This window comes from Oxyura jamaicensis, chromosome 1 (assembly GCF_011077185.1).
Source record: "Oxyura jamaicensis isolate SHBP4307 breed ruddy duck chromosome 1, BPBGC_Ojam_1.0, whole genome shotgun sequence".
In the NCBI taxonomy this organism is placed as follows: Eukaryota; Metazoa; Chordata; class Aves; order Anseriformes; family Anatidae; genus Oxyura; species Oxyura jamaicensis.
In genome coordinates, this window is record NC_048893.1 from 112,545,954 (window position 1) to 112,688,061 (window position 142,108).

At 43.5% G+C, this 142,108-nt stretch overlaps 4 protein-coding genes and 4 long non-coding RNA genes across 24 annotated transcripts; 2 read left to right on the top strand and 6 right to left on the bottom strand.

Annotated features, from left to right (window-relative positions):
- Positions 1-5,317: 5,317 nt before the first annotated feature.
- On the bottom strand, positions 5,318-25,994 carry RIPK4 (receptor interacting serine/threonine kinase 4). Its single transcript, XM_035315844.1, has 8 exons — positions 25,665-25,994; positions 19,769-20,060; positions 12,394-12,542; positions 11,516-11,565; positions 10,262-10,420; positions 9,177-9,283; positions 8,396-8,648; positions 5,318-7,599 (listed from the first exon to the last, which is right to left on the bottom strand). Exons 1-8 carry the CDS (start codon positions 25,844-25,846, stop codon positions 6,422-6,424), a joined length of 2,370 nt encoding a protein of 789 aa, XP_035171735.1. The 5' UTR covers positions 25,847-25,994; the 3' UTR covers positions 5,318-6,421.
- On the bottom strand, positions 21,103-21,700 carry LOC118160835. The gene is made up of 3 exons (XR_004747701.1): positions 21,666-21,700; positions 21,508-21,512; positions 21,103-21,305 (listed from the first exon to the last, which is right to left on the bottom strand). It is a non-coding gene; the product is annotated as an uncharacterized LOC118160835 (long non-coding RNA).
- Positions 25,995-29,745: 3,751 nt separating the features above from the next.
- Positions 29,746-31,729, top strand: LOC118160834. The gene is made up of 3 exons (XR_004747700.1): positions 29,746-30,185; positions 31,189-31,254; positions 31,592-31,729. It is a non-coding gene; the product is annotated as an uncharacterized LOC118160834 (long non-coding RNA).
- On the bottom strand, positions 30,348-49,932 carry LOC118160833 (histone H4 transcription factor-like). Of its 6 annotated transcripts, none has more exons than XM_035315846.1 (10): positions 49,843-49,932; positions 48,623-48,776; positions 47,305-47,528; positions 43,357-43,468; positions 39,394-39,546; positions 38,886-38,963; positions 36,088-36,208; positions 34,903-35,041; positions 33,971-34,086; positions 30,348-33,342 (listed from the first exon to the last, which is right to left on the bottom strand). In XM_035315846.1, exons 2-10 carry the CDS (start codon positions 48,771-48,773, stop codon positions 32,943-32,945), a joined length of 1,494 nt encoding a protein of 497 aa, XP_035171737.1. In that variant the 5' UTR covers positions 48,774-48,776; positions 49,843-49,932; the 3' UTR covers positions 30,348-32,942. The 6 variants fall into 6 exon arrangements, with proteins under 6 accessions (XP_035171737.1, XP_035171738.1, XP_035171736.1 ...); XM_035315847.1 differs by lacking the exon at positions 49,843-49,932 and adding an exon at positions 49,268-49,374; XM_035315845.1 differs by lacking the exon at positions 49,843-49,932 and adding an exon at positions 48,988-49,255.
- Positions 49,933-53,910: 3,978 nt separating this feature from the next.
- PRDM15 (PR/SET domain 15) lies at positions 53,911-91,111 on the bottom strand. 11 transcript variants are annotated; one of them, XM_035315854.1, is made up of 27 exons: positions 90,986-91,111; positions 89,696-89,844; positions 88,428-88,463; positions 87,880-87,925; positions 84,536-84,629; positions 81,734-81,887; positions 80,638-80,890; positions 79,318-79,440; positions 76,613-76,711; positions 75,584-75,814; positions 74,816-74,951; positions 73,527-73,708; positions 72,789-72,883; positions 71,781-71,868; positions 70,081-70,248; positions 68,873-68,967; positions 67,629-67,760; positions 66,564-66,698; positions 64,432-64,595; positions 63,926-64,005; positions 63,205-63,324; positions 62,296-62,427; positions 61,777-61,860; positions 61,485-61,660; positions 59,032-59,112; positions 58,422-58,634; positions 53,911-57,914 (listed from the first exon to the last, which is right to left on the bottom strand). In XM_035315854.1, exons 4-27 carry the CDS (start codon positions 87,914-87,916, stop codon positions 57,438-57,440), a joined length of 3,549 nt encoding a protein of 1,182 aa, XP_035171745.1. In that variant the 5' UTR covers positions 87,917-87,925; positions 88,428-88,463; positions 89,696-89,844; positions 90,986-91,111; the 3' UTR covers positions 53,911-57,437. The 11 variants fall into 11 exon arrangements, with proteins under 11 accessions (XP_035171745.1, XP_035171746.1, XP_035171751.1 ...); XM_035315855.1 differs by lacking the exon at positions 88,428-88,463; XM_035315860.1 differs by lacking the exon at positions 89,696-89,844 and having other exon boundaries at positions 73,527-73,651; positions 90,986-91,061.
- Positions 91,112-92,465: 1,354 nt separating this feature from the next.
- Positions 92,466-131,970, bottom strand: C2CD2 (C2 calcium dependent domain containing 2). 2 transcript variants are annotated; one of them, XM_035315865.1, is made up of 15 exons: positions 131,590-131,970; positions 130,094-130,192; positions 120,846-120,965; positions 120,300-120,401; positions 116,575-116,697; positions 116,171-116,291; positions 112,882-112,990; positions 109,133-109,194; positions 106,922-107,061; positions 106,465-106,636; positions 105,589-105,702; positions 103,362-103,489; positions 102,230-102,545; positions 100,415-100,451; positions 96,843-96,963 (listed from the first exon to the last, which is right to left on the bottom strand). In XM_035315865.1, exons 1-14 carry the CDS (start codon positions 131,917-131,919, stop codon positions 100,426-100,428), a joined length of 1,962 nt encoding a protein of 653 aa, XP_035171756.1. In that variant the 5' UTR covers positions 131,920-131,970; the 3' UTR covers positions 96,843-96,963; positions 100,415-100,425. The 2 variants fall into 2 exon arrangements, with proteins under 2 accessions (XP_035171755.1, XP_035171756.1); XM_035315864.1 differs by lacking the exon at positions 100,415-100,451 and having other exon boundaries at positions 92,466-96,963.
- Positions 106,231-121,153, top strand: LOC118160839. Its single transcript, XR_004747702.1, has 4 exons — positions 106,231-106,243; positions 107,173-107,176; positions 117,759-117,767; positions 121,036-121,153. It is a non-coding gene; the product is annotated as an uncharacterized LOC118160839 (long non-coding RNA).
- Positions 131,971-132,524: 554 nt separating the features above from the next.
- Positions 132,525-135,802, bottom strand: LOC118160842. The gene is made up of 3 exons (XR_004747704.1): positions 135,594-135,802; positions 134,321-134,381; positions 132,525-132,696 (listed from the first exon to the last, which is right to left on the bottom strand). It is a non-coding gene; the product is annotated as an uncharacterized LOC118160842 (long non-coding RNA).
- Positions 135,803-142,108: the final 6,306 nt, after the last annotated feature.

Here is a 142,108-nt window from a genome sequence, read left to right on the forward strand (position 1 = left end):
CACCTTGTGCGTGTGCGACACGTCTCCTCGGGAGCTGGCGAGCAAAGGGCAGGGGAGTGTGGGAGAGCAGCCGAGGGAATGCCCTGCCTGCGGGCTGGTGGCATGCACGAGGGCCCTGCGTGGCACACTTCAGCCTATGGTTCTGGGGCTTTTACACAGAAACAATAGGCTTTTAAGCCCTGTGGGGGTATTTTTGGGTGCCTTTGTGCTTGCACAGGGCTGTTGGCTAGAAGGAGGCTGCATGGTGCCACAGAGCCTCACCGCTACCACCCATGGTGGAGAAGGGAGAGAAGATGGCGTCTGAAGAAGCCAACACCAACATCTGCAGCAGACAGGCCAAACAGAAAGTCCTCTTGCCATCACACTGGTCTGGGGAGGGTGTTTTTTGCTGCTCTTCTCTCTTTACCCAATACTGGCAGAGCAAAAGATGGAAAGGCTAAGGGGAGAACTAGGGTCATGCTGTCAGTGGTTTGAGTTGGAGCCTGGTGGAGCTGTGCTGCCTTTCCTTAACAAACCACCATCCAACTACAGACCTAGGTCAAGTGGAAAGAGAAGCCCCAGCTGCTCAGCAGCACTGGGTGTCCCTTCCTCTTCCTTCTCCTCCAGGCGGCTCTCTGCAGGCAGCCTTGTGTGGAAGAAACAGGAGCTCTGACATGGGGAGAGAGCCAGGCACCTCCCGCGTGTCCTAGAGGTCCTGCCCCAGCTGGAAGTGGAGGAAGAGTGGTCCAGGGCTGCTCCAGGCTGAGGGATGCTGCTGCCTTCAGGAATCAAAACTGAATGGTAAGATACAGGGGAATAAAAGCTTTTGTGCTTTGGGGAGCTGGTGGTCAAGTTAAGTTACTCTCAAGGCATCAAGCATCGTTTTCAAGCTGGCATGGACAATCCTGCTGATTACATTAATATATATACATATATATACATATTTAAAGGAAGACAGTAGAGATTTTTATGAACCCCTGAAACTGGCAGAGGGACTACTTAGACTGAAGTCAGCCTTTATATTCTCCCTGCATGAACTACTAGATTTCAATTTGCAAATGTCCAAACCACATTGTACATATACTTTTGCATATAGCTACTCTGATAAAAGTTCCCAGTGTCCATTACCACTGTGGCCTACTTAGTCTCCTATAACGCCCTTAGCTAAGCATCTCTGCAAAAAGCAAGATGATGCCAGGACAAAGCCAGCCTCACCAGTGGTTTTAAAAGACACGGCTAACATCAGGAATGGCAGTACTGGACTTGGCATGCAGTGTGTTGGTGGACTAAGGAAAGCAATCCTATTTAAACAGATTAAGAGGAAATGTGTTGGACCTGGTCCTTTTGAGGCAGAGTCAGGGCATGAGCTCAGGTGAAAACTGTTTCTGCCAGGATTTCCTCTGATCCAATGAAGTGATGGAGACTGGTGGCACTCAGTCGGCAAGGTCCTCTCTCATGCCATGCTGTGAGTCTGCAGCCCGATCTTCATCCTGTCACGGCCAGGGGTTGCTCTCTGCAGCCATCTGGCACTGTCTCTTGCTTTTCCACAGGGCAGACTGTGCATTCAGAGGATGCTCTGGCATAGCAGCTAGGATCAGGTCACTGACACCTGCCTCCACCTGGCTGGCCAATGCACACTCTCCAGGAAGATGTAGGGGCAAAACCTTTTCGGCAGCACCTGTAAATGGACCCTTGCCCATTTGCCCTCCAAGGAAGAGTGTGGGGTGTCTTTCCCCTTGTCATTGCCACAGTTTTAGTATCTCCTTTGTGCTTTTGCATGTTTCTTCTCAAGCCTCCCAAAGCCAAGTGTTTCTGTGCAGGTCACAAGTTGCTCTTTGTTAGCTTTTAAATGGTCTTTGCTCAACATAATTGCAATGGAAAGCTTGAAACTCTCTCCCACAGCATTTCAAAAACAGAAGTCAGATAAGGTGGTGGCAGCGGCAATTTCAACCCTCAGTTTTTTTCTTAAGTGCCTAGTGTGCGGTCCCCTACAAGATCTTGGCATCCCTGATGGGGTGACGGTGGCAGCAAAGGTGCTGCTGGTCGGACCAGGATCGATAGGCAGGCTTCGTGCCAGCAGCCTCCCTGCTGCAGCCTCCCCACCTCAGCCTCCCTGCCACAGCTTCCCTGATGAAGCAAAGCCGTGGAGCCACCTCCCCGTGCTGCTTGTAGTCTGCCTTGCAACAGCTGCCCCGTGTCTGGCTGCCGGCATCCCGTGACGCCGAGCCGCAGCGTTATCGAGGCCGCCCGACATGTCGGGATCTGCCCTCTGCTCCCTCCTCTGTTGAAACAGCTTCCTGAGCCGCTGCCCTCGGTTTAATCAGCAGGAGCTTTAGGTTGGGAGTCTTTCCCCGGCTTGGGTCCCCGGAGATATTATTTGGTGTTTGGCTGCAGCCTGGGGCTGGAAGCACGTCCTGAAAGCGGGGAGCGCATGGCGGCCCTGCAGCCTCCTGCACTGCCCGGCCTCTGTTGCAAAAGCAGTCGACGGCTTCATGGAAAGGCCTGGGTGCACGTGTGAGCGGTTCTGGCCAAAGAGCAGGACGGGCGGAGCGCTGCTGACATCTTATCAGAAACCATGGGCCCCAGGACTCGCATGCAAAGCAGCTCAGCACCTCTCTCGTGCGGATTTTAACCCCTCTGCCGAAGGAGACCTTGGTGGTGCAGCGCGGCTCCCACACGCCTTGTTTTTCTGGCAGCTCTGCTGCCCGGAGCCGAGGTGGTGCAAGCGAGGAGGCAGGAATGAAAGGGCTGAGGTTTGCCTCCGGGCCTCTTTGCAATCGCCCAGCAATTCTCTCCCCTCGCCTGCCGCCAAGCGTGTTTGAACCGCAGGCTTGTCAAGTCCTCTCGAGGCCTGTAGAAACACGGCGCTGCAGCTCCTCGCTCTGAGGAGCGGGTAAATAACCCGTAGCGGGTGCAGGGAACAGGCTCCCAGGAAGACAAGGCACGCACGGGGGCTGCCTCAGACCCCAGCATCAGAGGCTTGGGTCAGGGCAGTGGTGCAAGGCACGGTCCCTGCTGCCAGGCCCGGCTCCTGCCAGCCCTGGCCTGCTGCAGGGATCAGCACCAGGCACCCGGAGCCCATCTGCAGCACCCCCCTTGCTTTCACACCACAAACCGAACCCATTTGCCAAGCACACGGGGATTTCATGTGATTTTAGGGGGCTACGTGATTGCTTGAGCCAGAGGGCTGAGTGGGCAGAGGCTGTGTGCGAGGCGACAGCTCCCACCCCTGCCTTTGCTTGACTCAGGGCGTGAGCTGAGGGAGAGGGAGGGAAGCTGGTGGAGAGCAGTGCAGGGAGCAGGTTTCCTTCCAGCCTCGGTGCAGCTCTGTACAACCGGACAACTGGAGGAGAAAAAATAACTCGTCTGATACCAACTGTGCAGTTACAGTGGGGCCTGGGGGGTTATAGATACATTTCTCTTTGCCTGGAGGGTTTTTTTGTAGGCAAGCGGTCTAAAACAAGTCAACAGCTACGTGCTCAGCCGTAGCGACATGGCCAGGTATCACCAATGGGCCATCCTGAGTATTTCTCAGGTATTTTTAAGGAACACGGCTAGGGTTTGGAAAAGGGAAAGAAAAACCTGTAAGCTCCAGGTCAGCAGTCCAGCTGGGACTTGAGCCAGGCAGCAAGCAGCACATGCGTGACCAGGAAAGTCACCCGCAGGAGACCTTTACAAAACAGTAATTCATAATTGCTGCGTTAGTGCTACTACAGCACCATGCTGCTATTTCACCCCTCCTGCCCCCAAGGCAGGCTGGATCACAGGGAAAATGCCCCCTACAATACTGGCAGCACGTCGGGCAATCCCTTCGTTGTTTTTTTCCCAGTGACGGCTCTGTCGCCTTCTATGTAATACATAGCTGTTGCCTGTTATTGTGAAAGACTGCATGGAAAATAAAGACTCATAAGTGTGGCTTCATGTTTAATTAGAAGCTAATGCGCTATTATTATTAGGCACCGAAGGAATGTACTGGCGAAGCAGTGCTTGAGTTGTTTTAAAAGCATAAGTGTACTTTCCCTTTGTCTAGCTGGCATGCACTGGCATTATTAGGAGGCACAAGACTGCTGTTACCTAGTCCTACAGCTCTTCTTTTGAAGTTCAGGCAAATACCACTGGAATTAAAGTATCTCAAATCTGTTTGTTTGGAGGACTTTGAAACAGAAGTGTATGGTGTGTCCCAGGCCAAGCCAAATGTTTAATCACAGTGGCACAGAGACTTGAGAGAGTAAGAGGTCTGTGGCTAACTTTTCTATATAGAGATAGTGATGAAGTGCAGCTTAATGAAACATGACAACTGCATTGGTCTCAGAAGAGGTTGAAGGAAGCAGTAAGAAAATTACAGTGGTTTTGTTTTTTTAAGGAGAAGTTTAACTGTCTTCATGTTTAGTAAGCTTGCTATGAGGTATATTGCTTTGTAACCTGCATTTATTGGCATGAGCTCAGCTTCACTACCTAACTCCTTAATATGGTTTCATTAGGCAGGCAATGAAATGTCTTAAATAGGGAACAGTTCACATCTGCACACCTGTACAAAGTGAGAAGCGCTACACTACAGGAAATTTAGCTAGGGGAGTTGCAGGCAGGTACAGGGAGGAACCCTACTTCTAGCCATGAACAATCTCAAGCAGCAGCAAACACCCTCTGCAAGCACCTGCCCTTCTTTTTTATTGCCTTCAGCTACTACTGCTACCAATGGGAGCTTTTTTTTTAAAAAAAAAAAAAAGAAAAAGAAAAAGGAAAAAAAAAAAAAAGAAAAGAAAAAACAAAGTATTGACTTTTAGGCTAGATTCCCACAGGATGACTTTGACTCCTAAAATCAGATGCTGAGGTGGCATTGGCATTCGCATGCCAGGTATGTGTAACAAAGGTCCTAAAAGCAGGAGCAGCATGGCTCCCCAGGAGGTAGGAGCAAAGCACAACACACGTGCCTGCCCTGTGGCATGCATGGTGGGAATGCCCTGCTGGGGAGCGGCCCGCAAGTCACAGCACTTAGTGACAAAGGGAAGATGCAGAACCCTTTGATTTGCTTCAAACTGGGAAAGAAAACCAAACTCTCTCAACAGTTATAGCATTAGAGAAAAGCATCCCAGTTGTATATCAAAGTGTTTGGCACACACCGGCTAGGTTATGCGAGTCTTTATTCTATAAATGTCTGTAACACCTCCCATTCTTTCAAGTTCCTAACCTACTGTGCAAAACCTAAGGGGAATGTAGAAACAGGAGAGCCTTACAACTCAACTATTTTGCCTTCAGCATCATTAAACACATTACAGTTGCGTGCTGCTGCTGGCTGCTGGGTTTTCAGACGCCTTAAAAACTACAAAATACAAGCAGATATGGAACACAATCTTTTATTAATAATGTATCACATTTGAACTTTGAAAAGAGTGAAATTAAAAGGTGTATTAAAACATACCCACTCTAAGCAATCTATTTTCTTCAGTAGAAAAAAAGCATACAACAGGTAGAAATACTATATACACAGTATATCAGTGTAGTCAACACACAGTTCATTCTCCTAGGACATGTACTGTGGCATGGCTGGTATAGTGCTCTAACATTTTTTTCTCCAAACATTGTTTTGCAAACAGATATAATGGTGTTAGAATATACCATCCAGTTGCAGTCCGGTATGAAATCTTTAACTTCTGAATTTTTGAGACAAACTACCAAGCACCTAGTTCAGTTTAGTGATCTTAGAACACATACAAGGTGACACTGTATATGAAGATATTTGTGTTAAGCTTTTCCTTCTGCTTATGTGTCGTTGGGATCCTTCCTTGTTAATGATAGTCTGCCTCAACCGTTTCGATTACATGGAAATCTGTAAACAATGTGTCTCCATTAAACAGAGTACCTTCTGACAATGAAACTTAGCCAGGGTCCATGATTAACTATACCTTAAACACCCTTTTCCTTTTCTCTTGCATTCATTTCAAGCAGATTTGTGTTGGGTTTATTTTATCATAAAAGGCTTTAAGCCCAAAATATAGATCACTGCAATAAGCCAGAAATCTACCCCATCCTTTTTCTGAGGAAAATCAGAAAGTAGAATGTTAGTTCTTAAATTAGTTCAGCGTGTCAAAAAAAAAAAAAAAAAAAAAAAAAGCAGGGGGGAACCCACAAGTTGCTTCTGACTCTCACAACATCCTTTGGAGGGGAGTATTACTATACAGGTGGGGCAGGCACACTCACAATGGATGATCCAGACCACAGTGTGATGCACTCCAGCTCTTAACCTTCTATTTGGCCTTAGTCCATGTGCACCCTCACTCACACACTCAAGCATGAGTAGCTTCTTGCTGGCTGCCCCTCAGTCCATCTGCTGACACTGCTGATGAGCAGCAGGTCACTGCACAGCTGGAGAAGGCCCTCATGAGTCAAGCTCCAGCAACCTTCTCGCACCAGGTAGAAAAGTAGCAAGTCCCGTACCTTTCGATTAAGTCTCACTTAACAACACAGTAACTGAGCTATTACTGCTTTGCTGAGCAAGCCGTAGAAGGGTCTGAAATGTGGGTCTTTGCAGGTCAGTGAATGCCCCGTGCTTCAGAAGAGCCTCGACTGTTTTTGTGTGCCCTCCTCGTGCAGCCAGATGAAGAGCTGTCAACCCCTCATCATCAGAAACGTTGATATTTCCTGAACTGACGAGTTCTTCTACTACTTCAGAGTGCCCATTTTCCGCAGCAAGATGTAACGCTGTCCTATTTAAAGGGCCTCTGGCCAGAACACTGGCCCCTTCATCTATCAGCAACTTCGTCGTTGCTAAATGGCCACTGCGGGAGGCCAAGTGCAGAGCTGTACATCCTTCCGCTGTTGCCGCCTCGATGTCTGCACCGTGTTTAAGGAGCAGCCTCGACGTGCTTGTGTGGCCCGTTTCAGCAGCTATGTGGAGAGCAGTCTGCGAGAGCGCATTCGGTATGTTGACATCTGACTCCAGGTCTATGAGAAGGCGAGCGACGCGGTAGTGTCCTCGCTGAGCAGCCAAGTGAAGCGAGGTCCTTCCATCCACGGTCTGCACGTTTACGTTTGCACCTGGCTGCTTGGCCAGGAGTTTTACGATGGGGAGGTGACCCTGCCAGGCAGCGTAGTGCAGGGGCACCCAGTCATCCTTTCCTCTGATGTTCACATTAACGCCTCTTCTCAGCAGGATCCGCACAATATTCTCTTGGCCATACTGACAGGCTATGTGGATGGGGGCTCTGCCTTCAAAATCTACCTCGTTCAAGGATGCATTCTTATCAAGCAGCATTTTGGTGCTGAAATCATCCCCATTTTGGGCAGCAAAGTGAAGAGCAGTCCACTGATCCTCATCTTTGGCATTAACATTGATTTTCCTTGCCATAATCAGCTCCACAATGCTTTTAACTTTCTTCTCAATGGCTATGTGAAGAGGAGTGGAACCTTTCTTGTTGGTGAGGTTAGGGTTAGCATTGTAGAGGAGGAGCCATTTGACACATTCTTCTTGACCAGCTTCAACAGCTAAGTGCAAAAGACTGTAGTTCCCATCTAAAACAATATCAACGTCTTGAGGCTGGAGGATCTTCATCAGCTTGCTGGTGTCTCCAGCTAAAATGGCCTCCGTTAGCTTCCTTTTCTGTATGTCTGTAGTACCAATATCTAGATGGAAAAAAGACAACATCACAATGCTGATACGTGCTAATTCTTACGTGCCCCTGGCTAGAAAAGCTGGTGGCTTCAGCAATGACTTCAGACTGCAAAAATTGCCTCCCCCTCCCACTGCCATACCTGCAGAGGTTTCAGAACCATCTCACAGGTCAGATTTGGAGCCCACACTTGTCCTTATCCTGTTTCCAATGAAACTAAGAACAAAGGATGCTGTGGTTGGTCTCCCTGCACTAAACATACTTTGCCTAAGTGGAAAGTAGATGCCTGTTTTTTTGCAGTGCAGACTGAAAAGGGAGGGACGTGTGCACAACAGGGTAGTCTTTATTACAATGTTCAGGGGAGCTGCTGAGAAAGTTGCTTGACTCTTCCCCAAAGACAGGTGCTCAGACTTGGGCTTTGTATAATTGAAGAAGCCACAAGCTCATCTGGCACGTGGCGTTGGCTTTAGTCTCACTCCAAGCAGGACGCTAGACTAGGTGACCTCCCTTCCAACCAGCCTTTCCATGACTGATTCTGTAATTGCTTTGATGGGAATTAAGGTCACTCGTTTTTAAAAGTAAATGAGATTTATTGTTTCTCATTAGACCATGTTTAGGAACCTCCTCACTCTTTTTCTTTAAATAACTACCTCCTGTAAAAAAATCTGTAGTGCTGACAGCAGGAGAAAGCAAGGCTAACAGTGATTTCCAGAACGTTATTCTTCATATGACCACTCTCTGACCCACCAACTCCCATGCCCTAGTCCAAACAATTACAAAAACAAACAAACAAAAAACCCGACCATTACCTGAACTCTCTCTTTCAAAGGAAAGGGAAAGGGAGCCTCTGGATGAAAAAGCGGAATCTACGGACGAAACTCCTGAAAGCCGCTTGTCGCTGGCAGCAAGTTTGGATTCAGAAGAGCTGCGGCTGAGATCTTCAGGTCCTTCCATAGTCTGTGAAATCCCTGAATCCAGCTGGGACAACAACTCTGAGAGACTGTAATCCTTAACTGATGCTAGAACAGGCTCCTGTTTCGGCTGGGATAACGCAGACATCCCCTTCAAGAGAAGCACACAAGTATTTTAGAAAGGTCAGTAAGGAAAACCGAGCCTGAGCTTCTACAAGAGGAAACCTCATTTTGTTAGCTTGCAGGTACCCTTTAAGCACCGTTCTTGTTAAATGAGACCTACAAATAAGGCCAGTGAAAACTTTTATATGCGGGAGAGAAACTTTCATCAGTACTCTCACAGCCACTAAAACCACATGGCTCTTTTATCTACAGCACTTTTGAAGACCAGACACACCCACATAGTTCCAGCCTGTACTTCCTAACTGTCCTGTTGTCCCTCAGCAGTCCAAGGATCCACTGGCACTCAGTTTTGTGCAGCCGATCCATACATCTGCTGTCACTTCGGCATTCCAGGCCTTCAACAAGACCCACTTCTACCAGGCAAGAAGGTGTTAAAAAGCACCAAAGAGAAGGTTGTTTGGAAGGTACAGGTCACAGAAGAACCTGCTTCTCAGAAAAAAAAAAAAAAAAAAAAGGAAAAAAGTGCACTTTAACACTAAATAGAAGGAGAAAATACCTCAGACCGTTGCTTCGGGGAGCTCTTGGTGTCCAGGTCCTCAGCTATCATTTCTTTTGTTTCATCTTCTGGTTTCTCACAGAGGGCCTCTGTTTCTGAAGTGATTTCTTTGAAGAAAGAAATACAGGGTTTTGTTTGTTTGTTTTGTCTTGGTTGTTTGTTATTAAATAAGAGTCTTCTCCTGAGATGCCCTGCTGCCTTCCTTATCGCTAGAGCTTAATGGCTATTTGATATTCTAAGAGAAGGACTCCTGTTTTGGCTATTCCACATAGCACCTCATCAGTAGGTACAGAACTGCAGCTAAGCAAAGAGTGCAAACGACTCACTGAACAATTAATTCTCACATTCAGACCAGACTTATGGTACGTGGTGGCCACACCACAGGACTGTAAACTAGTCTACTGCTGGCAGACTTAAAAATATGTTCCAAAAAGACGCGATACCTCTTCCAATTAGTTCCCATACTTTGTTTGGGCAGGAAGAGGGAAGTAGGTGGGGGAAAGAGGCAAATCTCTGTCATTAATGTGAAATCAAGCTACTTGGAGATAGTACTTGCTACACTCTTCTGCACATCTCAGTTCATAACAGGTGCTTTGGATGAGTTCAAACCTTTGAGCACAGGTGCCTTTTTTATGGGCAGAAAAACTACAGCACAGATTGTTTTGTAAAAAGAAGACAATTTCATTTCTTAGCACACAATGGTGTATTTCAAGAGCCAGGGTGTTCAACACTCTGGCATGCTAAAAATCACACCAAGTCCAGCTTGGCATATACCCTGATACAGATGATCAGAATTGAACATAAACCACCTCCCCTCAAGGTTCTGGCTAAATGGATCAACTGGTTCAGTACAGATCTTATTCCTGACGTGTTTACATAATGCTGTCATGGTCAGACTTGTCCCCAGATAATCTCTTCCTCCATGAATGAATAAGTGGCCTGTATCATTGTCTCTCCCATACAATGTGCTCTGTTTATTCTGTCACAAAGGTTCACAGCACTTACCCCAAGGATTAGCAGAGTCCTGAGCAATAACATGACTCATAGAAGAAGAAATAGGCGGCCAAGTTACGAGGAAATCTTACCTTGAAATGTTGGCCGTTCACCAGGATCATCTTGCCAACATTTTTGCATCAGTTTGATCAAGTTATTACATGAATGAGGTCTGGATTTGGAAACAGCAGGTAGCTCTGGGCGGTGGCCTTTAACTACTTTTACCATAATATGTAAAATGTTGTTTTCCTCTGTAAAGCAAAAGCACACAAATGAAGCTCTCTCCGCAAAAGGAAGGATTTCTCTTTTGTCTAACAGCATTAACAGTGTATTAGGCAAAAACTTGTTTTTCATGCAGTATTTTTTTCTAGATTTCTTTACCAACAGGGAAAAAGGAAAAATTGGACCTTTTCTCCCACAACACATTCAGCAACACAGTAACATCTACTTCCAGTTACCAGTTAAAATCAATCGTCAATAAGTGACTGTGTGCTTTTTCTGCCCATAAAAGGTGCAGAACCAAAGAAAAAATAGCAACAAAACAATTCTTTGCTATGTCTCTTTGGATTTCCGTATCTCCTGTAAGAAAACTGAAGAACAGTTTTCATTTAGACCAGGTACCTCAACTTTTCATAAAGGTAAAGAAAGACCACAGGTCAAGCAGTGAAGCAATGTGGCTCTTGATTCTCAAGTAAACCACTGGGCTAAACGGGATCTCTCACTAGAAGAAAAATGAATAGTAGACTGGAACCTGCTCAAACACGTTTGCTATACATAGGCTAGTTGCATACAAAGGAAAATAGTCATAAAGAATAAATAACTGCCTGTAGATTGGTACATTTGCTGTGGGGCGGAACAAAGCTTACTCACAGGCAGCTTTTTTTTTTTTTTTTTTTTTTAAATCTGTACCCACAATCTACAAATAAACTCCAAAACCTCTCTACAGAGAAGCTGTTTCTGAAAACAGGTTGGCTGCCTGCCAGCTGGCTTTGCCCTGCGCTGTTCCTTGCTGGCCACCAACGTCTGTCAGAAGTCTGAGCAGGCCATGCACTGACATGGATCAGTACAGCAAAGTCCAACAAAAATGACAGCAAACTACAAAAAAAAAGGTGCATATCAGGGCATGCTGTGACACCATAGGTTCTACTTTTAGGATGTAGGTCAAAGGAGGGCTTAAAATTACACTTGGCATTTGAGATCTTACATATGCTTATGGCATAAGGCTGTAGGAATTTGGAGGGCATGCATCATACTTGTAAACTGGGGCTGGTGGAGACAGAAGCGTGTTTATCAATGGAAGAAAGGGAAAAAGAAGTCCAACACAACCCTCAACACATCAGACTTACCTGCAAAAGGCTTCTTCTGTGTAAGAACTCCCCAAATCACAATGGAAAAGCTACAAATAAATACAAAAAATTACTTCTATAAAAGCTTTAAAAAACACAAACAGACAAACAAAAACATTACTATACAGAAGCGTAACATGTTTTGGTAAGTTCTCTTTTCTTGGCCTTCATTTTCGTTTGCATTTCAGCTGAGGAAACACACACAGCCAGATGCAGCCAAGAACCATGATCTGAAGGTCTAGTTTGTGCAGGGAGGGACCTGAGGCAGTGAACACAGAGAGTTGCCGAAGACTGCTGATTTCTTGTTAACATCTACCAATTACTCCACAAAGACGCTAACAAGATCAGAGAGCAGCAAAAAATTGCTAGGGATGTTATTTAATGCTTCTACCTTGCAAGACAACTATAATACATATATATATATATATATATTCCACTTACAACATGACATTCTTTTAATCTATGTCTATGACTTCCTTTTCCTAATAGCCTTACCATGAAAGAAAAACCAAAGAGATAGTGATGAAATCCACCAAAGATAGCTAAGAATTTTGTCACAGACTAGAAAAGTAGGTCAGGATGTACCTTTTGATGGGGAAATTAAAGGTGGGCAGAGTGCCTCCCATGCCAGTTGCTAATAAATAAACGTTACTTGGTATGATTTCCATAATGCTGAAGACCAGGATCAGCTGCAGTTTGTTAAAAGTCTTCTACCTTGTAAAGACTTCGCATAAAGAGAACTAAACAAGAGTCTTTGCAAGACAAGGCTCAAACTAGAGTTGGGGGCTTCATGGTCAATTAAGTTTTATAAACAGAAAAAAAAAAGAGGACTCATTAATTTAAAGCTCTTTTTTTAGGTGTTTTCTCAGTTAACTGACCTGTACACGTCATGTTTGGTGTCAAAACACCTGTTTTTCTCTTTGATGCGCTCGGGAGGAAGGTATGCAATTGTGCCACACAAGCCGTCCATGCTGAGGTCATGGGAATGGGACAAGCCATTGCACTTTGCGAGTCCAAAGTCAGAAATCTGCAAAAGACAGAGGAGGAGGGAAGTGCGTGCTACCATTAGACTTCAGAGGAGCTGAGAACTTTTCTGTAGAGAATGATAGATGACCCCCCAAAACAGTGAGCAAACTCTGGAAGCATTACGCTGTGGTAGGCTTTTCATTTTATGGTTAAGCTAAAAAAAATTAAGCGGCTTTTTGCAAGCAGCAGCACGTTAGCCCATTACACAGCAAACACAACAAACAGTCAGCCAATTTATTGCAATTTAAAACCAGTCAAAATTCAGCTAGTGCAAACTACAGGTTAATGCAATTCCTGGTCTCACCATCCCCTTTCCCTATGTAACATCACGTTGTATGTCATGTTGAACTGTTCTGAGCACCTATTTTCGAGCTCGTGGTCTGAAAATGAGTGCAAGAGACTTGCTCTTTCAGATATCACTGTTCCACTGACCCTACCAACAAGGACCAAGCCCAACACCAGAGGCACAAAGTGTTTAAAACACACACGCACACACACTAAACCCACACAGGGAATTCTTTTTGGCAACTAGCAGATACAGCAAGTCAGTGCAGTGACGCAGTGAACACAGCTGAAATGAACCAAACAAGTGACAGCAAGTTTAGAAAAAGGAAAACACACCTCCACTTTAATTTGAAGTGTCAAACAAATATGCATTCATTTGCTCTCAAAGGCATACCAATCATCGAGCAAACAGATAGGCAAGGAATTTTCCTTTGTCTTACTGATTTCCCACTGGTCAAAAATGTCTATTATGCTAAGTGGAAATTTCAAGAAGAGCCAAGCCTTTTTATTTTGACCACTCAGCCCACTGACGTTGGTCTACACGTTAGATAAGATGTGCCCTTCATGCAACATCCCCCCAGCACCACCACCAAAAAAAAAAAAAACAACAGACGTGTACCTTCTTTTTATCTAATAAATGCTCAGTTTTTTCAATGACTCATTCCCCTAGCACCTTTTTGATCTTCACAGCTTCTCCTTTGAGAAAGTTTTCCCTCAAAACAAGAGGCATAATTAAAAAAAAACCTTTATTTTATTGAAAGAGGCTCCAGCTTTACGCTTTCAGAAGCTTCTCTCTAAAGATAACCGCAAGGCTAGCTGTAACACGTCCCCGTTATTGGAAAGGGGTAAAACTGCAGCCAGCCCCACGCTGCCGGAGAGGAGGCAGGCTGCACAGCCATCACTCTTCAAATGCCAGGAATCTCCCCTTGTCATAAAACAAACAAACCAGCCCACGCAGCTTCGGCAGGAACTTCTCCCAGGAACAAACAACTTCGGAGAGACGTTCAGGAGGAGTCCTGTACCCTAGCACACAGGTATTTTCCCACCTGCTGCCTGCCTGTATCTTAAATCTGTAGGGCAATGTGGGAATGACTTTGGAAGAAGAAGAAAAAAAAAAGTGAAGTCATCTGGAGGAGCAGTTTCCCATGCCTGTGGGGCTGTGCTCTCAGAGGGGACGTGCAAGAGGCCCAGAAAGCAGCAAGTAGGCAAGATCAACAAGCCAACTGCCCCGGGGAGAGCCGGATCGATGGCCCCAAGAAGCAGCAGGGTTTTGGGGCAGCTGGTGCTCCACGGGAGCACAAAAGCACAACGCCAGCACCGTGCAAGCCCTCGGTGTCAGGTTAGTAAACGCTCCGACTCCTGCAAGCCCGAACAGATCCAGCCTGGCGGAGCGCTGCTCTCCTTTGATTAACGCGAAGCAGAGGTTTGCACACACCTCAAGAAATCCACATGGCACGCAGGAATAATTACAGAAAGGCCCCTTCCCCTTTGCCCGAACAATACCAGGTTTCCTGCTGTGTGAGTGAAGAGAAAGGACGAATTGCGGGCAGCACGGTGATCCTGCTGTGTTACGGAGGGCCACCAGCTATGCCACGTGTGCCGAGGGCTGCAGGCTCAGCACGTGAGGCACAGCAGGGCCTCACTCCGAGCCTACACACCAAAAATCTGTTACAGGACATGGCGTGCCCCACACACAGCCCTCGAGGCTAGCGCAGCTTCCCCTTGCAAACCCTGCTGAGAAGGGTCAGGTTTTACACAAAATAAAAGGAAATTCATCTGCAGAGCAGAGCTTCAGTCGCACCAGACGCAGCAGAGAGCACTGGACCTCGGAGAATTGTCACCTGCCAGGCTGCAACAAAGGAGCAAGATGCCGCAGACAGCTCTTGCGGCTTTCACGAGTCCCTTTAGGGTAAATTTTCCACGCTGCATGGGGTAGTTAGTCAGGGAGTTTCTTTCAACGTCAGTGGGAACTGCGCAGTGGGTGGAAGGCAGCCATTTGCCTTATCTCTCCTGCCTTGAAATTGCTGGTTCTGCCGCACCAGGCGTCCCTGCTCCTTCCTTACATCCCCACTGGCCCCAAGCCCACCCCATCACCTGCCCCGTGCCTGTATAATGTTCAGCCTGTAGCCTCGCTCCTCGCCTTACTCATTTCGGATGGATCCCACCACGCTTCAGAAGCATACCTAACATCCGCGGAGCTAAGGGGAGACACGGAGGCGACAGACTGCTTCATGCAAAACACGTGGTGAAGGGGTAGGAAGAAGAGGAGAAACGTGGGCCAAACCCCACACAGGCAGTGGGATTGTTCATGTTCAGACAGCTCAGGCGCTCTCGGCCTTTTAAAGGGCTGCATGAAAAGAAACACGTGAGCAGAGACTGGGGAGGGGAGCTGCACGTGCTCCCCAGCCCGCAGCCCTGCAACATGACTGCCGGGCTGCAGATTTGAAGGGCATTTTCCAGAAATCTTTTTTCTTTTTTTTTTTTTTTTTTGTTTTGGTTTGGTTTAAGTTGAGTGTTCTGTGCACATAGCTTAGCTGCTCCTGTCAATGGCAAAAGTTTCCATTGCAGTTTGTTAAAATCCACTCACTTGCAAGGTTTTAGATGCTTGAGTTGGCCGAGTTATTTTTTACTGCTTCTGTAGAGACCAAAATCTCTCTCTTTCCCTCTTTTTCTTTTCCTTTTTTTTTATTTTTAAAAAAAGTAGTCAATATGTAACCCAAACAACGCAGGGATCTAGCTCCTAGAAGCAAAATTAATGCTTGGAAACTGACGGCTCCCAATAGCCCACCCTAATGTGTGCGAGCAGTTCCTGATGCTGCATGTCATTTTTCTGCAAATCATGCTCAGGAATCCACCGCAACGGACTCGGGGACAGAGTTCACCCAAAGGTCTTCTTCAACAAATAGGTAACATAAAGCGGTCAGATTAATTTTTAATCTCTGCTGGCATTCCTGGCATTTGTTTCTGGCCCAACTGTCTGTGCACTTGGTGATAGAGGATGCCGCCGTATTTGTCCACAGGGTTTGATGACGGGCTTTTGTTTTTGTTTTTTTTTTTCTTCTTTATTTTTCTGAGGGCAAGGTGGAAACGTTGTTTGGTTTTGTTTTTTAAGAAATGCTCGAAAGTTTTAAAAGACTTACATGGGTTATAGATTTGGAATACGAAACATTAGGAATAAAAATTAATTCTCTTTATTCCAAGCGTAGACACAGCTGGCACATGCACTTCAAATGTGTGTTCGGAAGCACTGGTGTAAAGACTTCAGCTAACTACAAAACAAAGTCCTTTTAAGACAGACTGTATTCCCATCCTTTTCTAACATGTCCTGAAACTTTAAAATCTGTTTTAGCTGAGATGTTTGCATGGCTTTCTTCAGAAGAGCAGAAACCACGGTCAAACATCCACTTTAATCCATCATAAATGTGCATTACCATAGCAGGGATGGTCGTGCTCCCTCCCCTCTGCCGCTACTAGAGAGAATTGATCGAGGTGAGAATCAGCTCGGCTGGCTGGTGTCAAAGAGCCAGGTAACACCAGCCCTGCACAGACACCTTGATCAGGAGGGGTGGGAAATGGAGAAGGGACACACGAAACAAAGCCTCTTCTCCTTTCTAATAACAGGAAAGCATTTGCAGCTGATAAAAAAAAGTCGGTGTTAACTACATCAGCTAGTCTAACGAAAGAGAACCTCTCATCACCAGCCTGGCCTCCAGCTATTACCTTGACCTACAGCACATGGAGAAGCTTTATGCCAAGCACATTTTCCACCTGCCTAGGCTTCTTCTGACTTCAAACTCTAAAAATTTTGCTGCTCAGCTGAACCAAATAAAGGTGAAGACTGACTGAACACGGAGAGGTTGTCTCTGGGGACTGCCAGCACAGTACAGCAGCAAAGTTCACCCTGGCTGAAGTTGGAGCAAAGTAGGGGAAAGCAACTGCCAGCTCATCCAAGTTCAAGTTCTTTAAAAGAAAATCTGGGAAATGAAAAATAACTGGTGGGATTTGCTGGTGTATGTACCTATATACATAAGCTGTATAAGAGAAACGAAGACAATAATGTTTTTCCCCAAAGGTATTAAGTTGCAGGCAAGCTTCGTTCTAAAACTTGAATGAAAAGTAACTCTTTTAAGAAGATAAACCTGGGCAGCAGTAACTGAGCATGTGGGCACAGCAGCGGCCAACAAGGCAGGTGGAGAGATCTTGCACAGGGGGTGTATTCACCTGTGGAGGGCTCTGGAGAGATCCCATGGGATCTCCAAGCAGCGAGCACGCTACCGCCCGTGAGGGCAGCGCAGGAATGCGGCACTGCTTCCCCGCCGACGATTGCCACATCCCAGGGAGCTCGGAGGAGGGATCCTGATTTTGTACAGGGGACGGAGGGCTGAAGAACGAGCTCGTTAGATGTGGTAGAGGTGAGCGAAAGCGAGGTGTTAAGCAGCCTGTACTTGAAGGCTGCATGTGTGAAACACCGGAGAAAGGGGCAGGGTAGATCTCGTTGATAGAGAAGCAACAAGCTGAAATTAAGGAAAAAAAAAAGCAGGCTGTTTGTTGCTAGCAAAGCTTGCCTGGGTATGCAGTAATCTTCCCAAGGAAACCACGCTGCTTAAGGCAACTCAGATGCAACAGGACATGGAGGGGGAGGGAGCTCCCACCTAAGACTCCTTTCAGGGCAGGAGGCATCCTAGAGAGGACAGCAAAGCCTTATCCTAAATTGCACATTACGTACATACACTTAAAATCACCAAAGAATCCCCCAGCATGCCTTTGAGAAAATTAATAAATACACAGCTATCTGTATCCCGGCTCAGGCTAATCTCATCCTCTTAATTACCCTCCCAATAACAAAATTCAGCACACACACTTATGTAACACGCAGGAGACGGCTTTATGATACGGAGGCACCCACTTGATGATAAGTTCTGTGCAACACTACTGCGTTAGTCATCATCCTCACTTGGGGTTTTTACAGTAAGTGTGCTCGTAAAAGAAGAAGGGCGTTTCCATTTAACTAGCAACATGGCACAGAAGCATTCCTAATGTACTCCACTGTAAGTCTGTCTGCTTCCTGGCTCAAGGGCAAACAGCTTATAAAAATCCTCCCTACCTCCAAACTCTTCTTTTGCAGTCTGCAACATCTCTTCACACACTTTAGGATCCTATTAGGGACAGGTCACCTTCTAAATTAACACTAACATTTAAAAAGTAAAAACACTTCAATCATTAGCTTCATTAGCCTTCCAGCAAGAATATGCACATTAAATCAAGCTGCAGGGTCTGGAATTTAATTACAAGTTTCACATCACACAAAAAGGAGGTTTGGGGCCACATTTTTAAAGTGAAGACTCCTCACAGAATATGCACATCTCCTATTTTGCATGTGGGTTCGTATGTCTGCTTCGCTGCATGGAGGGGTTCCCAAGAGGCCTGCAGGTCTAAAAGACCTCTGCCTGAAAAAAAGGTTGGGATTAGACCATTCTTTTCCGAGCTCAATGGAAAGGGTCTGAAGAATGTGCTCTACATGCGAAACACAAAGCAGCAACACTTTAGGGATGTTGACAATGACCTCACCTGAAAAAAATTTTTGTGCATTTTGCACTTTGCCCCCTGGTATTACATCACTGCGCAGATATAGGCTACGCAGTAGGCAGATATCAGGCAACATTTCAACCTCCTGAAATGGTGAGAAAAACACAGCCTTCACATCTTGGTTCACTGATGAGTCAAGAATTAGGAATTTAAGAAGTTATGCAAGCGTGCATAAAGTTAAGGTAAATAAATCCTTAACAAAGGCCTTTGAGCACCAGTGTGTGGGAATATGCTTTGAACAGTTCAGATCTTGATGTTCTGGCCATAATACCAGGGCTGTCCGTAGTTGCCTTGTACCTGAAGAAGAAAATCCTCCTAACAAGTAAACCATAAAGTGGCCTAGAAAAAAAAGCTGAGACCGTGCCCGGACTGATTCCATTAGGCACATGCTTCCTATGGCTCCAACCCTCTGAAGACATCAGGAGAGGTGTTTCCATTTCCTGAAAACTTCCTTTTTAGAATAGCACAACAAGCCCACGGCCATCTGGCCAGATTGAGGAGGACAGGAAGAGAGGGAGAAGACGGATGATGGCACTGGAAGATCTGTGACTACTTGTGCTGAATTGTATCAGCCAGGTATGGTTACTCCTGCAGTTCTAAGATTTACGAATTTGGCTACTGATTTGGAAAGAAAAAGAAAAAGGGTATGCTTCAGTCTCTTTCATCTCCAAAAGAAAGAATTAGAAAGCAAACACGATCTCCTTAGTCCAGCTGTCAAAACAGAACCTCCAAAAGAAGGCCGGCAAATTTGCTAGCTTACTCTGGAAAAGGGTGATAAAAAGAATTCCATACTGATATAGCTGGAAACATTTCCCTAAGTGACCTCTGGTATGCATCTCGACAGGGATACTTTTTCATTGTATGTGCTCTGAGCAAAGAAAAGAAGACAGTGAGTTGCCTCCAGGAAGGCTCTGCTTCTCCAGACTCTCACTGTACATGAGATTTGGGTATTTAGTGCAATGTACAAAGCCAAAAGGACCCAGACAGAACAAGGTTGCCACTGGGAGCTGCAGAACTGGCAGAGATGACTTAGAGATTCACACTGCTTTTCTCTCCATGTTCTCATCTGCTTTATGGCCTGTCTGTAGGGAATTTTGTAGCAGAAGGCACAGGGTTCCCAAAACCAGGGTTTGCTGTGCTAGCACCCACCTTCTCACAGGCCCTGCAACTCTACCTCTATTTATGTACCAAAACGGTGCATAAATCAGGTAGACAAGTTTGGGGATCGGAGTGGTTGGGTCGGTGGGCATTTTCCCAATTCAGAAGGAATGCTTCTGGGCTTCTCTCTGGCCTTTGAGTTTGGCGAAGCAGGAAAATCTCAAAGTGGGGTTTGGGCTCAGGGTGCCCAAGGCATACCTTGACGTGGTAGTGGGCATCAAGCAGGATGTTGGCAGGCTTGAGGTCCAGGTGGAGCAGCGGAGGGGACATGCAGTGCAGGAAGTTCATGCCCACGGCCGTCTCGTGGATGATTCGGAAGCGCAGCTCCCACGGCAGAGGCTCGGAAGCCAGGAGCTTTTCCAGAGACCCTGTTTCCATGTATTCCATGACCAAGCCAACTGGCTCTTTACAGATGCCATAAACAGGAAGGATGTAGCGAAACTTGGCCATTTCCATCTTCCTGGCCTCTTCCAGTAACTCCATGCGCTCCCTGCGTGGAAGAGAAAATATGGTAAAGGATAGAGTGGCTGCTTGCTCCCCCAAAACGCACACAACACATTTAATTTCCTATGAGAATTATGAAACTGAAAAACGCGTTTCGTGATCGCTGCCTGGCCGGACCACGCTGCATCTCTCCAGCCTCTACCCCAGGCACGTTGTCACATTTACTGGCTTGGCTTTGTGCTGCCAATGACGGCTCACAGCTGCCGAACCGCAGGCAAGCTGCACACTTGAGCAGCACAAATCCCCCTAGCGCACGGCCTGCCTCTCCGCTTTGATGTGTCCGCGGCAGCGCTGCTAGGAAGAAGCCCCAGATGTGTAATGCCCAGGTTCACCACTGCCGTGCCTCCCCGGGCTAAAGCCAGCAGCTTTCTGTGAGTCACGAGGCTGCCTCCACCAGCAGCCAACACGGACAGCACCGCTTCAGCTGCCCTGCTGACACAGGCTGACAGCGCACAGAGCCAGGGCTGGCAGCCAGAGCCCCTCAGACTCGTCCTATAGGAGGGGAAGCTCCCTGCCACGACCAGGGGGATGCAGCAAAAAACTCTCTTCTGCCCAAATCCAGCTGTGGCCACTGCAGCACTACCTGTCCGAGGCTGATCCTCGTTATTCAGGAGGTACCGAGCACCCACGGGCCGCAGCGATCTGATGTGCCCTACTTTTCTCCTTAGCAGTGGGTCTGACCGAGCAAGAAGCAGCAGACCTTTCTCCAAGAAAAGATCAGGCTAAAAAACGATTTAAGAGGGAAGGACAAGATATTGGGAGGGAAAAAAAAAAAAAAGATAAGTGAAATCGTTTGAAATCGTTTCTCTCCATTAACCATGTTGGCTCCTGCTGCTCCCTACAGCAACTTGCTTGTGAAATAATTGCCTTTGTAGACAAGTACCCAGTTTGCTCTCTGGCATGCTGGAAGGGAGCGCCTGTGAATAACACAACCAACTCCTTGCCCCCAAGCCACATGCATAGCCAGCATAATTCACCAGGCTTCAGCGAGCTGAGTGCCGGAGTCCCGATGTAAAACACCCGTCTGAGCCCTCCGAGGCAGAGCAAGAGTCCAGCAACAGCTCAAACATAACAGGAGCTGCTGGGCTCACGGGGACCAGGGGAAGGGGTTCCCTGGCTAAGGACGGGCTTAGAAAGAGTCACCAAGGTCAGGGAGAAAGAGCAGATGCTCGAAATTATGTATTTTCCCCAGCAAAGAGAGAATTTCCACTTAGAGCAAAATAAAAAGCCTCTCTTTCTGCTTTGACCAGGCTCAGTTAGTTCAGTGAATAAATTGACTAATTAACAGGCAAGCATCCTTTATCCAGTTTATCTGTTTAAATAAATAAACATAATCATTACCACCTTTAGGGTCTTCCTATACCCAGAGCATTCGAAAATAAAACCTCTGATGATCAAGCACAGCCACCGTAGTACAGGTTTCAAACACAGACCAGACCTCCCCACTTAAGCTTCAGAAGATAGGAAAGAAAAAAAAAAATGGCAAAAGATAAGAGAGCCAGAATACAACTAAATCATTAGCCGAGTGCTGGAGTGCATTTGCATTAATCCTATTAGCACAAGCAGCTCCTCAGACCGAGATCCTCTCCACCAGGCCAAGATGAAAGGTCCTTACCTCCCCTTTCCGCTCCGCGCAGGGTGCTACTGGCACCGGCAGCCTCAGCGCTGTCAGTGTGCCCATCACCTCAACATCCAAGCGCTACTGCTGCAACAAAGCACGCTGAGGTATCGCTGAAGTTCAGCTTTAGCAGATCAAAGTCTGTTTTTTTATGCTGCTCGGTTACTCATAGTGCTTAGAAATTATTCTAAGAATAATCACCAAGAAACCTCCCTCCAAAGGAAAAAGGTGCTTGCGAGGCTTCTAAGTCAAGAGGCATGAGACTAGGCTCTGTCACAGTTTCTTATTTGGCACCTACGTGGTTAAAGAGTCTTTGGCTCCATTCCCCTTCCCCCTCCGAATATTCTAAGATTACAGTGATTTTTTTTTTTTAAAAAAAATGTTTGCACCCAGGACTGCTCAGCTCCCGTAAATCTAAGGGTACATATGCTTTCATAGCACTAGGGGACAGGGGCACGCACTGGAAGAGATCTAGCCCTGCGTTCGGTGGCAAATAGCGTCTGCCAGAGAAGATGCTGACAGCTCAGCCATTTTCAAACCAATTAGAAACACTGGCTAAATCAGCACGTGGGACCTCGGGCAGCCCCGAGGCAGCCCCTGCTCCTGCTCAGGGTCAGGCCGAGCTGCTGCTGCTGCACTGTGTGGATTCTCCTGAAGATGCAGCGGGGCACGACGCTTGTACCGCAAACCCTGCTGCTGCAAGACCTGCGAGAATTATTACAACTGTACTCATATTTGCATGCATCCGGCCTTTATGCCCTACAGATAACGTTCTGTGCACAAAAATACAACTTTAAACTCACCGGGCAGCCCTCGCCAGGCTCCTCTCCAGTTACCTCTTTACAAATTGCAGGCAGTGCAGACGGGGTCCTCAAAAGCACGGCACCCCTGGATTTTTCATGCATTCTTTCACCTGCACCATGGCAAACGTTTAAGAGAGTGCTGTCACCTCTGCTGTGCAATTCACAGCTTTAGTGACCTCTGCACGACTGACCCTCAGAGGAGAACATGAACAAGAGAAGAAAAAACCCATAGTCAGGGCAGAATATGTTTCGGACCCAAAATAAGGAAGAAAACCCCCTCTTCAGATTAGCACAGCCCTCTGACCTGCTAACAGATCTCTGCTGTACAGCCCTGGTATGGCAGGAATACAGGTCCTCCTCTTTAACGAGCGCGAGGTGAGCACCAGGTTCTACCTACACATCCAAAATCTGCCAGAACAGACACTGTCACCTCCATCACCTACCTGAATATACACAGCATCTGCTAACAGCGAGAAATTTCTAAACCCAGCGCAGTTTCTAAGTTCCACTCCACTTCTAAATCCATGCAGAGGGCTTTGTTCATTTTTTTCCCAGCCAAGGAGGCGTCCCTTTCCACCTCCACACCTGGTAGCCACCCTCACCAACCAGCACACCTAGCCAAGAGCCCTCTCTGGGAACCGTTACGTTGTTCATGCTCGTTAGGGCCTGCGTGATTAGGCTCAGCAACAAGAAATTCACCATGACCTCCAGGTTGATCTTGCAGAGCTTGCCCCCTTTTTCTCCAGGTCAGACTTCGGCTCTGGCCCACGGAGGTAAGGAGAAAAAGCCTTTGCTTTCCCCACTGCGGGTCCTGGGGGTACCCTCCTCCGCCTTTCTGGACCACACACTCTTTTCTTCAGGTTTACGTTGAGAGCATCTGGAGCTGCACGTGGGAAACGCAATGTCAGGGGACAGAAAGTGGGAACGAATAAGGTTTTAGAGATGGAATTTGGCTGGACAGCCTGAGAGGGCCTGGATTAAAAATATTTCTGGTGGTACACTCAATTCTGCTGCTGCTTGGGGCCACTTCACTCTCCGGTGAGATAATTACCAAGGGAATTACTCCAAATCTCCTACTGCAGAAACAGTAGGAGAGACTACAGAGCACTACCACCACCAAACCATTACAGACAGGGTTTTAATGTGGTACTAAATAAATAAATAAATAAAAAGCTCCTGTGCTATTCAGTTAATGTTTCTGATACCACTTGTAATTTTAACTCTGCGTCTCCAGACAGTTCCAAGAAACAGCTTGTCCAGTGAATCTCCTGGATTAACAGTGTAATTACACAGGCTTGTTTCAACCAGCTCGAACAGCCTGTCAACTACAGAGCTGGTGTTCTATTTTGTCCGTGCCCCCCACCACCACACGAATATACAACCTCAGCTCAGTTTTATTCTGCAGAAACAGCTTTTTCAAAGGCCTGCGACCCCTCCAACTTCTAATTAACACTCCCCTTAAGTGCACGAAATAAATTCTGTAGTAAAACAAGTACACCCGTGTTTCGGTAACTGGATTGCCAAGCTGCATGCTGCAGGAGTCTCCTGCCCTCCAAGTTCCCAAATGCCCAAACCATTTTTGTTCGCCACACGTCACGTTCATGTAATCTCTCCCATCTGCAAACCTCACAACCACGGAAAGACGGGTGGTTCTCTGTTCCACACTGAATACTAGCACAGAGATTTGGTAGCATCTCTCAAAATTAATCATTCACATTACAGTAGGCAGGGGCATCCTTTGTGTTATACTCTAAAAATTAACTTTGAACACGTTTCTAAACATATTCCACAGATAAAAAGTGTAAAAACCATTCTAAATTACTTTTAGGGGATGCTCTAATTTCAATGGCAAAATCAGCCAGCTACGGTACTATTTTGATTACGTCTCGGTACACATCAAGTTTGAAATCGACTTTGAAGCTTTAATGGTAGGTGGGCCTGTGGGTTAACCAGATAACGCATCCTCTGCCACTCTCTGAGGTCTTTTCCATTTTATTCACAGACAGTACAGTTACCCGACGCAAACATTCGACTCTCCATCTCCTTTTAATAAGGAGCACCTTACTCTGCTATGTAAGCCATGCCTCCAGCAAATTCAGGCTGGCAAGATGCCCCCCTACCCCAGCGGTCTTGCAGGAGACGGGCTCACAAACACCGTCAGTCCCGGGCCAGCTCATCTCCTGCTGCTGCAGGAACCGCGACAAGGGAAACCTTCTGCGACTCAACCACCTCACACCCCAAGGAGCGAGCTGCAGAATCAGCTCGTGAGCTGGCGGAGATCCCAGCCATCGAGGTGGAGCTGGAAAAGCTCCATCGGCGCGACTTGGCCGCGCTCCCCACCTCCCGCACAGATGCTGACCTGCCGGGAAGTTACCGCTGTCCCTCCGAGCAGCGGGATGCTTCCAAAGCGCACCCCAAAACCCTCCGGCCTCCTTCGTTTGGGACCGTGCCGTGCCCTCCATCGGGGTGGCAGAGAGCGGCCGAGCAGCTGCACGTTCCCACCACACGGTGCCTTGCCCTGGAAGGAGACGTGAGGCATGGAGAGCCTCCAGACCCCATTCTGTGTTGCCTCCAGACCCCATTCTGTGTTTTCACTCCTTTCGCAAGGGCTGAAGCACGGGACCAGGGCAGGGCAAAACGCCTTGCGAGCGGCCCCAAGCGAACAGGCGGGCCCACGCCGCAGCTCTTCCCAAGCCGAGCCGCTTCGAGCGACCAAGTGACACTCTTCCCGGCCCCACCACATCTCGTGGTGGCCTGGGCTTCACCCGAGTGTGGCAAAGGCCACGTTCGCTCGGGGAATGGTTAATTCCGAGGCTGTCTTCCCACGTCTGGTCACAGTGTGGCTGCCATGGGCTGCGTGCGCGGGGCTGGGCTCGCCTGGTTTGCTCGTCTTCAAGCAAGCACCAAAGATCCGTGACTCTGGGCTACGCCGCCTGCTTCGCTGCCCCCAAAATAAGGTTACCCCGGCAGGGCAGACAGCATTACAACCCAGTTCGGCCAGGGAAGCGTCTGAACCGCTGTCACGCATCTGCGTGCACTGTGTCGGTGAACCAGAAAATGAGGATAAAAACCGAAATTCCCGAGGCTTTGGGGGTCTCCTCCCACAGCGGGCACAGCCGAGCCCTTCCACCCCGCCTTCCCCCCGCAGCGCGCCCGGTGCCCGTCTTACTTCTCGTCCACATGGAGGCTGGGCGAGCACTTGATGGCGAGCCAGGTCTTCCAGTGGAGGTGGCGCACCTTGTACACCTGCCCGAAGCCCCCCGAGCCGATCTTCTCCCAGCTGCCGAACTCGCTCTCCTCGAAGGCTCTCAGCAGCCCCACGGCCCAGGGGGAGCCGCTGTCCCGCGACATGGCTGAGACCGACCCTGCCCTGCCCGGCTCGGCACGGCTCGGCTCGGCACCGCCGCCCTCCCAGCGCCGGCCCAGGTGAGTCAGGTGCGGCCAAGGGGGGGGGAGGCGGCGCCGTCATTTCCTGGGCCGGGCCCGGCCCCGCCGCCACGGCGCTGGCCCCGCCGCCTCCGTGGGCGACGGGGAGGAGAAGTGCGGGCCCCGGGGGGTGGCCGCCCCCTGCTGCCCCCCCCGGCTGCTGCCCCCGGCAGCGGGGCTCCGCTGTGAGGGCAGCCCCAGAGGGTGTCCTGGGCTCCCCGGGGAGCAGCGCAGTGGGCGAGCCGTGGCCATTAAGTTGTGAAATAAAAGGGGGTGGGAGCGCCGGTGGCTGCTCGCTCTGCTTTCCTTCCAGACAGGGCCCGCGTCCCCCTGGCACAAGGGGAACCCTTCCTCAGCCCGTCATCTGCATCTCCCAGACCTGTCCTGCGGAGGATGGAGGCTGCCCGGGCATGTTAGAAGCATTTCTTAGGCTCTGGGAAACAGAGCTGCCACGCACTCATGCATCTATGCCTTGTAGTTGCCTTGGCATGAGGGATTTTGATTAGCCCAGCTGCAGGCTTCAGTCCCTGGATCGTTTTTTTGGGTCTAATTGCAGGACCGATGAGGTGTAAGCTGTTGCTGAGACACGGCCGCTGAAAAGGAGCCTGCAACCTTTGGTACATAATGTAATCGTAAGGGGGCTGCTCCTATCTGCATCGTGGCCTTCCCGCCTGTCACATGGCTAAAGGTTGATAAAGCTCCTGTTTGTTTGTTACAATGAGTATCAGACTCGAGTTTGCTGTTCTAGGCAGTTAGTGTACAATTTACTCTGGCGGGTTAGGCAACAGACAGAGGACAATGTGTTTTAAAGCTAGGGTAATATAAGTAAGCCACTGTGTTGTCTTTGCAAAGCTCCATTTTAAAAGAATCTATAGAAACGTTTAATTACTCCCAAGACATGGGACATCAAGTCTGTTCTCAGGGCTTTATTCCGCACGGACTACTTCCTGCTTAATTTACTCTGGATTAAACGAAACAATTGCTTACTCTGAATGAGAACACATCTACATAAATACATTAGGAATAAGAAATAACTGTGAGTAGAGACAAACCCTTAGGCCACCTGTGTGACCCAACAATACACCTCTGTCTGACCTCCTCCTCCTGGCTATCATCCCGACTTGTTCCTCGGTTTGATTTGGGTTCAGCAGGATCCACGTGGAGGGACTTCTGTGCTCTCAAGGAGCTCTGCTTCAGCTGAAGAAATTTGCAGAACCAGGGCCTTGGACGCTGTGCCTTCTGGAGGTGTGCATGACCGACTCCCCAATAGCACACCAAATGTTTTATTCCACTAACGATACATTGCCATTCAAACGCCTCTTTCATTAGACAGAGGGCAAAAACTGTAAAACAAAGTGAACTATGCAAAACTCAGGCTGCAGCTGAATTAAAGCAAGAAATGGGTTGCGTACCTTCTACCTGTGACTGGAGAGCTAATTCAGCACACACCAGGAGGAACGGAGAGCCCATGACAGAACATGAAAAGAGCTGGTCTAAGAGAATTTAGATTACTCAGGTGCTTTCAACGAGGCTAGGCCTAAATAAAAGTCACACTTAAGGTGCCTAGAGAACGGCTACTCAGCCTCAGGGGTTTTAGCTGGGGAAGTGTAGGAAGGCTGGAAAAGGGCACCAGAAGAGCTCCTCTTAAAGACGCACGGAAAGGTGGTGGCAAAGGAATCCCAGAGCAGTCAGCTCCCCAGTTAAAAATACATAAATAAATAAAACACGCTAGCAGATGGCCAGGATGGCAAAGAGCAGCTAATACTAGATTTATTGAAAACAAATCATGTGAAGCCAGCCTCATGTATCTTTCTGTGGCAAGGTAACCAGTCTTGTTTAACTTCTCTTATGTGCATGTACGGGCATCACAAAGAAAACTCCCCTTCTTACCCTGTTTCTCTACTTGCAGTATTTCTTGGTCCAGTCAGAGAACAGGATTTCATACAGTGCTTTAGCTTTCTTTTTACAGGGATATCCTTCTAAAGGTTTGCTTGATGCGTGCGAAATAAACCAGCCCAAAGCTTCAAAGGGTTGGTGGGCATCTTGGCTCTTGTTACAGCTAAAATGTTCTGTGAAGGGGCAGCAGAGTTCAACTACCTAACACCACCTTTAGAGCTGATACAGAAGAGCACTGGTTTGCAGCTTTCCAAAGGATAAAATAAACATCCATCTATTCATCCACTCCTCAAACATTTAAGCCGTGGCTTAGGTTTTTATGCACAAACGGTGCAATACTGCAGCTGGCTTAAGCTGATCTAACACGACATTATCGCTGAAGGAGGCCTGCCGGCCCCTCTTTTGTCTTGGCACTAGTGCTCGCAGTTGTACTAGCATTCGCATGGTTGAACAGTAACTGAATCAGCTCAGTGATCTCACATGAGGGGAAGGAAAAAAAAAAAACCACCACTCCCTTGCTTAGTTTTCAGACGGGCAAGAAAGCTGGCCTGACTTACCACAAGCTCACTAATGTCAACAGAGAGGGAGGCAAGCAGGCTGGAAGGGAACTACCTCCAAAGAAGGTGATGAAAGGGGCACACTTGCACGTGGCAGCAGATGCAGTGGCAAACTCAGTTTAAGGAGTTCCTTGCTGATCGCAGTTAAAGCGCACCCTCACAAAAAACAAAGCAAAAAACAGAATTGTGTGGAGGTAGAAATGAGCATAAGAAAGAGGAAAGGGATTCTTACACTAAAGTATCCATTGAAGAAAATTAAAAATAATAATAATCTACAATATAGGTGATCATACTGAAGTCAAATGCACACTCTGGTTCACAGTGCCCAGAGACTGGCACATGTATGAATCCTTTCTAGTTCGGAGCTTAAATGAATGGACGCTGCCTGCTCAGCACCCCAAGAATCAGATCCTTTACACCTTGAGCATACAAAAGAAAGCCACGAATTAAAAGGCGTGCTGGGGACCGTCCTTGGGCCTTCACCAGCGAGTCCTTAGTGCTCATGCTGGCAATATGTGAGCCAACGGGAACACAGGTTGATAATTTTGTGGCTTCCTGGTAAACCTGAGGACACTTCTTCAGAGGCAGAAAACTGAGGGAGATCACAATTTGCTTAAGATCACGTAAGCTCCTCACTGTGGAGGCAGTAACAGAATATGCTCTGTATTTGATGTGATCTAGTAAAATTACCGTTTCAGGGCTTTAGGTAGGCTTTGCAAAGTGCTTTTAACATGTCTTGCTTTATGGAATTTCATGCCAAAAAACAGATTAGAGCAAATACTCCTTTTCCAAATGCTACACTTTAAAGCAAGTGCAAAATAATAGAACTACTTTAATGATCCAGCTTGGAGATTATTTTTTTTTTTCAGGGAAAATTACTGTATTTTTTCATAACTGCTTCCTTAGAAACTATTGAACTATTTTTGTTAACATTTTTCCTTTGCAAGGATAAGAAAGAGCCCTGCATTTAGGAATTTAAGTGAGAAGGATTAAGCAGCCTCAGTTGCAAATATATCTCATTGTCAAGTCTGTGATGGTAGAGAGCTTGTACCAAATGAAAAAAAAATACAATTAAAAAAAAAGATTAATCAGATTAATCACATTAGCGTAAGCAATGAATAATAGAGCTGTTTCTGTGGTATTAGGGAGAAGAATGCCTAGATTTAAATTTTCGTTCTCAGACCTCTGAGGACAAAAAAGGCGTTCTGCATGATTTCCTCAAGCTCGGTCTTGCTCTGCTTCTTGGCAGACACCGTCATTTTTAGGTACATTTTTTCCTGCTGTTAGCTGCGCTGCAGGGCACCATCTCCTAGGTCATCATCAAAGGGTTTCTTTGCCAGTCTGGCAAGCTGTCTCCTTCTCCCTCCACAGAGGCGAGGGCCGGCCCGGTCCCACTGAAATCCACAGCGGTCCCGTGCCAGACCCGCAGTTATGCATTACGCCTGTTCCACAGACTCCGTCGGACCTTCGCCAGTTGGCTTTATCTGATGATCTGGCTCCAGGAGAACAAGTCCCTCATGACTCACGTCCACCTCATACCTGATGCGCACGGCAGCAGGTTGTTTTTCGAGCTGGTCCCACAGATTCCAGCACACGATTCCTTGCTTCTTCGCAGGGCTTCTGTCTACCGGGAAGCGCTGAATAACACGCGGGTTATACGAAGATACTTGCTGAACTCATGCCCCACGTCGCAGGCAACCAGGTGCCACCAACTCGCGGCGTGATTCGGAGCTCCCAGTCTGCAGGCACCCTCTATGGGCACTGCAGTGAAACACCGCTCGGGACCCGTCCAGAAGCAGCAGCGCTGGCAGGTGAGAGGGGACTTCAGAGTCACGGTGGAAATTAAGCAAAAACTGAAAACCACTTTTCAAAACCCAGTGGATTTACATAAATTCACTATAGTAGGCACAACTGGCACAAAAACTTTATAATTTGGTATCGAACTCAAAAAACAAACAAAAGAAAACCACCTCTTTTCAAAGTTCTTTCAATCAGATGAATATTTTATTTTGCTTCCTACATGCCAACCAGCATCTAGGAGTGCTAATGTAACACCAAAATCTTAACATCAGTTTGAAAAAAAAAAAAAAAAAAACTCTGAAAAAGTAACTTTGAAATCCATTGTCATGGACTACTATTGTCTAGTAAATACAACACTGGTAACAAAGGCTCTGTATCCAAACTAGAGTATGAATGCAAATTCTAAATGACTGACAAGAAAATTGATTTGACTTTTTAGCTTTGTAAGGCCCTTGTGTGAATGCAAACACTGTGAATAATAATTAAGTGGAGCAGGTACCCAAGCCACAATAGCATAAGGCTCTAGCATGTCATTAAGCAACATAACTATGGAAAATTATTTTAAAATACAACTTTCAAAATAGCTTTCCATTAACAAATGATCATCCCATTGCATCTGCCCCCCCAGTTTTGCCTTCAAAAATGCATTTGATAGGCTCACACAAAGCTGCAGCAATGTAGAACTTGTAGGCCATGTCCTTGCCTCTCAAGCTCAAAACCAAATCTATAACACCATGTTTACATCTGCCTTGTGAAGCCCTGGTCCTGAATGGGCCTTATGTTAATTTGCCCTGGTATCTGCAATGTGGCTGGCACTGAAGGCAGCAAACTCCAAATCAGGCAGGCATGGGCACCAGCCCAAAGGAGAAAATTGTTGGATAATGGATTAGAGGCTTCTGGTGAACTATTATAAAAGATCTGGAAAAGGCTCCACTGTATTTTGGTTGACTAATACTTTCCATTATAAAGGACTCTTTCTCTGGGAAGCATTAACACCTCTGTTGTCTGTTGCAGGCCTTTGATATTTAGCAGGGGAAGTCCCAGAGGCTATAGTGGTGCCTGTTCATTGCCCAGAGAAACGTGAGTCAGTTTTACCTGTATTGTAAAGTATTAAAAATGTCGGGTCTCTGATTCATGCACAAAGGCAGATTAAAATCAGGCTACCACCCACATCTGTCTGGCCTGCCCCCTCTGCACAGATGGATCAACTGCTCTTGAAACATCAGCTGAATTGCCACAATTTACAGCCAGGCATATTTAATAACGCTAAAACACGAGCACAAAGATCTCAGCTGCCTGCAAAGCAGAAACTTTCAAGGCAGTAACGAGGTGGATGGCTATGGGAGATTTCCACCGCTGACATTTTTGATCTGTGTTTATGACAGGGGCCTTATATTTCTTTTTCTTTTCTCTCTAGAAAACTGCAGTTTTCTACAGGAGATGCACAGTGTAAATCCTTCCAAATACAAGTGCCCCAGAATCCTTGGCTGCCTTGAAGTTGCATAGCAAGCTCATTCTCATTTCAATTTCAGACAGCCTATCTTTGTCCAAACTGCTCCCATTCTGTCTGATACTCCGTTCTTGTTGGCTGGGGCCTCACCCACGTGCAGGTTGGACTGTTTATCCTGGGGCCTTAGCATCAGTTTGCCTAGGTAAGGAATTTGGTAAGCAACAGTGATTGTACTGCCCACCTTGTTGTGGACATCCACCACCACCTCGAAAGTTCCTGCTTTGCAGACAGCACAGGAAGGCATTCCCAGAGATTACCTCTGGGTCCTCCATGGACAGTGCTAATACATTGCAAATCAGTCTCCTAGCTGACTGAACACCACTTTCTCATCTGTACAGAGCTCATTCAGGTCTTGTTTTTAAAAAAAACTTTTTCAACATCAGATTTCATTTTTACTGTTATGAAAAATACCCATCTTTTTGTCTGTGCCCTTTATACAAGAATCAAATTAATAAATGTCTTTAGCAAGCACTTTTCCTGGCGGGTCAGGATAACCATAGCTGTGTGGAAATATTTATGGAAACACAGGTAGGCATTTTTAGCTATGCTGCCAATATCATTCATTTGCTTTCTCATCATTTTACCTGCAGCACCCAACAACTAACTATAAAATTTCAATACAGCAAATTCTACATAAATCCTAAATTCAGCTCTATAAGTATCTTTGTTTTATTTATACATAACCATTTTTTTTTTTAATTTTAATGCATTTATTTAACAGTGCATTGTAGCTGAGAAGTCCATTATAAAACTTTCTCTACAATAACTCTTGAAATAATTTTAAAGTCAGTAAATAAGGCTAAGAAACCAACAAAAAAAATGTAACATATATATCACAAATTGTTATCTGATTTCTAATAGATAGCATAGTGGAGTAATAAATGATGGAATGCATTCCCTAGCATTTCCAACTTTGCCTCGTGTATCCTGTCAATGCTTTCCCCCAAGGGCTATATTTGTTTTATAAGTAAATAAATATACACACACATATATATGCTATATGAATATGTGAAACTTAAGACTTTCTTCTCCAAAGGGTTATTAATGAACATATTATATGTGCATAATATTGTGTCTTGCATATATATACTCTAAGCACAGTAGAATAATTTAACATGAAAGCAGAGAAATGACAGTGTTATACACAAGATTTTGACAAGGATAAAAGTGCAGACTTCTTAATATGTTCTGCTTAAAAAAATACACCTCTTCTGAAGAGTATGCTTTTCACAGATAAATCCACAAAAACACTGTTCTTCTAGAAAGCCATCTGAATTCCCAAGCCCAGGTCAATTTCTATTAGTTTTTCTTTCACATTCACTGGTGTTGCTTCATCAACTCCAGAGGAAGTAGAACAGCTTTCAAACGTCTGTACTGCAGTCTGAAGTTCCGAATACACAGGCTCCGGTATAGAAGTCTCTGCTTCTACAAGAACATTTTCTCCAGTAGCTTGTGACCATGGCTGAAGTTGCGTGAAAAGTACTTCTGCTGTTGAAGTGTCTCTTTCACCAGAGTTCTCTCCTTCTCTTCCAAAACTATTTTGACTTACTGGTGACTTATTTATTATCATCTTGTTATTAAGAGTCTGACCTAAGCCTGTGACAGCATTATATACTGCTAAATTCAAACTCATGTGGCCCTCATCATCTTCTTTATACCTAAGGAAATAGAATTGAAAATGCAAGTTACAAACACAGCATTTACAGCAGAAAATACCATCTAATATGATTGCCAAAATTGAAAGTGTCTGCAATTAGAAGATGAATCAGATTGTTATTTATTATGTTGTACTCAAACAAAAAACACTGTATGAAGAGACAAATGCAATAGGGTTCCAGTAAGTATTTTTCATTAAATACACATCACTTAACATAAAATAAGAAACACCTATTCACAATTATATTTTATTTGCTGAATTTTCTTGTCCCAAAATGGAAAGTGTGACTTGATTGTACTACAGAAGCTGTTGATATATTTATGCACAGCTTACTTCCTTGGCGGATACAACTTACACGGTCAAAAAAAATAATTCTTTCAACAGTCTAGGTTACAAGAACTTCCCAGTGGCAAAGGCTATAAAAACAAAACACTTTGTCCATCTTTACTCTAGGTTTTTCCATCACGACAGTGAAATCTAAGATATAAATTATATCACAATATTTCAGAGAATAGTTAAAGCTGGACCAAACATAATACAGCATTTAATTAAATATCTGGATCTCTTATACAAAACCTTAAAAAAAAAAGTTACTTTATAATCTGAACAAGAATCAACCGGTAACATACCTGAAACGAGAATGACTGCTGAGTTTGTGCGCTTTTCGAAGATGCAGGGTCAATGTATAACTCCAGCAGAAACATTTCTGACAGATGTGGCATTTGTATTTCAGAACACCATTACTCTTGGAAAGAAATAGTGTTAGAGTAATTTAAGACTTGCAAATCTACGTAAAGACAATTAATCCTTTGTTGAAAAGGGGGAAGCTACACTACCTAGCTAAAAATCTTTTTGAAGTTAACTCCCTAAAAAGTTTTAAATGTGTGGGTTTTAGGCAAACTTGTCTGCTTAAGGAACCTCATTGAATGTGTAAGTTGTCTTTACTGCCTTCAGTACTGCACATATCTTCAGTAGCAGTGTGACAATACAGCTTCCACTAAATCCTTTACAGTTTACCATATAGCAGTAGTTGTAACTCAGAAAATTGATGAAACAGGCAAGAAATGTGCATGAACTATTGGAGCCAAAACTGTATTTTAATGTTGTGATGAAAGACTCACATGATCAGAAGTGATGTAAGCGTTACATGCTTTATAGTTTCTCTATTTCCAGGTTACACGTTAGCTCTAAGGGTGGAGTATCAACATGAGGGGAAAGGTGATTTTGGATTTTAATCCCTGAAATATTTTGCATTTCATATTAGGATTGTCATGTTATTTTAAAGGAAAAAAAAAAAAAACATAAGTGGGGGGTTGGCTGGAATTCAAGACTGAGTACGCAACTGCATGTACTTAAAGTAAGCAATCGAAATCTATAAGTAAGGATGAATCAGGTATTTGCATAATACTTGCAAGAGTCCTAGAAATAGGTGCAAATAGATACTTGATGTGATGGAGAAATGAAATATTTCCTTCATTCATATGAAACTAAACACATGTAGATTTGAAACTTTAGGATCACTTATAGCAATATATTCTATTCTGCTATTTAATGTACTCACCACATGTGCTCTCTTGTAATGCTGTTTCAAACTTTGTAAAGTCCGTGAAGTAAAACCACATCCTTCAACATCACAGCTGTAGGCATCTGAATCATTGTGTGTTTCAACATGTTTATGCAGATCATACGCGTTCTTAAAACTGAAAACAAGGTAAAACAAATAACAGATATAATAGTACAGAGGAGTAGTCTTGTGGTTAATGTTTAGGACTGGGAGGTAGTAATTTTTGGCTCTGACAATGACAAGTGAAAGCGGAATATGTGTAAATCATTTCTCTACCTCAGTTTTTCCACCTGTGAAAAGGGGATAATGCAGACATCTCTTTGATGTGCTCCGTATTTCATTTTCCATTCCTTCTTTCTTCCCACACATCCATGGCATGTCCAAATCTAGGTGATTTTTCCACAGCTATGTTGCAAGGCATCAGCCTCTCTTTCTGTTCACACTGAGAAAATTCTTGTCCATTACGGATCAGTCATTTCATTATTTCTGGTCTAGAAGTTCAGGTTGTTTCCTTGTATCCACCCACAGTGTGAACACCAGAGTACTTAAATACTTGGTTACTTTTTCCTACTTTCAGCATAAAAAGGCTAGACCTCTCATCTTCCCTAGCAAAAATTACACAGAATTTGCCAATCCAGTGCTTGTATACAAAACTTGGTCTATCACATCACAATAGTATATTTTTATGTCTTTTTTAAAAAAATATTATTATTTCATTGCTGTTTGGCATCATATGCTGAAAGCAGAAAGACTGCCGCAGAAAAATCAGAGAACAAGACAGCTTTGCAGGTATAGTGAACCTGTGGCAGAAAAATCACTTGGAAGATTATGACTCTCCCAGGAAACAGCCAGCAATCATTGGGAATGGCAAAACCCATGGTTTAAGGCGCTGCTGCCACACATCTCCACTTACCACGATGACCATTTTATAGTCCACACAGTCTGGCCAAGAAAAGTCCCCTTTAAAACATCAATCCTACTTTACCAGAAGTACATGAACTACAACATTTTAACAGATGAAGGCAGATGAAGAGCAGATAAATCTATTTCTTTTCTATTTCTATTTTTTCATTGACCAGCTGACTGTCTTAGTGGTTGAAAAGTTTTCTTATCTCTGTTAACTCCTATGTAAAAATTCAGTTCAGTTCTGCTCACAGAGCTACAAGGCTTAAATTTTCCTACCTGCTGTCACAGAGGTGACAATGGAAAGGACGTTCATCACAGTGTCGGTATCTGGTGTGTGCTTTCAGTGAGGAGACACTTGTGCATACTACATCACAAAGTGGGCATGTAACACGGTTAACTGTAGAAAGAAAGATAATTTCAGCTCTGTATCATGACTTCAGCAGAACGTTCAGTCCACTGTGACACATGACAAGAAAATGTATTACAAGCTCACATTAAAATCAACAGATTATAATAATTCAGGAACAAAATATACAGAGGAATAAAAAAAGGAGATAAAAATGGAACACAGGCAGAATAGAAAGAGTAGTCAAATAATAGTAATCTGTTATATGTGTATATAATATTACAATGTTTCGAGTTACTTTCAAAAAAAGCTAAGGGAAAAAGATGTAGAGGATCATGTTTCGCTCTCCAGGCTCTAACAAAAGGATGATTATCTTCTTGCCTGTAGCACTCTGGGAGGATTCCTAAAAGGTGCACGTTGTCTGGAGGCCTTCTGACAGACAAGCACTGGCAAATCTACCTTTAATGTTTAAGGTATTACCACTCTTTAAAAAGGTGGCAGAAGGAATATGTGTCTGCCCTCCGCCTCCCCGTTTCACATTCGGATATATTTGCTTAAGGCATAATAATGGTAGGTGCTTGCTAAGCTGCCAGACTTTGAACTGCAGTGGCTGAGGCACAGGTTTGCTCTGCTGACTCTGGAACAGGGGAGAACCTCTGGCACGTTGGCAGGCAGGACTGCAGCATCTTAAGCTGAACAAATGCTTGCTTTACTGTGTGTGAATCAGCAACCCGACGAATGCGGTAGGAAGAGTCTTAACAAAGAAGTATGGGATTTCAACAAAACTTGTTATATCTAGGACCCTGAAATAATGCCTTACTTTATAATCAGACCGGTGCTCTGCAGGTGCTAGTGAAAATCATGCAGTTGAAGTGTTCATGTTTTCTCAAAAAAAGGAAGTAAATATAATGTGTTCTAACTGCCCTGGAATCCTTGCATAGACATTTTTCCTCATAGTTTGTCTTGAAGTAGGATCTTTTTTTTTTCCTCCCTAAAATAAATAACTTCATGTGCAAAATTAGTCTGGAGTAACAATCTGTAGAACTGCACCAGTGAAGTCTCTTAAAATGGTAGTATCCAACAGTTTACTTCGTCTTCTGACACGTAGATGTATCCATGTGGGGAGCAATTTCAAAATACCCACAGACTTTGCATTCACATCATGACTTATATCTGGCTAATTTCTTATAGACGGGCATAATTTTCACTATTTATCTATACCAAAAAGCTATTATGAAATATGCTGGAGTAAGAATCTTAAAATGTCATGTCTGCACTGGCAATCTGCACTAGCAGACACGTATGCTGCCAGAATTTTTAAAGAAAGCTGAATCACGAACCGAGAAAGTAACTGGCTCTAATGTCTGAAGGGATTTATGTTGTGCCTGAACAATTGGACCCAGGATTGCTTCACAGCTTCTTCAGCCAAGTTCGCGTTGCAGCTGGTTCACAGTGGTTTACTGGGACATGACACAAGATCACATCATCCTTGTTCCTAGGTCCAGCCACCCTGTGATTTTCCCTGGCTGTGCACGCAGGGCACAGGATGAATTATCAGGGGACAAGGCCAGCCAGGCCCCTTGTACAGTTCACATCTAATGCAGCCAGGGGGACCAGAAACAAACAGCCCTGTTAACTACGTGTTATTTTAAGTATCAAATCTATTTTAATGTGTATTATGCTTTAATTAAACAAAAAAAGCAACCTCAGCATATTTAAACTGTTTCATTAGCTAATAAAAATAAATAAATTTGTATCTATTTCCATTTTCTGTCCAAAATCACCTTGACACAAAGGAACAAAACTAGTCCAGTAAACAAAAATCTTTCTCTACTTTCTGACATAAAATATTAGAATTAAGATATTTTAGGTAGATGCACGCCAAGTATAAATATATTTAAATATGAACATGGTTAATCTTGGTAGCTCACAGTGAGCACCAAATCAAATGCACAGTGTTAAGCATCAATGTGTTGATTTGCAGACAGTGAAAAACCATGCTTTCTTTGCGAATGCAACTAGAGTGTAGCATCTACCGTGACTGAGCAAGTCTGCACATAGCTACTCATATGTTTATACAACCTAAATAACTGGTACCCAGGTCTGGCTACATGGTTCAAATATTCCTGTTCCCAAATCAAAGACCCACCCGCTTCTCGGCTTCTGTATTTCCTGTATGTCCAAGAACAACATCACATGTTTCCTTGTGCTTGGATGCTGTAGGATTCTTTCCCAGCAAGTCATAGCTGTTGTAGTATAACTTGTGGGAATAATATGGGGACCCGAGGGAGACTGTGGTTAGGTCAGTGAAGGACTATGCCATTTGAGTGAAGCTGATTATGTACTGCCAAGCGAGCAGAGTTGCAGCTCAAGCTAAAACACTACTTTGGATTTAAGCATTCGCCCAGTCATGAAAGCAAGTAAACAGGGATGCAAGTGAAAAATAAGCATCTGCACAGGAACCTACTGCAAAATAGAAAAGCCCACACTGAAAAGCCCCTTAAACGTTTTCATCAGAAGGGATGAAGAAGGGAGTTCCCTTGCTTCAGAGGGACTGGCAATGAAATTCTTGCTTTCCAGAATTTGTAACCCAGTTGTCGTAGTTTTATCTATTAATTTTCTTAGCTGATACAACAATACCTTAGCAACTCTGTAGCTTATCAAAAATTCTTCTGTATAAGGTGACCTTGAGAAAAGTGTGTTTTAATTTTAAAAAGCTCTGACTCACCATGTCCCCTCATGTGATCTCGTAGCAGCCTTTCATTGGCAAAATGCTTGTGACAGTTCTGGCAAACAAATATTTGTCCTGAATTTAAATAGAAATTATTTAGTGGTGATACAATCACTTATGAAAGATACATTAATTAATAACCTATAGCTGCCAGTTTTGTGAATAAGCTAATACAACACTGAGACAGTTTCAGTATTCTTTTTCAGTACCAATACTCTTCAGAAGAAAGCTGCGTTTAGGCTTAATGAGAAGGATAGTTTATCAGTAACTTAATTTCATCCTCAGTCAGACAACAATGTTCAAAACACTGTTTGAAATTTGAGTAAATTCTTCTGTCAATAACCTAGAATGCTTTTACTTTCCATCACCAACATACTCATGCTTTCATGAGATTGTCTTGTAAGAAGAACAGAATTATTTATGAGACTACATGTGTACATTTATTATAAAACACCTTAAATGAAAATCTCTTAAATATACACAAAATAAAAGCATATTGACTTACTATCTTCTGAAACTTGTCTCTTTACATGATCAAAAAACTTAGTGTTATTGGAGAACATTCCTCCACAAGTAGGACATGCTACAACTCTTTCTTGCGTGTGGGTTCTTAAATGATCCCATAGCTTGTGCTTGCCTTTAAATACTCCTAAGCAGTCTAACACAAATAGACAAACAAAACAAAAAAAAAACAGCTGCACGTGAGTGCTACAGTCTTTCTTGCATAGAAACAGCAAAGTCCACTACATACATATGTCTTACTGTTGTATTCTTAGAAACCCAAAGTAAAGCCTCTTCTGGGAGAAACAACCACCACCAAACAGACTGTTGCAAACCTCATGTGACATTTAACCCTACTAATATCCATGACAAAGTCAGATTATTTGTCAGTAATCAGAATTCCTTGAGACATGTTGTCCACATGTCCTTCTTCAGAAAATTCTGGTTTTGAATTTGCAGAGGGCATGTTCCTATACTTTCTGCCGTCAGGCATCCAAGTTTTTGACTCTACCTGTATGTTCATGAAGTTCATTACTATCTCGGTTGCTACCACAGAACCCCAGCAAACTTCATGTTCTCTTGTTCCCTTGAGAAACAGGAGAATATGACAGAATATACACGTCAAAGAACCCCGCTTACTGATCTCTTTTTTTTTTTTTTTTTTTTTTTTTTATCTTCACGTTTTCTATCTTTACATAGACATTCACGTAGTGGTTAACCACAAGCAATCAGCTATCCACCAAACAATCTTTGCATATAAATAGCTGTGTCAGACCTCTTCAGCTCAGGAACAGTCTGGTATTGTAGGCATAGAGCAAGAACAACACAACTAGAAAGTTCTGGTTATTGACATGTGGCATATAAGGGTCTAGTAGGTTAATGTGCTGGTGTAAATGCAGCTCAAGAAGAGCTCTCAGTAGAAAACTTCAGATAGTTGTGAAGGAATACCCTGCCGTATCACATTAGAAGAAGCTGCCCCAAGACTCTCATCTACCTACCAAAGATAACAGCTATGCAGAAAACTGCATTTTTAGAAAGGTGAAGTAAACAGCCTGGACCCAATCAGAGACTCTTAAGAGTCAAGAAAACTAAATTCAAATTCAAGAACAAGAGGTAGGAAAAGGTAAAAGATTCTTTGTGGATGATGCATGAAAATGGTCATCAAGTGAATCAAACTCAATGACAGGTTGGATACCTTTAGGTCTCAGAAATTAATACGTAAAAATAATTGAACAGAAATGATTCACCTAGTTCATTCAATCAAGTAGGTGCATCATGAGTTCCAAGTTCCATTTTTACTACTCATGGGGACTTTCTCTCTAATAGAACCACAATGCCACAGTCATGATTACAATCCACATCCACACCAGGCAGTAGAATAGAGACAACTTCCTGGAAAGGACCTCTGAGCTTCAGATTAACATACTTAGCAAAGGGCAAAGCCCTAGACTCTTCATTAAAAGACAAAGGAAACCTAAAACTTCACCTTGCCTACAATGAGGAAACAGGATCATCAGTGCCTCCATCTTTACTGAGTACAGGATACTTCTGGTCAGGAGGGGCCATAGAAAAAAGGCAAGTTCCCATGTCTATATCAGGAGCTGGAGGAGTGATTATTCTTCCAGTGCAACCCGAAGATGTCTGTCTCTGCATGACTCCAGGTTCAAAATGTGATACATGGGACATGACTAAATCACACTTTTACATCCTTAATTTGTGGACTCTGTCAACGTCAACAGCCTCTGGCTGCCTACCAGCCTGTAGCCATCACTCTCTGCTATCCTCCCCTGCAGCCTCTTCCATCTCACACATCTACAAGTTCAGTTTCTTGTGTTTGAGGTCTGCTCTAATATGGTGATGCTGCATAACCCTCAATGACAATTCGGCAAAAACAGCTAAGTTGAATGAGAGAGTAGCGAGAAGCCTCACCTGGGCCCTCCACTCACACACTCTGAGCGTTCTGGCTTGCATTTACCTGCACCATCGGCATGCTCTGTGGGATCTTGCACCTCACTGCCTCTGCCTCTGACTTGCTGAATGAGCTTCCTGGTTTGGCCCCAGGCCTGTCTTGTCACTGTGGACTTGGCTGGTGGCTGTGGCTGACCCTTGCTGGCACCACCAGACTTTAGCCTTGTTCAGGTTCTGTGAGACTGCACCTTGCCGGTGAGGTCCCTGCCTGCTTTACCGTCACCCTTAACTCCCAGTTTGCCCTTCCTTGCGGACCAGCCCATTCTTGCTGTAACTCCACAAATTCAAACTAACTCAGACCACCAACCAATATACTGAGGGTCCCTGGAAAAGACTGGTGCTATCTGTTGTCCCAGTTCCACACCAACTGCTTCCTTGTGGAGATGAGACCTCACTCGCCCGTATGTGTTTGTTAAGTTTGGGTGTTGGAAGGAAAAGCTGTCTTTCACTTCCTGGACATTAAGATTCTGCATGATGCTTTCAAATGTTCATCACCACCCTGAACGTCCAGATCACAGACTAATATAGATCCCACAACAATCAGGATATATACGTATTTTTTTCTGAGGCAGGATTTTGGTCTCAAAAGAGGTGTTCTCATTTCCTCAGTGACAGAGAACTTCCATGAGTTCAAGAGGTAACTGCTACAGTACTTTAATACACTCCTTTAAAATGACTTTCCTAACTTCCTACTTCTACCTCTCTTGTTACAACTGAAGCTCATTACTTCTCATCCTTTCTAGCACAAATATGAAGAACAAATTTCACTGTTCCTAGCAGCAGGGCATTTCTCCAACATATTTGAAGATGTCATACTCCTTTTCTTTCACGCTTCTCTTTACCCATTCTGTTATTTATGCTATACAGTCAGAAGAGTCCTTTCAGCTGTCCTAATAGGCTATACTTTCGAAAGCTATGATCACACAGATACGTGATTTCATTTTCCTCCAAGGACCACAGATTTTACACTATCAGGCAACTGGAGTGAGTTCCCCAGCCAAAAAATGTGCATCTGTTATTTGATCTCAGGATGGAAAGGGATGATGTTGCCTTGCATCCATGGACTGGATTTGGCCATCACCACAATGAATACCTAATCCAAAAAGTAACTTTAATAAATTGAAAAGACTTATATCTGAGGGATTCACAAAGAGGATTCCAATCAGACCAGGACTTTGTTGACACACACTACAAGACATAGCTAAATTGTCAGGTTTAAGGCAAACACAGAATGAATCTGCTCCAGGACCAGAGTCCAACAAATTGTCTTATTATTCTTCAGCAGAAAGTCTTTTCTTGAAAGGCTCTGCTCATACACTTTGTAGGTCTGAAGCCAAATGGCATGTAGATCAGATGGCAGTCCATACTTTAGCCCTTACTCAAACAATAAAGGCATCTGCTATGAAAGAGCGTCAATGGAATGTGGCTTCTTCAACAGAGCCAAGGGCAGAACATCTGCTTTGAAGCCATGACGATAATTTTAACACGAGAGGTAGCTAGCAACACAGACAATGCATTAGAAATGCTCTTTCTCACCACAGAGCTAGCTGAGAAAAAGAAGAATGACAATAGGTGTGCTTCCCTTGATTTGAAGAGACAGGTAAGAGTAAGCAGAGAGTAAGCTCACCATCAAAGGTTATCGTGCGGGAAACATTCCTGGTCCTGAGTGGTAGAATATAATTGAAAAGTCTGTTTGAATGCTATACAAACTGACATTCACAGACTGAATTATGAAGAAACCCAACCCTGGTCAGTACTGACATTTCTCTGCTTACGCTAATTGGGAGTTGAACGCATTTGGTCCTATGGATGACATTAACTATTCTACTTAAATCATGGATGCTATAAAATGAAAGTGTTCTGCAACTATTTTAGTTTAAAAAAAAATAAAATCTGAAGGTCTTATAATGTCCTACGTAATATGTACTACTCAGTTAATTTTATACAAAATGCTGCAGAGAAACTATTTTTTGCAAGTTAATTTTTTTATATGAACTACCTTTCCAGTGACAATAAACAGTTTTCTTCTGATCTGTAACAGTTTCTTCCTCAGTAGCATAAGCATGATGAGCAACATGTTGATAGAACCACTCTGGATTATTGAAAGTAACCTAAAAAGAAGCATGGAGAAGTTAAGACAGTTTTGGCAGGAAATCAATTGACAGGACCATAGAATTAAGTGCTTTTAGAAACCAAACAGACATCGGTAAATATTGCAGTAACATTTAATTAACTCACCCCAGCAGAAAGAAAATTACATCATTACAAAAATGTTGAACATTCGGCAGTATCCACCACAAAACCCAGGCCCTGAATTTGGAGCTACCGTCATGTAGTTGAAGCCTGTCTAGCTTAATTGAGAGAATGCTACCCATTCTTCACTTCTACCTGCTCATGAGAAGGCTATGAAGGAAATAGGAAAGCTGCATGATGATTAGACTGAATTAGGTGTTACATACAGAGCACTCCACCAGTCGATGTGTGCGACAAGGGGCAACTAAACTTTAATTAGCCTCTTCCTCAGCTCACAAAAATCCACACCTGCAGTGAAAGTCCACTGCACGCTGCACCTTCTTAAAGTCACACAGGGTGTCATCCAGCTGCAGACTGTCCTCAGTGGCAATTTAAAGTATCCCTCTCTCATTTCCCAGTATCGTAACCCCTTAACCTCCCCGCTGCACTAGCCCAATTTTGTAAGGCTACACATTGAATCGGGACAAGGCATTAAACAGATCTGGCAACAGAATCTGATTGATCTGAATTGATCTGGCTTTAAACACTAGGGAGAGGAAATGGGGAAAAAAACGCCTCCTTACACTGGTGTCGCCACTGCAGGTAATGTACAGTTGATTCAGATTGAAAGAGATTTATCTTTTTAAGAAAAATATGTAAATGAAAAAACTATTCACTTAGTATTATGGTTTTAATGATCCTAATCTTAGGAGAGTGGATTAAGCTAAGCTGTTAAAAGGCATTATTTGCGCAGAACAGAGTATTCACATGAGGAGTTAATGCAGGCGAACTGCTGCATTTTTAATTCGTACGCCAATGTATTTCACAATAGCTCCTCGGGGAAGACGAGCCCTTATTTCCTCTGAAGGGCTTGAAACATGATCTGAGAAATCCAAGGTCCTGTGTATATGAAAACATGCAGGCATATTAAGGTGAATCAACTAAAGGGATTAAGCTCGACAGCGACGGAAAGCCTCTTCACTTCCTCTTCAGAGTGACCATAGAGGGGTTAAACCCGCTTTTATTTATTGGCACCATGTCTTTAAGTCTTTCCCCGGAACTTTCTTGAGCGTTTATTTATATGTACATAGAGGAGGAGAGAAGTTCTGGGGCCTGTTGCCAGAGTTAGGAGCTTTACCTTTGGGGAAACAGAATCTGACACGGTAGGAGGCACTGCAAGAGTTGGGGGAAGCTGTATAGCCGATTTTCAAAGAGAATTATATTCATAACTGTGGGAACATATTTGCAGGAGGGTGGGAAATGTAAGCAGCTTTCCCTGCCCTCACAGTTCTCCTTTGCAGCGCGCCCTACCCCACCTCCTGGGTCTAGTCTAGCCTGCCTACTAAGTTGGGAAACATTCTTTTAATTAATAAAATTCACAACATAGTTTGAACTTGAAAAAACATGTATACAAAGATTTAGCAAAATGCTATGGACGAAAGGAGCCCATCAGCCACGAACGCCCACTTACAGAAACAAAAAACAGAACATGAAATCGATGAACACGAAGATTTTTATTTTTTAAGTGTGCTTTTCAAAGACTGTGTTTACTGACAGATGCAGTAAAATCACTTTAGAGGGCTTAGAAGTTTTTCTTAACTTCATTTTTTAAAATAAACAGACCAAATGTTGCATTGTGCAAGTAAAGGCTGATCAGTGTGTATTAAAAAGGATTGATACCTTAAAATAACTACTGTAAGAAATATGATTCCTACAAGCTATGAGGTAAAATGGAAATAAGATTTGTTTGCAACAATAGTTTCTAATCAAACTATGCAAACCATTCCAAAGTTGTCAAAAATAATGCTCTGTATTATATGCTTAGGCACATAGCTTTAAAAAGAAGAGACTGGGGATGTTTCCATGCTTAATCCAATAGTGAATAAATGCTTACTTACAGAGAGAATTTCTCACAGACTGAGTCAACAACAGAATTACCTCTCCCTATAAACTTTGCTCGCTGATTTTATGTTGTTCCTTATATAAAGAAAAAAAAAATCAGAGAGAGATGTCAAAGCATTTTTGGGGTGTGCATATTCTAAATTCAAAGCCGAAAGAGCCAAAAGGATATTTCTGGGCATTCTGTCCAACAATAACATACGGCTGACCAGACACTCACCCTTTATATATGCTCTGGCATAAACAATCTGTAAATTGAAATGTTAAGAGGAAACAAGAAATCGCCTTACTAAGTATAAGGTTAAGGTTAGAAAAACAAAGCATGGGCTATAACTACCACCAGGAAACAAAAACATTTTCACTCCAACATTACACTTACTCTAACTCAACAATGTGGTGTAGGTGAGGGATACAGGATGTATATAAAGCATCACCAGTCTGACACTCTTGCATGGACATATTTTCATCCTCATTAGCATTCGTTTATAACATCAAAAAGCATAATTTATATCATAAATTTAATTTAATCACAACTTTGATATGAAAAAGTCATAGATAAGGATTTAAGGATGATAACCCATGCATCATTGGAAGGCCTAGGGAGACATAAGGTAAGAGGATGAAAGGCCTTTCAAAAACATTAGAGTTTTTGTTTTGATTTGTAGTTTGATGTTGCTAAGCCTACATCAGATTTACCCATATAAGGTTTACAAAACTGTTTAGTTTTACAGGTTTTCTTTCCATGGCAAAACTCATTTCAGGTGTATCTTGTTCTCCAGCATCACTTTGGTTACAATTATATCATTTAAGTCGACTGAAATCAAAAACTCATATAACGTGACAAAAAGTAACGTAGATTGGATAGATATACAGCAGCAATTTATCTCATCTCAGAGACAGAAGCAGTGTAGCTGAGCTGTCTAAAAACTAACTTGTCCAACAGTTACACAGAAGGGGGCAGTATGAAAAGCTCTTCTGCAAGGCATCACATCTACAGATGTAACACTCGCTGGCCATGAGTAACAGCTGAGCTTCTGAGTCCAACAGCGACAGGGAAAGAGCTTCCCTATAATATCCTATCAGTGTGAAGCCACTTCTGATCAGGAGTGAACACCTCTAAGAAAGAGAAGGAGATGTACACAGGCAGCACTATTTATGTTAACATACTGAAATATATATATAGCAGCTGCTAATCATGTTGGTTCAAGTGATACACAAATAGCACAGTTGGAACTGAATGGATAATCATTTTCTTTAATACAGGACACCACGAAGTGGTCAAGATACAACCCATTTTTAGTTCAAACCAATGCTGGCCACAAATGAATGTGAGACCTGTTAGAAAAGTCTACTGCAAACATTTGATTTCTGTCCTAGTCAAAATTAAAACAAACAAACAAACAAACATTTCCAACTAACCAAGGAAACATCAGATGTTCTGAGACTTTTCTTTTGATAAATGATAAGCTCTCTGGACCTCTCTAGAAACTACCAAATTCATGAATTTAACATTCAACTGCGTATATTACAATTTTGCATGTATGCTCTTAAAAGACAAGAAAAGTTACATCTTTGCCTAAAAGATCATGTTAGTCACCATAAAGAGAAAGAAAATTTGAAGTCATAGATGCTAGGCAAACATCTTGTTTACATTTTTGTGAACGCTACCATAATAGGCCCCGTATCTAATTTGTGAGGATAGTGGGAAGCATTGTACAGAGGAAAGTTTGAGCAAAAAATCCTAGTAGTGAGTCAAATCCAAAAGTAAATTCAGAAAATTAAAAAAATCAGTAACATCTCAACATACATCACTTACATTGCAATTCTCCCAGTTGCAGACAAACTCCTCCGAGGTCTGTGGTAACTGATGCCAGCTACGGCTGGTCAGCAAACACGCTGGCAAGTCGCAGTGCAATGCCCGTAACTGAGAGCCCACAAATTTCAGTTTGGTGTGGTAACTGTGAAAATTGGCGTGTGTTATCAGCTCTCTGGGATCTTTTGCCCCAAATTCACAATTTCTCCACCAACACCGGTACTGCTCTAAACACAAGAGAGAAGTAACATTTTACGAAACACTGCATAAAGCCTGCAAGTGTTGCTGCAACAGTGAAAACATCAACAGCACTTAGATTTGCAATAACCCCATGATCGGTAAGTAACCTTATCAGGGAAACTGGTAACTGCTATCTGCTGATAATGTGGTAGGGAAAACTTGCAAATCTCAGTGGCAAACAGATTTTCCACTGTCTTAAAGTTGTAGCGCTACTGGAGTGCCTTTAAACACAACTTTTTATAGGAAGGCACTTCACAGATTCAATGGGAAAATTTTGTAAAAAATTTGTATTTTTCTTAGGTATATACTATGATACTCTTTGGTTTAGGTCACACAGACGTTGTTAATGTTGGTTCAATTCTACTTTTTTCACCTTTAATTAAAACTCATTCACCTTTAATTAAAATGTCTACACCTGTAATTACACTTGATTACAGTGTTAAGAATAAAGAGCAGGATACACGAGAGCCAAAATAGTTATATTAACAAGTCTAGTATATTATTGCTATTACATCCACAGGGACTGCCTATAATTTTCTGCAGAATCAGATTTTTTTGTTTTCCTTTTAAGTACACTTAGTACCATTAAAAGGATATAAAATACAACACCAGTCATAAAACAGCACTGGTGTCTGTAACCAAACAAGGCAAACACCATACGAACAATAAAAGTTTCTGTTTCTTCTATTAAGATTCATAAGACTGCTACTTCAAACCTGGAATTCATAAGCACCAGGCTTGTTACCTGAAAGAGAAGCACTCTGCCATTCAAAAGCAATTCTCTAAAATCTGTTTTAGACAATTGCACCTGCTGAGGACCTAACCTTAGAAAAACCCTCAGCAAAAGTTCCCAGATCACCTTCCAGTCTCGTAACAGCTATAAGTAGAAACAAACATGCAAGTCCATCAGATCTAAGGAAAAAGCAAGTGTAAATCTTCATCTAAGGGATTTGTGCAGCTGGGTCCTTGGGAAGCTATGAAGGTCTGTGGGGCCTGTAAACTGAAGTTGGTATTACTTCCTAACCTAGAAATTAATCTTCAGTACTGCAACATAATTTGTGTGACGTGAGACACAAGTCACCTGCTGTTCCCAGGGGGTGCTGTAGATACTCTTTCAAGTGTCCTGCAACGTGATCACAAAACTCCTCCATGCATTTTCCTACAAAAAAGCATTCTTCCCACTCACACGGCAATATCATTTCAGAGTTCTTAAATCTGCTTCCAGGGGCCATCGCCTACAATTTTTAGAAGTACAGAGCAGTTTTAGTTACCGCATCACATTTTTGTAGATTTCCCTTGTATAAACAGCAGTTAGGATGACAGGCTCCTGAAGGACATAAACTTTTTTTTTTTTTCCTTTGAATACTGGATACTTTATTTTAATAATCTACGGATGTATTTTGCAAACATTTGCACCTTGCCAGAAGCCCCCAGTTGTGACATTACAGCCATGCAGCTGGAGCCCTGTGATCACCGCCCCAAACATCTGCTACCATGATTTAACTCCCCAGGCGCACTGCAAAACATCTTCCACACAAACACTCAGTCCAACTCCGGGAGGAGGATGGCAACAAGCAGCTGGGAGGAGGTTGGTATCACTCCTTATCAGCACACACAGATCTGGAAGACGGATGGAGTCCAATGGCCTAAAGCATCAGTATAAAAGCCTGCCTGTGCCTCCACTGCTGCTGCTACTAAGTCAATTGCTGAAAAGTCAGGCACTGACATAATACCGGTTAAAAAAACTGAGTGCACCAGTGGAAGAACACGCAGGAGTCAGCGCGTCAACTCTGTGGTGTTAGGCAGACACTGTTAATGTAACCTGTGATATTTTTATACTTCTGGCCACTAAATATACTGATTTGGAAGCCTGTCCCCCTAGTTAATTTCTAAAAAGGTGCTTAGATAGTTGAACATCTTCCACTGGGACCCGTACTTTTCTCTCAAGGCAAGAGGGTGATCTAAACTGCTACAACAGACTGGTTTATTTCACCAATTCCCCGTCTCGCTGACCCCAAGCTACAAAGCATGGAGAGCGCCCTTTGCGCCAGGCATTAAAGAACTCACCATCAACTACTCTAATCAAGTTACTCCAAACGCGGCAGTCAGCATCACTGCCGCAAAATTCTCGGAGCGACGCTTCCGCCAACCGGCCAGGGCCGGAGCCCGCAGCACCCTGCCCCAGGGACCCGAGGTACGGCCCCGGCAGGGGGCTCCCGCTGCCCCGGGCCCCCCTCAGCCCCCGCCATCAGCGGCCGGGGGCTCTCCACACGCCCGCCCAACGGCCGCAACCGCCGCCGCCCCGAGGCGGGCCGGGACGCGCCTGCGCAGGAGCCGCCTCCACGTTTGGGTGGATATGGCGGGGGGCGGGGGCCATTTGCTCCCCTCACGGCCCCTCACGATCCCCTCAGGCCCGGGGGCGGTTTTGGGGTCGCTTCTCGGGGCGGTGACCCCCGGCCCCAGCCCACGAGTGGGTGAAGAACAGCAGCAGCCGGGTGTCCTGCGCTGCCCCGGGTGTGTGATGTCTTGAGGGCGTTCATCGATAACAGCAGGCTCTGCTTGAATTACCCCTTGAACCGCTCTTCGTTCTGATAAAACGCTCACGCCCTTTATTTATTTATTTTTCTCCATTGTGTGGACGCAGAAGCACCGTCAGTACCGCAAGAAGACAAAGTTAATTGAGAAGGAGATGCGCACGCTGTGTAATTAGAACAACAGCCATCCCTTCACTAGAAACGCTCTCAGGGGTGACTGAATTATTTTCTAGCACCCGTGAACACAGCGCTCTTCTCCAAGGCTGCTCAGCCAGGAACGCCCCGTATCTCTCGCTATTCAACCCTCTTCGGACTTGCATAACCACACAAGTATATCGTGCCCGGAGGAAAACCTGGTGCGTGTTGGGATTTGCATGTATTTCATGGGAAAAGTAGTGGAAAAGGGAGGAGAGTGAATGAGAAGTAGGTGCATTTGCCTCCAGGACAAAGTTTCTCTTTTTTTTTTTTTTTTTTTTTTTTTTTTTTTCCTTTGATTATGCAATCTGAGCTCTTCTCTTTTCCGTCTTTATAAATGGTGTTTTGACACAGATTCCACTGTTTCTTCAGCAAAAATCTTCTGTTCGATTCAGTACAGACTTTGAAGGAGGACAATAAAGCAGCTATTCTTTACTTTTTAAGGCAGCTCCCCAAAGAACCCCTCTTTGTCCAAACACCTGACATACGTACCCATATTTACTTTGGAAACACATCCTGAATTCTGTTGTCACGTGGGCCCTTGGGTACAGGTGCCATTTGTATGGCAGGCATAGGTATTTATTCCTTTGAAAGCTCAGACCATGGTCTTAACGTAGGTATGGGTGTGGAGAGAAGGGGAGAAGAGTTCCCATATGCAGTTACTGTATTTTTTTTTAACCTACCCACAGCACAGCCCATATAGCAGATTTGAGAACCATTCTTTTCTATCCCCCTCTCCTTGGCACAACAAAGAGCGGGGGTAGGAACTTCCCCACCCTTCCCTTTAATGTGCTCATTTGATTTTTTTGTTGTTGTTTTGCAATTTGGTTGTAAAGCACCCCTCTGTATTCTAATATCATCCCCTCAGTGATGCTCCTACGTCAGACTTGCATGCAGATAGCACGTACAGGACGGAGCAGGTCTCTTCTGTGTGTGAGAAAGGACGTTCAGGCTTGAGAAAATGCTGCCCACAAGCTCTTTCCAGAAGTGATGAAATGTAGACCTGCTCTACACTCTTATCAGTTGTGCATCTTACACTTTGCGACCTGCATGTTGCTGCATATAACGCACTGAGTGTGCTTTACCTTTGAAGTTAATGTATGGTAAACTAAGTACACGCTACCACTTTCCCCTCTACAAGTAACAGTATAGGTTCTGCTAGAAAAAAAATAAATCTTAACATATTCGCTAATATTTAGTTAACAGGACTGCATCCACCACATCTTACCACACAGTTCTGTATAGCAGGTTAAGTATGTGTTCTCTTTTTTTTTTTTTTTAATAATAATAATTATTATTTATTATTATTATTAAAAGTTGTATGTATGTCCGATGTATTTTGTTGCCTCTTTTTCCCCAGCTTTGAATCTTTTTCTTGAAATTCACAGGTACAGGCCCCAGAGACACCCAGGCTCCTTCTGTGAAAACAGCCAGCTGCGTTGGGAAGAGATGCTAAAATGAGAACATGGCTTGAGGGAAGGGCTGGAAGAGCTCAGCTGATATCTGGCCTCATTAACAACACCCAGTTCATCAACCCATACACGAGCACTTCTGGCAAACTGGACAGAGCACGTGCTGCCTCCTTCTTCCAAGAACCTTACAGGTAGAAGGGTGGAAATCTGCAGAAAATCAGCATCATTAGGTCTGCCAAATTTAACTCCTAATTCTGCCATTACTACACTTCTTTTTTTGTAGCTATTTAAATTTTGCTACCAAACACCTTAAAAACTTTATAGAATCAAAACCTAGGTATAAATGAAAAAATACACAGGGAAGCACTCAGCTGACAGCCAAAAGACATTAGAATTGAAAAACTTGGTTTTAGATGAAATAAATCCCCAAACTCTCTGTTTTTAATTGCTTTTGACATCAGCTGCTCTACAGCCAGTGCAACTAACCAGCTTTTCCAAAGGTTTAGCACCTAGCTAGACGCTAACTGGTCAAAACAGCTCATGGGTAAGACAGAAAGGTGACAGCATCACACTACAAATGCTGATGAAATCCTGAGTCCAGGAGTGAGGCCGAGGTCACTTCAGTCTCAGCTTCCCTGCCCCTCTCAAGGGACGCCTTTTCTGCCCCTTTCAGCTTAGCTGTTAGGAAGGTCAGATTAGCAGCAGTGAGCTTGGACTCTCCTAGAGAATGATCCAGTGTCAGCCATCGGCAGGGTTCTGTGCGCTGAATTTGTTTTAACCGAACTCCGTGTTTTGCAACTCAGCACTGCTCGTGCAAAGTAGCACTTCAGGACCCAGGAGGGAAAAGAAATCCAAAACAACTTTCTCAAAGCGTTTTAGGGCAAAAAAGGTATTTTCCAACCATTGTTGCACTGCATGGGGAAGTAACTGTGGCTTTTTGAATTGTTCCAACATTTTTAACCAAGGAAACTTAGAGTCATAGAATCATAGAATATCCCGAGTTGGAAGGGACCCATAAGAATCATCAAGTCCAACTCCTGGCACGGCACAGGTCTACCCAAAATTTTAGGCCATGTGACTAAGTGCACAAACTTGGCAGCTTCTTGCCATGTACAGTGTGAATACGATAGTAGCATCTCAGCACTGAAGAAAATCACTCTGAGTTGATGACAAACGTGATAGAAATGCTTTTTTGTTGTCCTGTTGCCAACATGACGCTTTGGATTTGCTACAGGGCAAAAGCCCCTGTGTGAATACAAACCTTGGCAACTAATCTCACAGATGCAGTCACTCGGCTGTACTGTCTTTGTCCAAAACTAATGAGAACAGAGCTTTGCTGTGAATCGCGGTGCGGATCGGCGGTACCCTCCTCTGCTTCATTTCCTCCTCCCTTTACACCAAACTAAGCCAATGGACTCACAACTGCCACAAACAGGCATGCCAAAAACACAAAGGATTAAGGATTTTCCAACAGGTATGCCTGTATCAATAATAAATGTTAAGGCCTAAAGTACTTAAAAGGAGAGAGAGCATTACTTTAAATAGTCTAAACAGCATCAAGGGAGTATCATTACTGAAAAACAATTCACAAAACCCCCCTAACAAAGCTATTTTCCCTATCCATTTTCTTGTAATACCCACAGTTTTTATATGACTCTCATTTGGATGTATGGCATCGTGTCCATTCCTAGTCTTCCAGATGAGGAATTCGAGTATCTTTTTGTGTACAGAACACTGGTAAATGACTCTGATAAACTGACAGAAAATTCAGTTCTAGAAATAAATTAATCCATTAGTTACCCAGATGTTAATTTCAGACACCTTCTGGAACAACAACAAAAAAGATGCGCAAACCTAGTCGTTTAGACAGATAGGAAACTGACTGGTAAATTTCTGCAAAATACTTTTTCTACTGGCACATCTCAAAAGAAAAGTTGTATTTTAGGTTGTAATGGCACAATAGAATAGGTTTTCCAGAGAGACCTCATCTTAGACCATAGCTGAGAAGGATGCAATCTCCTCTGTTTCCTGTTATTGTACAGCAACAAGCTATAGAATAAACATTTTAGGATGCTACCCCATATTCCTGTATATTTTGGGGTGCACAGAGTTCTATGGATAACTACTGGATCTTACTGCTTTTGAAGCAAGGCTACTTGATTTGAAGAAAAAAAAGTTTGATACATTGAGGACCAAAAAGAATAAAAACGCTAGTAGAGGAAAAGTTCTGTACCTTGTTGCTCCTTTACTTCAGAGCCCATGTGCCACAGACAGCATTCAATTAAATAATAGTCTCAGCAATAAACAATGACAATACACAACACTACACAACATCACTCCTTTGGCTCAAAATATTTCCAGTTTGTTACCGAACAGTTGTTAGGAAAATTTTCCGACACACGGCTGAAAAAATGTAACCTTCATGTGCTATAAATGAAAAGGCTAGTAACAAATTGGCAAATGAAAGTTAGATTGCACATCCCTTACATGTTTTTATTTGTTGTGCAGGTAGAAACAGCATCAGTGTAACTTTGGTATTCCTCTGAAAAAGGCTTAGCTGGGAGAGCAGCTGGCATTCACTAGTTCTCCAAGGTAAGTTCTGTCTGAAAAGGAATCAATTTCCAATTTCTCAAAAAAAAAAAAAAAAAAAAGAATTTTTTTCATGTTGCAGCACACCCAAGATACAGTTTTGTTTTCATAGGGATGTTAATAATATTAGTAATAAAATCACACTGAGATGACGAGATACCACAGCAAGGGTTACAGGGGAAGTCAAGATCATTTTTAAAAGGAGCCTTCTGGGAGGTTCTGAGAACTTTCTATTGCCTGGCCTACTCAAAGCCCTTCCTTCCAGTGAGCTTCATTTTTATCTCCTGAAGCAGAATATCATTTAAGTTTTTGGGGATACTGAATTAGTTAGATACTTAGGATCAATTGTTATCAGAAGGGCAAGATGCTGACTTGCTTGGGCCAGATTCCATGGGCCAGGAAGAGCAGGAGGGATAAGAGTCAGCATGAGAGCACAGAACACCTGAGGAGCACCCACACGGGCTTTGTGAAGTCAGAGAGATCTCTGTAATGGGTGATCACCTGCAGACACCATTCTTATCAAATAGTCAGGCAACTACTAGTTGTTAAAATGGCTCTGGTTGATTTGATGTATCCTGAATGCAAACATCCGTGGTATTAATATTGAGCAGATGTACTCAATGGTGCAACTGAGGCAAAAAATCTCTTCCTCCCTATGTAAAAGCTTAATCACCACATACATATGTCTAGACAAAAACCTAATCTTCCAGAAATTCTATATGCAGCACTGCAACCCTCCTTGTCTGTTTACATACATGTATTTTTTTTAGATGTCAGCCATCATATTTACCACAGTAACTTGATCTTGGACCTCTGCATTTGCTTTCCTATTTTTTTTTTAGTCACCTTGCCAAAATATAATGTGACTTTATTAATTAGGTACTGAACACGATGGAAAAAAAAAGTTTTAAAAAGTTTTAAAAAGTTTCAAGTACATAAAATGTTTTATAAATAAAACCTAGAGTCCTCTTGATCAATGGGTTTTGGCATGAAAGGGAAGCACTCGTGGGGAGGATAGCTGAGTAGCTTATCTGGTTCAAGCCAGTGGTGGAATAATCCGTGTGATAGAGGGGCATCAAGCTCTAATTCTTGGGATGATGGGAGGCTAAAAAAAATTACAGAACCACAGAGTGTTGTTTGAAAAGGAACTGGGGAAAATAAGAGACTAGGGAAAATAATTTTTTTTTTCCACACTGGTAAAAGATGTTTCTGATATGCATCCTTGTCCCCTCAAATATAGGTGTCTCCCATAAAGACATTTCTGGACTTGTTGACATTTACAGAAAAGTAGTTCTATTCCTCTGACGCAAAACCTGTCACCAGAAACCCCTCTCTTATTGCCACGTCCCATTGTAATTAGGCTTTACACAGAGCGTAGCATAGTGAGACTCTGGCTGTTGCTCTGGCAAGAAGAAAGCCACGGGAGGTTATCTTTAATTTCCAGTCATTTATACTTTGGAATGATTTGCTGCAGAGATTATAAGGCATTCTTTAGGGGTCAGGTAGTCCATGTTAATACCAACTTTCAACGACAAACTCATTCCTACTCATATTTTTGCTAATACATAGACCATTTTCATAAATATGATAGGCACAGACAGCATTTTTACAACCATCAGTCTTCACTGTTAAACACAGCAGAAGCTTCATCCTCAGCAAAAATCTTTAGTATGGTTCTGTGGCTCAGTTTGCAGCCCCAAGGGAACTTGTTCTTCAACTGTAGCTGGCAGGACAAATTTGCCTTTCAGGATTCCAGGCAGCAACTTTCTGTTTGTTTGTTTTTAGTTTATTCCTTTTTGATATCAGCTGCTTTTTCTCTGTGAGAAAAATACTGTCTTCTTGACATGCCAAAGTCCAGACTACACATCAATATATGGAGAATGGAATGAAAGTGTAGTATCAGCAGTAATGTATTTGGCCCAACCCTCTATATCCCCAATATTCATGCAAACCTTGCCCATTATACACTAGGGCACACTGCCTCCATGTGGCAGGATATGCGTTAGACATTCTTTTGTCTAGCATTTCGCACAACGTTGTATGTGACAATGAGTTTTGGAAACTGAAGAAATAGAATCCATACATTATTTCTGTGAGAAAGGGCAATATGAGGATGTGGAACTTAACGCATCATATTGATAACAAATGTTCTTCACACAAATATTCACCAGGAATGCACAGTAAAGTACAAAGGCTATATATATATATATGTGTATATATATATATATATATATATATATAAAGAATGCTTTCTCAAATGTTTATTACACGATGAAAGAAGGCTAATTGAAAAAAATTCACATCCTGAACTTGATCAAAGGGGACCAATTGCTCTTCAGGCCTAGTAGCTAAAAGCAAAATTGAAAGAGCAGTTTTGAAAAATTACATAAAACTGTATCACATTCTTGTCTCAGTTCGTAACTGGTTTGATTCAAACTTGACTACAAGACCATAAAAGTTGCTTTAGCATTAGACCAGCTATGTGATTCAAGTAGTACTAACACTGTGTTACAGGTACAGGGCTTTTCCCATCACTAAATGAAAACACTTTGTGAAATTGGTGTATTTTCTTCCACACCACACTCATCCCCACCCACAAGCCCCAACCTCCACCTACTTTACCAACGTTGTTAGATATAAGACCTAAAGAAGAAAGAAGACAATTACTGTTTTGCCCATTTGTGTTTACATTTCAGTCTACCAGCTGGCCAGAAGTGCACTCCAGCTTACTGTCAACAAGGTCTTCATATATTATTTCCAGACTGGAGAGAAGTAAGTGCCATGTTACGGCTGAAAGGGTTTTCTAAATCACCAGTGCCATATTATTTAGAATTTCCCTGCTTTGGTTAAGATAGATTATGATGCTCCTGTCAAATCTCAATCTTTCTGCACAAAATACACAGTGCAAGGGGGTGCTAAATTTATGGTGAGATTTTTCTTTCCCTTTTTTTTTTTTTTTGAAAGACAGTGCAAGGTCTAGAGACGATATGAGAATCTCAAAATTAGAGTGTTGCAGGGTGCTATGCCAATTTCAGCTTACATTTCATTGTATAAACATTTTCCCATCTCTGTTTGGTATCCAGCAAACAATCCTATTAGAAATTTTCCAAATGTCTGCGTCTCTTTGTCTCTAAGTACTGTCCATTTTGTCTTTTCAAAGTATAAATTAGTAGCTATACATCTGTTGTTGTTGCTCTGTTTGAACCTGTTGCTGTCCTGACTGCTGTGGCGTTGGCTGTGCCTGGGGCTGCAAGACATCAGTCTGAGGCACTGACCTCCACGTCAGAGGATGCTGTTCTGTTATCTGGTTCCCCAGAGGAGCAATGGAGTTCACCAGGGTGGTCAGGTTTATAAAATGGGCCACAGACTGAGGGTTGGCAGCCTCTGGCTGCGGCTGGATCTGAATGTCATTCTGGCGGTTGTGCAGCATGGCGGAGCCACTGACGGTGTCAAACGTCACGGTGAGAATGGAGTTGTCCAGCTGCAGCTGGCGCTCGGGCGCAGCCAGGTGGCCCACTGCCACCGGCTGGAGGTTTGTGAATTGGGTGCCAGCTGCTGTTGTAATGGGGGTAACGGTGATGTTTGTCAGCCCGACGGAACTGGACGGGGCTGTGACATTGGGGTCGCCAAGGGTCACCACCACCTGAGGAAAAACAGAAAGGTAACCTGACTGTCAAATATCTGGCATTGAGAAAAAACAACTGAGTGCTGTTGGGCTTGTATGTTGCTGCTGCTGGCAAAAGAAGTCATACAGATAGAGGGGAACATAGAAAGCTTTGAATGGAACAACTTCCAAGTATAGAAGTAAGGAGATAATGGGGGAAGGCATATGTAACATTCAAAAACTTCAGCCAAATTAACTGTCACACCTGTAGTCACAGCTTCAGCTGGTTACTGGTACCTGGCAAACATGGAGATGGTAACACTGAAGGAAATAAAAACAGATATGAGGGATGGTCTGGCCAGTTTTATTTTTTTTCCTTTTTCTTTTTAATTTCCTATTTCTATTTAATTTCCTAATCTTCATACTACTGCAATTTATCAAACTAGCCCTAAATGTTCCAATTGCTCTTCTGTGTTTGCTGTTAGGAAAACAGCTTATCCCCCTAAGCAATGCCAGCTGCCCATCACCCTTCTACTGGAGCTTTACCTGCTGAATGCTCTGTACAGCTGAATTAGTCTCATCTCCAACATTTCCTGTAAATTCAGCTTCCTTCTCTGTGTATTCACTGAAGGCAGGGTCCTCAGGCACTTGAGCTTCCTCCTCCTCACTTGACTTTTGCTTCCGTTTCTGGCCACGTTTAGGAGCTTTCATATGCTGTTTCCCTTCTGGTAACTCGCCCTGTTCCAAGGCTAATTCTGGCTGGAGTGACAAATTTCCAAACAGAACACTAAGCAAAATGATTTGTTGAAGTTCCAAGTAAGACACTATCACCTGAAGTTGTTTTACTGTCAATTCTCAAGCAAAGGATCAAACTTGAGCAAAAACTTGTTCCCAGAGAATGAGAACTCATGCTCTAATTACCTCAACTTTATGCGCACATTATATAACAAATCAACAACTTGCATCTGCTTATGCTGCTATGTCTTATAAGACAGCATGCCACACATTAAGCTAGGACTGGTTCTCTAAAAACCATATTCCTTGCCTACCAGCCTACAATTTGCTATGACACATAACAAAAAATTGACATCCCCAATTCACCCTCCAGCAGGCCTGACACCTTGTCACCATACAAATTCAGCAATGATGAATTTACCTGAACAATCCCAATTGAGGAGGCATCAATGGTAGTAGTCTCTGGCAGCTGCTCTAAATCATCAATCCTCACTGAAAGAATCTGTGGACAAAGAAGCATCAGCCTGGTGAATAGCAGCAGAACAGACCACAGCCAAACAATACAGCACGGCCTTGATAAATCCTGTCACAAAGCAAAAATGATGTAATCTAGCATTCTGCACATATCATTTAATATAATGCACTTACCCATGGCTTCTACCCATATGGCATAGCATCACAGACTGGGTTGGGTTGGAAGGGACCTTAAAGACCATCTGGTTCCACCCCCCCGCCATGGGCAGGGACACCTCCCACCAGACCAGGCTGCCCAAAGCCCCATCCAGCCTGGCCTTGAGCACCTCCAGGGATGGGGCACCCACAGCTTCTCTGGGCAGCCTGTGCCAGTGCCTCACCACCCTCACCATGAAGAATTTCTTCCTTATATCTAATGTAAACCTACCCTCTTTTAGTTTAACACCATTCCCCTTTGTCCTGTCATTATCTGATTGAACAAAGACTTGCTCTCCAACTTTTTTATAAGCCCCCTTTAAGTACTGAGAGGCTGCATTGAGGTCTCCCCAGAGCCTTCTGCAGGCTAACAGCCCCAGATTTCTCAGCCTTTCTTCATAGGAGAGATGCTCCAGCCCTCAGAGCATCTTTGTGGCCCTCCTCTGGCCCCACTCTAACAGCCCCACTCTAACAGCCCCACATCCTGCTTGTGCTGGAACTCCATGCAGCACTCCAAGTGGGGCCTCACAAGGGCAGAGTAGAGGGGCACAATCTCCTCCCTCCACCTGCTGGCCACCCCTGTTGATGGAGCCCAGGATACCGTCGGCCTTCTGGGCTGCAAGCGCGCACTGCTGGCTCATGTCAAGCTTTTTGTCCACCAGAACCCCCAAGTCCTTCTCCGCAAGGCTGCTCCCAATGAGTTGTTCTCCCAGTCTGTACTCGTGCCTGGGATTGCCCCGACCCAGGTGCAGCACCTTGCACTTGGACTTGTTGAATCTCATTCAGTTCACGTGGGCCCACTTCTCAAGCTTGTTCAGGACCCTTTAGATGGCATCCGTTCCTTCTGTTGTATCGACTGCACCACTCAGTTTGGTGTTATCTGCAAACTTGCTGAGGGTGCACTCGATCCTGCTGTCTGTGTCACTGATAAAGGTATTAAACCGCACCAGTCCCAGGACAGACCCCTGAGGGACACCACTCGTCACCAGCCTCCACCTGGACATAGAGCCATTGACCACCACTCCCTGGGTGCAACCTTCAAGCCAATTCTTTATCCACTGAACGGTCCACCCATCAGGTCTGCATTACTCCAATTTGGAGATGGGGATGTCATGTGAGACCGTGTCAAAGGCCTTACAGAAATCCAGGTAGGTAACATCGGTTTGTCTTCCCTTTTCAGTCTTTTCCTTCTCACTGAAAACCAACAAAGTTTAAAGACAACACTAGAAGAAAGTGTTTATCTTCATACTCCAGACAGAACACAACCCACTGAGAAGTGAAGAATTCTATAGAAATGTAATGTTTTGTCAAACATAATTAGACATATTTATAAATGCATTACCTGTGTCCTATTCCATTATTTTCAGCAAAATCTATACTTCTCAGCTTATCAAAGAAGAGAAACAAATTGCCCTCTAGATTGCAGATACTTGGCTGCATTTTTAAACCAAAAATCAATAAACAAAGCTTTCTGTTGACTGCCTACTTTTCATCATGATGACAGGGAAGGAATAGTTCAATGCAAAGCAATGCTGATGATAAACTGCTTGTAAAATAGAACCTCAAAGGGAAAGGAGAAGCCTTAGTCAACCTAAACAATAAATGCTGAGAAAAAATACATTATCTATTCAGAAATTTAGAACAAAGGAAAAGCCAAATAAAGGTCAGACAAAACATCCCTCTAATCCAAATTCTGTGCAGTCAGCATTCATCTTTAATACTAAGAATCATTTTACATCAGCAGCAGATACTGCCATCATCTCTATTCACCACTTCTTTCAGATCACTTCTAAAATATGAAGAACACAATGGGGAAAAAGAATCAATTAGGGTCACTAGTAGATGAAGACAAAACATGAAAAGAAATATGCATTTAAGCTGAGGGGAAAAAAAAAGGATTTAAGTAATCAGAAGAACTTCATTTTCTTCATTTTTAGGGAGTGGCAATAAGTTATGTTTACTACTGCAACATAACAAAACAACTGATTCAGTTAAGTGCATGCATAACAGATGCTACCTGAGCTGATATTTATCCTTAACCTTAAAACTGGCCTCAAAAGAGAACAGGAAAAAAAGAGAAGGGGGGGGGGGGGGAGTGATGGGGGAGAAATTCCTTTCCAATCACTGAAGGTCATAAAGTTTCCTAAAGAAAAATAAATGCCAAAAACCAAACCACTCTATGATCTACCTGCAAAACTAACTGACCTCTGGATGTTTACGCCTCATATGTCGACTCATGGATGCTCTGGTAGAAACCTTTGTCCCACACAGCTGACAGCTCTGGGCTTCCACCTTATCATGAGTGAGCTGTATGTGCTTCTGGAGCATGTAATCAGTGACATACTTCTTATCGCAGACCGAACATGTCCACTGTTTTCCTACTGGTGGCAGATGGAAGGAGAAGCTATTAGCAACAGCCCCCGAAGATGAGTATCATACGAGAACTAGGAGAAAAGTTAAGATGTAGTCTTTTATTACTGTATTTTAGAGGATTTACCTGTATGAATTAGCTTATGAGTCTCCATCGTATTTCTCTCACTAAAAGTCTTCCCACAGAGCTCACACATAAAATCTTTGATTCCTGTAAGAGTACATTTAGCGTAAGAGTAATAATGATCTACGGCATCTGGGACAATTCTGAGTCTTGTATTACCAAAACACTCTACCCCACAGCCAAACAAATAAAAGAAGCCCAGCTTCACCAGCCATTTTTATCTAAGCCATGCCACTGTATCAGTCAGAAAATGAAATCAGAAAATAACATTTTGTTTTGTGAAATAGAAAACTGGAGACTAATTTAAAACAAAGGCAACACTCTAGGTCTATCCTAGACCAAACCAACCTCCCTTAACAAACAGAAACATAAAAGCAACAAACACATTTTAACTGTATAATAGGTGGTCTTGACTGACCAAAACCTCACTTTTCAAAGAGCACAATATGCATATTTCTTTTAACAATGTTGAATTCATTTAGCTGATTCAGTGCAGCTTTTGTACATCCTTAGGGACCTCACCTGTGTGTCTTTTGTAATGCTTCAGCATGTTGACTTTCTGTGCAAATTTTCGGTGACATTCCTTGCACTCGTATTCTTTAATCCCTTTGTGAAGCTTCATGTGGTGACGAAGCGCATGTTTTGTCTTCATTCCTATGAGGTAAAAACATACAGCTAAAAGCACAGCATGATCATTTCTTCCATTCTCCCACCTTCAGAAGGGAACTCAGGATGATAAACCACACTTAGAGCCAATAGCTCCAAGTTGATACCTGCTGTGTATCCGCTATTCAATGTTTTTAATTGTTTAGGTAGCAATGCATATTATTATTATTACTATTTTATTTGCAGGCAGGATCTCTGGAAAACATCTGAAGAACCATGAGGAAGAAGCAAAACAGCAGGGAGAAGCAAAGATAAAACACCCTTAGGGATGTCAGACTCACTGCCTTCCATTAATATGCCAGTTCAGTTATGGTTCAAGTTACAGCTCAAGTAATTCAAAAATTCAAAGCAACTTTGACTCTTAAAGCTCTTAAAAAGAGAAATTACTCTAATTCTTAAGTCCGAAAACAGTCTAGAATGAAAGAAATCAAACAACAAACAAACCAAAATTTTTATTCACTTTGGAACTGCAAATGCAGTGGAATTCACTCAGACAAGCACCCCTGAATCTAACAGAACAGAGGCAAATTTCATTGACATCAGATGTGTCTTACAGGTCTTGGAACTAGACTGTAAAATTACAGGTGTTTAATATATGCATAAGGCTCCTAATTAATACAGTTTCTAACACTCAAAAATAAAATATTTCCATTCTGAGTACCTTCCCAATATTCTAAGTCATTAGAATAATGGAAGTCATTTTAATTCAGATATTCACCTGCTATTCAGTATCACAGTTAATGGAAAACAAGGCATTTGACATACCTTTGCCACATTCTGCACACAAGTATTCTCGGATATTATCATGGACCCGCATGTGTTCTTTTAACATGTCTTTCCTAGCAAATGATTTGCCACATTGCTCACAAGCATGACTTTTTACACCTTAAAAATAAATTTAAAAGACAACATAAACAAAAAAAATGTCAATGAAAAATGTGCATCCCCTAAAAACTGACTAAACTGGTGAATTAGAGGGCAACAGCCCACCTGTGTTGACAGCCATATCTTTCATGCATATTGTAGCCCATACTGAATTAGGACACATTAGAGAGAGAAAAAAGCTGGCTTTTTGTGCAAGATCTAAAAAAAGAAAGCCTGAGGTAGGAAAATACTGCATAGCATGAAATAACAATGAGCTGTTAAAAATGATTTTGCAATAGCAGTTTTCAGCCTGTGTAATGGTGAGAAGGTGACATGGAGAAGAATTTGAGGAAGAACGGAATACAGAATTAGGATTTTAGCAGATGAATCCTGCATTATATTAACTAAAGATCTGGATTGTGTGCCTTGACCAAACATCTTCATTAACACTATCTGTTTTAGAAAACTGGTCTACCTTAAAAGCATAAATATATCATTTATCTTATTGTAACTTACAGTAAAAACCCGTAACTTATTTCTCCCTGAAAAAAAATAAGGCAGGCATTGGCAACAGAAATTTCTTTGTAATACTGAGAACAATAAAGAAACACAACATTTTTACCTGTATGTATAAGCTTATGTCTTTCCAGATTCCCTATACTGTTAAAAATCCTTCCACAGATTTCACATGGATGGATGTACCTGAAACCAGAGAGACCAAAACTGTCATGCTTTTCTTGAGACAGAGGCTGTTTTCGGGCATCTTTGTCAGTGTGTTTGGTAATACTAATTACTAGAAAAGTTCTTTGAACCATAAATGCATTTAAAAATGAGCCTTAGACACACTAGGTTTGCTGAAGGCATTGCTATGCCCTCAAATTATATATTTAAAAAAATCTTATTAAAAACATAGATTTATTGTTTACAAAGCCCAAACTGGGTCACTGTTGACTAATCATTTTAAGTGAATTGGCAGTGATATATAATGCATTTCGAATTTATAATCAGCATTTTAACACCCATTAGTTTCTGGTCTTTTATTACAACCCAATTCCCTGAAATCATCAGATGGCAGAGCCACTTCGACTTCAAGATAGCCCCTCCTACCAGTCCAGCAAGTCATCTTACTTCTGTACATTAGGATCAGGCAGGTTCTCCCGATGAATGACCATGTGTGCATGGTAAGTTGCCTTCAAAGCAAAACGTCGATTACAAATGCTACAGCCATAGCCTTTCTCCTTGTGCACATCCATTATATGCTTCAGGTACTCCTTCCCTCGGCCGAAAGTTAACTGTGGAATGAACCAATAGTGAATGAAAGGGAAAAAACATCCTTAGAACAGCAATGATTTCATTCTGAGTTACTGGGATCTCAAGCCAGAGCTACTAGTCGGAAACACCCTGAGTATCACTAGGCGAAAATTCTGGGAAAGCTAGATTCAGGCCTGAACCTGTTTGGCCATTACAAACACGCTGCTACAGGACATCGGTTAACTCACTTGGAAAATTAGCTTGAGATGTTATCTCTGGCTTCTTGCTGACAGAGGACAGAAGTGCAGAAGGATATCAGTTTGCTCAGTTTTGGACAGAAGTTGTGCTTCTTACACTGCACAAGTAGAGGACCTCCAATGATCTGTGCACTGAGGAACAGACTTGAAGGGAGCCACATCTAACCTTCCCTAGCTGTTGAACCAAGGACGTCACAGATGGAGAGAAATGTCTTTTGGATTTTAGGGATATAGTAAGCTCTCTTCTGCAAAGCAGTAAGAGTTGGTATTTCTAGACATTTGCAGAGCAGCAATTCCAGCTCAGGCCCTGGAAGCACTAAGCTATGACAGCCAGGTGCTTGACCTGGGCTAAGTAACCTTGCATATACATATATGCTCCTCTGTATCAGGGCAAAGTGCCACGTTATGATCTTTTGCTCTGATTTTGGAATTATTCAGGGTATAACTGACAGTACTGCATAGCTTGGTGAAGATGTCCTTTGGGAAAAGGAAAAAATAAAGACAGATATCCTCAGAAGACGTATTTCATTAACACTTATTTATATGTGGTTCTCCCTTAAGAATGTGTGAATTTTCAGCCAAAAAGAGCCTCCCCATTTCATCACAGGTAACACTCATTTCCCAGTGCCTTACACAGTTCTTTACTTTACAGACACTTACAGAAGTGCTAAAAACAAACAAATAAAATAAAAACAGCTTCCAGAAAGAGCTTTCTAATTTGAATGGCACAATTTCCCACATTTAGAAGCATACCTTTTTATTCAGTTTATGGACCCATTAAGTGCCAGACATTATGATTATCACGTTGAAAGCAAGTGCATGATTAACTGCTGTGATACCACATCTTCTTATGCTTACTGACAAGCTGAAAATCAGTTTGCATTTAAAAAGGGTTTGCAGATAAGTACAGAAAAATGATGTATTAATATCTCCGAGTCTTTAAAATGAAAAGAAGATAGTCTAAGCACTTTCACCACATTAAGAGTAGACTGTGACATAAAGTCTGATTTCCCAAGGCCAAGTCAGTGGCTTAACTACCAAGGTTCTCCTGTCCCACTGTCAGTTTGCCCAGTTTTGCTGTTGTCACTGATCCATTTTGCACCCCCCCCCCCCCCCCACCACAGCACAGTGTGCTCCCTCAGTTAGGGTACAGAATCCAAATGGGCCTTCAGGATTCCATTCTTCCTCACTATTTCTTTACTAAATGGCAAAAACCATGCAATAGATTGAAAGAGTCTTCCTCTGTTCAGTGACAAGCGAGTAAAGTCTGTGCCAGCAGAACCATCCTCTTAGTAACAGAACAGGCCAAGAATAAGCAGTCATGCTGAACGTTAACAATGGTGTTAATCCTCCAGACTGGATACCGACTAGAGGACATCTGATCTTGTCAAAATGAATCAAGTTGTGGTTGGTATAATCAGAAATGCCATAACAACTTCAATTTGCACATAATTAAAAGATAGTATAAGATTTGAATATTCCTTTATTGTTTCTTCCTCCAGTTTTCCTTTTGCTGCCTTACACAGAAGGAAGTGTATATTTATCCATTTATCTTTTTAAGTATTTAGCATTTGCCTTACAGAACACCTGATGTCTTACGGAATAGCGGTAACAAGCACTGCAGAGAAGAGCAGACCTGTGAACTGGCCTTCTCTTTGCTAATCTTCAGTTTTAAGTAATTAAAACTGAATAATTTATAAATATCTCCACTCCTTCCCCCCATCAAATTAATTTGAAAGTATTTAAAGCTACCTGGCACCTTTTGCAGCTATACTTGTGAGGCTCAGAATCTGCACTTTCATCAGAGTTGTCATCATTTTCCTCTGATGAGATTCCAATTTTACCAATGAATTCTTCCCTCTGGTGATCGTCCATTAGTGCTATATCCTGTGTAGGGTAGGAAAGAATATTCTGTTTTAATAAAGACCTATTAACAAAAAGGTAACAGCTTGACAGCTTTTTTTTTTTTTTTTTTTTTTTTTTTTCCCACCCTGACTGCTTCACATTAACAACTGCTGTAATGTTATTATTTAAAACATCCTCCCACTTCATTCAATACAGGTAAACAAAGTCCCTCTGTACGTGATTAAACAAGGAACAATTGTTTAACTAAACAGATAACACTCATTTTTGTATATAAAAGGAATTTGAATGTAAAAAGATACCCAGCTGGTTCGGTATTACAACCATATAGGCGTCTTTATAGGCATCACTGAGTGATACAATTCCTTTCAATTTGGTGTTAACCCAGTTACGTCAAAATAATCAGTGTCTGTTTAGGCACTAGTAGTAGTGGTGTTTTTATTTTTTTATTTTTTAAAATGATTTGGGTCATTTTGACTAAACCAGGTTAGGAACTGAGCACACAGCCAGTTATGCTGGCATATACAAGAGAATCGCATTCGCTGTGATTCAATTACTTTCCTGGTTTGTTTGCTGGAACAACGCATTTGTCCTCCTGTTAAACAGGTTGTTATTCTCCCTGCCTTAAACTGTGCAACCTCTACGATTCACCCGAGGTCAAAGAAGTGTATTTACATTGTGTTCAGAACAGCATTCTGCAGTGGTACCTGAAATAACTTTAAATATGATAGTACATGTACTCTGTAGCAGTCCACCTGTGGAACACAGAGCCATGGGGAAAGCAGAACACGACACTTGCTAGGCTGCCGTAGAAACATCACTGCACAGGGTACACAATCACTGTTGTGTTGTCAGCACGAACACGTGGCTGCAACATTCTCAACATATTTATCGATATGTTTATTAATGTTTGCTAAATAACAGGCCTTTTCTACTAAAATATTAATACAATACCTTAAAATGGACATGAATATGATCTCTCAACACATCCACCCTGAAAAATTTACGCCCACAGATTTCACAGGTGTACTTCTTGTCTCCGTGTGTTAAAAGGTGTTTGTTCATGTTGCTTCTGCATGAAAATACCTGAGACAGAAAAGGAAGGATGAGTTTTTGTATCACGCCCAGCAGGACTACAATTCTTTATAAGTTATCCAACGGACTGCTCAGAACGTATTTACTATCCCACATTATTCATTCTGGCCAGAAACATGTAGGAACTCTGCAGACTACTTCAGAAACTGCTGACACAGCAAAATACACATAAACAGCTTCAGAGAACTGACTGAAATTGCCTGCTTGTCAGAGGTGGGCTTCCAAAAAAGATGGAGCAGAATTACATTTTAGAAATATTTAGATCGTGTGTTCTGAACCAGGAACGTTACATCTATCCGTACAAAGATACATATACAACATCTATCTTCATTGATATTTAACGTATTGAAAGAATGAAAAACAACGGCCTACAGACCAAATTAAGTGTTGCTTGAGCACATCTTGCACCACAAATCATTAAACATTTATCGAATCACTAGTTAAACCCACAATATTCGTACTGGTGACAACAGCAACTTCAGATCATGAGCATTAGCTCCGAAACACAACAGTGGCATGGTCACATAACAAGTTCACTTTGAATTCTAACAGAAAATAATTTCCCATGCACACAGTCAATTCTAGCTGTTTACATTCTGGCAGAAAAACTTCATGCTAAATAGTGTAAGCCAAGGGATTTCATTGATAGACACAGTGGCCAAGTTACATGTTTTGTTACATGTCCTGAAAAAATTATAGTCTGAACTTCGGTTTTGTTCTTTTTTTTTTTTTTTTTTTGCCTTAACAGCTCTCAGTGTCTCTAGACACAGTGTGCTTGGACATATAATGGAGCTGACGCAGCTGAAAGAGCAACAAACACCTTGGCTGGGCCCCAGGACTCACTGGTAACTGACCACATGCCTGTCTGAGCTGCTAGGTAATCTGATTTGGCAGATACCTTAGTGAACGTCATTTACCTAAAACCTTTTGGCAGGCTAAGTATCTATTCAGGTAGACAGTTACTGTGGTTTAATACATGGGTGGTAACTTGTTATGCCACGGTAACTCATTCAGAAGCTCTGGGTTGAGGCAGAGCATACCCTTGGAGTGTTCTTGGAGCTACAACACAGCTTCACAGGGCACACGCTGGCAAAGAAGCCTACCTTCCCACACACGGGGCATCCCGAAGGCTCCTTCTTGTAGCGAACCATGTTTTCCGTGCTGTGTTCAAAGTCTTCTCTTTTCACACGCCTCACCCCTTAACAGAACAGTCCCCATCAAAAAAACAAAACAAAAAAAATAAACCATGGTTTTCCACTCCAATCTGCATGCCCTCTCAGGTGAATACTGTAAAGAAGAGTGAAACACTGGGAAGAGCCTCAACGCAGAAGTTACTTGCTAGCAAAAGGATAATTGCTTAGTTAAAACGGTGTCTTAAGAATATAGAAGCAGTCTGCCAAAGTGATGTATGCAAAGTGTTGGATATTACACCAGCTACTGTGTCTGAAAACAGACATTTATTGTCAACAGGAAAACAGGCAGATGTTGTAGGCCTTGGCATTTTGATCTGTTACCTGGCCATGAAATTCTCCCCAAATACCTCTAAGGAGAGAGGGAACCATCCAGAAGCTTTCAGACCTCTTTCTCTGCTACTTTCAAGAGGGCTTCTGCTGTTCTGTGACAGCTGAACATGAAACTTCTTGCCATTGCCACTCTAACCCTTGTCCTCTAGTTCATGACATAGAGGGCTGAATCATGAGAGGCCAGTGACTCTACCACTAGTGGCATTTTAATACATACTTCAGCAATCTATCATCAGCCAAGTTTTTCCACTCTCTCTGAGTACCTATAAGATCCTTAGATGCTTGAAAGTTTGAACAGACAAATCTTATATTATTTTCATACATTTCCCCAGATTTTAGAAGATTAACATCACACAGAATTCTGTTTATATTATACTGGCCAGGTAGCAGCCTTTAAAAATAAATTTATACAGCAGTCACTTTCAGTCCTACATTGCAAGTTAATTCTCTGCCCTCAAATTTTCAAGTTACCACACACATTTAAAGAAAAAAAAAGAGCTCAAATAACTTAAAAAAAAGAAACTGTTAAAATCAGCTAGTCTAAGCTAATGCATAACAACCCAAGCAACCTTCACATTACTGTTAGCAGCACTGACTCCCATCATGTGAACAAGAAAAAAAAAGTATGCCGCTCCTAAAATGGTTTCACAGAATTAGGTAACTTTCTTCAAAGATTACTATTATTTTTTATAAATGTCACATATTGCTGAAGCCTGCTACTTTAGGTCAGGAAGCTGACTAAAAATGACGCCTACCATAATAGTTCTGTTCATATGCAGTATACTTACCTTCCAGGTGTCGTCTTTGATGGTCTAGCATGACATCCTTCCTGTAGAACATCTTATTGCAGATTTCACATGCAAACTTCTTATCCCCATGTTTTTTCTTGTGTTTGGAAAGATTACTGTTTGTAGAAAAGAATCTGAAACACATCTCACACTGGAATGTCTTGTCATCTGTAAGAGAAACCATGCAGGTCTTTACAGAGGAAAGCAGGCTTTGTATGTTTGTGAGACAGGTAGTTCTTTTGTTAGACCTGAATTGTAACATAAAATACATCATTATATGAATAGAGGAGGGAAATGCAGAAGCATGTATTTTTCTTTTACTTCAAAATTTGTCTTCCCATTAAAAGTATAATAAACATCAAACAACATATCACATTTAATTTTTCTATTTATGAAGTTAAATATCACTGGAATGCATTGGAACATATTTTTTTCAAAAGCAATAGAAATATATTATGTTAATTTGAACACGCTCTAGCATCATAGCTTCCTCACCTGGGCTATCTCCATTGTTGTCTAGCATACATTAAAATTGTGTTCGGAGTTGATTGTGTAATACCTGCCAGTACAGCATACTCCAGAATAAAGTACAAAATCTCAAAAAGCAAACCATTACATGGTAATAGGCCTATGGGAAATTCACTTGATATTCAGCAGTTGAGACTTTTGTTGGAACATGACAGCATGGTGCTGTAGGTGGAATTTGCCAATGCTAAAGCAATCACAATGAAGCAACAGCTTGGTTTATTAAATAGTAGAGCAAAATCTGCTGCTCATTTTGCTAACAGTCAACTCAAGAGACAAAAATATGCTGCTGTCTTTGAATGAACGCAAGACTGAGGTCACTCAGCTCTACTTTCCATTCTACATATGGCTGAGATTTATACAAGCTGTACCCTCTGAAAGGAAATGAGAAAACCTACTTAGGATGGTGTGGAAGGGGCAACTGCCCAAGTGATTCTAAACTGAGAGTTATCATGGGTCTGTAAAAATAATTAGGATTTAATTTTCTAAGCATAAGATCACTCAGCACAACTGATATGAGTAACCGCAAGGGATGGCCATGGAAGAAAAGGACAAGTTCTAGCAATACCAAGAAAGAAGCATCTGTAGAGACTACTTCAAGTATAAAAGGGAAGAGAACTGTAGAATCATAGAATGGCCTGGGTTGAAAAAGACCTTAACGATCATCTAGTTTCAACCCCCCTGCTCTAGGCAGGGTTGCCAACCACTAGAGCAGGCTGCCCAGAGCTGCAAAACCACAAAAACTATAATTCCAGAGAACTACAAACTATTGATAGTACTGGCTCCTTTTCCAGTTCCTCTATCTCAGAGGAAAGAGGCCAAACTTAGTTTCAGGAAAGAAAGTTAAACAGATGGTGACAGGGTAGCTGTGAGCATAAGAGTGAAATATTAGTTAGGCTTTTATATAGTTGAGCAGGAAATACTAAAAAATGCAATACATAAGTGGACTTACTGTTTTCACTTTTTTTTTTTACTTTTTTTTTTTTTTTTCCCCAGGTTTTGTGAGGAAAGGGGGAAAGAGGGAAAGGGGGAAAGAGGAAGGCAGGTTGACTGTGATGATGAAAAAATCCAAATGCCTACTTCCCCTTTGTAGTTACTATACTGAGATATATTTGTAGACATACCCACAAAACTGAGTAAAGATGAGAGGAAGCTGAACCTTTAGGCATTCTCACCTGTCCTGCAGTTATGGAATTCCAACGCGCTCTCTATCCGAAAGGCCTTTTCACATGTTGTGCACTTGTATCTGTACTCGCTGTCAACCTGAGGATTGCAAACAGTAAGTGTTTAAGAGGGGAAAAAGCCAAGTCACATCTGACAAAGAAATTCTGAATCTCGATTACTTTTTCTGTCTTTTCTAATTTTTCTTCCTTCAACAGGACACTTAAATACACACTGATACAAAATTCTAATGCTATATTATCATGCCATGTTTCTACATATGATCCCTCTACAATAAAAAAAAAGAGACAATGCACCTGTGTGCTTGTAACAGTCTTACTGATAACCTCCCAGTCTGATGTGGGAGACAGAATTTTTTTGAAAAGATGTAATCTGACTCATCCTCTAGCTCCGAAGCAGATGCCAGAAATCACAGCTTAGGACCTTGATGCCCAGCAAGAACAGAAATATTCACTGATAAGGCCCCACCACAGGTGCATTAAATATTTATAAGGCAGCAGCCACTGAAAGGCCCTCATCAGCAGGCACGGCACTGCTACTATAGGAACCACACCTTTACACGTGTTCACAGCCCTTACTGACACAGCCTTCAGCCAGAGAGTTCACCCACTAAATGATGCTGTAGGTGGAGACAAATAAACCAGGACAGGCAAACAAGACTAGAATAGTCCTTTTTAGTACAATAAACTGAATTCAGATCTCACTTCTAGGTCATGCAGGTCCAGCTATCTCCAGCTTCTCTTGCTGTAACAGATGCCTGAAAACAATTTTCTACAGAAAATTCAGACATGAAAAAGGACTTCCATGCTCCAAAGCGTGTCCACACTTTCCAAACTAATCCATTGTTGTAACAGAAAATGTTACCTCTCCCTATCAGTCTTGTCTCACTTATAAGAAATTCACAGATATCCGCTGAAATGTAATTGACCCGAACTCCCCCGAGAGCCGACGGTACATTTTCACCTAACCTCAGAAAAAGCCCGCTAGTCATTTCCACTCACTTCATTCCTGCTGTGCTTGTACGAAACGTGCTGCTTCAAGCTTTCTTTACGACTGAACAGCTTTGCGCATTCCTCGCATTTAAATAGTTTGTCACCTGAGGGGATCAATCAAGATAAAAAAAAAAAGTCAGAGTCTGATAATAATCAACTCTAGGCAAGACAGGGGAAACCAAAGCACAAGCAACTGCAAATAAACAGGCTAGCGATGAGAAGTTTTAGTAGTTCAGGAGATCCAGATCATGGATTTTGACCTTTTCCATTCTAGTGCAGTTTACCTACTAACAACAATTTTGTTTGGTTCCCCCCAACTTTTTTGAAATTGTTATTTTTCACAGAATCCTTAGAAGCAGGTCATGCACCCCTGGAACTGCAGATCACCGTCAAAAAGCACTCAGCTGATATTTACATATCAATGTTGACCATGAGCCTGTGAAGATGGGGGACTGTGTGTATGTAAAGGGATGAACAGTTTTGGAAATGCCACCACATCCTTGCCTTTGCTTACAATATGTACTTAAATTCAGATTTTAAATACTCGAATTTCAACTCCCAACTTTATTTTCCCATCCATTGGACTGCAAAAATTAAAGAGGTCACTGAAGGAAGCTTTTTTTTTTAAAAAGCTACACTATTAAGATTATGCATACCAATATCTAAGAATAGCTTAAATGTTTTACTCAAAGGTGGAACCAACGAGAGACAGAAGCAATATGCAAGGGAGACAAAAAGCAAACCCACCATGAGAACGGATGTGCCTGCTGAGGTTGCTGCTGTTCTGGAAGATCTTACTGCAGATACTGCATTGATAGACTCGTTTGTGCTCCCCGAGTTGTTTTATCAGCTTCCGCCGTATACCATGTCTACTGGAGAGAATTAAACTTCTTTTGAGGGACATGGTGTTTTGGTGATGAGCAAACCTACTGGATCAGAGAAAGAAAGGCAGGGACTGAAAGGTATCCCACAGGTTGCAAGAAAGTCCCACGAGCTGGCAAAAGCTAGAAGAGTGTTATGCTCAGCTTCTGGCAGGAGAGGGAGTGCTGGAGCTTCATCCTCGAGAAGGTGACCTCTTGGCCACCCACTGGTAGCAGCAGATGTCAGAAAGCAGCTTGCTCCAAATTAACTTCACCCAGGACGAAAAAGAAAAAAAGCAGCACCACCAGCCCCAGAGATCGTCTTTCCAGGCCTCTCAGAGCAGCATAAAGGATCTGTTCTGCTTGTTCGCTAAAAACATGAGCAGGACTTCAGCTTAGAAATCTGGGCAGTTTTCATGCAAAAAGCGTGTATGACAAGAAGGCAGCAGGGCACCAAGAAGCAGTATTGTTCTATTTCCCAGCACAACCACCAGTTGGAATGCATTTTGATGGTTCTCTGTCTGCTAAGGACTTTAGTATATAGCATTACTAGCTAATTTTCAAACACCAAGGACTTTATTATACCGAAAAAAAAAGAAAGAAAAAGAAAAAAAAATCATTCAAAAAGACAGTTTTATCAAGCCGGAAAGACATAAAAAAATTTAAATCAGTCAATGATATTTAGCAGTCTCCCTGAGGTTCTGGTATACATAAATTTTCCCTTCTGACTGCTCTAAGTCTGAAGTATCATGCACATGAATCAGGATGAAGTCATTTATGAGTTAAGATACAAACCAGACTGAATAATAATGGCTACCTATTTTTTTTTTTTTTAAGCCAAAAACTCTTTTCCTGCTTTATCACCAACATTCAACAAGAGTAGTATTTCATTGTGCAACTGGAAGAGGCTTTGGTATCACACTGAATGAAACCATTAACATGACAGAAAATTACATTCTCATGGTTTATATTCCAACCTTCTAGTACAAATATCTCACCAACTGTGCGTCATCCTACAGTGCTTAATCCAGCTTTGTGGCTCTTCTGGTGGCAGCAGCATGCAGTTTTACACTAATGAAAAACAGCATCTGTGGGTTCAGTGTTTGAGCAGAGCTGGTACATGCTACTTAGACTTGATTAAGCCTGAGAGGAAATTCTGCATCCCAGAACACTTACTTTGTGACTGAACTGATGCTGTTTGTGGTGCTAGGCATCTTTCCTAAAACCAATTCCATAATCCTCTCTTCTGCAGCTGAAGGCAGGGCTACCTCATCTGGCGGGACTTCAGTCGCAGTGTCAGCTACACGTTCCACTGCAAACACATCATAAAAATACAGTGTTAAAGTGGAGAGCTTGAAAGAAAACCTTAATTGCAGAAATTTGTCCTGGCACTGAACTAGGATCTTTGACAAGTAACTGATTGTAAATGAGCAGTACTTTCAAGACAGAGAAAGGGGCTACTGAATCACAGGTAAGCTGTAGCCAACATCTCTTATGAAGGTGTAATTTCTTATCTTGCCAGCCTACTGCTACAGTTGACTATGCCTTGCAAATTCCTACCAGATCTTCTCTTACATGAAAGTAATACCCCAAAAACAGCACCTTCTAGAAATACAATGTAAGGCAGAGAGAGGAAGCTCCCTCTTCTTGAGAGGGAGGATGCTTTCTCTCCTATTCCTTCTTGCAGGATGCTACACAGTTCTCTCTGGGCCTCTCTATTCCTAATACTGTTGCAGGAGAATGCAGGTAATCTAAGCATAAATGTTGCAACCTTTATTGTAGACGTGGAACTTCCAGATAATTAACATAGGTTTGTAAATCATCTATTTTAGTGATCCACCTAAAAACCTCCACCCTGACAGTGCTTTACTTTGTAGGCCTTTCTGAAAAATAAAGACATATGAAAGGAACATGTACTTAGCATTGTCTTAAGTTTTGTCTTACCTGCAGGATCCTTCTCTTCAACAACGACAAGGGGTGTTTCTGCTTTTGCTGTTTTGGGCTTTCTTCCCCGTCTGGCCTTCCTCCTTGAGTCTGTACTGGCACTAGCTGCATCACAAACCACTGGCGGATCCGCAGGGGGAGTCTCTGTTGCTTTCTCTGGAACAGTAACAGCCTCATTTTGGCTGGCTTGGGGACCACCTTTAGCTTGCTCCAGGTGACTCAGCAAGTGCTCTGGATGGATGGAAAGAACAAGAGAGTAAAGAGGAAAGAAACTGCCATGAAATCCCCCAAGAGAGAGATCTAGCTGAAGCCTATCAATCAGGTCGACCTCATTTAACAGGGACTTACTTCAAATAATTTCAGAAGCAGCAACAATACCATCCTAACTAAAAGCATACAGTCTATTAAACATTCAAACAATTACTAACATGGACTGCAATTTTTAAGAGATTTGTTAGATATAACTGGATATAGGCTGTGCCCCTGACAGTGGGTATATTTTTCCAAATACCGCAGTTATTTAGCGGCCAAAGTTCCCTTTTCAAAATTGATTTCTCAAAGGGTCAGAGCTCTTAAACATTTTAAGATCTTTAGAAGACTGAATAAAATAGCTGGAAATGAAATGCAGAAAAAAGGAACCGTTACTACATCTGTGCTATAAATAGCAGACAGATAGTATCATTAAGTATAAGCTGACATCTCTGGTGTTATATACCATTCATGCAGTTTCCTGTCCTCGAAACTCCTAATGCTCACATCATCTTCTAGACAGCAGTTTTATTTCTTCTAGATTCAACATCACAATTGTATGCCTAGAGATTGCCTGCTGCCACATCAATAATATCATTGTTTTACCTTTCGTAAACAAATTTTACACTAACATGTAAGACCTATTTTTACATGAATATATAAAACCTTTATCTTACTGCAACATGGATGAGGACATGGCTTTGCAGCCTTGTGCTCTGGGAGATCAGAACTCTCCTAACGCTCCTCAATACTCTGGCATCAATTTCTAACACTCCTTACCTGTCAGCAACTGAGGCTCTTGGAAAGCAGAAGAACAGACTTTACATGTCCACTGGCTGGACTCTGCTTCTGCAGCTCCGCTGCCTTCTGAAGCGTTCACTAAATCACAAGAAGAAATAGTTTAAAGCTTTGAAAATGGGAAAAACAAGTAGTAAATCCCTGTAGCCTTGTTCCTCTTGCAGTGACTCCCTGCATACCACAAAGTATGACTTAAGCAGTAAGTGGCCCACAGAGGCAACTGCTTAATTTTGAACTTCCCAGCTATACTCCCACCAGCAGACCAAACAAAACAAGTAGTCACATGCCCATTACACGTGCAATATATGAGAAATTTAAGTATGATTTATTCTCTGGGACCACTTCGGGATCTTCCAGACATGAATACTTGCAAAGTCAAAACAGATGAGAACACCAAACAGAATCCAAATGGCTGCAGGAGAGAACATTGGTGCTCTTGTAAGGTCCCGAGGGTCCCTTTATCACTTTCTAAAGAACGGTGATGATCAAAGACACGATGGAAAGCAATTTTTAGCAATGGAGCTACTGGTACTCATCTGGGTCAGTTGAGGACAGAAGTGGAGAAATCCTTGCTCTCTCCAAAGAGCATCACAGAGTAAGAGCATTTGGATTAACAGAAGTAAGGTTGAGAACAATAAAAACCTAGTTTTGAGTGGTTTCATGAACTGGATGTTCTATCAGACTACCATATTAGTATTTTAATTATCAGCCAACAAACACACATGAAGATATTAAGGGGAAAAAGGATCTGGAATTGAAAAAAAAGATTCACAGTCTTTCACTCTTTGGATGATCTGTCTGAATTTGCCAAGTACCTGATAAATCTGGACTGGTTCAGAGAATTTTTGACACACAAAGCTGAATATTCCACAGTACACATTAATCCCCCAGGAAGTAGGCTGACACTGTAATTAGATTGAATGAATGCCAGCGCAAGAAATTCAAACTGTACCTCAGTTTCTGCCATAGATTTCCTGTGTGACGGTAAGCAAGTCAGTTTATCTCTCTGCCTAAGGACCCCATCTGTAATGGGATGATAAAAATACTTCCTCCTTCTCACTCTTGGCTCTTAAACTAAATAAAAGACTCTCTGAGGCAGAGATTGTTCCCTGCTACAAACACGTTCAACATTCTGCACTACACGCATCAGACCTCATCCGCACTGTAATAAATATATAAAAGATGACTCGATAATTCAAAAACAGAACTTCCTTCTTCACAGGCTACAAAAAGAACTTCTTATCTTGAGAGCTTTGTCCAGGAGACCAAAGACAGCAAACTTGAACCCCCAAATTCTACGTAACTTAAAAGTCAAATTGGTAAGTGGCATGTAAGCTAAGCTATTGGATCTGTATCATGATGTTGCTGGCTAGTAAAACTGAAAAGCCACCACCTGCAAAACTGAAATCTGTCTTGAAAATTATCGCTGGTTTTGCACTTACCTTGCTCCTTTTATCTACCTCAAACCTAGAGACCCTAGGTACTAGGTGCACTGGTTTGCCAGGGAGAGTCACGTCCTACTTCTTCAGGCTTCCAGGGTTAAGCAAAGACCTGTCAGTTGCCAGAAGCTTTGCAAGACTTGGGGCCAGCAGTCAGAATCAAAACAGGCATATTTTTTTTTGTAAACACCAAAACACTGCAACAGTGGGGATACTTTAAGGCTCCTGAAGTGTAACAGTATACATTTTGTTTCTATTGAAGATGGCCTTTTAGACAAGCGTTAGGGATGTAGAAAGGGCTGTTCAAATTCTTCGCATTTTTTTTTCCAGGAAAAATCAGTTATGCTAAACTGAAAGGCAACTGCCCAGCCAACTTCATCTTTCAGCTGTGACAGTATCCAGGTAAACCTGAACCTCTTCTGACGAAGTACACATCTGCAACAATCTCCTCCTCTTCTCCTGACTACTTTTAATTCTAGTAAGCAAAACTTAGCAAACCCACCTTCTCTAAGAGACCCAGAATACTCTTTTCATCCTGATCTCCGAACTATGTACTCTGAGTTTACTTCAAGGCAAGACAAGGCAATTTGTGTTAGACGGACCTTAATTTCATTGTTCTCTTGTTCTCTTATCAGAGATTACAGAGGAATTGCTTCATAATCAGTCTTGGGGACTAAGCTTCTGTGACACCATTAACTGTTTCCTAATTTGTGTTCTTTGCCAATAGTATCTGTATGGCTCATAAATTTACCTAAATCTCAGTTCCTGTCAGCAAACACAGTCTGAATTCTTCTCGACTTCTGGTATTACTGTAATTTAGGGATGGGCAGCATTCTTGTCGTTTCCAAACAGCACTGTTCCTACACTCATATTCTCATGTTTTCTTCTAGCACCTGACCATTTGAACTATTACTGCTTGCAAAGAAAGTCTGCAGATTTTCTTTAGAATTGCCCCCACCAAACCTTAACCACCTCCAAAGTCAGAAGCAGATATGGTTTCCATGAAAATCATCTGCCTAAAGATCTTTTTGTCCCTTGAGGCCTTCTTTGAACCTGTCTATGTGTTTTAAGCAAAGTGCCCGTGAAAATAAAAAGAAAAATCTAGACTTTCAAACCCTCCACACATCAGTATTTGCTGAATGTTGTATAACCATGATATCTGCAGAGAAATGGTATACCCAGCAGCTCTTTAGATCTGTATCTACTCTCTCTCTTTCTCTCTCTCAATAATAACGTAACTTTGCATACCTGCTGGATCAGCTACTGGTATGCTGGATTTTTTCGTTTTTTTATGGGGAAAGACAGCAGTCGAAGGCTTTGAAGAGATTTTGTTCCCCTCTTTATCATATTCCATCACTACCAAGCACATATCTGTGGAGAGGAAAAACAGTTCCTTTTCTTTACTTCCCAGACCCTTTGATTCTCCTCCTCTGTACTGACAGAAGCACGCATAGTCACAAAATTTTGCCTAATAGCAGGCCTGCAAAACACATTCTCATATAAAATCCTAACCAGGACATTTTTATGCCTGGATTTGCATAAATGCCTTTGATGTTATGGAGTATATAGTGAAAGTGCTGAAGAGAGAAAGCAGGACATACCTAAATATTTTACCTAAATATTTTTAAATACCCATTTGTACACACCGTATACATGAGAATGGGTTGAAAATACATGAATGGGTTAAACTAAATAGGAAAAAGATGAAACCACTCAATTAATACCAACTAAAAACATCTTAGAATTTATAAACAATTTAACAGGACTAATTCAGCATTCAAGACTGTGCTCACCATCAAGATCAGCCATAAAACATGCTATTGGCACTGGCCTCTCCCCAAGACATTTGTCACCCCAAATTATACTCAGCATAGCGGTAACACTGTATAAGGAGTACTCCCAGCTCAACAACAGAAAGAAATTGCCCTTCCAATGCTAAAGGATCAGGCCCCTTAGCTGTATAAATGCAAAAGTGGAAGAAAACCGAGGAGGCAGAGGAATAAAAGTCTTCTGGCAATTCTAATTCAGACCCTAATAAATCTGCTGCCTTTCTTTGCCAATGCACAAGCAACCATGTTGAATGGCACCTCACATCTGAACTTAGCTCTTTCTAGTAGCTTTCATGTAAGACTACATAAAGTAAAATTTGTTTTTAACTGTGCAGCAGTTCAGAGCAAAACCAAAACATTTTCACTACAAATGAAAAAAAAAAAAGGCTTCTTTGCTTCTTTAACAAATCTGCATATATGTTTAGACATACACTGACACCTGAGTCCCTTTGCTCTTGTACCCTAAGTGCTTCTGATGCAACTACCAGTTACTTAGTTAAGAACTATTTATCCAGGTTGTTCAGCTTGAAGAGGCCCAACCATCAACTAGGTCATCCGTTTTCAAAAACTCAGATATACCATGGTGAAGAACCCATGCTTTCTTCTTGTAAGGCAACCGTGTACGCAGGTTAGCCTGACTCTAAAGGCTAACATATTCAACAAACAGCACTGTCAACTACAACTATCAGTCCCTGTCAGGACTGGGCCCTTAGGAAGGAAGAAAGGCCCCCACACATACCATTGGCAACACTAGAGACCTGCTTCAGCACTGGCTTTTCCATTTTTTTGGCGTAAAAAGCTGCATACCACACTCGCAGCTCAGTTCCTGGTGGGATGTCCCGGGAGGTGGTGAAGTAAATATCATTATCATGCTGGAAGGCAGTTAAATTTTGATGTTCGTGTTCAGTGGCTGGCCGCACCATCATCATCCAGTTGCAATCATCTTCATTTGAGGTATCAAAGTAAACCAGGGGCCCATCCTTCTGGAACACCTACCAAGCAAATTATACAGGTAATAAACCCATAACTAATAATGCAAAGTTAAGAAGAATTTATACTTTCTGCTTTTATAATGGCTTTCATTCAGTGTACATTAGAGACAAAGCAAGCCTCAACCCGTGCATGCATCAGGCATGTATCATATATCAGTCTCATCTCCAGATGAGTTAAGTCTAAGACAGACCACCAGGGGCAGCATGGGAACAAAGAGAAATTCTATCCCGAGAAGTCTTGCTATAGCCACTAGTTCTTCACAAAATTTTAATGACTGTATATAGGTAAACAGTGTGGAATCCAAACAGCACACTGTGAAACACCCATCAGCCCATGTCACATTTCTAAATCTTTGCTTCTGAGTCATGTATTACTGAATTACACTTTTACCGGGCATTTCTCCCACCAAAACTTTTCAAGAGGAAAAATAACATAAATGCAAGACAGACAAAAATTCTGCATGTTCCGTAAGAATAATGCACATACCACTGATTAAGCAAACAAAATCAAATTGATCAGAGTTTTTTTAAAAAAAGAAATGAACTGCCACAGGCATGACACTTCCTATATCATCACATTTAGGTGACAGACAAGCAGTTTTGCTGACAGTATTCTGGCTCTATCTCCTACAAGAACATTAACTCTAAACATGCAGAAGAAGCCTCCAAATCAGTTCTTCTGCATCTTGCCCAGAGAATGCTCATTTACGTAGATTGGTATAGAGCATGCCTAGAGATGTCCCAAATTACCACCACCATTTTTTTTCCATAGTAGTAGATAGCATAAAATCATCATGGGTAAAACAGACTCACTTTAATTGCTTTACACACGCCATATCTTACCTTCAGTGGAAAAACTGATTCTTTTTCAAGCTTGGCAACTCTCTTGGATTCAAATGGGCCAAACTGCGTACGTTTCACTAGCTGTGTCAAAGCAAATACTCCTTCAGTCCCATCTTCCAATTGTCTTATCTCCAAATTAGAAGGCAGAGATGACCTAAGATTGAAGAGAGAATTGAATTACATATGAGATAAAATGGCAGGAACCCATCGAAGAAAGATGTCAGCATCTATTTCTCCAATCTCCAGAGACAGAAAATAGTTTTCTGACAAAATTTCCTGATTCCTATGAGGATTTATAAACAGAGGAGAAAAACTACCAGCAGTGGAGGAGGGCCAAATCAACAATTACTTGAGAGTGCTCAAGCAATGAAAGTCCAGGTATACAGTAGGGTGCACCTGCGGGTGCAAGGGTACCACAGTGAAGCTGTGAGAGCTCTGTGTCATCTTTGAAAGGCCCTGGGCATCAGGGGAGGTCCCTGGTGATTAGAGAAAGAAAAACATTGCACTCTTCTTCAAAAAAAAAGAGAAAAAGGAACTACAGATCAATCAGCCTCACTTCAGTCCCTAGGAAAATCACAGAGCAACACCTTTTGGGAGGTGTTCATGGGCACATGATGAGCACTTATTGATTAAGTGAAAACCACGCCTGACAAACCATTTATCATCCAGGATAAAATGACCCAGTTTATGGACGAAGGCAGAGCAGTGGATGTCATTTCCCTTGACTTTAGCAAGGCTTTCAACACCATCTCTGACCATGCTATTGTATCCAAGTTGGGATGTTATGGTGAAACACCAAATACTGCCTTGCTTTTTCAGGTCTGTGCTAACGAATGAAAACCTAAATGTAATAAGACAGGCTACTGACTAGAAGTTGAGACGGGCTGATCTGCTTTCCTATCTTGATGAAGAAAAATACAGAAAGATTACAATCTTAGTGATAAGCAAATCAACTGAAAAATCTGCTTTCAGTTTTAGTAACAGAATATGCAACATTAGTCGGTGAAGTTCAAGAGACGTTTCTTAATGCTGTTTTTCTAACCATATAGCATTTATCTTTTCAGCAGGACAGAGGAAAACAACCATCATGTGGTTATGCAACTAGACAGGGTGTTAAGAGATTCATATCCAGTTTGTGGTTAAACTTGCCCTCAACCTCAGACAAATCACTCTCTCAGATACTGTTCCCCAGATGTAAAATAAATTACATCTTGTTCCAATTAAATTTCTTGTTTCCCTTTCTTATCCTACCGGTTTTCAGCTGTAAACTCTTCAATAAATAAATAAATAAATAAATAACTCTTCAAATAAATATTTTTTTTCTGTAACATGGTCATTTTTTAAATTCTGCTTTTAAGTCCAGCAGCCAACACTTCCACTAGGGAACATCTATGCATCTGCACGTTCAAAAAGGCTGAAAACCAGTGCACACGCCATATTCACAAGCAATCACAATTGGAAGATCTGGACACTACTGCAATCCTCCACCATACAGAGAAAGAAGAGTATTAAATCACAAGGCAACAACAGCAACAAAAAGCCCAACCATTAAAGGTACGAAATAGTAGTTTAACTTGTTGTTGAATCTGTTTAGTATAGGTTGGAGTTACTGCACCACCCAGTTTGTGACCAGGTTTTAGAAAAGCACCTCCATCACCAGTTTATACCATTCCTTCAGGCATTTCAAAATTACCTTCATGTCCAAAGCAACTCTACTGTCAGGGCTGTTACAACAGTAGCCCCCATGAACATTGGTTGCCTAAATTCATTTTTTGAGGACTTTCGGCCACAGGAAGCTGACATCTATCGGGAACTTACACCAGGCTGCTGGACTTCCTGAAGGCTCGGAGACATGGTTACTGTTCATGCACACATCCAGCAAACGTACACCGTGGGACACAAAGAGCACCCTGCTCATGCAGAGAGGGGTCATGGCACATGCACAGCTGATCCAGCACATCAGATGTTTGTTACAAAATGATCCTGGGAACACACAGTATGGCTTGCATTGCCAGGACGTGTCAGTCGTGCTGCCCACATGCCCATGGTTTCTGTCTGTGACTTTCCAAGAAATACAGAAGCTTCCTAACGCTCGTGAAGCCCGTTGAACTTGCTTCCCTTTTTGGGATCTGTGCTGCATCTTCATGATAGTTGTTTCTCCTGCTTAGCAAAAGTCCCACATTTTACACATTAATGTGAATTTTGCCTACAATGCCAGATTTCTCTGTAAAAAATACACAACTCACTGTTGTTTTCTCCTACTACATTTAGTCTATTTGTTTCTTTTGGCAAGCACGACTGTTTCTGCTGCGATGTTGTAGGCTTACTGACAGGAGTATTACCCATAATCATTCATAAATGCTCACAATAATGAGAACAACTTGTTTTGCTTCTCAGTGGAGGAATTACAGAGGTTATACCAAGCAGGAGGATACAAACATCCACAGCACTGGGAGATCCTTCTGTGCTTGTCTGAAACTTGTATGGCACATCTGAGGAGAGGAACGAGCTGCAGGTACTCGACCAAGACATCACCCCATCTGGCGCTATCTCACTTTTTGCCAGAAACTTAAGCAAAGAAGCCAAGTCCTGATGAGCAGCAAGTTCTTTTTTGGCTTCAATTCAGTAGAGCACTTAAGTTTACGCACTGGTTTTTCTACTTCTCTATCAAGGCTGTGACCTTTTCATAGGCTGGGACTTCACTTCTCAGCTGTCAGCATTAACAACCCATTAACAAGCAAACATGACTTGAAAAACTAACGTGAGCATTGGTTAGCCAGCACTGACACAAACGCTCCTTACCTGGCTCTGCTCAACACAAAGGAGTCTTTGACTGTCACCACTGGGCCCAGCTCAGGACACTCTGAATCATGGTACTGCCCACAGTCCTCGCACCCTGCAAGGAAGCAGACAGCAAAGTTCATGGAAAAAAGCTGTTGTAGTACAGCTGCCTCTTTCAAGAGCCAAATACAAAATATAGCATGAAGAAAAATACTTATAAAACAGCAGTTTATTTAGATTGCTTAAAAGAATACATGGAACTGGACACCAATGTGATAGCTGACACCTATGTAGTTGAGACAACACACAGTATGATCTGTACTATCACAACACAGCACAATTGTTTAAATTTTCTCTCTGGGGAAAATTATTACCCTACATGCACAGAAAATATTCTGCTTAAAGATGGGATTATTCTTCAGATAAAGTGCCACGATGTCTAGCAGCCTGAGAAAATTGCATTACTGCCTTCATTAGAACCCAGGCTTTTAAAAACAGCTTGAATGGCGTGGTTGCTTTAGGAATAAGAGATGCAAGCCCCGTCCCCTGGCACCAGTAGCAGAACCTACGCAAGGCACGGAGGCAGAGCAGGAGCCGAGCACCTGATGCGCTCGCACTCCTCAGGCACAGCAGAGGCAGCATCTGGCAGCGAGTTAGCAGAGCTCGGAGACAGCTTCTGGTGCCTGCCCAAACAAGCCAGCTGACTAAGGCATGCGCCGAGGCTACTCCTTAGCTCACTTTCAGCTCACCTCAATTAACTTCTAGTTTAAGTGTAAATTACTCGGACCTGAATGGCTCCTAAGAAAGAATTTTCAGACTGGGATGATTTGAAACTTTGTAGAATAAGCCAACTTAGCAGGATTTCAAATGCATATGCATGGCTTCACTGTGAAAACCAGCTGTCAAACTGCCCTGCCCGGTCAGCTGCTGACACAGCACAGGAGATGATCACACAGGCGTTATCTTCTTAGGGCTCCCCATTCACAAGGGCAGGTCAGGCAACCCCAGCATGGCTGTAAAGCAGAGGGTGGCTACACTTTGTTTGGGATGAGAACAAGAAAAAAGCAATTTTGTTCCAGGGCATGCTCCCTCTGGTGAAGATAAACCATACTCCTAACTGGAAACCTCTCCCTCCCAGTTTGTCTCATTGAACTAATAACAGGATCTCTTCTAAGACGTGGAAAAGGGATCCCAAACTACACAACACAGCTCCCTGTTTTGGTTGGACTGTTTGTTTTTCTTTTTCTCCTGGAAGGAAAAAAAAAAAAAAAAAAAAAAAAAGGGCTTAGCAGTGAAAATCCACATAAATTTCACAAATGGCAGTGCCAGCTCATGCAAGCCCCAAGCCCAGCCACTGCTTCCTGCACAGCTCTTCGTGGTGCCTCCTGGTGAACACAGTCACAAAACAACCATTTTTTCCCCATCAGTTCATTTTTCAGCTGAAGGAATTTCCCAGCCCAGTTTGCCGCACTGGGAGTGGCAGTTTACCATACCACCATCCCACTCTTATGTGTGGCAAATTCAGCTACCTGTAGCACGCACTGCACCTAATATACTAATATAATCTGGGTTAAATGTAAATTTCCAATACCAAATAGGGTGGAGCCACAGAGGAACGTGTAAAGCAGACTGCTGAAAAGAACCGGATTATCACCCGCAACGGGTTGTCACCACCAGTGGGGACTGGAAGGAACAGCCGGAATGACAGCTTCTTAAACTGGCTTTGCTGCCAAAGGAAAGGAAGCACTTAGTTTGCTCCTCCCCTTATCTTTTGACGACACTGAAGTGGCCTTCACTTCTGCAATAATAGCCACTGGTTCAACGAGCACCATCCAAAACTATAGGCGGGAATAAGATACGTGTCTCTCGCTGCTTCATGGATGAACGATCAAAGCGGAGGGAACATGAGACTGACACGGTGTGGCACGTCTCAAAATCTGAGGGATGCCTTCGAGCAGACAACCCCCACGGCTGGTACGCTAGCCATATGTGACACTTTCAAGAGATTATGGCCACGGGAGAAATACAAAACTAAGCGAAACTAAGCATTTTGCCTAAATGCCAAAACACCCTGGGGAGGGCAAGTTCACAAAGTTTTATGATTTTTTTCCAAAACTCTTATGTCTATGAAATACATATTCAGTGGTGTTAACTGTGGGAGTGCACAGTATCATTTATAACTCGCTTTTCCAGAACTTGAGCAGTCCCCATATTTAATGGGAAAGACATTCAAAGAGCACAAGAAAGCTCAAGAAATTGAGTGACTTCTGCCTCCACTGGAAGGTGAAAAAAGGCCATGTGACACCTATCTACAATTAGGGAACGATATCACATCCCCATCCTTTTTGGCATCTACCTGGGTCTTTTTATGAAAGGGAAGACATTGCAACCTCACCACTGATATCTGCAACGCAACAAAAATTCCCACCAAATCATCACTGTTTTTTAAGGAGCCCCAATAAACATGTCGTAGAGGGGAGAGTTAGCTGCCGTAAGGTCAATGCGCAGCTGCGGAGCCATCAAGAATGAAAGACTGGATTCGTATCACCGAAGACATAGGCTCCATTCTGCTCTTCCCAGATCGGATCCACAACATCAAAGTCCCCTCTGCTCACACGTGTATGTGAGCGCATCTTCTAACCTTTTTCCACTGTGGCACCAGATCCTGCATGTCCAGGTGGGTGACAAACAGACGGGTTATGCTGGGAAGCAAGCCTATAGCTGAGGTCCACCAAGCACAGGCCCCTGTGGCACACCAGGCCCTTAGTGCTCCGTGCTCTCATCGTCCCAGACCCCCAGGCACGGAGCCCAGGCTGGCACACTGGGTTACACAGCAGGAGGAGCCCACAAAGCTGAGCTGCGAGTGTGCAAAGCGCTGGCTGAGCCACCAGAGCACAAAACCACAGCAAAGGGCATGAGCGAGACCCGTCAGGTCAGGCAGCGCATCTTACGCTAGGCTTGTCCTGAAAGATTAACCAGCCTGCATCCTCCTGCTGGGGGAGCAGACCTTGAGCTGGGGCTACAGGTCAGAGCTCTCCATTGCAAAGCCCTGGCTGTCAAAGCTGGCAGCATAAGCACAGGGCTTAGACTAGGCCCTGGCAAGCCCCAAGCCTTCAACCAGACTTAGTTCAGCTACGAAGAAGCTGTTCTGCTAAGTCACATCCACAGGGCTCTTCATCTGTTTGCCGACGGAAACAGGAAAACGTGTATGCTTAAAATTAGCAACCTTCTCTCTACTCCCCCATAAGCTGTCTGAGCTTCTTCTACATAAATAAAAACTGAGTCTGTTTTAGTCTTTAATTTCAAACGTTCTGCACAGACAAGTTGCATCACAAGAAGTAACTCATCTTCCTTCCGATACTTACAAATAAACATAGTCTCATCACTGCCATCTTCAGCCATTTTTTAAACCTGCCAAAACACAAAAGATGAAGTTAGTTCTGAATGAGTTTTACTTTCACCATATTAGTGAAACATCCCATAACGGTGTGATGATGCTGACTGACCCAGAGCACACCCAAACACACTCCTGGCCCCTGCAGGGACAGAAATGGAAAATCCCTCAGTGACTGCGGTGTCGTTAACCATGTGCTGCTGAAGGAGCTAGCTTCACAGGCACTTCTCTCTAGGCAATGCCATCTTAATCAGTTCCCCTCCTGCCAACCTCCAGCCATTTCTCTGTGTCTCTGCACCCTGTGCTAGAAGCTCTTGTGGAACCTCAGAAGAAGCAACATTATATTGCACGGTAGATTAAAAGTCATCTGTGAAGGGTTGGATTACTGATTTAATAAGCACAACGACCTTAAGAACCTAAACTCTACAGTTACAATCACCGATCTCTTCCAAATGCAAACATACAGTTTGGTAACAAGCATCAGGAAACAGAAAATCAAATCCCGTCTCTGTCACTGACCTGCAATGATATGGTAACCCACCAATTTGCTTTCACCTGTAAAACAAGGATAATCTATATTCGCTTTTATAAACCAGTTTTGGCAGCATGTATTTAAAAACTCGCATAAGCACTATTTATTGCTCCTCGATGTCTAGACGATCTGAGATCCTTTTGCCAAGCAGCCTGTGATTATGCGTGATTAAGATCACACAAGTGGGCTGTAGAAGACAGTTTTCCCTTTCTAAACCTTGAAATTCTCCTCCTCACATAAGGAATCTTCCCAATGCCCCAGCGAGAGGCAAAGCAACACGAAGATCCTGATCTAAGTCCAAGAGCGAATGAGGCTGCAGAAACAGCAAGCACACTGGTCAAGAAGAAAACAGGCAAGAGCCTGAACCTGTGAGGAGGACAGAGGAGAGGAAACATGACCAAAGACACACCAGGCTGGCAGAGCCCTGTTTGAAAAAAGGCCTAGAATTTGCTACTGTGACAACAAAAACCTGTCCAAAGATGCGCACAAGCCTGGGCACCGAGCCTGGGCACCCCAGCCTTCCTGCACGGCCCTCCCAAATCCTTCCTCTCGCCAGCAGCACAGCCCCTCCTAACGCCTGCTGCCTCATAAGGGGGCTATCACTGCCAACGTAGCACCAGCCGTTCACGGCTCCTGGGGATTAAACACACGTAACAACACATTTACACGTCTACATAGAAGTCTTGTGCTGGGAAGAAGCAGCAATTCATGGGAATTCCCCAAAGCTCTCTTCCCGAAAGCAGATAGGCAATGAAACAGGTATTTAGTGCAGCTGGGGTGCACCTGGGGTGCACTGGTACAAAACAAGCCATAGAAAGTGAATCATAGGCTGACGGCAAGAATGGTTGTGTTTTGCTTCCTAACCAGGATGCTCTGTGGATGCTCTGCACTATTCAAGAAGTGTAGGTCCAGTTATTTTTAGACAGATTGTGTGCTGACAAGACTTTCATCCTAAACACAGCTGAATTAACAAGTACTCTTCTCGGTCAGTGGTTCAGACACACAGGGGACACGGTGCAGCAAGATCAGCGGTACTGCTGTGCAACCCGCTCTTCAAAGGCGCGCGTGCTTTCCTGTGTCACACCTCCCAAACAGCAGATTGATGACCTGCAGCGTTACCAGAGCACCAAGGTCGATCTTGCTCTAGCAGCCCCAAGATCAGAATAGCAAAAAAGGGGGGGGGGATGAGAAATCACAGTGGCATAAATACCGGTCAAGGTGACAGAGGGAAACTGCCGAGGTCCCTCACACATGCCTCACTTCATTGATGAGACTCTATATTTCAGTTTTTATCTGCATTAGCTTAATTTTCAGTTTTGTACCGAGCACTTTCATTTTCCACAGAGCAAACTTTCTGATTCAGCCTCCATCTTTCCTGAGCTCAGCACAGTGACCTGCTGTGCTCTGAAAAATACATGAACGGGCATTAGGTGTCAAATACAGCCGCGGCTCAGCGTGCAGGTGCAGAAGGAGGACGGCCTTGCACTACTAGTCTTTGCACCATTACGAGCTCCTGAGGGGTCGTCTTCTCCTTCTTGCTTTATTAAAGCATAAGGAAGGAAGGACCCCAGAAGTGGGTTTAAGGATCCTGCTTTGCAGACGTCTAACTTCTCACCTGCGGGCTTCAAAACCCTTCAAATCCCTTCAGAAACCCCACGGGCTTTTGAGCCTAGTGCCATGATGTCACCTGCTCCGGCTGCTGACCCAGGCGCCACACCACCTCACGCGGCGGCACCGAGCACACACTTCCTTCACAGCGCTTATTTTACCTTTTATCTCCTGTTAATTCAGGGCTATATATTTTTCATTCAGAGCTATTTTTTTTTTTTTTTTGAAGCATTTCTGTCAGAAAAGTATTCCCCGAAGCCACCCGTCCCACTGCACCTAACTACACCGCCTTGCACGGACAACCAAAGCCAGTGAGAACTCCCTTTATTTTTCACGTAAATATGGCACTCTATATTTAATTTTTCACATTAAAAAAAAAATAAATAATAATATATACGTATATATATATTTCCACACAAAGGGGCAGCGATCGCCGGGCGGCCACAACCCAGGTGGAAACGCACCCCGGGGGGCCCTCCCGTGCCCTCAGAGCGGGGCAGAGCGGGCGGGCTCCCCAACGGCTGTAACGGCCGTAACGGCCGTAACGGCCGCCGCCCGTCACGGAGCCCGCGGGGCCGGCGGAGGGCTCCCGCTGGGGCCCGAGCCGCGATCCGGGAGCGGCTCCGCCGGGTTTTGCCTCGGACCCGCGGCGCTCGCCCCCCTCCCTCCTTCCCTCCCTCCCTCCGCCGCGGCGGCGCGGCCGCTGTAACAAAGAACAGGCGGCGTGGAGGCGGAGGAGGAGGACGGGGAGGAGGGGACGGAGCCGCCGCCGCAACCGCCGCGCCCGGAGCCCGCCCCCGCCGCCGCCCCGGCCCCGGCCCCGAGCGCCCCGGGGAGGGGAGGGGGGGGGACGGGGGGGGGGGGGGGGAACCGGGAGGGGAGGGGAGGGAAGGGGTGTTCGCGCGCGGGGTGGGGGGGCGCGGGGCGGCGGCGTTACCTGCCCCGGGAACGGCCCGAGCCGGATCGGATCCGGGCTCCGGGTTCCGATCCGCTCCGGAAACCACGCGACGGCGGAAGACGGCGCGGCCGGGCGCCGGGCAGGCTGGGAGGTGTAGTCCTCGCCGTGCGTGCCTGCCCCCCGCCGGCTGCCGCTGCGGTCGAGGGCCTGTGTGAACGGGATCCACAACTAAATAAATACCGGGGTTGTCTGGGCGTCAGGGTGCTTGTTTAGGGGGGATGAGCCTGTGTTGTGTAAAAGTGGTCCTGCTCTTCTTCACGGTGAGGCGCTGGCACAGGCTGCCCGGAGAAGCTGTGGGTGCCCCATCCCTGGAGGTGCTCAAGGCCAGGCTGGATGGGGCTTTGGGCAGCCTGGTCTGGTGGGAGGTGTCCCTGCCCATGGCAGGGGGCTGGAACCAGGTGGGCTTTAAGGTCCCTTCCAACACAAACCACTCTGTGGTTCTGTGATCGGGAGTTACACGCACGTTTCTTAGCCAAAGCAGTCTGGGTTTACAATGCAAACGTGCCCGGACCCTGCGGCTCTAACACGCTTTCTATGTGTGTTTTTTCAGTATTAGCAGCAGGCCGTGAACTTGTGCGTTATACCTGGCTCAATCCTTGGGGCAGAGATGCAAAAAAAACACAGATCCCTTTCATTCCCTATTCTGGAATAAAGAACCGGAGGACAGAATGTGGCACCTGCTTTAGCTCTGATGCTTCTCATCCCTTTTGCTAGCATACCCTCAAGAGCATCACAGAAGTTAAATAAATAAAGACCCAAGATTAGAGCAGAAAGGAAAATGAGGAAACTTTGTCAGGAGACGAGTATGGAGCGTCAGCTAAGCACTTCAAGGATCTGAAATAAACAGGCAGATAGACGCGGGCAGTAACTCTCAAGGCAACGTACAATTTCCTTGCAAATAAAGTGCAACACTCACTTCTGGGAGGGAAGTAAAAACACCTCCGTGGCTATTTTCATGTGAATGTTTTGTCTTGTTTTCCTCTGGTCTGGTAGGGCTTTGTGGAAGCATTCGTTTAGAACACAATACTTTCAGCAAAAAGAACCTTATTCGCAGCCAGTGCTCATTTTAGTACTGGTCTTACATACAGGATCTATGCACTAACACCCCTTTTGCCTCCCAATTCCTCCCCCAGATTACAAATGGCTTCAAGATAATACAGTAAAACTAAGAGAAGAAATAATGAGTAACCACAGTGATCGCTCAGTTCACCCTTCCATTAGATTCCCACCCTGTCCCTGTTTTAGATAATTCTCAAGGAACAAGAGAGGGCTCCTTGTATGGCCGGGTGTGCCTGGATTATCAGAAAGAAGCCGTGGTGTCAACACAGAGTAGGTGGAGGAGTCTGTCCCTGGACAAGCTGGTGAACGGTCTGCATTAAACAACAGGTCAAATTCGTGACGGAGAGTAGAAAACTGCCTGTTAAGTTTGGCTGACTAGGTACGTAGGACAGCACACAACCCAGAGACAACTGGCGTTTATTGTATGTACAGCAGTAGTTATTTCTTTAAAAAATCCTCGTGCTTTTTAGTGATGTAATAAATCTGTACATCGTAGGCTTCTTAATTACACCAACTTAATTTTACATACACACTCAGAAAAACAACAACAAAAAATAGAACACCACAGAAGCAACCATCACAGTTGTATGCTAGGAAAAAATGTTTTACTTCCCCCTGGAATATCAGAGCATAGTACATTATTGGGAAATACGAAGTTACAGTATTGGAAAGACCTCAGATCCCTCCTTCACAGATACTTCACACCGTGCCAGCACCTTGCATAGTAGCAGATTGGATATCCTGAGTGAAATGGTATTATTCACCCTTGACTTCAAGCAATCCTCCCTGTTCTGTAGTTAATCTTGAACTGTTTGTCACCGAGGCTGTGGCTCAGCAACACGCTGAAGCACTTGCTAACTTAAAACACGTGAATAAATCCACCTAGGTGCTGTGGAGGTCAGAGCAGGAGGTCACCTGTGCCCGCTCACAGGGGGAATGAATGCCTTTGGAGCTCTGGTACGCTTCCTTCTGTACCACAAGCGCTTACCTCAAGCTTCAGCTCTACAGGTAAAATGCAGCAATAAGCTAAAACGAAAAATCCAGGTGACCCCCACCTTGTAGAGAGCTCTTGCCCCTTGTAACACCTTGATATACCAGAGCTAAAAGGGATGTTAAAACAAGAGCAAGACTTGCTTCCTCCATACATATTCAACAGCATTTTATGTAGTCAATTCCACTTTTCTATGATATTTCATGAATCAAGAACACCAAAGCATTACTTGAAATACACAGCAGAGAGCTTTCATTTGAAAACCACCTGGGACTAGCGAGGAGCTGCAGTACCAGAAACAACCCTAAAATTTCACCCATTCTCAGAACTGGTATTGCAGGCAACAAACAGCATGGTCTGAAACAAGCAGCACTGGAAACCAAGCCCTCTCGAGAGCTGGGCAGGAACTACGGGTCTGTATGACCCAAAGCCCCAGCCAAAGAGCCAGCAGGGGAATAAAAATCTAACAGAAACCATAAGAATAAAGCCCAGAAATTATGCTTGCACAGTTTTATTACCTCTCCATTAAGCCGAACAAATTTGTCAAAGGTATTTTGCTTTTTAAATGATTTTTTTTCCCATTGAAATCCCTTCTCCTTCCTGCAGCCTCAGTTTCAGAAGTGTTGTGTATAGTTAGGAGTGAAATGACTGACAATTTCTCCTGGGGTGAACTGGATGTGAAACACAGTGACTTAGGGATAAAGGAACCCTTTCTCTGTAAAGTGACTTTAAAGTGACTTTAAAGTGAACTTTAACAAAGTTACCTAGCTTGTATTCGCATGTGAGATATTAGGCAGCTTAATCGCTTTAATTTACAAATTAATTTTTAATTCTTGTACTGCTTGTTCAGTCAAAATTCCCAGAAAAGCCAAGGCAAATCTTGGCTAGGTAGGGATGCAGGTCATCATGTCATAAAAATGAAAAGCTTAAATGTCATAAAGCAAAAGCACAAACACAGACTAAGAAGGTTCAATTATGGGCAGAAAAAATTATCTTGTTTTTACAAGATGACAAAAATTATTTTTTGGAAGAGGTTGGGAACACACACCAGCCAGATGCAGAGGTCAGACATTAAACCAAACAATGTTTATTTTCCTGAGGAGTGAAGGCAATTAAAAAACAAGATTCCCTTGATTCCCTTTTAACCCCAAATGCCTTGCTTTCCTCATTTTCATAATTAATTCTCTCTCAACATACATGAGCCCAAATCTTCACACAGTTTGTAGTATATAATATATATATATATATATACACGCATTGCAGTTCCCACCATTTAAGACACACATTTAGGCAATTACCAAGATTTTCAGAAAGATCAACAACAACAACAAAAAATACACCAAAATGCCTCCGGGTATATCTGTTCTTTGGGGTAAGTAAGAAACAAGCAAACCCTTTTGTATTCTGCACGTTATTCAGTGTTATTTCAACTTCATTCTACAGTAAATGATAAAGCTTCTGTAAATTAAAATCCCAGTTCAGTAATTTAAACAGACTCCAAGTAGTGTTACATACTCCCTCTACATTCCCAGTTCTCCAGCTCTTAAGTGTACGGGGTGCTATCCACAGAGCTGTCTCGCTTTGATTTCTTCAGTTTGGTGGTTAGTCTTCCTCCTTCGGCAGACAAAACCGAGCATTTAAAACCTGCGGGGGATTTCATCACCTACCCCGCCCCATCATGCAAAGAGTTCCCAGCGTAGTCGAAGGGAAAAGTGCACGTTGAGGGAACTTAACTTCAGACTTCTGAATGCTCAGATCGTGGGCTGCTACAGAACGAATGAATCCTAACTTCTACTTTGTGTTAAATTAACTACAGACAAAAGTGTTCACGCACATTCAAGCAGGACAAACCCGTATTACTAAACTGGGATTTTTAAACATTACAGCTCCAGGACGCTCATGTGTAACAAATTATCAAAACATAGAATATTAAAATGCCTTCAAGTGTTTTCATAATAAGCAGCATGCTTAAACATACAGCCATTTGATAGTCTGGACTGCTGTACTGCAGTGATTTTACTAGGTTACACATAAATGGCTTTTTTAAACAGTAGACTCAGTTAAAAGATTTTGACAATTCATTTCTTCTACTATTTTGTTGGTTAAAACAAAAAAGGAAAAGAATAAGAATCTAGTTTTATTTTTGTAAAAGTATTTACCAAGGAATCTAGCGTCCATCGCAAGTTTTGATACGTGTTTCTGTTCTTCAGTGACCTTCTATTTTTGAAGAACGGTTTAAGTTGAAAGCTGAAATATCTGCCAAAGCCTTGGATGTCTTTTAAGGGGCAGGAAGGGGAAACCCTGTTGGCAAAGCAGGCACAATCTATCTTCCGTTTGTGTCAGTAGTTTTGATGGAATGGATGCTTTTATTGGCGAAAGAGAACAGGTTTGGTCCTTTGTCCTCAGTAGGAATGTATACAATGGAAAAAATACAGGTATGCATGAAAGGGGGTACCTGTGAAGTACTGCCTTTTAACCTTTTAGATAGCTGAAACAAGAACTCTGCCCTTACTTTCACCAGTATTTCATTTCAATTTAAAGAAGTTAAAGGAACCAGCTGCAATGTTTAATGATGGAAAAAGAAGTCAAAAACCAATCGAACACTCACCCCATGACAACAGTGGTAGATCTAGAAACTGAAAGACCAAGGGAATTGTGATCATTATTTTTTTAAAAGCTCTCTTCCCAACTGTGTTTTCTAAGATGTCACTAAGTATTTGGCAAGTAAAACAAGCTGTCTAATGAGAAGTTTATATAGGGTTAAATATGCTCTGTTCGACACTTACTGCTCCTAGCTTTGCATTTGATATGATGGTTTATATCCTTGTCTAACAAGTACTTGGTAGAAGGAATTAGAGCCCCTAAGATAGGTTTTTGCATTAGCAGCACAGCTTCTCACACAGGGAAGAAAAGCTACAGAGGAGAAGTCTTAAATGTTTTGCTTGCAAGTAGACTCAAGTAGACTTTTAAAAAAGTTCTGTTTTTTAGAGTATAACTTATGCACAGAACATTAAACAATATGCTAGTATAAGTGTTTGCATAATTTATTGATTTATGGCTAGTATAAAAGGCATCTCTCCACCTACATGGACTGAGCAGTTATTATAGCAGGCTACAGATATTACAGTAGGCTATCTTAATCAGCATTTTACTTCTGCTTCTGAAAACTTACCCGTTTCCAAATTACAATACAAACTGGATCTGGGTCTCTCATTTCCCTTTCAGCCTGACCAGAATCACAAGCTGAGACTTGCGTTGCTACTACTCCATGCTGCAGCAAGGAAGCACAGTGGGATCTTCTCTCTTGATGGTGGTTCAGCCATAGAGCAGGTATGATTTTTCAGTGCTCGGCTCCCCAGTAATGTAAACTAGGTGCTCACGTGCAGGTCCTCTCCACCTGCACCATTCCCTGCCCTCCCTCATCTTGTACAACACCCCACACAATCCTCCAAAAGCTGTCATGATGCAATAACTGCTGCTTGTATTCGGAGGAACAACTTGATAACCAGAGAGAAAAGCGTTCTGGAAGAATAAACAAAAAAGACAAGCCTTCTGTTTACTCCTTGACCACTGCATTAGTGAACATCATTTTATGCAAGTCATCAGCCTCATTCGTATTCTCTAGTACTGCTCTGTAAACAACTGATGTGCAATAATATCCCACCAGAGAGCGTCCGGACTTATACACATGGTTCTGCCGAAGCACCGTTCAGTTTGCTCTTGCTTTTGTTCTTGGAAAGCAGCTTTCTGTTAAGAAGACGTGAAAGCGTGCCTCCCTTCTTGCGCGTCTCCTCCGACAGGGGCTGCTGCAGGTAGACAAGATCGTTGTGCGACTGGCTCATTCCCGGGTCCTTCTGATGGTGTCGCCGACGGAAGAAGAGCTTCGCGCTTTTTTTCAAAATCCCACCTGCAGAAGCAAAGAGCAGAGGCACGGGACACTTTAGACAGAACGGGCTGCTTTCCTCTTGGACCACAGCTTTAGCTATAACTGCACCACTACCAAAAAAAAGCCTGGGTCTCAACATTTCCAGTTTAAGCATAACCCTCTTAACAATTTAATGTTAGAAAGCTAAGAGAGTGGTGCGCCTAAAGCAACAACACTGATGGTTTGTAACTGATGGGACATAGGAATATGAGTCCCACATTGGAAAAAGTGATTTTGGATGCTGGCAAACATGAGCAATCGCTGTGCTTTAAGCCAGAAGCACACATTCATATGCTACGTGCTACTGAATCCACCTTGCCCCAGTCTTGACCCAGCTCTCTCCCAGCCAAACACCATGGAGAAATTCAGGCTCCATGAAATTCTGTATTTCTCTGCTTCTCCTCATTCCATGCAGGTATCATGCAAACTGAATCGCTTAGATTCGAGACAGACTGTGGTAGCTCTAGAACTATGCATATACACACGCTCTTACAGTTCGCAGAAAAGTTCAGGAGAGAAGAGCTCGCACGCATTGCTGGAGGAGCACTAAAGGAAAGGCATTATTTTCCTTCAGCTCTCTCTGAAGTGATGCAGTTGAAAAGGAAGGAAAGCTACCGTTCAATCTATCTACGAGCAATCAAGTATTAATCCTCTGATTTCAACTTCTCAAGTCAACCACGCATCTTGGGCAAGCTGCCTTCCTTACACTTTGTTTCAAGTGTTCTTCTGAAAGCTATGATAGTGTTCAAACATACACATGCACAGCGTTTAGTCTGGGTTGCACACTGGGTTCTCAAACGTCAAACAGGCATATTCAACCTTTCTAGTGCAATAGAAGTATGGAGTATTTCACAGAAAGAATGAAATAGAGAAGGAAATGTCACTGTTGTTTCAGCAATAAAAGGAGCTGAAATGAAAAGATTACCCTGTTATGCACAAAGTGAAGGTGGCATTTTAATCTGAAGTGCAGGACACGGTTGGTGCCTGAGCTCAGCACCTGGCAGCCAGCCCGCATGCAGCAGACTCGAACAAGCCAGGCTGCATGTGTTCTACAAGAGGTCAGCACCATCACCTAGAGTAGCCATCATCAAGCGCTTGCTGTTTGAAAATCCTGTTAGAAATAACAATTCACCTCAAATAGATTAAAAATAATATTACACCTGCTTCCAATAGATTCAGCAATTTGCCCAAATCCCTTCTTGTGGTAAATTAGTCCAGGTTCCTTTATTTTGTAGTACTCCTCCTCTTGATCCCATGTCAAACCTGCTATGCAGCCAAGGCAATTGCCGCTATCGTCTCACCAGGGCTTCGTGCTGGCAACACCAGACACCAGTAGTCTTCCCTCTTTGCAAGCCCTGGCTGTTCCTGCCAAATTCCACCTTCCCTTTCCACGTGCGTGCCTGATGTGCAAGGCAGCTCAGCTGGCAGGGACGCGGCCAGCAGCACTCAGCCCGGTGCCAGCACATCAGCCCAGCGTTAACACGGAGATCGTTTTGTGCAGAACCAGGCACTGTCATCGGCCCAGGGGCACAAGCCAATTTGAACGAAGGAGGACCCAGGTAGCAAGCCAACACAGGAGGTTTCTGGCAGTCAGGCAGGGCACGTGAGCGAGGACAGTCACCTCCCTGGCAAAGCTCCCGCAGCCCGTTCCCCTACCGTAACCAGGTTTCCTCACTCCTCAGATCAACTATTAAATCTTGTCACAGCACAGTCTCCATTCTGCTTTTCCTCCCCTTGCAAATGGATGCAAAAAGCAACAAGCAGACTAATTCCTGCATGTGATCGTGTCCAACAGCAAGGATTACATCATTATCAAAGGACTCGATGCAGGCTGCGTGGCATTTTGCACAGCAGCAGCTGCAGAATTGGCAATTCATGGCAGCCCTGCTCCACGCAGCCAGATGCTTTGTTCAGACCGGAACACTTACAAACATGCGCTTGGCATTATTACTTTTTATTTTAAGGACTAGGCACTCAGCATCTGGGAGGATGTTCCAGCGTGTTTTGCCTCGCTGCGGCCGAGACTTGGCTCACCAGGCACAATGGGATTGAAGCAGAAGTCAGCTGAAAGCAACTGGAACTCACGGATTTGACTCTTGACTGCTCTCCCATCACCCTCTGACTGATCACTTTGGCAAGGCAGTACCACTTCAAGCTCTTGTCAACAGCATAAAAGACACAGTGTTTTACCCCGTGACACTGACAGCTGTTAATATGCAGGGGCAGGGAGGGGGGGTTGCTGAGGCCCTGCGGCTTTTGTTTTAGCACTCAGCTGTTCTGCCCCGCAGACTTGGCAGCTGCAGCTGAAGTTGTGCCAATGGGAGGTACAGGACAGAAGAGTTTATCTGTAAACAGATACGTAGTCCTATCCATTCAGACCGACTTTCCTTCCTAGGGAAGGGAACCAAACCAAGACTGCTGCAAAACTTGTGCTGGTGGCCCAGGACAACTCGCAGCGGCTGAAAAAGGAGCAGGCAGCACTTCCCTGAGAACAGCACGGCCTCAGCAAAAGCAGGAGCCCCCCACTGTGAAAGCTTGTGTTTTCAGAGGTACTGAGGTCACTGGTACCTGGGAGCTTGCCACATCCCCACTGCCACCCATCAGTCTCCAGCCAGTCTGGCACGCGCTGCCTGACGGTGGCTCCAGCTGCTGTGGAGGCATGCACCCCAACCGAGAAGAGAGGGTACAGGACAAATCACAAGCTTGGTGATGCTCGTGCTGTCTGCATGCTGACTTCTCGAGTTCAACAGGATCCGCATGCCAACTTTGCCCCTAACACCAGGAGATAAGCAGAGTCTCAAGAGCACTGTACGGACTCAGGTCTTCACAGGCTCCTGAGCACAGGCTTGTGGGGCGAGGATCGCTTCTTTCCGTAACAGAAATTAGATTCAAATTTCCTTCCACATCTACTAGGATATGAATAGATATGCTTCTTTCCATTCCTTCCCAACTCCAAAACAGTATTTAATCCAAGTGATTGTGTAAATAGCTGCTGAGGAACTTATAGCTCAAGGCGTTTGGCTAGAAATGAGATCTAGGAAACTGTAAGCAGCAGCTTTTAAAATAAGCATTCTGTGTATGCATATCCAGTACGGGGTCACACATGGTTTGCATGAGCAGATGTTTGACTGATAACCAGATAGGACAGGAATGGGCATGACGGACAGAGATCAGGAGCACAGAGCACCCCTCCAAGCCTTCCTTGCCGTCCACTCTGCGTGACCCACCCGGACAGCACATCCACCAGGAATTTGTTACGGCAGACTAAGTCTGCTAGGGCATCCGAGCACAGGAAGGCCATTTTGGAGGGGGGAAAGAAATGGATGGGGGGAGAAGAAAACAGGTGCCAAACTACATTTTGCTTCGATGTTTACAATGAGAGTACCATTGTAAAGCTACGTTTTCTTTAAAAAATAAGACAAAAATAACTTACTGTGTAGGTAATTAATTCTGGCTGGCATAGTAGTCCTCTTAAGTTTATAAAAGGGAATGGGTAAGAAACAGGAAGTCAGAAAGGTAAAGAACAAAAATATGCAAGAGTAAAGAAATATAGAGAAAGACAATGCTAACTTGAAGACATTAATACCATACACAAGGCTTTTTAAAGCAGAAGGCTGAATTTTGCTGTTGCTGTTCTTGTTTTTTAGAAGGGAAGGCATTTAACAAAAAACCCTTGAACTATTCAAATTTCACTCAGGAAAACATTTCTACCTCCTTTCCCTATCTCACTCCATAAAAGCTATTCAGCTGTGACAAAACAGAGATTCAACATTTCCACACAAAGATCTGTGTATAAGGAAAGGGATTTTAGACTGTTTTTAGAAACCCTTTTCAGCTGAGACAACTGTCTCCAGTATTAGAGAGAACTTGTCCTTTTTAGCAGTCCTACCCTACACTGTGCACAGAGAATCTTCAGAAGTCTGATCTCTTTGCAACATACTGCACAGGGAAAAAACAAAACTAAAAACAAAAAGACAACAGTTCACATACAAACGTCCACTTGTGTGTTTTGAGTAACACCTTAAAGAAGAGTTCAGAGGTTTTGCAAAATCTCACACAGCTTTGTAAATTTCACCAGGCTCCAAAAAAGACAAATGTGCACTTCATTTAGCTGCCTAACCCCACCCCAAACACACCCCAAACTTTCTAATGCCAAACCAATTGTTACTGTGCCATTCTAAACTATCAGATGGAAAAAAAAAAAAAAAAAAAAAGTGCTGTGAAAAAACAAGACCTCAATGTCCTAAGGGAGAACTTTGGCAAAGAGGTCTAGTATGTATCTTATGTGGGGTGCATTACAATAATCTAGTACTATACTGAGATTTTGTAAAAAGCCATTTCACACTATCTCAGGGTAAGGAAAGAACAGAAAATAAAGCAAAAGAGGGATGGATACGTGTGAGAAACTGCAATTTTTACAACTTGAATGCACATCCCCTGTGGCTGGCGTGCTGCCTGTTCAAGGCACAGGTGGGAGTCCACTAAGTTGCTCTTCTTCCAGACTTTTTAAACAGCCACCTGTGTCTACCACATAGCCACAAGCCAGCACAACAGCCTAAGAAGTCACTGGATTTATAAAGGAAGTGCAAAGAATCCAAAGACATTTCCAAATTGCAGCTATCCAGGTATGTAACTACATGAGCAAAATGATCTGACCCTTTATTTACTTACTAAATTATCCTTTATTCCTGTTTCTTTATAGCAAACTACGTATTAATGAAAACAAAGAAAAACTTCTGGCTTAGCCACGGTGCTATCTGAACACATATTTTAGTGAGGGCAGGGGAGTCTTGTGCTCAGAGAAGCAAGGAAGAAAGGAGGAAGAAAAACAGCCTACCAGAAAGCAACCGCAGGACCTTGCCATTTTCACATCAGTAATGGGACTCCTAACACAGCACAAGTCCTTGTTTACAAGGACACATTTTTCACTGAGGAATTGACAGTGTGGCCAGTTATCTCCCTCCCAGATACTGAGTCAGGCTTAGTGGTCTGCCTTTCAGCTCCTAAGGGTGAGCCCTTCTAACTTCCAGATGGAGAAGAACATCACAGAGCCTGCCATATCTCTGAGAGCCAGAGGTCTGCACTCTTTATAGCTGCTAGTAAGACAGCTTCCATCAACACCATAATTGCATGGAGTTTCAGAAGAAAAATCAGTACAGGAAGAAAAACTACTGTACAGTGTTGCACAACGCTGTCACTTATGTACAAAAAGCAGTCGTTCACTGAAGGAGAGGTAAGGCTCACGTACCTTTAGACTTTTTCATGCTCCCCGTTTCTGAAACACTTAATGAGCTCCCAGATATTTCTTCACAGGTCTGGTCTAAGAGTGTGTTGGAGTTCCACTGCTGACTGCCATTCTCCAAGCCCCAAGCCTTATGGGCACTTTGCTGAGGGTCAGTATCAGGTACTATTTCTGAAGCACTTAACGATAGCTTTTCATCACAGGTGACTTTTGCAGTAGCCTCCTCTCCAGTGGGTGCTGGATCTGCTTCTCTGCAGGAGCTGTCCATGGCTGCAGCATAGTCCATCATCAGTGCAGCTTCACTGTCCTGAGATAAAGAGGTCTGCCCAATGGAAAAAATAATAAATAAATAAAGGTACAACACTGACACAAGCTGCTCTGTCAGAAAAAAACAAGCCTCCCTGCAAAAGATCTTTCCTTCTCTCTGCTTTACACTTTCATCTGCACTGCTCAGGGCTATCAGAAAGCCATTGGGAGGCTCCTTTAGCTCCACTAAAGGAGAGGAACATATAGTCAAATTCTAGTAAGAATCCATATTCAGGTGACCATTTAGGTGCCCATAATCACCTAAGCATTGTCTTGTTAAAGCCAAATGACTGGAAAAAAAAAACAAAACTTAAGTGCATGCCTCACTCCTATCACTGGCCCTAGTGCAAGTAACGGGACACTTTCCTACATGTGCTGCTGTAGCAATGTATCAGCTTGCACAGAAAATCATCTTTTTATTATTTATAATCTTATTATTTAACTATTAAGAAGATAGGTATCAATGTATTTCATCCTGTAGAAGGACTTCTTGACAGCTGTATCAGATAAATACAAACTCACAAATCCAAAATATGGGGGACTAATCTTTTGTCCTCACCTAACCTGGTCTTCCCCAATTCCTAATCATCCCACTCCTGTCCAAGGACACCACACATTTTTAGTCAGGCAGTCAAATTAAGAATGAAAAATCAACCCACTCTGCAGTAAACCCACTCATATCTGGCTCATCTTGAAACAGTAATTGAAACAAACAGACCTAGATCTTGCAGAGATTGTTGGATGGGGGACAACAGAAAGCACATTTATGTAATACTCAGTGGAGCAAAGACTTTACAGGACTAAGAATTAAACGTGTTGTTTTCTGCTCTACCTTGGACACCCCTGATATGATAATGGTGCTTTTCTTCCTAGGAGACTTCAGCTTCTGCTTTGCAGACTCGCTTAACTGTCGAATGGCTGCTTCTGCAACAGGATCAGTGCCATTCAATACCAACAGTTCTGAAATGAAAGAATAATTTCAGAAGAAAGAAAAATGGGAAGTATCAGAGCAAAGACAGGCAGATCTTGTTCTTAATTTAAAATTCAAAGAAATTAGCAGAAATAGTGTGAACACCACGCATAAAAAAACATTTTCAAATCCACCACCCAGCTATTGGGTCTTGCCTTTCCATTCTTCTCAGTCTGGTCCATGTTACCCATTGTTCTGAGAAAAGGTACAAAAGTTGCACTTACAAACCCCAGCCTTGAACACACAGAAGGTTTTAGAAACCTGGGCAAAGCGGCCAATTATTTCAACACATTGCTACACTGCAGTAACTTTGGGCACAAGCAAATATAAACTAATCAAATTCATCAAGCTTAGAAACAAACAAATCTAATAAAGTTAATAAAGCAGAAAAAAAACAACCCACAGATTTAATTATTGGAGGTGGGCTCTTCAATAATAGATTTAACAACAAAGGATACAGTCAGGACTAGCATTAATTAAACTGAGTGGTGTCTTTTTGTTGTTTGACATTAAGGCACAAAAAGCGATGCCTAAATAATAATACCACACTAAGTACCTCAGATACTTTTGGAATTTAACAGTAGGTGTGCACAAGTGGTATGCACAGCCATGCCTGCCTGCACATTTAATACAAACCCCTGCTTTTCCGCCTTCATAACCACTGCAAAGCCCCCTGGAACAGTTGAGTGGTCAGGACAGCATCAGAAGCACTGATTAACTCTTATTGTTCTCATTATTTAGAACTTTGGCAAGGACACAGTGTCTTTTCCATAGAGCTTGTAGCTTATGGCATTATGTTTGTAATAAATACTACCTAAGTTATTGCCATACTAAATGCTCCTTTGTATTCCTTTCATTTGCTTAGGCTTCTGATCTAATGAGTAATTCTTCCTGTTGTGGTGTATTAACATTTCACAGAATTTCCCCTGAACTCCCATAAAAAGAAAAACACTGCCCATCTCAATGTGCCCTAAGCTGCATTCACAGGTTCTCCATTAAGTGCTTTGTATCTTTGAGATCAAAATCAGCTATGAGAGAACTTGGAAGTCTAAGGCTTCCCAAAATGGCTTTGTAAATGGCTTAGTACCATCCTGCTTCGTGGTATCATTTGTCTAAAGACACAGAAAGATTCAAGTGTTATTAAACCATGGTTCGCAGTCCTTCCCAAATTTTTCTCTTTTTTGGCTGTACATCCCTATCTCTGAGCAAGCCTTCTGACTGTTCCAGGAGCAGCCTAGATCATCTCCAGATGTTCCCATGTGTGCTCAGCCCATCTGTACGAAGAAAACTCCACATCACGTGCCATTTACAGCTATACTGGACCACACCTTTCATCACTGCTGCCTACAGAGCTAAAGGATGAATGGTGGCAACACAAAGGACTGAAAAATATGCTGAAGATTCACACTTGTACCTTGGAAAGATAAAAGGCCACAGAGTCAAAATTGAGTTGAATTCCAAGTGAATTTGTAATTAAAGGTATTGTCGATGCTACCTGGTGCTCTGAAGAACCTGATGGTTCTTCAACTATATGCCAGGTGACTTAGGAAAGTGAACAAACTGGCACGGCAAGATTATGTATTTGCATTAGCACCAAACAAAACAACAGTGGCAGAGTCTGGAAGAGAATTCAGTGTTCCTGCTGTTCCAGTCTGCTTTACATCAAGCCAGCCTCGAGCCTTCTATTCAGAGAGGGGAATTCAGAATGGAGTTAAGTTTTGGACGTTTTTCATTTTGTGCAGTATCCCTATGCCATTATAAAGGAGGAGCCTTTCATTCAGAAGGAAGAGAAAAGCCAGCCTGGCTCTTTTTTTTTTTTTTTTCTTTTTTTTTCCAGTCACCTCCCCTCTCCAAACCACAGCTCATTGTTATTTTTTCAAAATTAGTAATTTAAATTTCCAATTAAAAACAGACTTCTATTGCAAGACTGCTATATCCCTAACCACAGTACTTGCTAACATAAACAACTCAGTGCCTGTTGAAAGGCAGTAGCCATGTGGGTTTGTTGTTATTTTAACAGGATTACATTAATCCCATGTGCAGCCTAGAGAGACGTGTTCTGATTATAAGCTTTGAAAGTTTCTATTACCTGTATCTGAAGATGATAAAGTTTTGCTGACTGTAGCACCATGAGAATGGGTAGCTTGAACAGAGAAATCCTTTTCAATCATCTTGACCTTAACTGGAGTTTTCACAGGAGAATCTGAAGACCAAGTTTCTTGGTTATTTAAACTATTCAAGACACTTAGTATTAAAATAATGACTGTTTATTATACCAATTTAAAAGCTTGTTCAAATCATAAGTGTTTGAGAAAGTCGTTTAATAGAAATTCTCAGTGCATGCTCTCTATGGTAATGTGACCCCCTAAAGACCTGTGAATTACAGGAATTTGTTTATAAACATTTTTTGTAATATTCTAGAAAAATATCCAATTAAGTAAAAGATCTGCGTTGAGAACTGAAGAGAATGCAGCTCTTTGTGAGACTTCAAACAAAGACTGTTTAGAGATTTTATTTTCATACATATCCCAAGAAGAATCGAGTCTACTCCTGAAAGGTATTCTGAAAAAAGTTTGTCAGAGGATGACACACCAATCCCCATCACAGATTATTATACGCACCGAGGCTAGAAGGCACAGCAACAAGACTGTCACCAGCAAGCACTCAGACACTGACACTTCTGTCATACGGAAAAACATCCAAAAGCTCTTCTACATTATCACTCTAGCATAAAGCTAGAAAGCGTCTACTAAAAGTAGCACTAACCTCTCCTTTTGTAAGAACAAGGCCTCATGAAAATTAAAAACTTGATTTTGAAGAATAAAAAAAATGCCCCCCACCACCAACGCATCAGAGAAATCTGGACAACAGTGTCTTCTCTTCCATCCCACTCCCTCCCTGAACGAACTTCTGTTCCCCACATACAATCCTAACAGTGAGCATAGAAAGAATTGGACCTCCTCACCTGTGCTCAGTGGAGATGATCTCCCTTCTAGTCGAGGTTTGGTTTTCACAGCAGTTACAGTAGTGACCACAGTCCCACAGGGCATCACAGTTCGATCCTTTTCTATCTTAGTGCTTGACACTGGAGAAGAAACTTGCCAGGTCTTTAGCTCATTAGGTTCTATAAAGAAGAACTAGGTAGACAAAAGACAATTTCACCTCAGAGGTGCAGTTAAGCAAGAAGGACATTAACATTTCTAGCTAGTGCTCCTTTAACATTCCTACTAACATTCAATAGCCAGCTAATACTTTTGATATATACAAATACAGTGTGACACGCTACCATAGAATAGGAACGTGCTACTCAAACTGGGCCACACATTGAACTGCACTGTGAAGAACAGTCCACAGCACAAGATGAGCATTCACAAGGACCTCCAGAAGTCAAAGATCCACCATAAAACATCCCCATGGCATACCTCTGCACTAATGGATCCTAGCCGAGGCCCCAGCTCTGGACTGCTCTCACTGGCCGTGCTGTTCAGTGCAAAGCTTTGTTGGCCAGAAGGTTGCTTCCTGAACAAATCTAGAGGTACAGTTGCCTTTGCGGACAAAGAACCTGGAAGAAATAAGTTTTAAAAAATAAAAATAAATCAGCACTCATCTGAGCTGCCAGTATATTTAAGAATGAGAAGACAGGAAAGGAGGAAGAACAGCGTCTAATTACAAGAACTGTTTCTACACCATGGGACAGTAAGGGCCCTGTTCAGAGCTTCCTTTACATTTTTCAACTATTCCCTAGTCTCACCTAATACTGAGCAACAAATACTGGAGACATGAAACATTACTTGCTTGCCACTATTTCTGGCCATTGGGGGGGCCCCCCCCCCCGCGTATGCAGAATGCTTAGGGGAAAATAAAACATCTAGAAATATTACTATTATGTTCTTGAACAACCTCCTTAACTGGTTACTTCCATCTTTCTTTTCAGAGAACACCTCCTTGGGTTCCCAGTAAACTGGTGCATCACTAAGAATATACTTTCTTAATTTGATCTTCAGTGTCAGTTCTCTTATTCCTCCCCTCTGCTAGCTACATTAGACTGGAGCAAACCAGTAGCAAAATTACTGCATGATTTCAGGGATGAAATTTTTATGCAAAATCCAAGGGCCCACAGAGATGTACGTTATATTCCCATTGCCCACTCTCATGATTCTACTCTGAGTCTTCCATTTAAATTTGCAGGAGAAGAACAGCTAAGGCAGTGGTGGAGCCAGGGGAGAAGACAGACAATTGTCAGTGTGATCAATTGGGACTTTTTTGTTTTAAAACCAGGTTGAAACACTCTTAGTAGGATGTGGAATGCTATTGGTATTGTTTGAAAGACCCATTATAAAAGATGCTTGAGGACTAGACTTTATGTAAGAAACAATATATACTTACTGATTACATAGATCTCATCTCTCTCTTTTTAAATAAAAAAAACAGCAGAGAAATTTAAATAATTTGCCTACATTTGAATTCCCATCCTTCGACAAATAATCATTTACTGCCTATTTGTTTTACACCTGAAACCTGGCTTAAGAAGGAAAAGGCAAATGGATTCAAGAGGTGAAATAAAGTTACTACTCCTAGCTAAAGCAGAACTGTATCAGCAAAAGAACATGCAGTACCTATGGGAAGAATTTATGAACTTGGGGCATCGATTCAATAAAGCTCAGGTAAGCGAAGTATTTTTGGAGCAACTTTATAAAGCTCATGCAAACAGCTCAACACGCTCCCTGGTCTCAAAACCTACTCATCCCTTAGCCCCAGCACTTGGAAGGCAATACTCTTCCAAATAAACACAATGCAATAGTTCAGTGGTGAGTTTTTCTTTGCCACTGAAGGCTAATTGCAAACTGTAACAACAGAATCAAAAATATTTCCTTCTTTAAGTTTTATATTTAATCCAATGTAACCAGAATTGGTGTGCTTTATACCTGGTAATTGCTGGGCAGACTTTTGGGCTTGAAAAGGAAGGATTTAGGATGAAAAACAATGATTACCCTTCAGTAAGAAAAAGACAGGGAAAGATTAACTTGAAACTAAAATTACTCACAGAGAATCCGTTAAAATTTTAGAAGGGCAAAAAAATAGGATTACCAACAGCTGTTGACAGCCTAGAAACAAAGGCTGATTCAAGGTTCATTTGTAACCTTAAATCTGTCCTGAGGAGGACAGCTACTTTTTAACACAGCATTTCTCTTCTGTCCAGGCTTACTGGTGGAAGCAACAAAGTACCTGGACAGCGGCTGACCCAGATGGAACAGTGTGCCCAAGACTGCTGCAGTTTTCCATGGATTTCAACTCTAGGACCTAAATTTGAGGACAGGCTTACTGAGTTTTAAAACAAACTTAGCTTATACATTTTCCTCAACCTGTCTGTTTTGTATAAACTTGGCTCGCTCTTTTCAGCTGATCTCCCTTTTGCTGTTGTTCTCTCCTCCAGGGCTCTCTAGAGACATTATAGAAGGTACAGCTGATGGGACAATCAGGACGCGTCAGGGTAAGACACCTGAACATCAACACAGGTTCACAAATCAAACAGTTTCTTACATGGCTATACAGCCGGGTAGAACTAAAGGAGGACTCATGTCAACATTTAGCAATGAGATGATCGTGCAAAACACTTCAGTTTTAATACTTACTATCCAACTTTTCATCTTCTACTATTTGCAGTTGCAATGTTTTTGATTTGGCACTTAGTTCACTGCAAAATAAATGAAACTATGTTAGTTTTTTGTATGCAAAAGATTCTCCCTCCCACGTAGATTTTCCCTGTCTCATTCTGGTCCCCAATTCCTTGCCCCAAACCAAGCACAGCCCCACACGGTCAACCCACCAGGGTGCCGGGCAGGCTGTATGCATGGCTTCTTTTTGACCTCAGTAGGAATGACTAAAGGAATATCAGCCAGAAAAACAGGGTTTGGTTCCCTCCAGCATTGTTCAGAAGTTCAACTGCCTAAACTGTCAGAGGCTTTTCTTCTCCCCGGCGGTTTACACACACTGCCTTTCAGGCTGATAGTTCAACTGCTGTGCAGCAGCACTAAGAAACCATTTTTTTCCTGGCAGGTTCAGAAGTAAGCATTTCTGAAATTTTTAAGTTAAGATGCTGGAATAGGTCCAATCAACTGCCTATTCAAAGCTGTGCATTATCTTGTCAAAGCAGGAAAGCATCCTGCAAAGCAGGAGAGAAGCAAGGAAATAGTCACAGGCTCAAGTGAGAGGAGTCAGTATGACTTTTCCAAAATAAGACTCCAGGATGTTGCAAGATAAGAAGAAATAGTTTCTCTGTGACAGAACTAATGTGTACTATTAGCAGAATTACTGTCATTTGTCGAACTCTGTAAGATGTACTAGACAAGAGATATATTTTTTTTAAAAAAAAAACAACTTTCCTCCAGTGAGCCAGTGAAGTGAACTGGGTAGCTACTGAGGAATCTTGTAGTAAAACTTGATTTTATGCCCATCTCAGCAAGTGTTCTGCCAAAAAGCTCCAGGGAACACATGCATGTATTTTATTTTTCCATGTCTCCACTTTAGGCTGGCGCGATCTTGGTTGCAGATACTCCAAATCCATCAGATGCTCCGGGACATAACCTATGCAGCAGGCTTCAACCTTCTCCCTGCCTCTACCATCCCCTCCTGCACGTCCAAAACCTGAAAAGAAGCACCTTGAAGCTACCTGTTGCTGATCTTTTCACAAATCAAAACCAAGGCCTGACATGGTGGTCAGTACACTGGTCTTAAGCTGGTGGGTATTTTTGTTTCTGAATTAAAAAAGTCAGGAGAGAATGAGTATGAAAGAAAGTATACAGCCAAATCCTGATCACTTATCTTTAAAAGTCCCCAAGCTTACCTCATGCCCTTCCGAAAAATAGCAAACATTGTGGAAAACCCAGCATTATCCCTAGCATCAAGGCCAAATTCCAGTCAACTTAATCACATCCTGCCTGCCCTCCCTCTGCACTTTCAGTTGGAAAGGTCATTATTCTTATAAACTTCCTGTCTGAAAGCGCTGGGCATGTCTGTTCTACAACACTGAGCACATGCTGCTCCACCAACAGATGGCTGAAGCGATTCACAAACCTAGGGGGTGAAGCACTTTGAGATACTCCAGAAAAGAAAGCTGTGACAGGAGTGCATTGTTTCTCCTACTGTGGAGAAGTTGCATCACATGAATCCTTAAGCTGCAACGGGAACACAGCACACTGTTGTGGAAGAACACAGCCTGCTCTGGCTTTCCACAAAAGATCCTCGTAACTGAAATCAGACTCGGTAAGACATGAAGTCATTGAACGGTAGGAAGAGAGCTTCCTAGCTGGTTCTCCACTTGCCAGCAGGAGGAGACACAGGGTGTATTTCTCCACCAAGCCACACAGAAAGATGGGACTTCTCAGTGTTGTTCTACATCCCTTCTAACTTACTGACCTCAGTGACTTCTTATCTCAACCTCTGCACACATTCAGAGGAGTCCAGTGTTCTCAAAGTCCTGTACAGCTTCTGACGACCAGTCCCAGTGCCTTTCTTTATATCAAGCAACCTGTGTTACTTTTCCCCTCAATATTCCTGTTTCTGCAGAGCACACTCCCATAAAGTATTTGTCCTGCAGACTGCAAGGGGGAGACAGAAAAAGATCTGTGCCCTGCACACTCATTCCCCCTTGAAGCTGAGGAGAAACACACAGAAGAGCACGCCACCCCTCAAGGAAGGCAGCACTCAGCACTGACAGGCACAGGTCTGAATGCTCACTCAGACCCTTGCAAGGTGAGGTTCTGCTTCACAAGAGAAAGAATGGGTACAGCGGATGCCACACTGTGACTAGATGGTGAAGAAAACGTCACAGAATATCAGATGGACTTGTTCTTGATGATCACCAGCAGTGCCCGCTTGCAGCCCAAAAGGCCAACTGCATCCTGGGCTGCATCAACAAAGGAGTGGCCAGCGGGTGGAGGGAGGCGATTGTCCCTCTGCTCTGCCCATGTGAGGCCCCACTTGGAGTGCTGCATCCAGGTCTGGGGCCCGCAGCACCAGAAGGATGTGGGGCTGTTGGAGCGGGTCCAGAGGAGGGCCACAAAGATGCTCAGAGAGCTGGAGCACCTCTCCTATGAAGAAAGGCTGAGAGAGCTGGGACTGTTCAGCCTCAAGAAGAGAAGACGGGAGACCTCAATGCAGCCTCTCAATACTTTAAGAGTGCTTATAAAAAAGATGGAGAGCAACTTTTTGCTCAATCAGATGATAACAGGACAAGGGTGAATGGTTTTAAACTAAAAGAGAGGAGATTTGGATTAGAGGTTAGGAGGAAACTGTTCACTCGGGGTGGTGAGGCACTGGCACAGGTTGCCCAGAGAGGTTGTGGATGCCCCATCCCTGGAGGTGTTCAAGGCCAAGTTGGACAAAGCCCTGGGCAACCTGATAGGGTGGTGTCCCTATCCATGGGTTGGAACTAGATGATCTTTAAGGTTCCCTTTCAACCCAAGGCATTCAATGATTCTATGATCTTAAAGCTCTTTTCCACCCTAGATGATCCTATGAATGGAACTGAAGTGGGAGAGGAAAGCTACATAAAGAACCATGGATACTCCACTATGTAACAAGTGCCTCTCGTATTAATAAACCAATAGAAGGGGGAAAAAAAGCAGCACCTGTAGTATGATGCATGGCAGCACTGCTACCCGTTTCCCTGGGAAGCTGCTTCTGCCTGTGTGCGTGTCTAAAGCCATTAGAGAAACACACCTGTTACTTACCACCCCATCTATGGCTCTCCCTTCCCCTCCTCATACAATACAGAAGCTACTTGATATTTTCTGCACTGCCACCAGAAAGTGGAAATTAAAACAGTTTTAGAACTGCTCAGTTTTGACCCTATTTACAGAAGCTGAATAAATCACAGAATACTGTGCAGGCTGCCCCAAATTCCCATTTATGTTTTTTTTGTGTAGAACAATCGAGTTAGTTACTATCTAGTTTTACACTCTGCTTTGTATAATAGCCATAATTCTTTTAGACAGTCAACCTGTCTGCACATTTACATTTCCCAGTTGGGGGAGAGATATCAGATTTCCTCAGATGTAGTTTTCAAGGTAAAGTGATTTAAAAACCTTGCTAACATTTTTTTTTTTTTGACACTGAATTGGAGTACAGGGTGATTTATTTTGCCTGCTATTGCTGTCATTAACTACAGTCAGATATCTGCCAGGGAGATCTAGAGACCTTTTTGATCTCATATCCACGCAGAGGGTAATTAGATATCCTGAGGTCCCTTCCAGCTCCAGATTCTTCCAAGGCCACCTGACAGGACATATTTCAAAACGTTGTTCTTCCCTCAAAAGCTCACACAGTGCCAGTAAAAAAAGATGTTTTACTATGAAATGTTCTCTGTAGGTAAGTTACTTACAAGACAAACTCTTCCTTCCAAAAGGGATTTGCAGCATTTTTGGCTACAGAGCTGGAAAACTTCTGCATAGGGTCATTCAACTGAACTATACACACAAGGTTTGTGCTGCCTGAAAGGGGAAAAAAAAAAAAAAGTTATTAATCTTCCATCACCAGGAGGTATACTTACTCAAAAGAAAGTGAAGAATCCCCTTCCTTACATACTGCACTTTTGAACAGACCATTTGGAAACTCTTTCTCACCCACTCACAGAATAAATTTCTCCCCTCCACTCGGTTTGTACACCATCTGCAGAAATGGCACTGGTCAAGACCGGGTCATCGTTGTGCTACATGCTCTTCTATACAGTGTGAAACATGGTGACCCAATTTAAATTCTGTCATGAAGCAAGGAAGTGCAGGCACAAAAAGATTTAAAAAAAAAAAAAAAGGATGTGGATGCAGAGTGAATAACAAGGAGGTGGTGGTGTGGGTGGGGAAGTAAAGTTGCTTTGAGCTGCTCTACAAAAACAGATCAAAGTTCCTACTGGCCAGAGTCACACGGTTTCTTTGGACACCAAAGAAACTTTCTTCTGCTAGCAAGGGAGCGATCACAGTCGTGTTAATTAACGATGGCTTTATGGACTGCAGTTTCTAACAAGTTCACGGACAGCACTTTAGAGTACTGGTGCAGAGTTACTATACTTTGATCTTGGAATTCGCTCCAGTGACTAACTGGTGTATTAGTTTTTTTTCCTATTTGCTACTCCAAGTGCAAACAGTTTGCTCAACATGTCACTCTTAAAACAATTTCTTCTGTTTGGCTTCCACAGCCTTAGAAATCATTTCAGTCTTGGGGTTCCCCTATAGCAAGGGCAGCAGCAAAAAGCTCAGTAATGACTTTGTGCAAAGCAAACAGAAGATACGCTGCCTCCAGCTCTCCGGAAGAGCCCAGGTTTACATTTATCACCACCAACTCTCAGCTGTCCACTGGTGGTGTATCTGGGCTGTGGAGAAGCAGCTTGGTCCTGACAAGGTTATCAGAGGAGACAAAGCACTACATACACGCAGCTTACTTGGGATCCAAGCTAACCCCAGAGTAAGTAGTTTAGCTGCTTTCCCAATGCACTGAGCCTGAGCTAATGAACCCAGGGCGGTTTTCTGTTATGGCAGCCATATGTCCCTGCAGCCTACTCACGCTGCCAGCAGAGCTGAGCAGCCTGGTGAAGAGAAGCGCGTACAGCTCTGCCTGCAATGGCACTGGAGCCACCCAGGGACTGACACTGCAGCAGGGTATTTCAACAGCTCCGCTCTGTGCTCTCTGCTGTTCACAGCTAACACGTTTTTTTTTTTTCCTTAACAGAAGTCCCTTGTACCCTTGATGATGCACTGTGTCCACATAGCACCAATCTAGGACAGCGTTTGATTGCCTGCACAAATTAAGGAGACAAAACCAGGCACAGCCCATAAGCAGAGGCCAGTTCTGCTGCTGGTTACTCACTGGCTGAACTCACATATCCATAGGAAAGCCACAAACTCCCATAAAACTTGCTGGCAACCCATGTTTGAGCTTAATGGTCGGGAGAGACAAACCCTCCTCTCCCCTCCCCAACCCAGTATGTATCTGTGGTGGTGAGCCTGCAATAGTGCATGCTCCTAGGGAGTCTCGGAGGTGCAACAGGATGGTTAACCATTGTTGCAAGACAAGGCCAGGAAAAGGGAAGGGAACAATAACTAAAAGGCAGCAAGCTACGTCCAGAAGCCAGCATCTACCCTGCTGTGCAGTATTTTCACTGGATTTAAAGTGACCAGCTAAACCCCACTGGGAAGCTTTATTTCTCAGTTCCAAAGCGTCTGAGTTCGAAGAGTTGCTAGGGAACCACCAAGATTTCCTCCATCTCCTGTTAGAAGAGCAAACGGTGATTTTTGGATCTCAGTATCTAGGTTCCCACAGAAAAGTGCATTAGTTGTCCCCTTTTCCTCTCCTTTTCAAGGAGGGGGCAGTGAGCCTTCCCACCGCAATGAATCCTTTGCAGCATGTGCTCTGTGCTAATAAAGGCATCTCGTCTCATGACTTTTTAACAGCAGCCAAAATGATCAGCTCTACGGAAATGCTTAGCTTGCACTACAAAACTGTAGAGTAACAATGAATTCTGAATGAGTTTTCCTGCTGCAATCTACAGTTTCCAGCACAGCTTTATTTATAGAGGACAGTTCACTGCAAAGAGTTCCAGAACCACTATATATATATATACATATATTAAAAAAAAAAAAAAAAAACAAAAAACAGCCTGCAGAAAGTTTTAGAGGAGTCTTAGAGGAGTCTCTTCCAACCAGCATGAGCAAAGCAGCATTATGCAACAGTCTGGGGCAGAAATTTACTACATCTAACTGAAAGAAGGAGTAAAGCAAGCAGGATATATTTATCCAAAATTAGTACCTTGCCCAATTTAGCAGCCACAAGCTTCCATTAAAAAGATTGTTACGGAATTGTTAGCGACCATAAATCACAGGGCCTCGTATCTGCATTTCCTCTGACAAAATCCCAAATATGCTCACTCATGCCTCAAGCAGCGATGCAAGCATGCTTGCACTTGAAGTAGTTTGAATACTTGTTAGACAGGCTCAGTGCTTTTTTCTTAAACCAACAGTGCAACTTCGCCAGGCAGTGATCTTTTTGGCTTCACTCTCCATTTGCAAGAAGTACCCCCCACCCCTTACCCACAGAGGTACTTCATTGGGAAAAAAAAAAAAAAAAAACACACAAAAACCACCAACAAAAAAAACCACTCTCCTTTGAGGAAAGTTTGTATAAAAGAGGAGAGTTTTACATAAATCAGTAAATTGCTCAAAAGTAAAGAAAAGGAGATGGAAAAATAAGGTAGTATTGAACCAAACCAATGCCACTGCTAAGAGTTAATGAAGAGTTGGTTTTGAGCCCTCCCCCACTACCTTGTACACACCTTTATTTAGAAATAAAAAGTAAACTCCAGAAAATGAACAACCAACTCTACAAATATGCTCATTTTTATTTGTTTTCAAACATGATGAATTTGTTTACACGAAGATTAAGGTGTCTAAATAAGCAGCTGAACTAAAACACAGTTTTGTTCAAGCATGACTAAGCCCGTTTCTCAGAGCACAGCAATTTCTTACATCTTGTTTTGAGCCAAGCTTGTAAACTAGAACTTTCAAATGATTTCCGCCAGAAGAAAACAAACACAGCAATAAACAAAACAAGCAAACAAAAACAAAACAAAGCAAAACAAACACCCTACTTAAAAATGAGCAGCACCCTCTGGGCTACGTTACCTGCAGCACTGTGATCAGCTAGGTTTACTGCAATGTTCTTTACCAGCAGTTTCAGTTCATGAGCCCTTGGAGGCTTAGGCGGACTAGTGCCCTGAGGGAGAACGCTCGTGTTCTGTACATTCTGTGAAAAGCAAGCAAAAGAAGAGGGACTGTGCATACGCAAACGCTTTCAGCTTCTGTCACATTAATATAGGGAATTAGACGTGATGTGGTGTAACATCTACAAGTAGCTGCATGGGAGTTATAATCACAAAGCCTTCACTGCCAAAGGCTATGTTGTTTTAAAGCAAGCATCACAGTTGCTTCTGATCACTGAGTGGTGTTAGAATTACTTGTTTGTGGATTATGAGTAGGTAAATAAAAGCACTACGCAGAAGGAGACTTCTCAAAAGGTTCAGACTTACCTGAATCTCCTTTATGTCTGTAGGCCTTGTACTCAACACTACAGATGGAGAAACTGAGCTAAAGAGGTTCTTCAAAACATCTCTGAGCGTTTCAGATATTGCACATGTCCCTGCTCCCTGTCCCTAAGGGGAAAACAAGCAATCATGCTGGTCAAAATTCAGAAGAATACATGTTAAGACAAAAAAAAATATTCATTTGGCATGTCTAAACTACAAGTTATTGAAAATTACCTTTATCAGAGGGAGAGATGGTTTCTATTACCAACAACAAAATGTACCAAGAGATTGTGCAAACAATTAGTTCAATTTCTACACTAAGCATTAAAGAAAAACATAAGCACTAAAGAAAAACATTAAAGAAACACACTCTGTTCTGAGAGTTAAGAAAGCAGAGCTATTAGCCACAAAAACAGAAGTTTCATTGACAGTCTGTATCTTACGATGCTGCTTTGAAGTTTCTGTACTGCTTTGCACTCCTCTGGGAGAGCAGATCAGGCCATGGGATAAGCAGATAGGCGCTGTGCCACTGATTTAATGGGAGTTACGCCAGCTTGCAACAGATGAGAATGTGCTAATCCTGGGCTGCACTGAAAAGTTATTTTAGCATCTCTTGGAGGTCTTCAACTTTGCTGAAAAAAAGCATGCCGTATGGACAAGCAGGTGTGGCAATCCATGGGATTGACTCCTATGTTTGCCTACTCAAAAACCTCACGGCCACCTGCATTTAACACCACCTGCTTCCACACTTCCTCTCTGAAGCATCAGAACACGTCACCAATTTTGCTTACACGGGTGGCTTCACTGGAATAATTGTAAGGTGCCTGAAGACAGTGAACCATGCCTCCTCCCCCTGTGCCCACGGAGAAGCCTGCTTCTGCTACGCAGAAGCTTTCTTCTGCTCAGTTATCTACAAGGGAGCAAATCTTCAAATGAAGCTGTCACATAAAGGGCAGTTTGATGCTACTTCTGCTCTGAAGGCAGCCCAGGATAAATCTCCATGAGGTCTGTCTTCTAAAGAAAAGATTTAAGTTGAAGACACAGATCTGAGGACTCATCCAGCTTTTCTTACATGGCACCACATTGAGAGACTGTGTTAATGCAGAGCAAGGCTTTAAAAGAAAGGGAACCACCTTACAGCTGCAGGTACAGAATAGCTGGGCAATGCAGTTAAGTATACTAAGCAGAAGAAAAAGGTGTCCTTCCACATGCTGCTGGCAGATGGGAGCACACCTACAGCAAGCATGCCATGACCGATTCACAGCAAGCAGCACCAACAAAGCAGGCCCAGCTTTGTCTGTCACTAAAACCCTCAGCCCTTTTTAAAAAGTAGGAAAACACAGAGTTACTTCTGATCTCCTAAAGGGATGCCTGCAGCTTATACAACAGGTCAAACCAATCGGGAGTAACACCCCTTTCCCAATTATCCAAGTGTTACAGAAACATCCAGGGCGTTTCATAAAAACTCCGGGAACGCTGCGTGCAGAAACCCTGTTTCGCCACCTCCTTACGTACCCACCCCCTGATGACATCCAGCTACTGTTCAAAACCCGCAACAGCATCAGCTAATTCCTCAGCAGCTTTGCTCACACAGCGGTACCCAAAACAACTGCCAAAGAAAGAGGCAGCAGTGCACTCCTGCAGATGCAGATAATACTTAAAAATATGAAAGAAGTAAGTTAGGCCATCAAAAACCTTAGTTTCAGTAATTTTTATTTTTTGGGATATTTTAATAAGCAGATAAACTGCTGGTTGTTTTCACTGGTTTGGAGGTGATTTGCCACCCCTGCCCTTACCTACACATTTTTTCCACAAAAAATATTGTCAAGTAGCAAAATTCCAGCCAATTCTCACTTTGCCACCAACCTAACCAGGTATTTGTTATTTAATAATAATAACAGCAACAACTGTCATTGGAATTCCTCTAGTAGATATTTCCTGTGTTTTGTTTTGCTTTCATAGTTATTTGCAAGACAATTTGGTTAAAGAGCTTCCTTTCCAGCCAACCTTTTTTTTTTTTTTAGCCATCCTTATTCGGAAACTGATGCTCTATCACACCACACTCCACAAAGTCACAGTGACTTAACTGCCAACCAAAAGGTTCAAGACTACATGTTTTACTGTGGGACTGACACAGGCCAGGGGCTGACAGTGAGCTGCTGTGGCTAGCTTGAGGCCAGGCAGCACACGAGGTCAAGGTAGTGGAACCGCGAGCAACGCAAGCCCTGCAAGTCAGCCAGACTGCACTAAAGGTAGCTCAGGCTCATCCAGCTTTGATCAGCAGAAATAGGTTGTTATATCCACCTGTTTGACTGATGACAGAACTATTGTGTAGATAATCATCAGCAATTACAGATCTTTATTTGTACACAAAATACCTCTTCCGAAAGAAGAAAAAACGAGACAAAAGCCAACATTAAAGTTTAAGAGCTGAAGGCGCTTCCGAGGGGTAGGTTGCTCTTTGTTACATACATTAAATAGCTCTTCCTTTGTTGCCTCCCCATCTCCACAAACGCTAACAGAAACTTCAAAGGGGAAAAAAAGCCCTTAAGTAGTAGGAACTTAACTTGCTCATTCTAAAAACACAGGCAAAGCACGCTGCAACCGCTTTGTAACTCTGGACTTAGGCACCTCTCCAACAGCAGGTTTTGAAGTCCAGTGAAGGTCAGTGACAGTGCCAAAGTCATTCACACGTGTTAAGTACTTAAGGCTTGTTCAAATAGTGATCATTTACACTCCTAGATGCACAGTAAAATCCCCATTAAAACACACTTCAAAAGACTTGCTTGTCTTTAGTTATGAGCTTAACATTCTTGTGTACAAAAGCTATGGCAATAAATTACGATCTAGGTCACTTAGTACAGGTCTTCGGAAGCAGCTCTGCTATACACTAACCTTAATCTTTAGCAAGGTCTTCAATCAGAAAACCAACCTCATAATACTCAAGCAACCACACACCCACTGCTGTACGCAAGGTGTAAGAGTCACCATGTTGGTGTCCCCCACCACCACCCAAAATTATGAAGATTCAAAGGCAGAATAAATTCTTTCAGGATGTTTGTCAAAAAAAAAAAGAATGTATATACTAAGACAAGGTGCAATTCAGAAAGCCTCAAGATATTTCTAGATATCCCATCATTTCCTTAAAAGTTTGTATTTTTTCAGAGCTATCTGACCCAGGGTTACCAGAACCCTAAAGTAATTAAGTTAAGGAAGAGGGCAATTTTTTAATTACATTGATGGGAACATCATTACATTTTTTTCATTATTTTACAAGTGCTCTTAAAGAAGGCCTTTAGTAACAGACATTTTTCACACCTTTGAATTTGGCTGAAAAATGTTTGCCAGGTCACTTGTCTGTCAAATGCAGGTTTATCTTCAACGCTTCAGTGATCCTGAGAGACGCTCTCAGATTTCAGAGATGCAGGGTTTTGATGGATGAGCCATGGCAAGTTTCACTGAAGCAGTTTAAGAAGCCATTGCCAATAGATAACTGCCCCATTCTTCTGCTGAATGTGGCCAGCCAAAAGGAACAGGCACTTTTGCTTAGCTCTAGCCACTGTTACTGCTAAACTAAAGCACTGGAGGGTTGAAGACCCATCTTTTCTGCCTCCCTGAGCAGAGAGACTGAGTTACTACAGGGGCAGATTTGGCAGATTGTCTAAGGCCCCTCCAAATCTGAAGTGCACCTTTGCATTTGTTGCAACAAATAAAACTTACTGACTGACCTCCTGCCCTGTTGGCTCGATTTCAAAGTTGGTTTCATCGGTATTAACGAGGACCCACTCAACTTTGACATCATCTCTTTTCTCTTTCACGTAGAGCTGAAGCTGTGGATAGGAAAGAAGTTATTGGTTAACTTTAAAGAAATTTTACTTCAAGCTCCATGCTGATGCTCACCAAAGGAAGAACAGCTGGTTGCTGAGTCAGCATATGCCCAAGTGGCAGTCTAAGAAACCAAAAGTTACTTGAGAGCATATGCCAATTCAAAAGGCTTTTTTTTGTTGTTCTAAACTTCTGAACAATCTATCCAAAGATTTATTTACCCAGCTGTCCTAAAGAAGAGGCTGAATTCATGAATTTATAACTCGCCCCAGATATAACTGTAATATTATTAAATGTTTTACCGGAGTTAAGATGAGCTTGCATGCATTTTTCAAACAGGAGGTGAAAACCTGATACCATCTTTCAGATCTTTCAGCTGAGCTGGGGGATGAGATGTAACAAAAGAAAGAAAAAAAAAAAAAAAGAGAGAATAATACTTAATGCTTTACCTGCAAGTAAAGTGGAGACAGTTTCACTCTGTACGACTGACTTTCTGCAGCTTCAGGTGAAGTACGTGAGACGCTGAAAACAAACGTAATGGAATCTCCCACAACATTACAAGAAACCACCTAAAGAAATTAAAGGGGAGGAAAGGCAAAGGAAGAGAAAAAAAGATTCAGTAAATTATTCAGTCTTCAGAAGGACTTTAGGCTACCAGAATTATGCTACATTCTGCAGCTGGAAGATTTCCCTACCTCCCTAACATCCCTACCTCCTTCTATGTATTCAGTTCTAAACTCTGCAGTTCAAACATACACTTCTGGTTTAATACCTGACAATTTTGGTGTTTTCCAAAATTTCTTTTGCGCTGTAATATAAGACAAGATAACTCCTCACCTGATGAAGGCTCCTTGTGTTTCACAGGCCTATACATTAGAATCTCTAAGATCTAAATTTTGTACCGCGGATACAAACAAGTTTGTTCTCCTTCCTTTCCTGCCCTGAACCAAGTATCCTATCATAGGATGGCTGGTTTTACTAAACATTCAACTCATTAAAATCAACTGGGCAAGATTTATTTCAGTGGTAACCTACAAATATGAAACTTTGGCATAATGCTGCTGCTGAGAGGATTTTGAGTAATTCCACTACTAGGGTAGTGATGGGCAGAAGCCTTTAAAAGTTTGAGTCTTTGACCAAGCCAAGAAAGGCACTGAACTTCAGTGGTGAAGCTGAGTGGAGAAGTCTGGGACAAGTCTGTATGCCATACACCTAAGTACACACCCTGATTTTATAAGCAGCAATTTAACCTGTTATCACAGTGAGTTTGCAAACAGTTTTTTTTTTTTTTTTTTTCTCCCCTCCCTCTTCAAAATAACTGAAGTTGTGAGCTGGTGCTCAAAGTCCCATGAACGTGCAGAAAGCACCTGGCAGCAGAGGAAAGCCCCAGGTGCAGAAGTCAAAAGTCATGCATTAAGCCAGGGAGAGAAGTTCACTTTGCAAAGTTGCAGCCTCTGCTGGTTGAAGACGGCTGCTCGTCACTGTTCCTCTGTGGTTACTGTCCCACAGCTCCACCACCGAAAAGGTGAGTTAAACCCTCCTTGGATGGATCCAGGCCAAGTTAACCAGGTTAATGAGATGCACAGATCATTTGCTGCAAGATTTGTTTGAGGGAAACTCTGCACATACGTTAGTAAATTATGTTTGTGCACTTACTGCTTCGCTTATGAGCACTGGAACTAAAGCTGAAGGTTTAAAATGAATCACGTACCCTCTGGAAGATTCTTATCAGTCTCTCCTTAAATACACGGCCCATTTCCTAGGGCTCTATCAAATACGTTGTAAGAAGCACCAGAGCACCATCAAGGGCTTCTGAGCACATCCATTAAGGCAGAAATTACAAAGGAGCAGGGGGAGGGAGTGGGCACGACAAATAACTATCGCAACCACACCCACGTGCAACAAGATTTGCCTTTTCACGTTTGTCTTCTGCAAACTCTAGTTGGGAAGTGGGAAAAATCTGCTTCCCTCGCCTCTCCTCTTCCCCAAAACCTAAATTCCCTCAAAGCTGATTTATGTCCCTTAATCCCATATAATCACCATAAGCAGCCACAATTAGGACATAACAGAAAAGAGTGTTAAGAGGGTTGTTTTTTTTTCTTTTTTATAGCTAACAAGACCAAGACCCCTAACTGCTCATTTTACTTGTAGTTGAGTCAAAACACAGAATCACTCAATTCATTCACAATGAGGGTGGATTAGCATGTTTTTTCCTTAAAGGTGACAAAAATTGACAGGTCCTTCCCTCTTTTTGGAGTGCAGAGGAGAGAAAAAGGACAGGTCTGATGCAAATACTGCTGACACTTGCATATCCTAAGCACGGTGGTTTACCATCCGTACATATCTGACCCACACTTGCATAGGAAGTTCATGCATTCAGAACAAGTTGGACCTGCTGCACATGTGGCGCAGAGCCATTCATCTGGAGCTTCTGGACATCTAAGAGACAGGGTTACCAGGTACACAGCTGATTACTGCTTTAAAAAAAAAAAAGGGCGTGATAGAAGTGTTCGTAGATACAATCACATGCTATTTTTTTCTTCTGTTTTCACTTTCAAGTGAAAGATAGAACCATGCTCCAGGTGGTGGAACTTCCACTTTTCTTTCTCTACGCTGTTGAGATAGGCCAAATCCCTCTGCTGATATTTGTAGCGGTAGTTTAGGAGCACATACTGCTAGCGTTTGGGCTGTTAGTTTCCTTGATTCATTTCTTTTCTGCCTTTTCTTTTCACCCAGCAAATACTCCCTTTCTCTCCTCACTTTTGAGAAAGTTAACTGTGGCCTTCAGGCACAGGAGTCTTTTTCGAGTCCAATCACAAAAAGGAGCGTTTCCCTGTTTGTTGAAGGAAAATTACATGTATCCGGCAAAAACCTTTGTACCTGCAGAAGCACGATGATTTATGGAGTAAGAACACAGAGAAAGTAGAATTCTTGGCAAAAACGTGCAGAGAAAGAGGTTCTGTTTTCATCTAAGATGCTGCCTACCAGCAAGAGACCGCAACTGCCACTTCTCTTCCTAAGCGACATTTCTTTACAAATGTAGCAGATTCTTTTGAAAGACCTGAGCAGAAATATGTAGGCCATTTGCCCCAGAATAGCAACATAAATAAAAATATTGAAACTTCCTGTGCTGTGCTCTTCTTCCACCACAGCCCCATCCAGCCTGCTTCCTCACATTCTCTTTCTCTGAGCCAGTGAACAGCAACCACCAACAAACCCCAGTTCATTCATATCCTGCAAAGCTCTAGCTAGAGACAAAATGCATTTGCCAGCAGGTAAAGGGAAGGTTGGGCAAAGCACCCCTTTCTGGTTAACAGGGAAGAGAAAGAGGGAGAGTAGAGTTTTGTGAGAAAACAGTAGCATCTAGACTGGTAAACTGCTTTTCAACTTTATCATCTTCCTCATCTTTCTTTCCCAACCTTCCACACAAGGGGTCACCAACCTTCCACTTTCAATGGAGGCTAGAAAACCTGTAGTTTTGATAACAAAATTTCTTTTAAAATGAGGACCTTGCACCACCGCACAGCAGCTGTGGCTGGCTAACTTTGGACTCCCAGAGGGGTTATGCTCCAGCTCTTCTCCTTCGCTCTCTTGTAGCTGGACAAGCAAGACCTCATACTCTTGAGGAAGTAGGGTGAGGTGAAGCAGTAGCACAAAGGCACCAGGACTCTTCCACCAGCAAGACCAAAGTGCCTTATCACTCCAGCATCTCCCCATGGACAGACACCCCACCACCAGCAAGGCATCTCTCTGTGCACTTTGAGGATCTTCTATCCAGCAGTGGCTCCCAGCCCTTCCTCTTAAGTTATTAGCACAGTTACCCTAAAACACTGTTCCAGGCAAACAGGAAGGAACAAGACTGAAGAAACATTACAGTCAGAGCAAGACAAATATTTTTCTAAGTAACTGAAGTGCCTGAACATGTGTACTCACAGCTATCGATGTCCTGCCCCCCTGCTTTGCCCTCCCCCTCTACATCTTGACTCTGCAGTTCCTCTGGACAGAGCTGCAGAATTTCAGCTTCTCTCCTTTCAGCAAAAGCTGCTTCAGTTCAGGGAGAATCAGAATGCCTGTCCTTGTCACTCAGGGTGTCCTCTTTCCTTGAGATGTTTCAGTATTGTTCCTGGCACCACACAGATTTGTGCTGCACACACAGCCTTTCTGTTACTCCTCCAGATCAGCCTTTCTTCCCCATCTCTCTGTGCGAGACAGGAGAGCCCCTCCTGTGGTAAAAGGGATGGTGAATGGCCGTGATTTCAGAAGGAAGTTCATACAGTCCAGCAGAAGAAGTTCTTCTCCACCTTCCCCAAGCCTGACTGTATCATGTGCATGTGTAAAACTCCCGATGTTACAGTCCTGATTGTTTTTCCTCTGGACAGAAATCAGTTTTACTGCATTTAGGATCTATTTCAAGAAAGAACAAGTTACTCAAGGCTAAGAAATGCGTTATCAGTACCATGTAAGTAGTAATCTTTAAAAGTTTGCACAAGAAAGCAACGCGGTGAATGCTGTTTTCATCTCAACTGCAGGGATCATGATGCTATGAGATTTAGGAGCCCCACAGTTTCCAATTCTTGTTCTGGATTACCACTCTGAGAAAGAGAAGGCGCTTATTCTGGCCCAGATATGTTATCTTGTCCACAGCCACAAAGACCGTTTGTGTGCTCAGCTTAAAACCACCCCACATGAAACTTTTCCAGTCAGAAACTTCTGCCTTTTCATTGTCATTATGCTCAGCTGTTTGAGAGGAGAATTACATCACCTTCCCTGGTTAAGCGAGCCTACGCATTAACTTCTTGAGGGGCTTTCTGTAGCTTCTACACCATTCCCTCTTCACTCGAGCAGTTCATTAAATGACAGACAAAATCAAGGAGGGAAGACAAACGCGATGTCTAACCCAGGCACAGCTAGTAGCAGACTTTTAGAAGCTGTTATCAAAGCACGTTTGCCTGCAAATATAATGAGAATCTCAGATCAGTTTTCCAAAGTGACGATAAGCACAAGGATAAAGGCAGAGTGAATGACGGAATGAGTGCACAGGAGGAGGAGTTACCACGTGAGCAACAGAAGCAAAAGAAAAACTGATAACCCGGAGTGAATTTATCCATTCCTTTGTGTCTGACAGACAAATTCAAAGCAGTGGAACCAAGGGCAGGGGGAAGGGGTTGTGGTTATAAACAACAGACATGAGAGGAAGGATTTTCCATCAGCCTATCAGGCCAAGCGAACATCAGATGGTGGGAAAACAAGACGCAGCACTTATATTTAAGAAGGTGGGAAATAAACACCAGAAATAGACTTGGTAGTTTGGCCTCACTAACAAGCAGGTTAAACAAACAACTTAGAAGGTGGCATAGCTGAACACACTGATACAAAGGGACAACAATAAAATGCAAGAGAGGTTTGCCAGCTTGTCCTACAGTAAGCTGGAGAGAGGCATCGGGGTGCTAGGGCACCCCTGGCACCTGCTGGCAGATGTGGCACAAACCTGCAGGAGGAGCACGAGCATCTGCAGCTGCCTGACAGTGCCAAAACCAGCATTATCACCACTGAAACAAACAAATCCCAGCCTGGATGTCTTCCTTTGACAAGAAACTCAGTTCCTAGGTAGGTTAGAACCATTATGCTGTGTTGCCTATTTTAACAAGAACAACTATGTCCAAAACTCCTCAGTAGAAAACTGAAAGGAAGTATGATGCTGAGGAAAGAAAGCTGGGAGGCAGCAATAAAAAGGGAGGATAGGACATCACACAGAAAAAGCTGAAAAGCCTTGATGGCTAGAAGAGAAATGTAACTCAAAATTCAGAGCATGAATCAAGGAATAAGCTCCCCTCCATAGGAGAAGTATCACTGGGAGAATCAAAGCAAGAGAAATCTGGATGTATCAAGTCAACCAGAGCGTGAAGCAGCCATGGGAGAGGGAGATCAGAAGCCTAAAATGCACTGGGAAGAGCTGTCAGAGGCACAGGGAAGCGGTCATCTCAACACACAGGGAGACCTCATTGTCATGCTGTGCTTCACTTTAGCCATCACGTTCAAGGAACACGAATCCAACTGGAGCGGCTGCAGACCGGACGCGCAGGCGTGACGGGCAAACCAGCACTGTGAAAGGAGACTTGAGGAACACCTTATTTACCCAAGCCAAACAAAGGCTGGAAGGAAACATAACTCCTCCGTAGTGTACTTAGTAACAGAAAGCACCAGGGAAAAAAAAGTAAATGCCGTCAGGATAAAGGATTATGCTAGTACAGGAAGAAAAAAAAATACATAAAAAAATAGCTGCATAGGCCATGATTCTTCTTAAGCTTGTAAAAAAAAAAGTAATAAAAAACAAGCAAACTATAATTAAAACAGCAAATCTCCAGGACAGCTTCTCAAGCTCAAGAAGGAGTTAAAGGACAACAGAGATTGCACGTGGTGATCAGGGTGGTTCAGCCCACCAAAACTAATCATTGATAACCACATGTAAGCAACCAGGGATCAATCCCAGGTATTGCTGTAGCATTCCCAATGAGAAACCAGCCTCTCCGGCAGTGAAAAACAGCCTTTGCTTCACAATGCCTTCACTTGCTTCAGAGTGAGGGGAGCTGGGTGAGCCCCGGCACAATGCCAGCACGGGCTGCCAGCTGGGAGTGAAGAGAGGCGAGGATGAAGCTGCAACAGCCGCGTGGTTGAACAGGGCCTTTTCGTCAGCCTGCAGAGTAGCCCTCCTTTCTCTCCACGGTTTCTCCCAACAAGATTCATCATATGAAGGCTCCCCGTTACCTTTTCTATTTGCTATTGCCTGACGTGATGCGGGACAGTCAGTCCTCGTGTAGCAACTTCTCATGAACCGCTTGTGAAAGGAAAAGTGAGCCCTCTGAAGGCATTTCTCTGCTCTGTTTAAGCATGAAAAGGAGGGGATCTCTGCTCCAGTTTAATGGTTAGGGAACAGACTTGGAAGTTTGCTCTGCCTAAACCCATCCGTGCCAAGCTCGCAACAAGAGAATTGTCTTCTCTGTAGCCTTTTATTGTTTCTGGGAAGTTCAAAGCCTCTGGAAATAGAATGCAGTAATGGAAAGGTTGGCAGAATTAGCTGAGAATATTGCTAATGTTTACTTTATTGAAACAAAACAGCCAACACCACACAATGAAAACAGGCCTCTTCATTCTATATATTTAGGCCCTGGCCCAAATCTGGAGCGACGGCTACGTATAAATAGAGGCTTTGTCAAGAAGCAGTGCGGTGTAACCTTCCTCCACGGGGCAGCTCCGTCACGATCACAGCGGCGTTTGCCAAGTTCACAGCCAGCAGCTTCCCTGACAGCGTTTGCATCAGCCAACACACGCCGCTTTTACAGCCTCAAGCTCCTTCAAGGCAAGGACAGTCATACGCACCTAAGGACAGCACGTGTCAGAGCGCGTCCTGCTGATAAACAGGGCTGTCGGCGGTAATGTAACAGTTACAGCCTGTCTGGAATTCCCAGATTGATTCGGCGTGAGTGCAGGCAAGCCTTGCCAGGCGTGAGGCTCACACCCAGCACCATGCAGGATCATCCCCTGGTGCGCTCCATGGCCATTCAAGAGGACAAAACCATGCACCACAAAAGAGAAGTGTGCCACGGGGATCCATCGCTGTACCTGTGCATCAGATTTTGAACTCTCACCCTCATTCCTCTGTTTCCTTTAATGACCACAACCTCTCTGATGCAAAGTCTTGAAAATACCTATTTAGAAACGACGTGCAATGAATCAAGCCCTGGCTGCTGACCAAGGCTCCTATACGCTCTTGCTACCCAGATCACAAGTAAAGCAGCATGCTGAACCAGTTACAGGAAAGCAGCCCTGTGCCAGCTGATGCCCCAGGCAAGTGCAGAGCTCTGTGGGATGCTACAGCATTGATAAACAAGCAGCATATGGTCACAAGCCACATCCAGAGCCAGTCAGACCAGTAGTGAGTTACAAACACATATCAGAGGTCTGAGTCTGGACAAGCTGCTGAGAGAGATTTCAATTTCACATTGTGTTTTCTGGTAATGCTTGCAAAGATTAAGGGTTTGAAGAGCAGAGGAAAAAGAAATGAACTCCAAAACTCTGGACCTTTGGTATTACCTGAAGAGTACGTAAGAGAGAGGATTACCACATGAGGAAACTCCTGAGGTGTTTAGAGAAAGTTCACTACAAATTTAGTGAAGGATTGAAAGCAGCACCTAAGTGCAATTCTAAGGCTATTACATACTGAAATCCAAATAAATTATTCAGGCTATACCTTAACTGAATGAGTACGAATAATTCAGAGCAATTTTTCTAGTAGCTACGCACAAGATTATGGAAACAGGTTTGGGGACAGCTCAGAACAACCCAATTTACATAAGCAAAACTGTCTTAATCCAATACATTTTAAAAAGTGCTTATATTGCTTCAAGCTGCTATGAAACCCCATTAGATTGCTGGTTGCAATATTAACAGCTCCATTAGCATCCATTAGGAATGGCTCGACCCAAGGTCAGACAAGGACCAGGGGACTGCAGGCAATGGCACAAAGCCCCAGGTAAAAGAGGGCAAGAGAGCAGCCCCACAGCACGGCTTTGTGCAGCGCCACAGCAGCTCACACTTGGGCCACTGTGGGGCCAATGCTCCCGAGACATCACAACTTTGCCACAGGGGGGAAAGAGCTTCAATCTCACTAGTCCTAACTGCTGGGGTGGGGAGCACTGGTAAGGAAAAAAACAACCAAACAAACAAAAAAACTGAACCAAGGCTAGAGAACAAGTGCTCAAATGTCTTTACATACTGGCAAACCCCAGCTGCTACTGATCAGGGAATGACTTTGAGTATCAGACACATGAGCATGCATAGTTTTTAAAGGAATCACAGTATAGCTGCTTAACATTTAAATCAGACAAGCAAACAAAAACAACAAAGCAGAACTAGACGTATTAAGTTAAATTGATTCAGGTGCCTGAAGCACCAGTTCACATTGACTACTAGTTACGGTAACTAGGATGAAAACGCAAAAGTTATCGTTGCTAGTAAGCACACAACAGTTTTTTCCTTTTAAGGCATCTGTACACTATTTTAAGAGCCACATTCTGCCTTATTTTAATATCGTGTGCACTAAGTGTGGGAAAAAACACTTCCTGGTAGGTGCTGGGGGGTGGGCAAGGAAGAAGCAAACAATCCCTTCCTCACTGAATATAGGATTCAGTAGCCAGGATGTCACCCTGAGGACTCTGCACCTGCTCCACTGATCCTTATCTGGCTGGGACGCACGAAGCAAACCTGTAATCAGCCACACAAACAGCAAGCAAGAGGCAGACTAAGATGCTTTCCTGCCCCAGAGGAGAAGTGTCCCTTTCCTCCTTCATGAATTCCCCACCTCACACTTCAACAATAGGATGGGGAACTGTAATGATGGGGGGGGGGAGAAGGCTGGTGTAGGAGGTGACTGAAGGTGTTTCTATAAACTCGGCATAACTCTAGTTATTGTTCATTTCATAGAAGCCCTGGAGCACACTGTTCATGACTTGCACAAGAAGTGAATCAATGCAAAGAGTTTACACAGGCTCATTAGAGAGGCAGTCCCTTACCAGCCTACACAAACTCATCAGGTCAAATGCTCAAAGTTCTCAGAAATCAAACTCCTGCTGACACTCATACAAAAACTTACACTTCTGGCTAAAAAGTAAACTGAAACAAAACAAAAAAATAAGTTTACCTTCTCTTCAGCTGACTTTACCACACTGACAACTTGTTTAACTGCTAGCTCAAGTGGTTCTGGTGGGTCATCTTCCTCAAATGTCAGCAACTGTGAATCCTAAGAAAGAAGAAGAGAACCATTATTAGGTGACAAACCCATTGCTTGAAAATGAGTGATGAAAATCCACTGCCTGTGAAGATCCTGGAAGAACCAGAGACAGAACTGCGAACCTATGTCAAAACTCACGTGTTTTAATTGTGCGACAGCTCACTATGTAATACAAGGCAGAGCCTGAAAACCTATACTTAGGACATACATATGGGCCTAATCATCTTTCACTGTACAGAATACGAAGGTATACAACATGCCACAGAGTGTAGCCCATGTGCAGCGACAGAGCTCAGTGAAACTCTTCCTGATAAGGATTAACCAGAGTTATGCTTCAAGAGCGTTTTTGGATTGGCCTAGCAATAAAAATAATATTTTTCGGGGGAGGGGGGGGAGGAGGTCATGCAGCTGCTCTAGTCTACGCCAAAACTAAGAAAACCCAAACACCAGCTTGTGGAGGTGAGGGATGAGCCCCTCCCTGGACCTTGCTGGCGCGTGGAAGCAGCAGCGCCGACAACTACTGGGTGTTCACAGCAGGGCAAGGACAGCACACGCAGGTTTCGGCAGTGAGGTCACGCTGCTGAGGCATCAGCTACGGCATTCCCCGGGCGGTGCGCATTCCGGTGCTGCCGCGCGGCTTTGTGCAGGGCTTCGTTCGACGAGCTGGCGCTGCCCGGGGAGCAAGCAGCACGGTGCTGCAGTGCCCGGCGGTGAACTCATCGCAAGAAAACCGCTCCAGCTGCTCTCTCTCTCTCTCGGCTTCGCGCTCTGGCTGGGGACAGGACGCTGCTGCTCGCCTCTTAGCTTCGCTTCCCAGCACCTGTTCCCAAATCCTCTCGGCATTCCCCTTCCACGAGCAAAACCCTCGTTTCCAAGCCCAGCCTTGCCGAGCCGGGCAACCCAGGAGGACGCCGTGTTTTCCTTCCGCACGGCCGTGCCGGGGAAGCGTCGCGCTGCTCGCCTTATCTTCCAGGCACACATGGTGCCTGCCTCTTCCTCCTGCCCCAGCCTTCCCCACCATGCACAGAAAGCCCCGCGGGGCCGCTGCTGCTCTCCCAGCGCCAGGAGGGCTGCAGGCTGGCTCTCTCTCAGGCCGGGGCACGCAGCAGCACCGGGTTGTTCGTCCCCAGCGTTTCCACTGACGCAGCCAGGTCGCAGTCCCCAGGACCGGGGAATTTGGTGGCGGCCTCCCCTGACCTCGCTGCCCCTTGGGTCTGGGCACGCAACCCCCTGGTGCCACACGGGGGGCTCCCCCCTGTCGCCCGTCCCCCCCGCACAGCGGGCACCCGGGGGCCCCGCACGCACTCGGCGGGGCGGCGTTTGGCCGCGGGGCGCCCTGTCCCGGCCCCGGGCCTCCATTTCGCCCCGTCCCGTTCCCCCGTCCCACCTGCGGCCCCGGCACTCACCGCCCTGGCCGCCGCCTCGTCGCGCAGCGCCGCCACCCAGGCCCGCCGCCACTGCCGCCGCCAGCTGCCCAGCGACAGCGCCCAGGCCAGCACCGAGCCGCCCTCCTCCAGCAGCTCGTCCCGCGGCGGCCACGGGGGCGCCTGCTGCTGCTGCTGCTGCTGCTGCTGGGACTGCTGCTGCTGCTCCGGGGTCCTCCGCCGCCGCCCCCCGCGCAGGGCCAGCAGCGCGTACTGCACCAGGTAGACGGCCAGCGTGGCCAGCGCCGCCACGAAGAGGGCGACCAGCGCGTACCAGCGCAGCTCGGCCAGCCCGCCCGCCAGCCCCGCCATGGCTGACCATAATGGGAGCCGCGATACCGGCCCCCACCGCCACCACGGCGCGCACGGAGGAGGCGGCGGCTGCGGGGCCGGGCACCGGCAGCCGCAGCCCGATCGCGTCCCCGTCCCCGTCCCCGTCCCCCCCACACCGAGCGTCCGGCGGCGGCCCCGGGACCCGCCCGGCACCGCCCTCGGCGCCCGCAGCGCCCGCCCCCGCCGCCGGGGCGCTGAGGGGAGGCCGGGCCCGGCCCCAGGCCGTGCGGTGGGGCGGCCCCGCTGCCGCCATCCAGGCGTTTTATTCCTCCCCCCTGCTTCATGTGTGGGGGTGGATGCGAGTTTCCCCCTTTTTGGGGGGTTTCGGGCTGCTGCCTGGTCGCTGCGTCCTCGGTTTTGTTCTGTTTTGCCCTGCCTGCTCTCCCTCCCTCTCACAATGACCGGCTCTACCTTTTCCTAGCCAGTGACCCTCGCCTGCGTGTATTTTGCCCAATCCATGCCCTAAAACAACCCGTGATGAAGTCACTGAGGCTGGCAGCAAAATGCTGCTTTAACTTCTTGCTCCGGTCAGGTTAAGACTGTTGGCCCTGCAGCCTTAAAGGGCATAAATACCCTTTCTTAGCTGGGAACTGCGATTCCAGATTTCCCGGTGTGTGCCACGGGCCACAGAGGGGAATCGACAGGGCTCTGTTGGGGGAGCCCACGGACGGCAGATGTTGAGGTGCAGAAGTCGTGCAGGTTTGCAGACCACACAGCAAATGCTTGTGCGCTGGACGTTTTCAAGCTGATTCACAGCTAGAAGCAAAGGTAAGAAGAAAAGGGAAGTGAGTACATTACAAAGTCACCAAATGGGTGAGCTGGCAGGGACCCCTGGAGGCCACCTGCTCCAAGCCCTGCCCACTCAGAGCAGGCTGCACAGGGCCATTCCCAGGCAGCTTTTGGAGATCCCCAAGGAGGAGACCCCACAGCTCTCTGGGCAGCCTGTGCCAGGGCTCCTGAAGTGCTGCCTGGCGTCCAGAGGGAGCCTCATGTTATTTGTGTGCCCTTTGTCCTGGTGCTGGGCACCACTGCAAAGAGCCTGGCTCTATCTTCTTTCTTCATATAAGAGACGCTCCAGACCCCTAATCATCCTTGTGGCCTTGTCGCTGGACTCTCTCCACCATGTCCCCATCTCTTGTACTGGGGAGCACAGAGCTGGACCCAGCACTCCACCTCACCACTGGCCGCACTGGTGCTGAGTGTAAGGATCATCTCCCTCCGCCTGCTGGTAACATTGCTCCTAGTGCAGCCCAGGATACTCTTTGGTGGTCTTTGCCATGATGCCATGTTGCTGGTGCACTGGGAAACCTCACACTCCATTTACTGACCCGCTGCCTTCTGCCTGCCTGGCTCCCAGCAGGAGATTTAGGATACCAAGGAGCAAGCTGCTGAGATCTCCAGAGATTCAGCCAGAGCTATATTGCTACGTTAGCACAGTGCCATACATGGGTTAATTGACCCTGCTGAGAGATCAGATTTATTAGCTTGGGACATTCAGTTTAAGATCAAACGGAATGATCAAACTTTGCTCATATTGCACTGTGCTGTACCACCTGGTCTGCAGATAGCTCAGGTCTGCAGATAGCTCAGGGATTTCAGCACTGCACGATGACAAACATGCCCTTAGCTTGTCCCACGTTTCATTTCCCCACATATGCCATCTAGACAATTTTAACTGGCACGAGTGTTGTGAGACTCATTACTGAATATGAAATGACGAGAAAGTGCAAAAGATTACACTGAAATATTAAGAACAGTTTCCCTTTCTGGAATTTTATCAACGACTTTGTTACTAGAAATATTTTATGTTTTTAAAGTATAGCAAAAATATATGGCAGCTAATATTTAATTACTTTCCCTTTTCATGTACTTGTGAACTTGGAATAGCCCTCTCTGAGCATCTAGGATCTTGCCCATCAAAGTATAGCTCTGGGGATGAGATTAGTAAAGTAATTAGTTGTTCATAATTCCACGCTCTTTGAAGCTGGGAAGTGTGATTCTGGCTTTTCTGCTAGGCTCTCCACTGTATTTCCATTAAAGAACCTTCGTATTTCCCAGTCTCAGCTTTCTTTTTACTTAGCAAGTATGTATCTCTACCAGTGATGGCTGCAAAGCAAGCTTGAAATAAGGTGAAGTGAGAAAGAATGATAGAGAGTTGATCTTACAAGGACTCTGGAAAAAGAGAGTCATTTGTTGCAGTTCCCTCACACCTCCAAGTTTTGGTCCTTTGACATATGAATTTTGTAAGCTGTTTTACTCGCTGTGTTAAAAAGGCAAAAAGAAAAACTGCAGACACGTAGCTTGCTATGGCCTGGCCTACACTAGAATGGTTTGCTGTTAAAGCCACTCTAGACAGATGAACAACAATAAAACATCTCACCTGTTAAGCAGTGCTGCCGGATTCATCATACATCTGAGCTTCTGGAAATGCTGTTGTTCCCCTGCAGACAGAACAGGGGCAGAATTTTAGGACCTCAATGATTTGTTTGAAATGTCCAGATCTGTTGCCTGTGGATGCGACAGTGGCTAGGGCTTAGCACAGGCAAATGGGAGAATGGTGTGTGCCAGGGTCCTGTCCTGCCTTGGGATGGGACACAGCAGAGTTCAAATGTAGGACCTGGAAAGTGACCCTGAGTCCCATGGTACAGATGTAAGCAAAAGGGTTGGATGAGATCACAGTTACGTCACCAGTTACATTTCTAAAGCTGTAAGTAGAACCAAAACCAAACCAACCAACCAACCAAAAAAGCAGTAGCTTCTATCTCTGCAATGAAATGATCACTTACACAATGACCATGCACAGAGATAAAACCAATCCAAAACTTTCTGACTAATTCTCTGCCTCTGAGCTCTAGAGTATTTTTTTTTTTTTTTACACACACAAAAGAAGGAAAGGATTTGTTAAAAGCCATACATCCATACATGTAATCTAATGTAAAGTCCAAAACAAGAGTTTTGTCAGGGCAGTATAAAAGTGTAAGAGGAGCTTATTTGACAAAACTGTGCTCTGGCCAGCAAAGCATTTTTTTCCAGCATCTTGGGACTCTGTGGGATACCGCCTTTACCCGTGACCTGGCTTCCTTATGAGATTTCACTTGCCCAACAGTCAACGTGAGCTGAAACCACTTCACGTATTTCACTGCCAGCTCTGCTGGCAGGGTCAGACCTGTAAATCTCCACACATGAAACGTGACCTCTTAGCGCATTACTTGATCCCGTATATGAGGGGACCATCATCCCTTTCACATGTAGTAGTTCAGCCTCTTTTCCACGGTTTTACCTGCTGTGCCAGAGGCAGGAAACAGGCACATCCTTCTACCTGCTGACCCTGGCAAGTCTGCTCAGGGGTTGTGGGGCAGGGAGACGAACAATCCTAAAGCCAGAAGAGGAGCTCCTGGATTTTGTCCTGCTCTTTCTTGTACTCTCTGGTCTGTTTTCTGTAACTCCCTTCTAGCTGAGATTTGGCACGTGTGACCCTTCTTGTCTCACATGACTTGACATACCAGAAACATTTTCCCCTGCTCTTTGATGTCTGTCTGAGAAAGAGAGCAAAGGGCTGGAGCAAGGACCAGGTAGGATACCCAGAGCAGCCTTGCTGGAAGTAGGTCAGCAGCCTGAGACCGGAGGAGGTGCCACTAAACAGGCTTTAATACCTAGGAGCTAGTGTGGGGCAATGAGGATAGCACAGGGCAGGCTCTCGATCAGGAACAACTCCTCCCACCAGAGAATATCTCCTTAATAAAGGAGTCCAACTACATACAAAAATGCTATGAGGCAATGGCATCACTGGACCTTCAGTTTGACTAATTATTGTTATTTTTGGTTCTTTTGCAAAATCAGGAGACATCTGATCTATCTAAGCACCAATCTCTGTTGGACAAAAAAAAGAAGTAATATTTGCATAGTGACATCGGTAGAAAGACTTCATTTCATTTAGGTTATTTAGTTCTTCTTTGCCCAAATGTCTGCATCTCCTAAGTGCTTAAGAGGGCACAGTGCCAGGAGCTGAGTTTTTCATTAGATCAGGAAATTGCTCTTACAGCTTTGTTATTATATGTGTTATTAATACACATGCATGGTCCGAAAAACAAAAATCTTGATAAACAGCCATGCCCCATAAATATAATTGTTGACAAATTGGCAAAGGTTCAGAACAAGTTGGTTACAGTGTTTCATTTTGACTGATCACAATTAATTTCCAATTACATATTTGGATATAAAGCACAACTATAACGCTCTGTTTCAGTTCTGCCTTGGAATGAACTTGGTGCACCTCAGATACTTGTCGTTTCTTTTGAAACTATTCACACACCAAAAATACATCCTGACAAAGAAAAAAACAACAGGGAAAATCACACAAGTAATGGTACTGTCACGTTTGTATTCATCAAAACACCAGTATTTTATTGAGTAATCTTAGAAATCTCCTAACATTTCGTTGTAACTACTTTATTTTCTCTGTAGGGTTGCACTCTTCCCGTGCTACAATATCTGTGTAAATAATCTCTTCCTGAGCGGTCAAGACTTTGTGAAAGAGACAAAGGTTAATGACACGTGTCTTGAATTGCGGATCCTTTCTTTTACTACTTGTATCTGGCAATGCAATAAAATAAGAAAAAAAATATGTTTGAGAGTTTGTCTATTACAACCACCCTTCAAAAAGATATTTACTAGAGTTCAGTAAAGTGCCACGAGCTTTTAGAAAGTAAAACATGACATGAGCTTCTTTCCTCCTTTATTTTCACCTGCTGGAGCCAGCTGTATTCTCCCCACCAGAGAGCGCAAGGCGTACCAGAGGCCAGGAAGCCTCAGTCGATGGGGCTGGCAACGGAGAGGCTGCGGTGTGTGGTGCTTGAGCAGCCTGCTTGAGAGGATGGGTGTTATGGCATGGGCAAAGGGAAGGGGTTGTCCTGCCCTGCTCTGTGCTGGTGTGGCCTCACCTCAAGCACTGTGTGCAGTTCTGGGCACCACAATACAAGAAGGACATAAAACTATTAGAGAGTGTCCAAAGGAGGGCTACGGATATGGTGGAGAGTCTGGAGGGCAAGATGTATGAGGAGTGGCTGAGGTCCCTGGGTTTGTTCAGCCCCGAGCAGAGCAGGCTGAGGGGAGGCCTCATGGCGGCCTGCAGCTCCCTCACGAGGGGAGCGGAGGGGCAGGCGCTGAGCTCTGCTCTCTGGGGACAGCGACAGGAGCCGAGGGAACGGCATGGAGCTGGGACAGGGGAGGGTCAGGCTGGGGGTTAGGGAAAGGTTCTGCACCCAGAGGGTGGTCAGGCACTGGGACAGGCTCAGCAGGGCTGTGGTCACAGCACCGAGCTGCTGGTGTTCAAGAAGTGTTTGGACAGTGCTCTCAGACATAGGTCTTTGGGTGGTCCTGTGTGGATCCAATGATCATTGTGGATACCTTCCAACTTGGGATATTCTGTGATTCTCTGATTTTATGGGCAAAAAGCTTTTAACTCCTCAGTCACATGTTCACCTTATGTTCAGTTGTGTTTACTGTAAGTTATCTTAATAGGTGTTAAATCACAATTAACCCCCTTGTATTTTTTCAGACAACTGTCTGCGCTGCAGAAACCATTGAGACAAGCTAGCAGCCTCCCTGGAAGCCCCAAGAAGGAGGGAAAGACTAAAGAATCTGGAGATGCACATCGTCTCTCCACTCCCAGCTGTCAGGCAGGAAACACACAGGTTGGTGGAAGGAATACTGGAGCAGAAGACAGGTTTTAGATGAAAGTGTAAATAACGTGCCTTTGACTAAACAAGAATTTTTCTCCAAACTCAGAAATCGCCACAAAACAGTCAATTTTAACACACAGTTTTACATGCAGGCATACATACATACATATAGAGGGAGAGGTTCACCTTCTGTGTGGCACATTTTTGTGGGGCTCTTCAGGTGGATGTGATGTTGCAGTCCTTTGTTTCTGGCTCCTCCTAGTGCCCATACAAAGTGTTAGAGGCTCATAACAAATTCTAGGATCATCTCCACAAACTCCCCAGAATTAATTACATCTCAGGCTCAATGTAATTCTTCTCCCAAGCCTTCTGAGCTGTATTAGTACTTCCTAAAAAACCACCCAACTTTAAAACTCATTTTTTTTATTATTATCAGTGATTTTCCTCCATACTTACTCATAGTGAGCTTGCTGTTTTTCACATTTCTGTCTTTAAAAAATTCACTGACATGCTTCTGTCAGATTTCTGCTGATGAAACATAATCTGAATGCAAGCTAACCAATTTAAGTTTCCTTCTGGTGGCATTTGGCTGCTCAGTCAACTGATGAGTAAAGAGGAGGAAGGCTTTACCTTTCCCCTTACAAGATCAGCTCTGCCCTGACATTAAGCAGACTCCACGCCAGGTGCCCCACAGAGCAAGAGATGTGCATGAAAGCAAGGACTAGCCATCTGAGGAAGGAGTAAGTGGGATGGTGGTCAACAGAGCTGTGTTTACTGTTCTATACATCCTTTTCTGGTTTTACATTCCCCTCTTTTTATGACCCACAGGCATAGGTGGCAAGGTGAAGAAACCGCTACCTCCACAGGTATAGTTGTGACTCCTGGTGGCATCCTCAGGACGTGATTTCAAAGCTTGTTCCAAAAGGACCTGAACTCCCTCTAATGCAATATTGTAGGGAAAATACTATCAATCAATCTTTTGGGACGTCTTTCCTCACTTAAACTATTTGATAGATTTCATAGCATAGAGGAACGTATGCAGCTTCTTGTCAGCCAAAAAGGGTTGGAAGGTGTCAAACCCCAGGGGCTCTGAGCCACTCATTAAGGAATGCTCCACCTGCCTGTGGAGCTTGCAAAACTCAGCATGGTCTCTTCTTTATAGCAGAAGCGTCCCTGGATGCTAGTAATCCCAGCAGGTCACGGTGCCTCATCACTGCTCCGTGTTTAACAAGCAGTGATCTCTCTTCATTGGAGAGATGCATGTTTCCTGAGCCCTCGAATATCAGCTTAAGTTAATGACAGCAGCCAGGGCTCCGTGACATCCAACTCTATCCATCCTAGGTCCTGGATGACGTGACCTTAAGAAATTGTTAAAGGTTGTATCGTAACTGCAGAAGTAATGTAAAGCAGATCCTTTGTTAGCAGAATCTGGCTTTGCTTTCAATGACAAATTTCAATGTCAATTCTTTTTATGTCAAATATAGATGGTTTGTTCTCTAGATCAGATATTTTATTAAATATTTAAGCAAATGTTAGTGCGCTCTTTAACAATAACAGATGGAAAACTGTATGTAGATCTTGACTGGATGCAGAAAGAAGTAGAGGTTATTTCCTTGTGCTGAAAGGAGAAAGAGGGAGCCAATCCTCTGGTGACTTGCCACTCTGTGAAGGGATCAGTGAGCAGCTCTCCCCACTTTTTCTACAGCTCACTTATCTTCTGACATGCAGGAATGCTCCATGGGGAGACAGACCAGGAGCCCTTTGTCCCTGTTTTTTCAGAGTCTGAGGGATTATCAAAGGCACAAATCCTCTTGACCCTTTCAACCCTTCATTTTGGGCGCTTGGTGGACCTGGTACTTTAGCTCTGCCAGTATGTTCCACCTGACCTAAGGCCTCCCCCACTCTAACAAGACACCACATACACACACGTGTAAAAGGAACAGATAACTGTTAAGCACGTGCTCTCACTGCTAATCTTACTCTTCCCACCGAGGCCCTTCTTTGCTTCCCCATCAGTGATTTTTATGAAACTTGTTGGATATTAATTCCTTCGAGACCTTGGCTCCTCTTATTAAATGTGACTGAAATTGGTTGGTGGGTCCAACCAAACGCACAAATGAAAAATGGTAAAGGACTGCAGATGTGGAGTGCAGAGAAATCCGAACACAGCTCTAGTTTTCAAAGACAGGTGTCTCATCCGCTTTGAAGAAAGGAACCTAGCAACCCCCCTTCCCAAAAGATAGAGACAATTTTCTGCATCATGAGAATACACAGACTGCATTCTCACCCACAGGCTTTTGGAGATGGAAATAATCTGCTACAAAACAGCTTTTGATGAGAGCTCTGCAAAATACCATAACCGTTCCTGACGGTATATTTTCAAACATCTGGTTCAATACAGCTTTAGATGAAAGAGATACTCAGTCAATGTAACCTTGCTTCCACAAACTTCTTTTAATCATTGATTGCAGAGGAAGCAGAATTTGGGCACAGCTCAAGTTTTCATCAGATTTTCTACAGCAGTTAGTTTTCTTGTATTTTCCAGCAAAAAGTTTGCTGAGACACTTACTAAAGCAAACAAAAAGTCATTATTTTAGTAAAGTAAAAACTGTCATTTGCATTCAACAACTAGATCAAAAGAAGTCTTTTTGTAAACAAAATTCCAGTCCCACAGGCACAATGGTATGTACAATAACATCTCAATTTGCCAAGAGAATCCAGTATAAAACACAATAATTCAAAAGAAACAAAGTGTAAGTTTATTGGACGCCAACATTTCTTAGTCAAGATCTAAGTAAAGAAAACACACAGTAGAAAAAGTTGTACAAAGCAGCAATGGATTTACATTACATTAAAGAAAAAAGTTACCCTAAGCTATTAAGTCTCAGTCCTAAAAAAAGTAAAAACCCATTCTTAATTAAAATTCAGCACTGGTGTATTGAATTGATATACAATGACTGTAAGGTATACAGGATTATAAAACCAGCTTCTTTTGTCTTATCTCTATAATGCTTTAAAATGACAAGTGATTTTATGTAACGAATTGGAAAATTCTAAAGCAAATATATTGGATAATTCCAGCTTGTAGAAACTGTAGGAAACTGTTCCCCTGCACCCAGATACTACAAGTGATTCCATCTTCCTGTTTTTTTTAAGAAGGGACACTGTCAAGAAGAAGCTTTAAGATGTGTACTTTATACATATTTTGTGAAGTTATTTTGCAAAAATATATTTTTTTTCTTTCTGCCTTAACATACACGTTCTAATTGAACATGCTGCTGCAGTAGTGGGAAGCTTGTATCTTTAAAAGGTACGGTGTATCACTGAAAAATCAAAAAAGGAAAAACAGATCAGGTCCTTTATTCTGGAACAGTTAGAGAAAAAGCAAAATGAAAAATAAGCTCAGCCCACAGAATTCCGATACAATTTACAGGCATCCTTGAAACAACTGAGGATGCCTTTAGTAGGCATTTTCATGCCTAAGCAGCTCAAGTGTTATGAGTCAATTCATGTTTTGAAATTGATTTTATTCATATCAAGTATTGTTAATACAGATAAGCACTTTTACAGTATACAACCTTTCTCTTGATAGTGTCCCCATATGTACAACACTTATAGTACAATTTTTCACAAGTCATTTTAAATAAACAAGAATCAATGACATTAAAAAATACTATCAGGCTGTGTTCAACCAAAAAAAAAAAAAATTAACACTGATTCATTAACAGCAACATTAAAAAAAGCTAACCTTACTTTGATTTTTATCTAAATCTTCTGGTAGGAAAATGTAAACAATTTTATTGAACAGTATAGGCACATGCCAGATTACAGGCTCATGCCAGATATTTGCACCCTCACTGTTAGTGCCAAGAAGTTAGGCATAGTCTGTCCTTGTCCCATGTGAGGAACTTCTAGTTTTACCACTGGAAGCTTGGAACAAAAACAGAGTACGTGTAGCTTCAGACCAAACCCGCACATCCTACTTGGGGGATAAAAACAAACAAAAAACCCAACCACCACCACCAAAAAAAAATATCTACTGGATGCTACTAGAATGCTTGCCTAAACAGGAAATGCAGGAACAAGTAATGGCTGTGTGTTTTGGTTCACAGATAAGGCTACATCTCCATTCTGAAGGACATAAGACAAACTCTAGTGTCACCCACTGCTTCAGCAGGTTATCTGCTCATTTAACTGTCAGGGTGTTTCATTCCCTCTTATGGAAAAAATATATTCATGAAGTAGAGACTGTATTATCATAGAACCACAGACTGGGTTGAGTGAAGGGACCTTAAAGACCACCTGGTTCCACCCCCTGCCATGGGCAGGGACACCTCCCACCAGACCAGGCTGCCCAAAGCCCCATCCAGCCTGGCCTTGAGCACCTCCAGGGATGGGGCACCCACAGCTTCTCTGGGCAACCTGTTCTGGTGCCTCACCTCCCTCTGAGTGAAGAATTTCTTCCCGATACCTAATTTAAATCCCCC

Coding starts and splice junctions, on each gene's coding strand:
- RIPK4 (XM_035315844.1), bottom strand. CDS start 25,846: ATGTCGCGGGACAGCGGCTCCCCCTGGGCCGTGGGGCTGCTGAGAGCC. Junction 11,566..12,393: donor ACCAAACATGACGTGTACAG/GTCAGTTAACTG, acceptor ATTTATTTGTAG/CTTTTCCATTGTGATTTGGG. Junction 7,600..8,395: donor CTTTGAAAGAGAGAGTTCAG/GTAATGGTCGGG, acceptor TTTTCCATCTAG/ATATTGGTACTACAGACATA.
- C2CD2 (XM_035315864.1), bottom strand. CDS start 131,919: ATGGCGGGGCTGGCGGGCGGGCTGGCCGAGCTGCGCTGGTACGCGCTG. Junction 130,193..131,589: donor ACGAGGCGGCGGCCAGGGCG/GTGAGTGCCGGG, acceptor CTTCTTTCTTAG/GATTCACAGTTGCTGACATT. Junction 109,195..112,881: donor TGGAAGGAAGAGTTTGTCTT/GTAAGTAACTTA, acceptor TTTATTTTGCAG/TGAACTAAGTGCCAAATCAA.
- PRDM15 (XM_035315855.1), bottom strand. CDS start 87,916: ATGGCTGAAGATGGCAGTGATGAGACTATGTTTATTT. Junction 74,952..75,583: donor TGAAGAGAAGGATCCTGCAG/GTAAGACAAAAC, acceptor ATGTGTTTGCAG/TGGAACGTGTAGCTGACACT. Junction 62,428..63,204: donor GTGTGCAGAATGTGGCAAAG/GTATGTCAAATG, acceptor TTTACCTCATAG/GAATGAAGACAAAACATGCG.
- LOC118160833 (XM_035315845.1), bottom strand. Junction 47,529..48,622: donor GCACCCCCTGGGAACAGCAG/GTGACTTGTGTC, acceptor TCTTGTGTTTAG/AGCAGTACCGGTGTTGGTGG. Junction 35,042..36,087: donor TGTCACCTCTGTGACAGCAG/GTAGGAAAATTT, acceptor CCTTGTTTTCAG/TTTTAAGAACGCGTATGATC.